The sequence below is a fragment of the Podarcis melisellensis genome, assembly GCF_964234715.1.
Source record: "Podarcis melisellensis genome assembly, chromosome: 6".
In the NCBI taxonomy this organism is placed as follows: Eukaryota; Metazoa; Chordata; class Lepidosauria; order Squamata; family Lacertidae; genus Podarcis; species Podarcis melisellensis.
In genome coordinates, this window is record NC_138538.1 from 97,431,007 (window position 1) to 97,575,185 (window position 144,179).

Sequence of the window (144,179 nt, forward strand, 5' to 3'; positions counted from 1 at the left end):
GGGAAAGGGTTTGCGTAAAAAAGTGAAGTGCGGATGCAACAAATGAGTGTTTGGAAGCACTTGGATCAAGCCAGTCTTCTAGTCAGAGAACCAAAACTGGCTGAGGTTCCCTGACAAATGTCCACTCAGATGCCGCAAACTTTGACTTTTTCCCTGAGCAGCATGTGGAATTTCCCTTATTCCTCAACCTAGCCGAAATTAAGTCTCCAAGGCTGCAATTGTCTACACGAGAGCAGGCCCCGTTCAACTCAGTGGGACTTGGGTTGACATGTATAGGATTGCATTCTAAGTACAGTACAGGGAGTGGTTGTATTTCTTCATTATCATTCCTTGTTTTCTTGGACCTTTCACTCTATTCCACCCCCTTTCCTTTCTTCTGTATCTCCCCTACAGCCGAAATTCAGATAGTACCCTACTGGTGGCAGGCATCCATTTTGTTTTCCAATAGATGATGGTGTTCTGTAAGTGAAACTAGTATGCTGCAATTAATATAAATAATAGTGCTGTATGAAATAGAGCTGTATGGCTATAAAGGGAATATAGTGATTCTGGCCATATGCTTCTGATTGTTACTATGAATTATAAAATAATATGTAACACATAATAATGTACAGTTAAAGTAATGTTTTTATTTTCAGATGCCTCATTACTTCATATCTTAGAAGTCTACTCCTAAAGTAATGAGAAGTTAATTGCAGGAAGTAGCTCAGATGGATTTGAAAGCAGCTTAATCCTTCTGGATTGTTGGAGGTTTTGACTTTTATTGAGTATAAAAGTTATTTAAAATCACATTAAAGCCCCTTCATAGAAGCTTCTTGAAACCGTACACACATAGTTAGTCTCTTTCTTAAACAGTGAGTAGTATTCTATTGAAAGTGGCTGAGGTAAAAAGCAAACAATACAGGGAGCCAACAAAGAAACATATTTATTCTGGTCTCTGGTCCAGAACTAGGCCTAATGTAAGAGGGAGCAGATGGATGGAAACAGTGCCATTTGACTATCTTCAATGCAGGCTGAATTCAGTCCCAGAATCGTCAAACCTCTCAAGAATCTCTAGCAAATCAAAGAATGTATTATATGTAGTACACATGGATGAGAAATACAAAGCACTCACGGCACATGAAAGAAAAATGCATCTCCCAGAATAAAAATACAACAAAAAGTCCTAATTGGTAGTTATTAGCATATAATAATCAGAATGTAAATAGGAGGGGGTAGAAACCTGTTTACATGAAACCTGTAAACCTGTTTACAGTCAAGTGGGTATCATTTCCTAAGTGATTCAATTTAACGATTTATCTCAGGTGGATTTATCAATGGGCTGACATGTTTAAAACATGATTGGAGACCCTTGGCTGTATCTTTCTGGCCCCAATCTTTTGTCTGTCTCACGCAAGTCAGTGGGAGTCACTTCTCCCCTCCATCTGCTTCCATTACAAGAATTTACTTTGGTGGCGCACCAAACCTAGCATGTGCTAGTGCTCAGCCACTGGATCTGTTTCACTATTGGGTGAAGAGCACTCGAGAAGAGGAACGGTGAGCAATACCTTTCGCTCCCCTCTGAATAAAAACCGAGGAAGGCCTGTGTTGCACATCTAGAGGCACATCTGGAGGCCTGTCTAGCCCAGCCTTGTTTCCCCAGCAGCCAAGCAGATGCCCACGGGGAGCCCTCAAGCAGGGCATGATCCCACAGCACTCTCCCCACTTGTAATCCCCAGCAACTGGTATCCAAGCATACAGTGCCTCTGATACTGGAAGTAATATGTAACCCTTATGCCTGGTGCTTTATTCATAGCCTAATCCACACTGGTGGCTACAACTGCATCTTATGGCAGCAAATCCGTAGTTTAACTCTGCCCTGTGTGAAGAACTTCATTTTGTCCTGAGCCTCCCACCTTCCGGTTTCATGGGGTGACCTCAGGTTCCAGTAGAATCATAGAGGGGGAAGGGATCCCAAGGGGTCATCTAGTCCAACCCCCTGCAATGCAGGAATCTCAACCTCTGTTCAAAGCCTCCAAGGAAGGAGCGTCCACCACCCGCCTCTCGTGGGAGCCTGTTCCCCTGTCAAATGGCTCTTACCATCAGAAAATTATTCCCAATTTTTAGTTGGAATCTCCTTTCTTCAAGCCATTGGTTTGGGTCCTACCCTCCAGAGCAGGAGAAAACAAGCTTGCTCCATCTTCCATGTGTCAGCCCTTAAGGTTTTTGATGAGGGCTATCCATCTCCTCTTTTCCAGGCTAAACATACCCAGCGCCTTCAGCCATTGCGCATAAGCCTTGCTCTCCAGCCCTGTCTCCCTGTCTACTTTCTCAACACCAGACGTAACTTTATGCACCTACATAAATTCGTGTTCATAAATTACATGGTCAGGAGAAAAAGGCACTCTACGTATGCCCAGAGGAAGAGCAGAGCTTTCACGCAGCAACAATCAAGCAGCCCCTTTTCTTCTGAGAAACTAACCTAACCCCGATTCGACTCTCCGCTGGGCGGTGCAGAGCCCTGGGCAGCCCGGAGCCCTTGCTCAGGTTTGTGGCGAGAAGGAAAGATGAATTTAATGGCTTTCAATGACTCGCGGTGCCCCTTCTAACCCGAAAGGCAGACTGCCCGCCTGCGCCTCGTTATTTCGCCGGGGAGCCCAGAGAGCGGACTCGGCTTGCCAGTCGGGCTGCCAAGCCCGGGAGAAAGGCCCTGCAAGGCGGCGGCCACTTCATTTCCCAGCAAAAATCGGGGCGCGGAGGAGGGAAAGAAGCGGGTGAAAACTCCGCTCTGGAAAAGTTTTGGGTGAAGTGCGAGAAGTTTGCGGGGTGTTTTTTGTGCGCTTTCCAATCCTGCAGGAAGTTGAGGCTTTGCAGCCTCCTGCTCCTCCTCCTCCTCCTGCTCCCCAGGCCAAGCATTCCAAGCCCGGCCGGAGGAGGCAGAAGCGGGACCCGCGCAGCCCCCTCCCCGTCCCGGCGTGCAGCGCGAGCCGGCGAGGGCGGAGGGCGGGCGGGCGTGGGGCGCGCGTCGCGGGCCAAGTCTCTGCCTGCGCCTCCCGGGCTCCTCCTCCTCCTCCTGCTGCTGCTCCTCTTCTCGCACCCGGCCGGGCCGTCCGCTTTGGGTGCGCGGCTGCGAGGCGACGAGGGCGCGAGCGAGCGAGGGCCGAGGGCTTTCCGAGCGAGCGGGATGGAGCGCGGGTCGGGTCGGGCGCTGCTGGGGCTGCTGCTGGGTCTGGCGGGGCTGTGCGGCGGCGCCATGGACGAGTGCGCGGACGAGGCGAGCGCGCGGGCGCAGCGCTGCATGCCCGAGTTCGTCAACGCCGCCTTCAACGCCACGGTGGCGGCCACCGACACGTGCGGCAGCCCGGCCGAGGAGTACTGCGTGCAGACGGGCGTCACCGGGGTCACCAAGTCGTGCCACCTGTGCGACGCGCAGCAGCCTCACCTGAGCCACGGCGCCGCCTTCCTCACCGACTACAACAACCAGGCCGACACCACCTGGTGGCAGAGCCGCACCATGCTGGCCGGCGTCCAGTACCCCAACACCGTCAACCTCACGCTGCACCTCGGTGAGTGAGCCAGCGGCTGGGGGGCCTCGGGGCAGAGACCTGGAAGCTTCCAGCGCCCGCCTGCGCGTCGGGCTCCGTCCATTGTGGCAGCGCCAGTGATGAAGGTGGCTGCCGGAGTGGGCGGGCGATGGCTGCAGCCTGCGGTTTATGCCTTAGAGCGGTGCTTTCCAAACTTGAGTCTTCAGCTGTTTGGGGACTACAACTCCCATCATCCCTAGCTAGCAAGACTAGCTTTTGTAGTCCAAAAGCAGCTGCAGACCCAAGTTTGGGAAACTGGTTTAGAAGTACTGTCTCCAAAATAGGAGATTCTGTTTCCTTATTAAGGCTGATTGCGGTTGATAGTTCTGCCTCCTGCAGATTTGTTTAAACACACACACACACGTGTTGTCATTGATAAGGACTACCATTGCATCTTTGGCAGGGCAAAGTATGTCCTTGCCTGGGAGTGTTGCTCGCCAAGTCCAGATTCCCAGAGCGATTATTCAGCACAGAGGGAGAAGTTGCTTTGTGGATGCTCTCAGCACATTGTATAGCATGAAAATAAGTTTCCGGGCGAGGCCTCGACAAAGACTTGGGTGTCCCCTGTAGTTTGCAGAGAGAGGGGGGGAAATACCTCCTTTTGCTCTGCCTCTCCCATTGGGGAGATGAGAGGATTCCTGAGGTCGGAGGCAGGGCTCAGGAGGGCATGTTTTCCGTGCTGGGGTTCAAGTGAAGGAACATGCACACTCATAGTCAAGAACATGTGCAGAGTGCCTTTACCACATTTGGCCCTTGTGAGAATCCTCCCTCCTAACCAGAGGGCAAGTCTGTTAGGTGTTACTTGCTTCTGAACTTTCATTGCTGACGTTATTTCGTGTAGCCAGACACATCGCCTCCCTCCCCGCAAGTCAAACTGTTGGATTTCTAACAAATAAGGGATGTGCTGCAGTTGTACAGTCTAAAGTCCTGTGCAGACATTGTTTTATTTGGTGTACTCTTTAAACTGAATCTGTTGGAGCTAAGGGGGTGTCCATGCTGCAGCAACTTGCTATGATTTTAATTTGTTGTAGTGACATTCTCTCTCCCATTCCCCAAGCTCCCCAAGTTTTATTTTTTTTATTTATTGAACTTGAGTTAATTGTATAGACTGCTGGTTGGGCATTGTTCTCCATTGTGTTTTTAAAAACCTCCCGCTGCAGGTGTACAGCAGCCGATACAGCCCAAAGTGTCACCATACTGTAGAAATGTTCGATATTCTACTAAGTTTTAGTTACAGATAGGTAGCCGTGTTGGTCTGCCATAGTCAAAACAAAAAAAAATCCTTCCAGTAGCACCTTAAAGACCAACTAAGTTAGTTCTTGGTATGAGCTTTCGTGTGCATGCACACTTCTTCAGATACCAACTAAGTATTGTATATGCTGTAAGCTGCCCAGAGTGGCTGGGGAGACCCAGCCAGATGGGTGGGGAATAAATAATAAAAAATACTATTTTTAAGGAAGCACTGAAACAGCAGCCTCTCTCCCCTGGTTAAGAGAGGCATCTGGGCATGTCTTAACTCGTTTTGTCCATTGGAAGAGATTACTGGTGTAAATGGTAGCATTAGTCATTGCCAGGCCTGGGCAGTAATGGAAAGATTGCCCAATATCAGCAGCTGGCCTCTCTCCTTTATCGGATAAGGCACATGCGTCATGTACCTAAGGCTCAAGGCAGATATCAACACTGTACTTTCTTTACATTCATCTTCCCACCAATAAGAGGTGAGTTGCATTCTCCTCAGTTTTTACAAATGAGGAGCAGAGTTGAGTGTGAGAGATGGCAATGAAGTTTGCTGGTGGGTCCATGACTGAACTGCGTCTTGCCTTCCAAATCCTAGGCAACTGGTCTACCCACTACTAGTCTTCAATTATTACTCCTAGCATTGGATTAACATTGTTTCTTGGGTGGGACTACAACTCCCATCATCCATGGTCACTGGTATTGCTAGCTAGGGATGATGGTAGTTGTAGTCCAACAACAGCTGCAGACCCAAGTTTGAGAAACACCGGATTCGATAAAGGGCATGTGGGAATCTTGTCTTTGCAGCTGTGGTGACGCAGCTGCTGCCTAGCCTGTCACTCCCTTCCTTTTGTCACATACTCATTCCAAAGGGACATTCTTCTTGTATCCTACAGTGGCTTGGTGTCCCCCCCCCCCACATTGGCATATGTAAGAACATAGGAGCTTGCATGAGTTGCATCCTCATGCACATTTAATGTGTTTCAAAGCTTTTCAGGAGCACCAGTACACTGAAGAATAGGCGGGGGGGGGGCACGTTCCATGAACTGCTATGAGCTTAATATTCTGTATGGTGAGAGCAGAGAGGCGGTGTCAAATAAGAGTGCAACTTTTGCAACATTTTCAGCCCACTTCCATGCTTGTTTTCTCAGAAGTTATGTTCACTGCGCTGGGTGGAAGTGTGGTCCAGCACAACAGCGTTCCTGACTTATTTGAAATTTGAGGGGTGCAACCTAAGCAAACTTAATACCAGTCTGTTCCCTGAATCTTGCAGAACCTTCTCTGCTTACAGACAGGGTGATGGCGGGGAGAGGAGTCTTTAAAGTTCGCATCACCTGCCTTTTATCCTTTTCTGCTTAAGGGAACACCTGCAGGCAAGGTTCTTTTGCCACCTGCTTGCATTTACGGCTAATTGGAACTTTGTGCCTGAACTGGCATAGTAGATTTCCTTGACTAGACAAGAAACTTCATTACCTGCTTCCTTTTATGATCATCCATTAGCAATTTCTTGCATGTCTGGCCTCAGTGCTTTATTCTTAGAGCAGATTTCACCATTTTTCAGGTTGTTTTCTATAATGTAATAATTTCCTCCTCCTCCTGCTTCCTGTACTAGTGGAACTGAGCATTTTCCTTTTTCCATACAAGGACTACCCTTTCCTCTCCTTATCCTTCCTGTCCCAGCCCTTTATAAATGTGGAATGAATTTTTTCCAGGCTCCTGGGAGGCCAGAGGTACATTGCTAGAACAACTCTTGGGCTGAGGCAACTGGCTAAAATGTTTCAAAATGTTTTAAACGGTTTTAATTTTGGTTCCTCTGTTTTGTTTTTGTTGGGTTGGTGGTTATTTTAATTTGGCTATAACTGTAAACTGTTTTTAATTATTATTATTATTATTATTGATTTATAGTCTGTATAAGATATTTTGTTTTTTACTGTTTGAAGTTTTATTATGTTTTTATATATACTAAGCCACCCAGAGTGGCTGGGGAAACCCAGCCAGATGGGCGGAATATAAATAATAATAAAAATTATTATTATTATTATTTCCTTATCCCTCTGCTTAATCCCACCCAATCTTTACTTGTGTTGGTGCTAGCAAGGATCATCTTCACCTTCATACTTCCTCTTCCAGGGGAGAAGCAGTTTGGTTGTTAGGCTTAGGTTTTTCCAGGTTAAATATTGACTGACTTGGTCCACTTGACAGGCTAGTGCATAATGAAGGTAGGAAAATTAAAACACCGGCTTCCCAAAGTGGAAAAGGGAGAGTAAGGAATGTGCACAGTATAGAGTTCCATGTTTCCTTCCATATATCTGGGGACTTTGAATAAACACTTCAAAGGAGTGTTCTGTCTCAGGGTTAAATTGTTGCTTTGTGGTGGTCAAACATAATTTAAATAGGTCACAAAGCAGTTTCACAGTTAAATCTCATCACACGCAATGCAAAAAGGAAATGGGCTGTCTCCAAGTGGTAATAAATTGTAGGAGGCTGATTTCGGCAACATTTTAGCAGGTTATTCCTCACTGGATTTGGCTTTTCTTTGGTTTGCTTTGAACAATGTGTGTGGTGGAGCTGGGATTTTGAAGCCTGAATGCAAACTTAAAAGAAAAAATGAGCTGGTATCTGTAATGACAAAGTAATTTGTGGGGAAAGCTTTTGACACTTTCTGGCTGCAAACAATTGAATGTTTGCACACCTGTGATGCAGTAAGTGTAAATTTGGAGGGGCTTTTTTTGTATAACACAGTAAATGACGATTAGTGCAGGAATGAATGAATAATGTGCTTATTCAGCACTTCCTTTGTAGATATATACTTTTTTTGTCTAGGCATTTGGAGCAAATGCTTCAGGTTTGGGAAAAGAATGTGTGAGTGTCTGCTGTGATTGGAAAACAGAAAAATGCTGAAGCTGGGTGATGTGTCACAGCGGAGGAGCTTGTCTTGTTTGAAAGGGAAAATGGGATACATAAAACACACTGGTGCCTCTCATTTCACTAACTCTTTGCTGGTTGATGTTTATGTGTAGAATTTGGACCATAAGAGGATGCTAGGGAAAACGCTGTGGTTACACCAAAAGCTCTGTCAGTACATGGGTTATTTGCTTTGAACAAGAATTATCACTATCCACTGCTGGAAGGAACATACAGAAATAACTTTCCACTTGTCAGTCATTCAGCTGTTTGAACTGAATTTATAATTGTGGTAGCTTGCCAGTGTTGCCACTTTGCCATTGTCTAAAAGACAACAACCCATCAACTACGACAAAAACCCACCAGCTGCTTTTGATAGCGGTGTTGTGTTTAAAGTTCTGTGAATGGTCAGTCATTTACTTGAGTTGCATAAGAAGGCAAGGGCTTTCTGTGTGTAAATGGGCGGAGGTGTTTCTCAGGTGTGGAGCTGTTTGGTGTTTGTGGGAGAGAGGCACTAACCTTTGTTAAAATGTGGATTTAATATGCTGATTCTTTCTATGCACCCTATTTGGTTATTTGTTAAAAGTACTTTATGATTCTCACAAACTTACATTTTGAAGGTTCATGGATCTGGATATACATCTATTGCTACACACCCACACTATTTTGAAAGTAAAGTTTTATGTGATCGTTTGACTAGACTGGCCTGTGTCTGACCCAAACCTGAAATTTCTACTTCTGCTTGCTATAAAAGGCTTACAGGATACGAGAAGGTGCATCAAATAGACAAGAGCCTCTCTATCTGCTGAAGAGAGATAATTCTTGTTCTTGCAAAAGCTACACTCCTATCTAGAGGTGGAGAAATGGGAGATTTCCTGGAAAACAATGTAGAACTGGCTACTGAGAGAATTAAGTAAAACTTAGAAAAGACTGTGGAATTCTGGTTTAGTTTGGATGTGGTTTTGTTACCGTACAGAATGTTTGCATAAATCACAATGCCTTCCCTTAGAAGCTTCAGTATAACCCATAAGCTGTGTGTCTTCCAGAGCTTCAGCTTCTGTCAACATACTTTATTTTAAAAAGGTGTAAGGCATCCTTCATCCAGATGTTGGTATCACTCTTATATAGACAGTTACAATTACAAAAACATTAGAAGACAAACCAGCAGTAAAGTAAAAGTAGGAGGAATAAAAATGTTTAGACAGCTAAACCAAAATGCCTTGGGAAACAAAAACCTGATACCAGAATGAAGACTGCGTTTGTGCCAGGTATGCCTCCTTCCGGAGGGCATTTCACAGTCATGGTGCCATTGCAGAAAAGGCCCTCTCTTTTGTACATGCATGATATACTTCTGAAAATGGAGAGTGGCCTTAAGATGCAGGCAGGAGTCCTTTACTTCACGTGAGCTACTATAAGAAATCACTTGGGGGATTTGGGCTCCAGTGTCACCAGTCTGTAGTTGACAAGCCGTTCTACTTCTCTCTAAGACTCCAAGAAGGCAGTAGAACTCTTGAGCAGGTGTCTGGCGGTCGTGTTCTGGTAGATGAGAGAGAGGCTGAAACTCAATCCAGAAAGATGGAGGGGTTTTTTTTAGTTAAGAAGTTGACTGATTTGGATAGTGGTCTTGGAAGGGATTGTCCTTCCCTTGAAGAACCTGTTGTATAACCTGGTGGTGCTTTGGGAGAGGGGCAGGTTGCAGCAGGAGTCAGGAGTGGTTTTTTGTCCACTTTTGCTCAGATGTGGGTAGCTTTTGGTAGGATATGTTGCAGAACCTCTGTGCCCACCATTCCTGACCATTGGCCATGCTTCCTGCGGCTGATGGGAATTGTAGTTCAGCAACATGTGGAGGGCCAAAAGGTATTAAAATTGTACTTCCACTCTACAAACTGCTTGAGGGGTCTTTCAGGAGAGCTTGCCCTTAAGATTGGTTAAGTTGATGTACAGTGGTACATACGCTTCAGGTTACAGACTCCGCTAACCCAGAAATATTACCTCGGGTTAAGAACTTTGCTTCAGGGTGAGAACAGAAATCGTGCTCTGGTGGCACAATGGCAGCAGGAGGCCCCATTAGCTAAAGTGGTGCTTCAGGTTAAGAACAGTTTCAGGTTAAGAACAGACTTCCAGAACGAATTAAGTTCTTAACCCGAGGTACCACTGTACGTGCAAGATTTGGTAGTTGTGTAACTTCCATCCAAGTGATTTAAACCTTATTTGTTCAGTATCCCACCATTCAGTAGGCCTTGAAAACTCTTCACTGTTGGCATTAACTGTGCATACCTGTGAATTTCAGAGAGCCATGCTCTATATAGTCATTTATATACTTTTCTAATATGGTTGCATTCCATCTTTTCTTCTCTCGGTTATGCATTTTGCTTTCTGAGGATGTAACCCCAAAAAACAGCTTTACATAGATAAAGTGTGTTACTTATAGGGAATAGTTGCTCTTTGAACCTGCTTTACTTGAAATGAGAGCTTTTCCTGGCACAATTGTAGTGTTGCATTTTAGCTTTGTGTCCCAAAGCAGGTGACTGATTCTTGCATTTTAAATTTCTGAGTAGCCAAGGTCTTGAATACTTTCTTGGGGTGCCTTCTCCCATATGTGTCTCCTCACTCTTTAAAACAAGCAGGAGAGATATTTGTCTGTATTCTGTCATTTACTGCAATTAGAGTGGAAGGATGCAGAGCAGGCCTCTTCTGTGACTGTGTTCACCTTTGCAATCCCTTCTCATCAGGCCATGTTTCGCTTCTGCTGGTATTAAAACACCTTTGTTCTCAAATTCATCTGTTGGATTTGGAGTGTGTCAGGCTGTGTTTATTGTTGTACGGTTATGCATATACATTTTATGTAATGATTTTTAGAAGGCTTATCCTCTTGGCCTTGAGTTCCATTGTTGGGAAAACAAATTACCGTAGGTTTTAATAAGTAATTAAAACTCACTTTTGCTTTTTAGAATACTGTTTATCTCTGAAACATTCAGATATGTGGAATCTATGTTGTTGCCTTGTATGCTAAACAAGCTATATTTATGAAACATAGTGTTTTTTGTGCTAATTCTTATGGAATGTTAACAAATCTGTATCAAGGTGTTCAAACTGTAACTTAAGACAATGTTATGTTGGACTTCATTAGTTTTTTCAAGGCCTTGTGGGTTTATTTCTTTAATAGAAAGGGAGGATAAAAAATACCCTAAATATTTTGTGAAGCGATCTTAAGGGAATTGATAATAACTACTTGATAGGTTGACAAATCAATCTTTTGCATGGTAACAAATGAGCAGTGGAGGGAGATCTGTCCTGAATGGACTTAGTGTTGCCTGGAAACCGCTTTCTGCTAGTGTGATTATTGTGCCAGGTTAGAACTGAAGAAATTTCAGATAGCTCAGACTGCATATTTCACCCCAGTGCTCACAAGGCTAAATCTTTCACATGACTGCTGTTGACCCGCTTTGTTTCAGTTTGGTTGACTCCTCTTTGTTTTGAGGACTCAGGAGGAAGCAGTTGACTGTGGGGTTCTTGTGTTCGAAGCAGACAAGAACCCAGTTGAACACACAGCCTTCCTTGGGTCTCTGGGTTCACACTCACCATGACAGAAAAGGCGCTTTGGAAACTGACACAAAACTGGAGACCTGTAGGTGTTGGTGGTCTTACAGCATTTTCACAGTACAACACATAGTGTGTCTCTTGTGTGAATTTACTACAAAATAGAATGAGTGGCCTGTTCTCTGGTTAACAAGAGAAAGAAAAAATAAGTCTTTTTTCACTGGAGGGGTGTTTTCATGTGTGAAGCTTAGTTCAGATTCTCTTTAAAAGTACATGGGTTGCCAAACTTAGCTTCCACATTAACAATATTCACTGATAGCACAACTTTTGGAAGTGAGACTTAATGTTATGTTTCCTCTTTGTGTGTGAAAACTCTCTGGGGCAAGTTCCTGCTCATTGACAACAGTGTTGCTATGAGCCACCTAAATAATAAAAAAGTGTAAAATATGTGATGTTTAAGTTGTTTCTCAAACCTCTTGAACTCATACTCCATTGCTGGACTTTCCTGGACCCCGAATAAAGGGTGTCACACCTCTGTAGCTGATGTCTCTGAATGGACTTGTTATTTTGCTTAATTGTGCTGAAGAATCAAGGCGGAGAGAAGGGGGGGGGCAGGCCTGGGTGGACGCCTGTATTTCGCAGTGGCAGCCTGCTCCAGAAAGACTGGTGTGCCTCTGGCTAGCTGCTCAGCAGGCAAAACTGCAACTGCTTTTACTCCAGCAAGTGGGTGAAAGTCTATAACCAAAATCTAAGTCACATAAGATTGCCAGACAGTGGCAGGATATGTTAAAGACTAGCCAGGGCCAGACGCAAGTAATGGGTCTGAGTCCAAAGCATCATCCCATGTGCACCACCTGAAAGCAACCTTCCAGGCATCGGCTGCAGAGAAGACCCAATCTAGGCAAGGTGGGGGGGGGGAGAGTCTGGTTTCAGAGTTGAGGAGCTGGAGAAGGCTGTGCTGTAATTTCCTTCATGGTCTGAACCGGAATCAAAGATGAGAGCTGACCCAGGTGTGAGCCATGCAGCTGAATGAAGGGAGAGCATGGTTTCCTTTAGGGTGCTAGATGGGGGAATAGACTGATTCTGCCAGGAGTAATCACATTAATACAGTACAGCAGCAGGAGCACAGCTGTTTCATAAGGAAAGCAGTGTCACAAGTAGCCAGATGCCAGATGCATTTTGCACTGGCTGTCTCCACCATCTGGAGGTGCATGTTTGGGGATCATCGGATCTGGACTGTTTTCACACACTAATGCCCCATCCGGTAGAACTCTGTCAGTTAGCCGGAGAAGTGAACAATGCTAGAGTTAATTGTCGCTCTGCCCTGCTCACAGGTGTGATGAATATTCTTACATGGTCCATGGTCACCATTAAGAAAAACAGGTAGGAATAGGCCAATATATATGTGGACTGTCCCAGGATAAAGTGGCTTTTCTTCTTTAAGTTCTCAAAGTTCTTAACCTAGCTCAAGGTAGACATCTGAACTAGCCAGAAGTTTAACTGACAATCAATCACAGTCAGTCCATCATTTGACTATGGAGCTGTCTTACCCCAAAATGGCAACTAGACATTCCATTTTTGTGACTGTAATCTTGGTTTAGGGAGCCATTTGGCGCCTAGTTTATATATCTGAGTTGCTAACACTGGCGTGGAAGAATTAAAACAACCCAGTGAATAAGTCACCTGATGCTAGCTTGCTTTTTTGCTAACTCACCAGCAGAAGTTATAAAAGGACAACTTCAGTAAAACTTCCCTGTTTGGACATCTTTCTTACCATAGGCAGTCAGGTTGCTATGAGTGGCTACTTAGAAGAAAGAACTGGATCCTGCCCAAGCAGTGACTTGGGTCTCCTGGAAGAATTATAGATAGATATAAATCTGATTGATCTGTAGTTGTATTGTCATCTGAGGAGTGCTCTCCCCAGGGAAGTTCGCCTGGCGCCTTCACTACACACCTTTAGGCACAAACTTTCCTTTTCAACCAGGCCTTTGCCTGACCTGATCTACATCCTATACCCTTTTTTTAAATGCTGGCTCTTTTTAGGGGGGTTCTGTTGGGTTGTCGTTTGTATTTTGATTTTACGAATGTGATCCTTGTGAACTGCCCTGAGACCTTCAGGTATAGGCGGTATAGAAATGAAATGATCTGCCCTCTTTTGAGTAGTGTAAGAAATCTGAGTGCATAAGGTCTACTGTAGTGTACTGGTGAAGAGATTGAGCTATGAACCATGAAGCCTCCAGTCCAGATTTAGTCTTGATCAGGAATTGGATAGGTATCTTCATGCTAGTCCATCTCCCCATTCCTCATACGCAGCTGGTGGATAATGACTAACCTTGATGTGTTGTTGTAAAGATTATGTTAAGTTTTTTTTTTAAAAAAAACCTTTTAAAGCTGATTTGTATATACTGAATGTCATTATTATGTATTATTGGATCCCTTTTCTAATTTTTTCTAAAATAAAATATGTAGCCTATTCAAATATTTTCCCACCCCCATTTGAATTGTTTGGGAGGGGGTTACAAATAGCATCGTAGCTGCTGTTCGGTAATCATTACCAAATAAAAAGCTAAGCATCCTGTGTGAAGTTTATGTTACACGAGAAACTTCAGTACTTAAAATTGGCAATTTTAATTCTTGAATTCTTTGCTTGTGTTTTTCAGCTTGAGGAGCTGTCAGTTTTAAGTTAACCTTTCATGGCCGTCCTGTTTTTTAAGTGTTTTTCCAAAAACGTTGGGGTAGGAATCTTGAAATGTAAGGGCTTAAATAAAATGTCAATTTTTCTTTTTCTACAAATAAATGAATTTATTGTAAGATATGGAAACGGGCTAAAAATTATTGTTAACTCTGGATTCTGAGTTACTATCTGGTCTGTAGTGTGACTCTTTAAAAAAAAAATCCATGGGAACTCTTTTTTATTTTATTTTTCTGGCACTGAAAATAAACCACAGGCATACAGCCAATATTTCCGTTAGTTCTTTCAAATCAGTTTGTGAACTTCAGCTCTGCTCACCTCTGCAGTCCCCCTCCCTCCACTCCTTCTTTCATGCTCTCTCTCTGTTTTGCACCCCTCTCCCCTTCCTCAATTTCTCTGGACCACTCTCTATTCCAACCCTTGTTTCTTGGCTCTTGCCTTGGCTTGTTCCTTTCTCAGGTTCTTTCCTCTTCTCCTTTCCTTTAGGCCAACATCTTCAACCTTTTCAGACGCAGGACCCAAACATTTGGGAATGCATTTGGGAACCTCTTTCTGAAGCTTTTACCATATGTAGGAGTGTTCCTGTTGTGATCCACCTGGGATCACGTGGCGGCTCACAAGGGTCTCTCCACCAGTGCCTTGTTGTTTTTTGCTGGCATCCATCTTTCTCAGGAGACAGTGGTAGAGTGCACCTTTCAAGGTAAAGTCAAACTGATGGAGAGGCCCATATTTTCCTAGGCTCATCTGCCTAGCTTTATGATGGTCTGAAACAGGTCAGCAATTGGCTGCATTCTCTCATATAAAGCTTCCCTTCCCAAAATGCAATTTGCCAAATGTCAAAGTGTAGAGTAGGAAAGAGGGAAAATGGGCTTCTTGGGCTTGTGTTGCAAAATAAAATAATAAAGAAAAAAATAGGCTTGCTGGGCAGAGAGAGACAATATTGCTAGTGTTCCTGAGTGGAACTTAAGTGGAACTAGCCACTTAAGTCACTTATTTATTTTTATTTAATTTATTAAATAGGTATACTGCCTTTCCTCTGTCGATCTCAGGGCGGTTCACAACATAAAAATACAAAAGGAAAACATAAAATACATAATAAAAACAAGAATAAAACAAACCAGTAACCCCACCCCTCCCAGAAACACATTTAAAAGGATATAGGATGTTAGTCAGCCAAAATATTTTATTTGTCATTGAAACCTGGCATGCCATACAGTCGATTCATGCATGTCCATAAATATGGTGTTTAGGAATTTGCCATTCCATATAAAGCTGTGGTTTCTCAATGCATTTAAAACTATGTATTGCATTTGTTGGAAATGCAGAGAAGGAACACCTCTGTAGCATATACAGTACAGAAAAGTGGGATAGCCAGTGTGGTGCCTCTACATCACTGGACTTCGGCTGGAGATTGAGACCCACTATTGGAGCACTGCTGCCATGCATGTCTATGGTAAAGGATTAAGAAAGGGCTCCCCAAATGCATGTTTGGGATAGAAGTGGGTCCTGAAAAGGCTGAAGATGCCTACTCTAGATGTTGTGGACTACAACTCCTTTTGGTCATAGCCAGCTTGACTAATGTTCAGGGGTGATGCGGAATGGGGTAACTTCCATATTAGATTAGGTTGGGTAGCCCAGTGTCACACACCTGGCTGCAATCCCGTACAGTTATAACCTGGACATTATACTAATTGGGACCTGCTTCTGAGTAGACATGCATAGGATTGCAGTGTTAGATGTAATACTGGCTTTTGTGTTTTAGCAGGCAAGATTTTGTCATCTCTCTTTGAGCGGTTTCTTTTTTTACATATCCAAGAAATTAAGATTAAATAACCTGGAAGAAAGCTCTTTGCGAAAACTGTCTCTAACTCTGCAATTTGTCAGGAAATCCTTTGGAGACTGTTAAATCAAGGTCTGGGAATAGCTTGTTGAGCACTTCAGTGACTTCACTGTGGTATTTGTGGAGCCCTGAGGGAACTCTATTTTAGTTAGTCTCACAAAGGCTTGATTTACATTTTGCAGGTTTCAACTTGAGTAGCGAAGAGATCTCTTTTTTAATGGCTAGCAGTTGTTCAGTACAGTTATATAAAGTCGCTGCAAAGCTCTACATCTCTCCACCCCGCACCCTTTAAACTCTCTGGTTTTTCTTTAATTCCTTTCTCCCTGCAGTACTGGTGCCACAGTAGGAGTCGCTTGGGAATACTATACATGGCCAAGCATTTATTTTAAGGGATAGAAGGAGTTGGGGACCGTGTGGCATTTTGCTGTACAAAATAGCTGCTATTTGTGGTCTTGGACAGACTTGCCATGGAGGGGTCTGTCTCTGGAGCAGAGGCTTTCTAGCAGTCATCCGCAATTTTTAGTATTATTAACTTACTGTCTCCTTTTAATGCTTCTGTAATCATACGGAAGGTTTTTGAAGAATGAAGCTTGTTACAGGTGTAAATATAATAAATGTGACACTGGACTGATGCAAACAAAAAGGACTCAGTTTGGACACCACACAAAACCGTGGCTTGTGCTAACCCTAGTTCAGAATCTCTGCAGTGGTTTGACCTTCTAAACATGTAGAGAAACTATGGTTTATAGCAGCTTGATTCCTTTTATTTCTCTGGCTGCTCAGCACTTGTGTTTCTATGGAGCAGTGTGCAAACTGACTTCAAATAATGTGTGTTGATTCTGGTTGGTAAACCATGGCTTGTCAGTTTAGACATCGTGCCAAACCAGTTGAGATATCTAAATTGAACTGCAGAGGTGAATCCTTAAAAGTGGCTGAGGGCTGGGTTGTGTTTTCTTTCCCTGTAGTTAAGATGTTGGCAGGAGCCCTCACAATGCTTATGGCAGGGATCAGCAAACTTTTTCAGCAGGGGGCTCGTCCACTGTCCCTCAGATTTTGTAGGGGGCTGGATTAGGTTTTGAAGGGAAAAAAATGAATGAATTCCTATGCCCCACAAATCACCCAGAGGTGCATTTTAAATAAAAGCACACATTCTATTCATGTAAAAACACACTGATTCTCGGACTGTCCGGGGGCTGGATTTAGAAGACGATTGGGCCGGATCCAGCCCCCGGGCCTTAGTTTGCCTACCCATGGCTTATGGCAACCACAGCCCTTGAGGAACATTTCCAAATCAGTCTTACATATAAGTCCCAACCAGGCCTCAGTCATCTTTATTAACTGGCTTTCTCACATATTCCTATGTCAGTCATTTGCGTTATATCAATGCCATAAATGAGGAGGTACAGAGGAGCACACCTAAGACAGGGATGGGAATCTGTGGCTTTCAAGATGTTGCTGGACTCTATTTCCCATCAGCCTCAGCCAGCATGGCCAACAGCAGCCGAAGGACCACATATTCCCCATCCCTGTTGTCGGTGGCTGAGGCTTCCCTCTCTGGTTGCTTGGAGAGGGTTGCTAGTCACCGCAGCTCAACATGGGAAGAGCATAGAAGAGCCTTGCTCCTCTGATTTGGAGCATTGTTCTCCCATTGAAGACAACAGAACTCCCAGTCGTACAAATCTGCTGGGGTCTGTCTACTGCCAGCGTGCCACCAAGGAGTTGACTGACTTTTACATTCTAAGTAAGTTACGACAAGCATCTCCCGTAATCATGTGGTTTGCTGAAAGTAATAAAATTGTGGGATTGCTGTAGTGTGGTTTTTGTTCAGCCGAGTTTCAAAGACCTTGGTCTATTTGCTGCTATAACCCAGGTTCCATTTTCTGCATAATTCTACACTACAGATGGAAGAGAATAAATAGCAGCAGTAGTGGTAGTTTGGTCAATGCACTTCCCATATATTAACTCTCATATTATTGATGGCACTTTGACTTCACCCCATGAGGCGCACTCCATTGTCTCTAGAGTGTGGTAGCTGTAACTCTTGTTCAGCTGCTGCTTTGATTTGAGAGATTCACAAGGCCTTTCTGTCCCAGCTCTCTAAAGTCTGTCTCTGGAGTCATGAGGACTAGAAACTGCACCCAGTACCTCTTTTCCTGCTTGTTCTCATCTGCTCATAGTCCTACCTATGGCTAAGTACTGTTCAAAGTTGCAGGGAGGTCTGTTTGCTAAATCTGTTGCTGGGGGAGGATCAGCAAGTGAAATAGTAAGTAGGTGGCTGCTTTTCTCATACAGATGTTGGTGAATAGGCTGCTAGACTGCAGCATAAATCTTTGTTGTGGACCTTTTCTAATTAAGCTACTTTAACTTCAAAGCAGAGCCCCTGGTGAGTCTTAATTAAAAGGGAGGTTTGTAATATGAGTGTGCTCCCATCATGTTCTCTTTGCCAGTTTTTTAAAACATCTCCTGCTGTTTAGGACATTCTTTACATGGTAGGGAAGCAGTGGTCTTGTTTCAGGCTGCAGGGAGACCCTATAGTACAGCTACTACGTAGGGGTAGAGCAGAGCCCAGAGATTTGTCCACCAGGGCCAGTCTTTCCCCCTTTGGCCGTGGCTTTCCTGGGACTTGGGCAGAGGCCTTTCCTAGCGCCTGATCTTTTTTACATGCTCTAACACTGAGCTGTGGTCCTTCACCTCTGGCCAAATTTCAGACGCTGTGAGCCAGCTCTTTTGGCTGCAGAAGATGTCAAATACAAGACAGGGTGAGGGCAGAGGTGGACAGGAGTGAAAGAAAGCTATAGGTCAGGAGTGAGGAAACCCCTGATTCATAGGCGAATCTTGGCTTGCCACACTTCCCATTTGGCCTGCAAGGCCCTTTGGGGAAAGCCATGTCTATGCCTCACTTGGCATTACACAGTTAAGGGCAGAAACAGCTTCCAAATCACCTGGCAACCACCAGCAGGTACCCAGCACTAAGCAGGATCTTCCCCCTCCCCCAGTTGGCTGATGCAAAGGGAGGGCTATCCTGTCCTGGTCCTTCAGCAACTGTCAGGCGATTGGCAGCACTGTCAAGGCAGATCCTGATAAGGATCTGGCCCATGGAGCCAAAAATCTCCCCCTTTCTGTGGGTGCGCTTGCTCTCCTCCCCATATTTTTCCCGATGTGCATGGAAGCTCATTCCACAGTATTAAACATGATATTAATCTCTGGAAAGTCAGTTCAGTTTTCTTTATCTCTTTGGTATGTCGTGTAAATGGGTCTCTGTGCCTCTGCTTACTTTAGCTTGTCAGTGTTTGGAATGCATCGTTTAAATTGGAGAGCAATTTATGACGTTGCTCTATTGCTGCAGCAACACACTCTCTCTCTCTCTCTCTCTCTCTCTCTCTCTCTCTCTCTCTCTCTCTCTCTCTCCCTTTCTTCCCCTGCCCCAGCATTTGACTGGAGTAGCATTTTGACTTTGTAGTAACTTCAGTATAGTAGCAGAACTTCGGGTCCGTTCATACACTTAAATTCCCACCCTTGTACCAGACATCTGCCCGAAGGTAACATGTGAGCTGAGGCTAATCCTGAATCAGGGGTTTTCCAGCTTACACTCTAAGAGCCACCATGAGTCAGTTCCACTGCTATGCCTGGTGACAGACTTTGGAGATTTGCTCCTGCAAATCAGTGGTTCCCACAATTCAATGTTAATGTGAGTAAATGCCTGGTGTGAGCCTTATTTGTTTCTGTAAGGCCTGCCCACCCTGGCGTGTTCTTAGGCCTGATCCTGCCACATGCTAGCTCTGTGTACAGCCCCTGGTAGCAGCATCTCCAGGCAGGGCTGGCAGAGAGCCCAGTTCCCGCCCGTCAAGGTAGACCGTTCTGAGCTCGATGAACTGACTCCAGATAAGGCATACGTAGAAAGGGATCCCCCAGGATCATTAGTCCCGCCCCGTGCAATGCAAGAATCTGGGCTGAAGCGTCCGTGACAGATGGCCATCCAACCTCTGCCTCACAAGCTCCCGAGGGAGACAGTTCCACTGTCAAACCGCTCTTCCTGTCAGAAAATTCTTCCTGATGCTTAGTCAGAAACCCCTTTCTTGCAACCTGAAGCCATTAGTTCAGATACTCTCCTCCAGAGCAGGAGAAAACGTACTGTATTTTTCCGTCTATAAGATGCCCCTATGTATAAGACGCCCCCTATTTTGGGGGACTCATGCTTAAGAAAATGGGGGGAGATGGCCTCCTATAGGATGCTTCCTAATTTTTGACATTATTTTTTAGAGAAAAAACCTAGTCTTATACACGGAAAAATATGGTACATACAAAATTTTATTTGTATGCTGCCTTTTCACAGTTCAGACCATGCTCAAAGTGGCTTACAACATGAAAAAACATAACTACAACATACAGAAGTTGTTGTAAACCATAAATAAAACAGTAAAAAATAAGCAACCAAGCTCAACAACTTCCACATAAATCAAACGAAGATCTAAAGTGAAAATAGAAAAACCCAGCAATCCCCACCTTACTGTTATTCCTGCAAAGTTGTATACTGTATACCAAACTTGGGTCTGCAGCTGCTGTTGGACTACAGTTCCCATCATCCTTATCCACTGGTCCTGCTAGCTAGGGAGGATGGGAGTTGTAGTCTAAAATCACTGCTGTAAAGGGAGAATGTTTATAGCTGGGCAGAGGTCTCTGTGGCCTGCAGCAGTCTTTGCACACATTTATACAACTCTTTCCGTGGTGGGAAGTTGATTCTCTTTGGGTAAAAAGGGTCATTTGCCAATAGCTGATAACAGTATATATACCACAGTATCAGCCGTTATTGACTTCTGATCTCTGGTTTGATGTCTTCAGATTCCTAGCATACACCAAAGCAAATATAAATTGCTTTCTAATTAAGATACTAATGTAAGAAGAAAGAACTAATTAGAGCATCACTAGCAGTTCTGAGATTTTAAATGTGAGCATCTAATTGATGTTGCTATTTTAATCTGACAATTATAGCTGTGGCTCCTGGGCAACTAATTTCACTCTGCAGAAAAATGTAGGCGTGACAACTGTGGTCTGCAGCTAACATTTGTAGTTACATTAAGGTCTTTTCCAATTAAAGAAATCACAATCACTTAAAACTTTTTGCTTTTAAAAATATTAATAATTAAGAGTATATATGTACTTGGGTTTACATAGGATTAAATCCTTTGGAAGGAACAGAGTGTGCTCTTTGTTTTTTAGTTAATGCCTGATATGGCATGTGCAGGAATTGGAACAAATGCTTCTTGTAAGGACAGATGCTGCTTCCCACACTTTTTGTGAAGCCTTAATGTATGGGAAAACAATTTTATTAAAAGATCTGCTGCCCACTCATTTGGTGGCGCTTTATAATATTTGGTTGCAACTTTATAATATTTGTTAGGAGAAGGAAGGTTTTTGTTCTTAAAACACACACACACACAGGGACAAAGTCATGCCTGCTCAGGGCTGTTTTCTGCACCCATGGGGCCCAGAGCTCTGGAATAGTTTCTCTTTTTCCTGCCGCTGCCTCCTCCGCCCACGGAGACTCTGCAGGCATGAGTTAACTGATTAAATTACATTACACGAATCACTGCTTCTCTGCTTTTTAAGCAGGCTGGTTATACATACATCTGGAGATAGGCCTATTTTCTCACACCCTAAGTGGCCTTTCTCTCTCACATGCTCACTCTCTCCGTTTCCTTGCTTGCATCCTCTTCCAGGAAGGAGGTCCTGGGATATTCTTTAGCTAAGACTCTGCACACATTACTGGATTAAAATGCAACTAGCTCCTTATTTTTCTCACTTCACATAGAAGGTGGTTTGCGGGAAAAGACATCAAAGCACAGTATTTCATAGGAAACAACAGGATGGAGGATAGACATGGATTGTACGCAGCCTCCCAAACTGGTGGTGGGAATCCTAGAATTGTAGAGTTGGAAGGGACCCTGAGGATCATCTAGTCTAGCCCCCTGTGGGAATATGCAGCTGTCCCGTATGGGGACTGAACCTGCAACCTTGGTATTATCAGCTTCATGCTCTAACCAACTGAGCTGGATGGGAGAGCACTGGATGCAGAGTGAGCAGGAGGTGTGCATGGCCTTAGTAGATGTGCTGATGTTCCAAACAAAGACAAATCTGATTATTATTTTTAAAAAACAGCCCCCCAAATCCAAAAGCATATTTATGAAATTGTGGCATATATGCAGCAGTGACAACCAAATGCTAATTCTGGTCTATGAATGTTTACCAGAGCCAAAGCAAAATGTCTGATTTGTATAGAATAAAATTGGGTAAGGGGGGAAATGTCCCTTTAGGCAGACAGACATTGGAGCTTGTTTCCAGTATAGCTCCAGCACATTCTTCATATGTTTGTTTATTTGAACTAGTGTAAATCAGACAGTACCCAGTTCTGTCTCACCTTTGCCATGAAGTCAGCAGTCTGCAATATGCAATATGAATGTCATTATGCTACTCTGCAGGGCTGTTGTAGATTTTACAGCAAAGGAATTCATATGGAGTGTTTTGGACACTTAAACATGTTGTGTAATTGGGAGTTGAGAGAGAAGCCTGTTCAAAAGTGCCAGAATAAGGTGGTGAGTTGTTAAACAGGTGTGTTGAATCCCTGATCTTGCCACGCTGGAGTGGAAGTATAGTGACTGCTCTAAGACCCCTGGTCTTCTGGCAGGTGCCAGAAGAATAATACAGTACTCTGTTTAGAATAATTTCATGCAGTTAACAGTTGAAGCACTCTTCTTGCTGGGAAGGGGCGCTTGGTGTTTGTGGTGATCAAATGGGGATAGCAAGTGCTGACTGCATGTGCTACTCTGAGCTCCTTGGAGTAAGGGCAAGATCAAAATGTGACAAAGAGCAATAAAACAAGCAAACTCGTCATGACTGGTCAAAGTCACCTGGGTGCGCTTCCTAGATGAACATGGAATTGATCCTGCATGTGCATTCAAGCAGCCTTCTAGAGCAGTGGCTGAGGGTGTCTTGGAGAGCTTGCATGGTGAAAAAATGGAGGGCGTAATTCTACATTAAGAGACAAAGTTTGCCCACCCAGGAGACAAATGAGTGGTTGTGGTGTTTTGCAAATAAACTGTTCGCAAGGGAGCAGGCAACTATTTCCTCATTGATCTCGTTCTCATTGGAATGGTGGACCTGTGTCCGCTGTAATGCTTCTGTCTGGGATTGCATACAAAAATAATTCCTTCAATTTAGAAAATAGATGGTGAGGAGTAAATCTAGGCTGGATCACTTGGTGCCTCCATTGCTACTTTTATCTAATTTTGTGTGTGCACATAATTTTATGTATGTGTGCTTGTGTGTGCGCGCGCATGAGCATTCCATCCTGCAAGTTCAGACACAGGTTTACCACATCAGTGAAGTCTGGGAGAAAAGCAGACTTCTACAACCAACTGTCTTGGCAAATAGTATAGAGCTGTAACACTCAAGTGCGTATGATGCTAACTGGTACTGTGTTTAAAATAGTGCGTGTAAACATTTTTTGTGTTTGTAGCCACAGTCGGGTGTTCAAAAGTTGTATGGCTAACAAACCGAGAATAAATTATGCAAATATGTGTGTGTGTGTGTGTGTGTGTGTGGATAGATATGTATATCTATCTATATGTGATTTATACAGGTTGCAGAATTCTACATTATAGAATCATAGAAACTTAAGAGTTGGAAGGGAGCCCTGGTCATCTAGTCCAACCCCCTGCAATGCCTGGATTGCCCGGGTGCAGAATACACAAATAGGCCCTTGAACATGCCCCCTGTCCCTGGCTGATGAGAATATTCCGTTGGTGAAATATGCAAGACCACGAAAAGATTATTTCATATTAGTGGTGTGTTGAGAGTTGGATTGCAAGTTGCACAAATAATTATTTTCGAAGCCCATATCTGTCTGCTTTTTCAGCGGCTGACATCTGTGTTATTTCAAGAGATTACAAAATTCCAGGAAGTAGCAGAGTTTTTCCCGTTTTGCAAAATACAGACAGCATTTTGCAAAATACAGATAGCATTGTAATTTAAGAGTCCTCTCTCCCTGCCCCCCAAACATAGTCATTTGCCCCCGTTGCACAGTGATAGTTCCTTTCAGTTCCCTGAACTGCTGTGCCCCTTTCTCATCTCACTTTGCGAAAAGGAACACTGCTTCCGGCACATGTTGTGGTTCATTGATGGGTCAATTAAAAACAGATGAGCAGCCGGGAGGTTAGGGCTACCTGCATTGTGGTATTTAACATTCAGTTTTGTGAAGGTCTGTATTCCTGTTTTAATCATAGCACCTGAGAGTGAAATCTAAAAGCTGTCTGGTGGACCAGCTGTGCTGCAGCTGCAGGAATATTAGCTCATTCTATTCCAATTGTTTTTGGAAGCCTAATGTTTGTTTACAAGCCTTGCAGAACTATTTTGCAAGTTGTTGCTGGTCCTCTGGTGTAGATTTGAAATAGTTTGCAAGAGGACATTGACATGATGTACTTGTACAATCCACTTGGATTGAACTATTCCCTCTTTGCTATATTCATCCATGAAAAGTCTTCCATTTTGAAAAATGCATTCTCTTAATGAAAGGACACAGTACCAGTCAAACTGGGAAATTGGAATGGTTTTGGTAACTGTCAAATCTAAAAATCAAAGTTGTACAGTGGTACCTCGGATTACATACGCTTCAGGTTACATACACTTCAGGTTACAGACTCCGCTAACCCAGAAATATTACCTTGGGTTAAGAACTTTGCTTCAGGATGAGAACAGAAATCGTGCTCCGGCGGCAGCGGGAGGCCCCATTAGCTAAAGTTCAGGTTAAGAACAGTTTCAGGTTAAGAACAGACCTCCAGAACGAATTAAGTTCTTAACCCGAGGTACCACTGTACTTAAGTTTTTCTGGGTGACTGTACCTAGGAAGCACATGTATATTTAGAAGAACAGGTATTCAGAAATACAAAAATTAGTGCATTAATAGTCTTAGTGCATTCATGTAATAAGATCATTAAGTTCGCAGATGATACAACGGTGGTTGGTTTAATCACAGCTGGAGAGGGGGAGGTGGCCTATAGGAAGGAAGTTGAGCAGTTGGGGGAGTGGTGCAGGAAAAACAACTTACTCCTTAACTTAAAGAAAACAAAAGAGATCATTGTGGACTTTAGGAAATGTAAATTGAATATTCAGCCACTTATTATTGAGGGGAAGTGCGTGGAACAGGTCTCGGTGTTTCGATTTCTGGGAATGGAGTTGAGAGATGACCTAACCTGGGGAGAAAACAGCAAAGACCTGATGAAGAGAGCACAGCAGAGGTTATATTTTCTGAGAATCCTCCGGAAAAACAGTCTCTCAAAGGACCTGCTGATGGCATTTTACCATTGCACTGTGGAGAGCGTATTAACTTATGGTCTCTGTGTGTGGTTTGGGAGCTGCACGGCCAGGGAAAAAACAATGCTATCCAGGGTTGTAAAGACTGCAGAGAGAATAATTGGGTGCACTCTTCCCACCTTAGATCAAATCTATGCTGCCAGGTGCCATAAGAAAGCGGCAGAGATAGCACAGGATAGTAAGCACCCCGGAAATGATCTCTTTCAGCTTCTGTCTTCTGGAAGAAGGTATAGGGTTATAAAGGCCAGGACTAGCCGCCTGAAAAACAGTTTCTATGAAGATGCAGTTCTGGTTCTAAACGCAGCATAAGTGGTCTCTATAGTACAGTATAGTGTATTTTATGATATAGTGTATTTTATAGTATAGTATAGTGTATTTTAAAATGGGGTTTCAGAGTTTTTAGGGGGTTTTGAATGTTTTATGTAGTTTTTCAGTTTCATTGTTCTGTATGGGACAATGACAATAAAGATATCGTATCGTATGTTTTACTTAAAATCTAAGCAATGTAACGCGGGTGGCGCTGTGGGTAAAACCTCAGTGCCTAGGACTTGCTGATTGTAAGGTCGGCGGTTCGAATCCCCGCGGCGGGGTGAGCTCCCATCGTTCGGTCCCAGCTCCTGCCCACTTAGCAGTTTGAAAGCACCCCTAAGTGCAAGTAGATACATAGGTACCGCTTTATAGTGGGAAGGTAAACGGCGTTTCCGTGTGCTGCGCTGGCTCACCAGTTACAGCTTTGTCATGCTGGCCACGTGACCCGGAAGTGTCTTCGGACGGCGCCGGCTCCCGGCCTCTTGAGTGAGATGAGCGCGCAACCCTAGAGTCGGTCACGACTGGCCCGTACGGGCAGGGGTACTTTTACCTTTACCTTTAAGCAATGTAAGGGGAATGTATACTGTTGAATTTGTTTAAATAAAACATGTGGTTAAAATAAAGCATGTTGGACTAACCTCTGTTTGAAGACAGAGGAAATGTTTCTGATTTAAAGTTTTCTGGAAAACCCATATCACTGGCTCCTGCTCAGAAACTCTTTGAAAGAGGCTGTTTGCTGCTGCCCACTGAGAGTTGCTTCTCAGATTTTCTCTTTCCCAGTAAGCAATATTCAGGGGCTGCATGCAATCTGACTGCAGGCACAGAGCCAGCAAGATGCTGCAGTTTTGCCTTGCCTTGCCCTCTCCAGGCTTCTGAGCAAGCTGATACCTGACCGTTTTCATCATGTAAATCTGTTTAATTGTTCCGTATGGAAAAGAAAACATGATGTAAGTAGGTTCGCCTTACTAGCTGTCAGCCCTGCCCCAGTTCTCAGGGCTGGGGTCCCCTTTTCTATATCCTCCTTACTCTACTGCCGAGCATAGACCCATCCACACCTGCCTTTCTGTGACAGGCTGTCTCTGCCATCTGAGTGTTATGGTTGTGCTCACACTCCACAGGGGTCATTCCATATCAAGTGAGCCAACTTTTTTACCTCATGCCGTCCAATTTTCTTAATATTTCTTAATACTTGTTAAATGACCAAAACTAAGTTTAAATCTAAAATTTTAATTTTTTATCTCATTCCATTTGTGAGTTATGACGTGAGTTTGAAATGTCAAAAAATTGACAATTTTGGTCTTGCCGAACTACACAAAAACCTTAAAAGCTCAGTCCAGAATTGAGATACGTCCAAGCTAAAAACACCAATCTCTTCATAACTGCATGGACTTTAATATGATTTGTCACATGATGGACTGACTTTAAATCTAAAATGTAAGTTACAAAACTGAAAATTTTAAAAAGTGACAAAAATGATTTAAAAATTCCAAAATGTTACTGATTATTGAATATTTCTAAGAGCTACCTGCAAAATTTCATCTTGGGATCTCAATGGGATCACATTAAAAGAAAAGTATTTTGTACATATATGTCTGCCTTACTGGGTTCTGTTGAGGATGAATGGGTTTTCTTAGAGTAAAATATAACAGAATAAACAAGACTTCAAACTATAATGTCAGTTACTTCATGCATTTCTTTAGAAAGTTATTCAATTAAGAGGTATCTGAAAAGCTAGTCAGGCTTTTCTTTTAAAAATGTGTTCCAAAGCCGAACGATGGCTTGAAAGAGTTATTGCTTGTTCTCTGTGTGTGTGACCAGGGTGGAACATGCACTCAGGCAAAGTTCCAATCCCATCTTAACTTCTAAAATTCAAATTAAAGGGAGGTTCTTCCAAGGGTCATGCTTAGTGTATGTGGGTGATCTGCTTTCATCACCAAGCTTTGAAAAACTAGGCTCCAACTTTTCTTAATGGATTTGGATGTTTTCTCCTGCTGTAGTGATGAGTGAGATCTGTACCAGCAGAAAACTGGCTTGTGTAGCATCTTTTGCATAAGAGTTAAACAGGTTGTGGGGGATGTGATTGGAAACAGAAGGATTCTGAAGCCTTGATAGTTAACACAGTGGATTAGCACAGAGATCTTATTGTAATGGTGCCTGCTTAGCTATTTTCTTATAGCTTTGTGCTAAAAGCAGGCAAAGAAGAAGTCTTGAGGGATTTGCTACCCATGCAGGCTGCATAGTTAAAATCTATCTGACCTCCTTCCTAGGGCAGAAAGCCCAAACTGTCATGAGATATCTGTTCACATACCACGAGGTGAGCCCAAGGTATCCTCTCTTAGAGGACACTCACAATCTCTGCATGAATCACGGCTCTGTCTTTGACTTTTTTCCATTCAGGCTGTCGGACAGGGATAGTGAACCTGGGGCACTCCGGCCGTTGTTGGACTACAAATCCTATAATCCCTCTCTATTGGGAAGACCTCCTGTTCCTTCTGTAGGAAGTAATTTTGACCCCCCTCCCTCCACTGAGTGTGAGTTTGATCTCGAGACACAAGAGAGTTATTCCCACGTGGAGGAGATTGTCATTTCCTATCCTGAGTCGCAGGTGTATCTCCATATTGTTATGAAAAAATTGCAAGCAGTGTAGCCAGAGGAATATGGCCAGCAACGCTATATACCTTTCTCTCTGCATAAAACTTCATGAAGTGGGTTCCAACCCACAAAGGCTTATGCGCTAACACATTTGTTATTCTTTAAGGTGCCACTAGACTCTTTGTTCTTTTCGCAGCAGACTAAACATGCTAACCCTCTGGAAATTTTGCTCACACGTGCTCCATGTGCGACTTGAAATGAAACCATGGACTGACTTAGAGGGCCACTTCAATAAGAGGCAGCTACAAGCAGAAACAAAAGCCAAAGTTTCAATTAGTCTCTTACACTGAGCCAGTTGTGCCACACACCTAATTTGGTATCTGAACTGCCAAAAGTCAAATTAGCATGTGGTAGAGTTGCCACAAAGCTAGCTTGGCGTGAGCTAAAGTGACTGGGAATTGATACAGACCTTAGAGTCGGAGGGCCCTGAGCCAATTCTGTCAGCTTGTAGGTAGAAGAGGAAAGGAGGAAGTGGTGTCTTTGAAAACAGAGCTTCCTGGAAGACCACTTTGGGGAGTTGGGATTTATGCACTGGCTCACTCCGGGGCAAAATCAGGCTTTATTTAACCCAGGTCAAAGACCCAGTTTGGCATCCCTCATGCGCATTTGCATGCACACAGATTGGGAACCTAATTGGTGCCCCTCCGGAGGCTTCACCTGGAACAAAGGTCTGGGTACCCCCCCCGCCCCCCCCCCAGCTCTGGCTCTGGCTTACCATCCTCACTTGCCTACTCATCTATTCAAACTACATCAGCCTATAAGGACTGCAAACTTCATTCATGGAGAAAACACACAAACAAATTCTTCCCTTTGAGTGGGATTTTTTTGTTTTTAATTACCAACTTAAAACTTTTGATGGGAACATTATCAACTTTGGGTATGAGATCATGTTTGCTCTTAGTTTCTGAAGCGCACTCTTCGGCTATATGATTTCTCTCCTCTGTTAACTTTTATGAGCAGTCCCCTGGAAGTTGTGAATAATCTATGGGCTGCCCTTGAGGCATAGAATAGCAGATAGAGAACACCTGAGGCAGCCTCTGCCAGATCTAACCTTCCCAATGCACCCCACTGTGCTCTGCATAATAATGGGAAATTAAGAAGAAACGCCCTGAGCTAGGCAGTTTTTCTGCAGAGCAGGAATTCCAGCCCAAGTTCTGTTCATGAAAGGAATCCAGTGCTTCAGTGAACATTTCTGCCTGTCTGCTGGTATTCATTACGTGACTCAACGCTGCTACCCGTGTGCAGGTGGCAGGTACAATATGTACCTTTATGTTACTTTGCTTTGGGAGGGGTTTCTTGAGGACGGGAGGGGAATGCATAACATAAATTGAGATGAATGGTGAAGTCCCCCCCCCGTCATATGGTCATGTGTCTTGTTTCCTTGCACAAAGGACAGGCAGTAAAGTTGGAGGAATACTGTTTGTTGGGCAAGGGGCCATAATCCTGGCTGTTCCTTCATTTAATGGCTGCAGTTTGGATGCAAACAAGCTCTTTATCAAATTTATTTAGCTAGGATTCTAATTCTCCTGTCCTCCCCCCTCCCCCTAAAACCTGGATGACGTTTAAGTAAAGTTTTCTTTCATATGAAACATTGGAGTTACTAGGGCAACCAAACTGCTCAGTTACGTGCATGCTGTGTCTTCCTGCTTGGATTTTTAATGTTTCCTGAGCGGTGTGTGTGTGTGTGTGTGTGTACGTAGACACACACACACACACAAAAAAAAAAACAAAAACAAAAACACGAGATTGGGAGAAACTATAAAAACAAAACAGCAACCCAGTAATAGTAGTAGTAATAGTAATAGTAATAGTAATAGAGAGAGTTCTGACAAGTCCAGAGTTCGTTCTTTGGCAACACTCCAAACTAGAATTTGTTACAACTAAACAGAAGGCGTTAAGATATGATTGCCTAGGGTTTGCCGATCAGAAGGTCAGCGGTTTGAATCCCCGCGACGGGGTGAGCTCCAGTTGCTCGGTCCCAGCTCCTGCCAACCTAGCAGTTCGAAAGCACGTCAAAGTGCATGTAGATAAATAGGTAAAGGTACCTTCTGGCGGGAAGGTAAACGGCGTTTCTGTGCGCTGTTCTGGTTCACCAGAAGCGGCTTAGTCCTGCTGGCCACATGACCCGGAATCTGTACGCCGGCTCCCTCAGCCAATAAAGCAAGTTGAGTGCCGCAACCCCAGAGTCGTCCACGACTGGACCTAACGGTCAGGGGTCCCTTTACCTTTTACTTGACTTGCTAGTAAAGGGTGTGACTAATTTTCCATAGACACTCATTTTCATGTCTTCTACAGTTAGTCTTTGCTGTAGTTTAGGTCTTTGTCAATCTAGTTTAAGAACTGATTCTGTATTTGATACTTGATGGAGAACTGGATCTCTCAGAAAACGAGTGTTTAAAAAAGTGTTATAACCCCTTTGGTTGGTTGTGGGGGGAACACAAGCCACATTTACAGAAAACCTTGGCAGTTTAAAGAGGAGAAAAATGGGATACTCTAATTTGAAAGTGTGTGTGTGTGCGTGAAATTGGACCAGAGCAACTGATCTGAGGCAGGGGGAGCTTAGTAATGCCCCCTTCCTGCCCTAAAATCCTCTCCCCACAAATGTGTATTTGTAAATTTGGAAGAGGGGAGTTTAGATTAGAAACAAGAAAGGAAAAGGTACTCCTGCTGATGACTTGCTCTGATTTGGGTCTCCCACAGATGCTTATAAAGAAGAATAAGTTTGTTAGGGGAAATTTGAACATGGACCTCCTCCTCTTGCCAGCCCATGATTTTCTTCGGTGCGGGGAGGGGGGATTTCCAAAATCTGCCAAATGACAGAAATGGGGCATAGTGGTTAAAATGTTGGGGTTGGATGTGGGGCTCCAGAGAATGCCCTGGTGGGTTGGCAAGTGTGGTGAGTGACTTTGTGGACTGTACCCCCCTGGGGTAACGCGCTAACCAAGGCAAACTTGCCTGCTATTGCTGATTTCACTGAGGAACCTTTTAGGAGCCTTGGAGTTTCCGGGAACACACGTTTAAAACCACCACTCTAAATAATGACCATTTGGATGTGGGGCAGTGTAACAAAATGGAGGGGGGGGGTCAGGGGAACTTTGTTGGCATCGGCATTAATAAAAGAAGTCCAATACATTTTTCTCCCCATATGGGATCCCAGTTGTCTTGCTTGCCAAGACCTGCCTTCCAAATCAAGCTCTCACTCTAGGACTGAATGAAATAATTCACCTCAGGAACCAACACCCTATAGCAGACTTGAAAAAAGACACATCTATTTTTTTAAAAAATAATTTATATTCAATATTTTCTTGGTTTACAAAAGTACATGCTTTGCCTCTATTTTTTTTTCTTTCCAGTTTGTAGAGTCCTTTTTACATTGGAAGTGAGACGATAATGTTGTATACAGAATAAAGTTGGAGCAGAAGGAGAGAGGAGGGAGGGGTGGGGAAAATAATTGGTGTGTATGTGGCATTTTTACATCAGCTTTACTTGGTAGGTTCTCTTTCTGTTCATTTATTGTATTTCCTTGGTAGTGAGAGAGGTTGGAGGAGGCCCAGGACATGGTTCATTGTCTTTAGTTGGTTACAGTGAGATTGCTGGGGGGGGGGGGATTGTTGGGTCAGGTTAGCCATATTGATTTGTATGCTGTTGGTGGGTTCTTGTTGTCTTGCTGGGCTGTGTATGTGATAAAGGGGAGCCATACTGGGATAAAAGCGTCCACTTCTGTTTGTTAGACACATCCATTTGAAGAGCATTAGAGAAGTTGATTCTCAACTCACAAATACACAGTTTCATTATTCTACCTGTGCTGCTGTCCATTTTGGGCCAGCAGCTGAACTGAAAAATTGTGAAACGGTTTTTTGGGTTACAAGCATCTGGAAACAGTTACTTATAGTCGCTTGTTGGGCCTGCAGAATTTATGGGTTGCCAGGATTTGAATGGAAGTCTTGAGGGAAGGGGAAGGGGAAGTAAGTTGTCAGGAACGCCAGAGAACTGGGTGCAAGGAGCCTGGGAGCCGAGATCCAGAAATGATGTTTCTGTGGGCCGTAAAGCCCTCCTCAGACGCACAAGAGTGTGGAGTGAATCAGTCTTAAGCTGGAAATACATCAGGTGTCCTCAGACTATTCTGTGGATAGAAAAGTTTAGCTATGATTCATTTTACTCTATTTTAAGCAACATGAGTATGAATTGTTTTTTAAATCTATCATCCTGCTCCCCATCTAGTTGAAGTGAAGATGCACTTTTAACTTGTTCCTTGACAGCATCCATATACAAACGACAGGGCCAGCGAGGGAGAAGAACAGATCCATAAACAGGACCCCCCCCCCCCAGAAGGCTTGAGCTTAAAGAGCAGCAGGCAGGTGTCCAGGCTTCTAAAATATATATTTGGCCGATCCAATCCAAAGGTTTCACGTTTCCTGCCTACAACAACAAACGATTCACACACAGATGCTCATCAGTTTATGAGAATATTGAGGTGGCCTTCAAAAATGGAACTCCTGATTTCTCCTTAGAAAGCTGTTGCTTTCCAGGGGTTCACACGTGGTTGGAAGTTGAGAGGTGATGAGAAATCAAGGGGTGGACATGCACACATGTATAAATAAGCACTCCTAAAGTGAAATGGACCTGGACCTGCTCACTACTTGGATGGTAGACAGCCTGGGGATGTCATGTTTTCCTGGAAAAAAGCCAAAATCCAAATGAAACGAAGCACACTAAAATTATACCTCTTTGGATTTGAAGGTTTAGACATCATCATCATCATCATGTGTCAATAGCTTGTATTTCAAGTTGATGGCTTTGGTTGTGGCAGAAAATAGCCTCTTGCATCTGCTGATAGATCTGAAAAATAATTATGGGCTTTACCACTACAGATTGGAGGCAAACAATACAAAATTTGAACCCTAACCCTAAAACAAACTCCTTTATGCAGTAAATTAGCACACCAGAGAGAGTTGCATAGTATAAATCATGCATTTAAATTGGTGAAATTCCCCTAGATACCCTTCCAGGCTTGCTTGGTGCTGGCCAGCCACACAAATTAGAAGCAGCCCCTGCATGTAATCATTCCTCCCCAATGTGTCAAGGAAACCTGAAACTTGAACATATCATTATCTTCAATGAAGTACATGGTTCTATAATAAGGCATTGAACTGTCTGTGCTCCGTTAAAGTGATGCTGTAGAGCAGAGGAGCTGAGGATGCCTAACTCACGTCTGAGTAGGATTAGTAGATGGGTCCATTGATGCAGCACAAATTGAAAGCAATTCACCCTCACCTTTGTATAGCTGTTTATGGCTGATTATACTTGCAGAACTGTTTCCTCTGTAGCACTAGCAAGCAGGGTTGTGTCAGTTCTTTTGAACTTGAGTATCCTGTAAACAGAGGGGTAGATGGGGTTACCTCTAGAAGGGCATTTCCTTTGGGAGTGCACTTCCTTTGTAACCTAATGACTGTTCAAATACAGCATTCAGCATGCATTTCCTTGCTCTCTGCTACTGGGCTTCCAGTTATGGGTTGCATGCTTGGCAGTGTGAGGCTGCCACTGAATCTACATCTGAAGCAGCAGCTTGGAATACCTTGGTGTGGCATTACAGGAGCTACGTCATTAACTTTGTAAATACAGTATTAGAAACATACCATAGTCCGTCTAAAAACTGCTTGCTAATTTTGTCCTGCTTTGCCACACCACAATGTCTGTTTTCAGCAAGCTGTTCAGTGGCAACGGCTCTCACACACATTTATAATGAGAGATTAATTATCTGTATCGTGTAGATGATGTAAAAATAGATGCATTAAGTTTTAGTCTCTTGGTTGTGGGGTTGTTGTGTAGGATCTGTGAAACAAATGATAGTGTTTTATTTGCCCTGATCTCCATTTCTTTTCATCTTTTCTTGTCCCTTTGACTTGATCTTACTTGGCAATTAAGTGAAATATTATTACAGGTCTTAAAACTCACTTTCCAGTTGAAAAGAGCAGTGCACACAAAGTGATTCAATGCTCTCTCATCAGTACTTATTGCACATGTTGCCAGTTAGATACATTTCTTGAATTTGAACTAATTGCACAGAATGTTCTAGCTACAGAATAATTGTGATTATGGAATTTGAGTGTGTATTTAAGCAAAGAATTAAAGACCCTTGGCAGTGTTGGGGTTTGACTGGATTCCCCTGCCCTGCCCCACCCTGCCCCACCCCACACACCTTACTCAGATATTGGTGCAATAAGTAAAATATTTAAAGTACTGATCTGAATAGCAGCTGAGAGAATCAACTTCAAAGTTATCTACAGTTCAGTCCCTCTCGAAAACCTTTGCAAAGTATAGTGCCAGATCACACAAAGGCTCCTTCTCCTTACAGAAAATTAACGCCTTGGCTGGCAGCCTAACTCGTGGGCAATGTTGACCTGTGCTATTATGAGCACAGTCAGAAAAAGATGCTGGTTCCATGCAGCATGAAAATGAATACAAACTGAAACTTCTGCTGGTCAGGATTCTCTTTTGATGCAGAAGAGCTTATTTCTCTCACTGACATCCCTGTGGTGAAAAGCCAATATGCTTGCACTGGAAGGTATAGTGGAAAACCACAAAAGCTCTTATAGCTTCAAAAGGTATTTGATAAGCTTTACTTACAGACAGATAGGTGGCCAGTTTGTTGATATTCCAATATTTTTAGCTGTGCTAGTGTGTGAAAGTACAAGACTATGAAATACCACTGCTTAGCTTCTTCTGTCATTTTTTTGGAATCTTGAAATTATTATTACCCTCCCCTGTTAACCATCTCTTATTATGGTTTTCCCTAAGTAGTGACTGTACTTTCTCCATGTATCAGCATCCCATCCAAAGTACCGTAAGTGTAGCATTTGGTAATAAATACCAAGAAGGTTATTCAGGTGTGGGAAATAGGTCTTTAATAAGATGTTACTCATCCAACTTTAAAAGAGCAGGCTGGGAATATTTCTGCTGATGCTTCTAAGGCAGGTTCTCTAAACTTGGGTTTCCAGCTGTTGTTGAACTACAACTCCCATCATCTGGAGCTAGCAGGACCAGTGGTCAGGGAAGCTGGGAACTGTAGTCCAAAAGCAGACTCAAGTTTCAGAAACCCTGTTCTGAGGAATGCAGAATGGTGTTCATTCAAATTGTTCACTTAACAGGTAGTACCTGACAAAGTGGATCATTCCGTTTTAGAGCTTCAGGAGAGCTCAGAACATAATTGCTTGTTCCCACACAGCAATTATAACTATATACAATTAAACAAAAAACAGGAGGCTTAATTGCATTTGTGAGGCCTACTTTACAGGTACACCATCTGCATCCACAGGCAGATGTCTGCTAAAACCCATGTTTTTTGTTAAAAAATGTAGGTTTGCTTGTGTTAGACTGGTAGCCTTCATTATGTGGTGCGTAAGCTGTGTTATACTGTCCGCTGAACACTGCCTTGTGGTTTTGTGGGCTGCATAATAAGTGTTGGTGGTTTTGGAAGAAAGCAGATGGAGCAAGGGAGAGGCCACAACTTAACTGAAAAGTATATGAACCTAGAAAGTTGCTTTATAGGGAGTCAGACCACTGGCTCATCTATCTCAGTATTGCCAACACTGATCCTCAGCAGTATGTCAGGATTTCAGGCAGGGAACATTTCCCGCTCTACTTGGAAATGCTAAGGTTTGAATTCAGGACCTTCCTCACACAAAGCAGATGCCCATCACTGAGCTGCTATCTTTCCACAAACGTAAAAAGTTCAAGGTACATCTCCAGGTAAAAGTATTGATAACAGGAGTTGGGAAAGTCTTTTGCCTGAGATTCTGGAAACCCAATGTTACTCATATTTCTAGGGAATCCTTACAGTATTCTCCTTGGGAAATGGGGGTTGCTGTAGCACAGCTGCCTGACACACTCCTGAGGCAGTGCTGGAGGACTGAGATAATGTGAGAAGCATGATGGGAACTGCCACTGTCCTTCTTGGGATCAGGGACAGCACTGGGGGGACATTCCCGCTGTGCTGCAAGGAGGGTGCAGAACTGCATCAGTTCCACACTCCCAGGGGACCCTTAGAAAGCTCAGTGACTGAATACTCTGTTCTCTGGTTATGGATAGCTGCAAGGAGAGGCAGCTCTCATTTGTCGTTTTAAAAAGTAAACATCATGTCGGGCTGCCAAGGTACAAGGAGAAGTTGAGTCAGCTGTAGTGACATTGCTCATTCCTGAGGGCAGAATCAATCTTAACATTTGGACTGGTTCTCAGAAGATTGCTGGCATGTAAGCTAAACATCTACTCATGCCTTTTTTTAAAGACTGGGCTTGGAGCACAACCCACGTCTGCTTTTATCTGTGGTCACCCACAGCTTTTCCACTTGCTAAATGCATGAAAAATGGACACCCAGCTAGAGATGTGCTTTCACATCTTTTATATTTTGCATTACTATTTTATTAAATTGCTGGTTTCATTTCTCCAGTCTTTCTTGTTATATTTTGTGCTCAAGGAAAATAGCAAGGCCCATAGCTGCTGCTTTCAGTAATGCAACTTGTGCATCAGTTGGATTGTATTCACCCAATGAAACTCCTTGGCTTGTTTCAGACATGCATGCACAAAAGTACCTTTAGAGCAGAACAGAAGAGCCTGCGGAATCAGGCCAGTGGCCTCACAGTGGCCAGCCATGTGCCTGTGGGGAGCCTGCACACTCTGCCCACCTGCAGTTCTCAGCAGTTGGTATTCAGTGGTACTCTGCCTCTGACCGTGGAAGTGGTGCTTGAACTGTAATAGGCGAGGATTGGAAAGGGGTCGTCCCAGGGTTCAGTCTGGGTTGAAATCTAGTTGTAGTAATCCGAAGGAGAATTTTCTTGAAACACAGTTTCACCTTGCAGTCATACCTCGGGTTAAATATGCTTCAGGTTGAGTGCTTTTGGGTTGCGCTCCGCGGTGACCCAGAAGTAATGGAACGCGTTACTTCTCGGTTTTGCCACTCACTCATGCGCAGACGGTCAAAATGACACCACATGCATGCACGGAAGCGGCAAATCGCAATCCACAGGCGCGGGTTACGTTCGCTTCAGGATGCGAATGGGGATCCAGAACGGATCCGGTTCATATCCGGAGGTACCACTGTATAGCCCACCACCATACAGGCAGAGGCATGCAATCATGTTGTTGTTAGAAATGCTGATCTAGTTGTGCTGGTTTTCATCATTTTTTCCTGCTGTGTTGTGTAATATAGTATAAACAGTGTTTCTCAAACTTGGGTCTCCAGCTGTAGGTGGTTACAACTTCTATCTTCCCTAGCTAGCAGGACCAGTGGTCAGGAATGATGGGTGTTGTAGTCCAAAAACTGCTGGAGACCCAGGTTTTAGAAACACTGGTAGGGATTACAACTATCTACCTGATTTGGCTGATTACTTGGGGAATTTGTGGTTTAAGCACCTGAAATGCACTGGATTCTGGATCTGGTGCCTTAATGGAGGCAGCTCCCAGGACAGCGGGAGATCGTTGGCGAAGAAAAAACAAGGATGATTGAGGTTAATTATCCTTTCAAATTCCCCCCAGGGACAGGGGAGAACGGGCTTCACTGGCAGTTTGTTTGGTACCTGGCATGGATTGTAGGAGGCAGGAGGTGCTGAGTGCAAAAGCACTTTGCCTGCTGATAACCCCCCTACGCTGCCATTAAGAAGCAGAGATTCTCATGTACAGGCGTGTGCTAGAAAAGATGAGATCATAAACTGTGGAATTGAAGCAACTACAAGGTCGTTAAGGTTTGAACGTGAAAGAAGACTTCATTTGGTGTAAAAGACAGTTGTGGGGGGAGCCCACGGCTTCTTTATATAAAGTTTTGTTTTTTACATTTATGATTCAGCAACCCTCCCTAGAATGTTAAATCAATTCCTGTAAAGAGCAAGTGAAGAAAGAGGAAACTGGATTGCAGATATGGAATACAACATTAAACTGAACTATGTGGGAAAAAAACAACAACAACTGAATAACATTAAAAGGACTTAAAATTGAACTTAATTGGACTGTGTTAATTATCAGTTTGTGGGTAGGGAATCTGGAAGGTATGCTGTTGTATCTTTGGCTGAACGGAGAAATGAAAGGTGCCTGGAAACTTGCCAAGGGCACTGGCAGTATAACAGATCACTTCTTCTGAAGCTGGGAAATAAAAATGGAGAAAACAGGTTACTGACTAGGATAGAGTGACTTTTGCAGCTACTGTTAAAGTTGCAAAAACAAAGAGCATGGGACTGAGTGGGGGAGAAATTTTTGGAACAACATTGGGATATCAGCTCTGTTCAAGGCATGACGGATTGCAGCAACAACCGGGGAAAGATTGACATACAAGGACAGGAAGAAACATCATGGCCAGAATAAATGTCACTCAGGAAGAACAATGATGCAGATTGAGATTTTCACTTGTAGTCTTATAAATTATTTAATGTGTCAACATGAATAGAAGTTAAAAATATTGCAGCTGTTGTATCAAGGATTACTGTTATGACGGGAATGTGATTGAAATCAATAAGATTTTGGAACACAGAAACAAAGTAAATCACCAAACCATCAATCTAGCATGTGGGGGGGGGCACCTAAATTACATAATTTGGTATTTGAATGATTTGTATTAGGAATTGCATTATAATTTGGCATTGTTACAATGAGGCTATTATTGGATTATTGTAATTGAAAAATTAATAAAAAAAATTATCAAGTAAAATGCACTGTGCAGATGCTAAGTATTTCTTAGGTTTGCTAGGTATAAATATGATGAAAACATGTTTTCTTTCCCTACAACTGACTTGCTGCATTTGAAATCACAATTAAAATTTCCATGCCAAGAAGCAGTGTCCTTTTCCCTTTCCTCACCCCCACCCCTGGAAGTAGGGGCTTAGCTTTAGAGTTTTTGAGTTCATGGGCAAGGATAAGGAGTGTTTTGTAAGATGCACACGTGACTGTTTGAGGCGGGGAGGACAATGATATGTTCTTTCCATGCTGTTCTGTAGCCCACTGCCCACTGGGATTTCTACAGTGAGAGAGCATTTCCTAGCTGCAGCTGTGGTATTCTAAAAACGGGTAAATAAACCACACCAAAATGAGAGAGAGTGAGAGAGAGAGTAAGAGTAGTAAAATAACAGGACAGCCTGTGCTTTATCAAATATTCAGACGGTAGGCCAACAAGCAGATGTAGTGGATCTGCCGCTAAGAGTGTAAACTTGGCCGTCCTTCAGTGGAACAGTCCCACCCATGGTTAGTGCACCTGCAGAGATTGAGGCTAGAACTCTTCTAGTGACCTTAGATTGAGGATTTATATAGATACTTCTGCTTTTTCTTTTTCTTTTCTCCTGACCATATGGAAGGTTTTACTCTTTAACGGAAACTAAAACTAAGTTTGGACTGGACTTTGCAGGCTTTTACTAGCAGAATTGGGGTAAAGCCAGGATAGTCAAAGTGTTCTCAGACCCCAACTCATATTGGCCTCAGCAGCAAGGCCAATATGATCAAGGAAAATGGGGGTGTAGCTCAACAGGAATTTGGGGGAAGGTTGGGTACCACATTAGCCATCCCTGGTGTAAAGGGTCTCACTGGTGAATCAGCTGCTGGGGAGGAGAAGTGAAGAAGTTCGTGTCTGCTTGAATTCTGCTGTAGTTGAGCCAATTTGCTGCTGCTGGTGGTGTGTATGTTGTACTTGTGTTATTGTGCATGAATTAAAGTGGGTTAAAATACTTTAAATCAGTGTTTTTCAACCTTTTTTGGGCAAAGGCACACTTGTTTCATGAAAAAAATCACGAGGCACACCACCATAAGAAAATGTTAAGAAATTTAACTCTGTGCCTATATTGACTATATATAAAGTAATTCTCTTGAATAGGAATCAAATAAACACAAAGAAAGTATTTTATAATTACTTTATTATGAAATAGTAAGTAATCAGAAATATGAAAAATTATAAAATACTTTATTTTTAAATCTTTCGAATTTTTCAATTTTTCCCACGGCACACCAGGCAACATCTCGCGGCACACTAGTGTGCCACGGAACAGTGGTTGAAAAACACTGCTTTAAATAACCAATAGAAGTGAACAAAGGTAGCTGTGCATATGGAGACTTTGTTTCAGTTGGGAGTCACAGAAAAGCCAGATCTTGAGGGTTCTGAATGAATAAAGAGTACCACATCCTTTTTTGTTTTAAGAAATATTTCGATCTGGCTTTCTGGACTTGACCCAGCTTGCTTACTATACCTGCATTTAAAGGTAAACTAAAACAAAAACCATGTCATAATAACATTAAAATCAGAAGCCTATACTATCCAGTGAATGAGTCTACTCACATTATTATCTTATTACCCAAGTTCTGGGCTGAAGAGCCCGAATACTAACAGGGAGGACAACTAAATTTTCCTGGGAGAAGTTAGGATGGCAAGCCAGTGTGGTGCAGTGGTTAGCGTATCTGATTAGGATCTTGGAGACCAGGTTGGGCCACTTGCTATCTCTCAGCCTAACTTACCTCACAGGGTGATTGTCACGATAAAGTATGAGGGAAAGGGGAGAGCACTATGCAATGTCACCTTGAGCTCTTTGGAGGAAAGGTTAGATATCAGTGTGATTGCTCATCCCACAAAGCCTTGGGCAGCCAGTGAGAGAGCCCTCCCGCTTCCAGTGTTCAACCTTCTGAGATGGAAAGGAGCTCACAGATCTATGTTCTGGGAAGGTGTTCTAGGCACAAAAGGTAGTAAGGGGAAATGGGCAGAACTGTTACAACAGACAACTTGGTAGGAGTGGCAGCAGAATGGTGGAGAGGAGGTCATGGGCAGAGATACAAAGGCGACAGAGGGTGGATAGGTAGCCTTGAAATTTTAAATTGTGAATGAGTTTCTCAGCATTAACAATCAGGTAAACGTCAGGTTTTTTTTTAAAAAAACACCACTTTTAAAAGTAGCAGCTGCAACATCTTCTGACCATGAATCCTGTAGGTTAATTGCACACTGTATGTGGAAGTGTATACCTAATGAGTTTCTAGAGTGTTTGTTCAGCTCTTTAAACCTTTTAAGTTACTTGTTGGGAAATGGATGCGGATTTAGTAGTAAATTCCAAGTCAGAGCCACTCCCCCTTCCTCTTCCAGAATTCCTTGTTTTCATGGAAAGGTGTCTGGGAAGAGGATTGGGTTGCATTCCCACATGTTTGTTTAAAGAAGATGAGCTGCGTGAGAACTTTTGGAGGAAGTGCGCTTTTTAAACATGAAATAGTTAGAGAGGCTTTGGTCAGGGAATTATTTGTGGTTTTAAGATTGACACGTCTTGTTATCTGGTCTGGTGGATAGCATATGAACCAGAGAATGAATATAATGTTTTCCTTAAAGTTGGCATAAAGCTTTACAAAAGAACATCATCAGATTGTTTAACTGAAGTTTGAGTTAAATGGAAGCTTAGCTTAAGAATACTTCTTGAACATAGGATTCACTTATTTCAATATGTATTCAAAGCAGGGAGTCAAATTTAATTGGGGAGAGTTTCAGTTCTGTTTCAGCTGTTAACTGAAGCCTGCCGGGGGCTGCAAACCCAGTAAAGGATAAATAATCGAAAATGAGATGAAACAGTAAAGTAGTAGAATTTACTGAATATCATGAATATCACAGTGCTGGTTTACAAAATGGGGCATTTCAAAATGGTGGATGTTCTGTGACAAAACCTCCCAAACTGGTAGCAGCCATCACAGATGTGCTGTGTGTAGCTTTGCTCTCTGAAACTGCACACAAATGGGTATGATTTTTCACTTGGTGATTACATGTGCTCTGTTGCTGTGTGGTTTTGTTGAACATGTTCATGAACTGAAATGGTTTTGCCAAGAAACTAGAAGGGGCTGAGATGCATACTGTCCTGCTCTTGTACAGTTGAAATGGATATGCCCAGTTCGTCTTGTTGCAGCAGTGATTACAAAATGAAAATAGAACACTCCAGCCTCATGTTGGCACCAAACCAATGTGTAGTAGTGACGATGGCATCCAGTCAACGTTCTCCTTGCAAATTTGCTGCTGTCCCACCTAATTTTGTCACTTGGGATTGCTAGCAAGGCACCCCTTGAGGTTCTTCTGCAAGGAATGCCCATTTATTTCTATGATTGATGCAGAAGATCCCAATGCTTTTCAACAAAGTTGTGTTTCCTTTGGCAGGAAATACTACTTTTGTGTTTTGATGTTTAGAAAATGAGGCCACACATTGGGGCTGGGGAAGCAGAAGTTCCGTCAATGGGAGATGACATGCTATTTCTTAAAATTCTTAACTTGGCACACCCACTGCAATATAGAGAAGGCAGAATGAAATGCATGGGAAACATGAAGAATGAGATTTTTTTCAGTATTGGGAAAGAAATAATGGAATTGGATTGAACCATGAGATTGAAACCATTAGATGGTGTGTGTAGCTGATGAACTGTGATTTACATTATGAAGCACACAATTTTTTCTGATACTAAGCAATAACTAATGTAAAATATTTTACTAACCTAGTAATTTTTTTAAAAAGTGAGTACTTTCCTGTAATCTCATTTAACACCAGTAAACCAATTGCTTTCTCTACAGATGTGCCCATATCTCTTTGACACGTATTTTTGAAAAGAAGAAAAAATGTATTAATACTTCTCTGAGCTCCTTCACCCAACCCTTCAGTATGATCTCCCCTGAACATAAAAGGGGGGATCCTGATCAGTTTTACCTCTCTCTGTCAGAAGGCAAGTAAGACTGACAAGACCCCTATGTAAGTAAGAAAATGGTCCTTAGGGTTGACTCACTTAATACTATATTGATGAGGCCATACCTCAGTTGTAGAATCAAGCTCCCTCTTAACATGCAAATAAATATTTTGCTCAAATCATGTTGCCTGGCCTTGTTCTTGCTTTTATATACCTCCAACTTTCTCTATTCTCCATTGTTCAGAATGCAAGCTATTTTTAAGAATCCTAAACCCAACACCCTTCCCTGCAGCTTCACAATTTTGAGAAAGTGATCTCCAGTCTTAGACTTGTCTTTTTGTCTCATACCTAGATTGCTATCACTCCTGATGTTATCTTTGATGAATGAAGTAATTTTATCCATGATGAATAGAATTATATTTTCTTGTGTTAAATTCTATGCACCACACCTTTTTAAAGAAACCAGCTTTCTGCAATAGCTTTGGAACTTCTTTTGCAGCAGAATATGATGTTTGGTTGGCAGATTTCAGACTGGTGTACTGGTAAGGCTGCTCTGTTGAATAAGTAGTAGTGGTGGTGGTGATAGCACTACTAGTAGTAATAATGAGAGTAAGAATAACAATAACTGGTTAAAACTTAGGCACTGTCAGTACCATGCCTTTTTGTTCACTGCATTCAGTATTGCAACCTCTTCCCATTATAGTAAGAACTATCCTATGAAAGGTTTGCAAAATAAAGGCTGCACCACTAGGGCTGTTCCTTTTTAAAGTGAAGAATATCTGGCATTCATTCAGAGCATTTTCCTGTTAATGCTGACCAGGGAATGAGTCATTGACCACTTAATAATCTAACTGATGGAGCCATTGAACCAGCTCCAACTGACTCCTCTGTTCCTCAGTTTTCACCTGGCAGCAACTGCAAGAGCCAAAGAGATCATTGGAGGCAGCACCACGCCATTGACTCTGCAGAGAGACCAGCTCCACTTGGCTCCTCTTCTCCAACTGTTTCTATCACAGCTGGTCTTTACAAGAACTTTCTTCCTATAACAACTGGTACAGCAACATTTAGAGTTCAAAAGAACTATCATTAATCCGATTAGGTTTCAATAACAATGACCAAGTTGGTGTCTATCATTTTGGCTTTTGGAGTGGGTTAGGGATGCGAGGCCTGATAGGGGGATGTTGCTAACTGACTGCTTCTTGGGGTTGTTAGCTGTTCAGAATGGAGATATGGGATATATAACTTGGTAAATGAAATCTGATTCTTGAATTCAGAACCACTGTTAATAGGTATTTGGTCAGTTTTAGTTGAATTCTGGCCAACATGGGAAATGGAAGATCAGGTAGTCAAGAATGATTTGAGACACAAGCAACACAGCGTTAATGGAAGTAAAATGCTCAATGGAAGTAAAATGTTGGGTTAAGCAGAAGATTATGGGTGAATGGCAAAAATATTGGGAAACAAGTCTCATGAGTAGGAGGAAGGTATTTTTATTTTTATTTTTTTGACCAGCTTTGAGAGACTTTTAGATCTTTAATCACCAGATGAAACAAGTTGCTTTACTTAGTATTTTGGCAGGGCACTGTGCTCTTTAGAGTAATTTATTTAATGTCGGACAGATTGATGCTGGGTTTTGTGTAGTTTGTGAACTGGAAGAAACAGCTGATCACAGGGGCGCCGACTTATAAAAAATATTGGGGGGGCCCATACCGGGGTCCTGCCCCGGGAAGTTTTCTAAATTTTAGATGAAAAATAGTGAGTTTTAAAGTTTTTTAAAAGTATTTTAGAGTCATATGATCAACATTAGGAGCAAGCTGAGACCCCACGTGGAAGTCGATCTGCAGCTGCTGCAAAAGGAACTGGCGTCTGCTCCCTTTGCTGCTAGGTGCGCGCGCCCACCCTTTCCCGCGGCGATCGGGGATTCTTGCTCGGGCCCAGGGCAGAAAGAGGCACGTCGCCCCCTGTGGGGCGGGAGGTGCTGCCGTCGTCTGCGTGCTTCTCCTGGGAGAGACTCGGCGAGGCTGGCTTCCCAGCCTTGCGCAGAGAGCCATGGAGGCGCGGCGCGGGGTAGGGACAGCTCGGATTCGGGCTGACCACGCGGCAGATGCGCGCGGGCGGGCGGGGGGGGTCTGCTTCCGAGTCAGGCGTCCCCTCCTCCCACTGAGACTCTTAGCAGAGCCCCCCCAAACGAATTTTTGAGGGGGCTCAGGCCCCCTCAGGCCCCATGGAGTCGGCGCCTATGGCTGATCATGTAGTATAGGACTGTTTGAGAGGGAGCCTCCTCCGCAAGCTGAACAACTTGAGCATTGTAACTTAACCTTGGGGGGCTGTTAAAGGACAAAAATATTTGGGATCAAATGCTGATGACTTTGTGGGCGTTCTTATGAGATACTACACTTTATGAACGATCGGAATATAGGAATATACATGGTGATAATATGGCCTCCCTGTTGCCTTCACACCCTTAAAACCCAAGAAGAGGAGGGAGTACTGTCTAAGTTTGCTCTTTTTTCTCCTCCTGCCGCCTCCGCTTTTGTCTTATAGATTGTAAGCATGAAGGCAGGGGTTGTCTTGGTTTACATTGATCTTTAAGGGCACTGGGGGAGCCTTTCCCACTTAAAAGCAGGGTAAAATGATTCAAACCTGTAACTAATCCACAGCTAATCTTGTGACCAAGAAAAGTGTGAAAGAAACCCACTGTAACCTTGCAAGCTGTTACTGGAAGCATGAATGCGCTCAGGCTGTATTTCCTAGTAATACTTACCAGGTGCCTCCACCTTAAAAAGCTAAAGGGACCCCTGACCATTAGGTCCAGTCGTGGCCGAGTCTGGGGTTGCGGCGCTCATCTCGCTTTACTGGCCGAGGGAGCTGGCATACAGCTTCCGGGTCATGTGGCCAGCATGACTAAGCCACTTCTGGTGAACCAGAGCAGTGCACGGAAACGGCGTTTACCTTCCCGCCGGAGCGGTACCTATTTATCTACTTGCATTTTGGCGTGCTTTCGAAATGCTAGGTTGGCAGGAGCAGGGACCGAGCAACAGGAGCTCACCCCATTGCGGTACCTATTTCGAACCGCTGACATTCTGATCAGCAAGTCCTAGGCTCTGTGGTTTAACCCACAGCACCACCTGCGTCCCGCCTCCACCTTAAGGTAAAGGTAAAGGTACCCCTGCCCGTACGGGCCAGTCTTGCCAGACTCTGGGGTTGTGCGCCCATCTCACTCAAGAGGCCAGGGGCCAGTGCTGTCCGAAGACACTTCCGGGTCACGTGGCCAGCGTGACATTGCTGCTCTGGCAAGCCAGAGCCGCACACGGAAACGCCGTTTACCTTCCCGCTGGTAAGCGGTCCCTATTTATCTACTTGCACCCGAGGGTGCTTTCGAACTGCTAGGTTGGCAGGCGCTGGGACCGAGCAACGGGAGCGCACCCCGCCGCGGGGATTCGAACCGCCGACCTTTCGATCGGCAAGCCCTAGGCGCTGAGGCTTTTACCCACAGCGCCAACCGCGTCCCGCGCCTCCACCTTAGTGCAACACAAATTATCACATTGCAGCAACATACAGTATAAGGCACAGAGTGTAAAGCAGGAATAGCAAACTAGTGGCCTGTAGACTGGATCTGGACTCTAAAGGAGTCTCACCCACCCTGTTGGGTCAACCAAATATGAATCAGATTGTCATTAGGTTCACTTTCAAAGAAAACAAATGTTTATACATTGTAAGATTTTGAGAGATTTCATGCTTTTAGATCACAGTCTCTTGGATCAATTTTTTATATAGTGTTCCTTATGCCTGAGTGCATGTGCTCTATAACAGCAAAGCCCTTACTGCTCAGTGGAGACTGGTAACTTATGAGGGACTTGTTTTGTGGTTAATCACTTTGACAGACCCATTGACCATTGCCTGTACTACGTCTAGAATGGCCTCTGTGGTTACAGAAGGTGATCTGGTGTAAGACATATCGTACTATTCAGTGCATTTGCTTCCTTCGCCTCTTTTTAGGAAGCACTTGCAAAGAAAGACTAGTGGGGGAAGCTGAAGCATTGGAAACCTCTTGAACTTAATCCGGATGTCAGGGTTTCTTTAGCTTGCTGCTAAAGTCCCTGTTAGCATTTGTGGGGTTGAAGGGAGAAGGAAGCAAGGCTACAGGGGGTCCTGTACTTCAGCCAAGTCAGTGGAAATACTTTATAATAAAAGTCTAACTAAAGCTAATGAATTGGGTTTTATATCATGCGTGGCTTTCCATTAAGTGCTTCTGCAGCTGCTTTTATAGCCTGAACTTAAATATCTGTCAGTTCGATATTCTTAAGCTGTAGAAAATACTTACTATGGCATGGAGGAATAAACATTGAGCTGCAGAGAGTGGTTAGTTTCAATGGATTGTTCTATTTTAAATTGTTTTGTTAGTGCTCATAGTGCTTTACATACATTATATCAGTTGGCCATTACTATCCCCATATGATGGATTAGAGAGATGAAAGAAAGAGCAGCTTTTCTTAGTTCATTTGTGGCTGAGGTAACCAGGTGTCTAAGGGCATCTCATACTCCACTCCTTGCTGCTGTTTTGCTTTAGATCTGCTTCTACACCAGGGTAGTTCTACCTTCTGAGTTGAGGTAGAGGCCAAAGGAATACACTCATAATTCTGTAAACTGGATCACTTAAGTGGGAAAAAAAATTAGGATCTTTGCTCATGGTGTTTTTGAGCAATGTATATGGGATGCTCCTGGGTAGCGTAAGGCTTTGCTGTTTTGAAAGGGTTTGAAGAGTGGAGTGCTCCTGGTTTGAATATCAGTTTTAAGTTAGCTTTCGTACTAGACACTTGGGAAGGGATTCCTGAAGAAATCATTGCACATCACTTTACAGTAGGGGATTTTGTTTTGCTTGTGCTTTTAAAACAAGGGTTCTGCTGATTCTTGTTCTTTTGAAACCATAAATTAAAACACAAGCTCTGATTTCTCCTTCTTAACAGCATACATTTCTGAGGCACTATCTACACAAAAGAAGGAGGTGATTGGATGAACAACTTCAGGGTTTAAGTAGGGGTATCATTTAATGTTCCTCTACTTGTTTTTTAATTAAAGAAAATATAGTATCATTGAGAGTAAAAACAACAACAGACAAGGCTAGTTTTTTTCCTGCCTGATGTGCTAGCTTTTTTCAACTTGTGAGGAATCTGTATTTATAAGAAATTAGTGAATTTCTTCCGTGCATCTTAACTCATCCGTGCATCTAATAATAATAATAATAATAATAATAATAAATTTATTATTTATACCCCGCCCATCTGGTTGGGTCCCCCCAGCTACTCTGGGCGGCTTCCAACAAAACACTAAAATACAATAACCTATTACACATTAAAAGCTTCCCTTAAAAAGTCTTTAGATGTCTTCTAAAAGTTTGGTAGTTATTTTTCTCTTTGACATCTGGTGGGAGGGCGTTCCACAGGGCAGGTGCCACTACCGAGAAGGCCCTCTGCCTGGTTCCCTGTAACTTGGCTTCTCGCAGTGAGGGAACCGCCAGAAGACCCTCAGTGCTGGACCTCAGTGTCCAGGCAGAACGATGGAGGTGGAGACGCTCCTTCAGGTATACTGGACCGAGGCCATTTAGGGCTTTAAAGGTCAACACCAACACTTTGAATTGTGCTCGGAAACGTACTTGGAGCCAGTGTAGGTCTTTCAGGACTGGTGTTATGTGGTCTTGGCGGCCGCTCCCAGGCACCAGTCTAGCTGCCGCATTCTGGATTAATTGTAGTTTCCAGGTCACCTTCAAAGGTAGCCCCACGTAGAGCGCATTGCAGTAGTCCAAGAGGGAGATAACTAGAGCATGCACCACTCTGGTGAGTCAGTCCGCGGGCAGGTAGGGTCTCAGCCTGTGTACCAGATGGAGCTGATAAACAGCTGCCCTGGACACAGAACTGACCTGCGCCTCCATGGACAGCTGTGAGTCCAGAATGACGCCTAGGCTGCGCACCTGGTCCTTCAGGGACACAGTTACCCCATTCAGGACCAGGGAGTCTTCCACACCCGCCTGCCTCCTGTCCCCCCAAAACAGTACTTCTGTCTTGTCAGGATTCAACCTCAATCTGTTAGCCGCCATCCATCCATCTCTTCCGCGAAGAAAGTGCTGAACAGGGTGTTGCCTTGCATGCTGGGAATAATCTTTTTGTGTCCTCCACCTCGGGTTTAGAGGATAAAGACTCATTTCTTACATTGCCAAGCTTGCTCTTCCCTCCCCACCTCCGAAGTTTCAATCTCATCACCTTGGTACCAAATAGAGTTCTGACCCACATGGGACTGAGCTGAGTTTCGAGGCCAGCAGATGGCTGGGAGGATGGCAGTGCTGGTATGGAAAGGAGTAACATGATTTAACCTGACCCCACATGATTCAAGAGTTTCATGTGTTACCAAACAAACCAGGTAGTTGTAGTGCCTCGGATGTCAGCCATTGTCGGATGTCATTGTCATTGTCGGATGTCAGTCATTGTCTTGGACGAGAGTTTCCATCTCTTCCTGTAAATCCATATCTAAACCACTCTTTCCCCTTGAAGTCCATTCTTAGACCTCATCTTCAACCTGATGCCCTTAAATGTGCTTATCCTTAAGTCTTCCTCTCTTTGCCTGTTGTCGGAATTTGGGTTATAAAGATAATAAGGGGTCATCTCTCTCTGCTTATGTTACTTTGTAAGGAGTCATGCTGAGTTGTGGTACTCTACAAAGAATACACCAGAATATAATTGCAACATTAGTCTTTCCCTAGACTTTTGACTATGCCTTGTAAAATCAGTTTTGGCGTGCTTGTGGCAGCAGTAGCTGTGGTTATCTCTAGAGATATGTCATGGTTTCTCAACACTGGCACTCCTTTGTTAATAAATCATGATAACTTTGGTTTCCAAATGTCATATGACTTCATTGCACAAATGAGCACACTCTGAGAATGTAATCCTTGCTAAGGCCTTCTTTTCTGTGGGGATATACATAATTGAAAGTAGGTGAAATTTGAGGACTTCCGTAGACAGAGGGCCATGCTGCAAAATGCTCTGAACATCACATTGTCACTCCTCTCCCCCTACCCATGCCAGCGCTAGCCAAAGCATAAGGTACGTTCTGTCTTTGCCATGGTGAACTGAGTGGCAGTCTACACATTTCACCCAAGAGATGCTGGAAGTAGCTACTCTAATGTGCGTCCTTTAAAAAGAAAGTATTTTAGAATGAACGTTCTTGGAGTGATGTGTGGGCCTCTGTTTGTCCCTTGGCCCATATTGCAAGAGAGGAGTGGCAGGAGCAGGGTTTGTAAATGCTTCACTGAGAGACGTTGCAGTCACAGCTGACTTGAAGCAAGCTTTTGTTAGGCTGTGCCTGAAGAAGCAGTCGATATACCCAGATGACTATCAACTATTAACCCGTCACAAACATGAGCAAAGGTGCTCAGGCAGGTGGTGATGCCTTGACTTCAAACACTTATGGAGGTTGTGGATTATCAGAGACTATTTCAATTTGGTTTATGGTCCATGATTTTATGTAGTTCCAGATAATAGTTGAGATGGGAGATGGTGTGATACTGTTGGTTCTACTGGCCTGCTCAGTAGCTTTCAATACCATCAACCATGGAAGGAAAATGAATATTTAATTGCTGACTGCATATTGGGGGGTTGGGTGGCTGTTTTTATATTCCCGATGGTTTTATGATTTCCTGTAAACTGCTGCATTGAGCACTAAAATTAGATTTTGATAAAAGCATGTGAATGCTGTAAATTCCAGGTGAAGTTATTGAATGTCCAAAAATAGGTGCACATTTGCCTACTTTCCAGATGTGTACCAATGGATGTTGACTAATCTGTTTAGATGACTGGCAACAGTTAACTGTGTTTCTGGGTCCCTCATACTGTTCATCTGACGTTATCAACATTCATGTGTGAATGTTACTTTTTGTCAAAGTGTGGATATTCACTGAAACGCAGCGCTGCTTTCTCTTTATCCAAATGTACAAGAGGCCACGACTTTGTAACACTTCTGCCATACATTGTGGTGCCGATCACTGTGCAATTTCAGCATCATCCACTTTGCAGTACATCAAGCATAGGCAAACTCGGCCCTCCAGATGTTTTGGGACTACAACTCTCATGATCCCTAGCTAAGAGGACCAGTGGTCAGGGATTATGGGAATTGTAGTCCCAAAACATCTGGAGGGCCGAGTTTGCCTATGCCTGCAGTACATGCAGCAAAACAGATTGCTAACTCCCAAGTCCCATTCTGTGGTCATGAATCCACTTGAGAGGAATTGTAGTGCCATTGGTTTTTCCAGTGTGCCAATTCAGGGGAATGGCTGACATGCTCTTCCAACTTCCATTGGCTGGTGCGCAGTCCAGAAGGGATGATAAGTGTGTACAGACCAACACTCCTCTCCTGCCCACTACCAAGGGTATGGCAGCCCCTAGCAATCCATGCAGCCCTCCTCCTTTGCCCAGGTGCCTAATTCTCACCATCCACTTCCCCTTCTTCCATACAATTAGAGTGCAAGTTTCATTGGTCTGCAAAAATGAGATGGAAATGAAGGCATTGGCATTGTGTTAATGTAACTCATTATTAGCTTTGAAAATGGAATTCCCCATGTATGACACCTGCCAGGTCTTGTGCTTCATCCTGTTTAGTGATAGCAGCTTGTTTGCTTTAGATACTTTGTGGTGAGATCAGCGACCCAAGAGAAGTCTTTCATGTATTTTGAATTTTACAAAACCCTGGAAACGGATATTTTATTTTAAAGGAAAAGTGTTTTATTTTTACCAAACTATTGGGGTTTGCAAGATGATTGTGAAACTAATTGTTAGTGAGTAGCCCATAGTGTAGCCCATAGGTTTTCTAGGGAGCCACCCAAACCGGTTTAGTTGGTTTCCTCGTCAAAGACAGAAATATACTCTGCAATGCCTATGGACTTTCCCCAGGTATCAGAACAGGGTTATTTCAGTGCACTGCTTCTTGGCTGCCATCCCAACTATCGTGTCAGCTCCTGGGGTGTGTAAAATGCAGGGTGGAGATGCTGTTTTCAGGCAGGCAGGCCTTCTGGAAGACCAGGCTGAAGGTTTCTCTCTGACGGTGCAACCTCATGCATATCTACTGTACTAAGAAACTGCATTGAATCCCAGGTGAGGGAGTGTTTGTTTGCAGCCTGAGAGTGAAGGCGACTGTGGGAAGGCTACCTATCTCTCCAGCTCACATTCAGTTTTTGGGCCCTGGGGTGTGTTTTAGCCTCTGGCATTGGTGACCTCATCCTTTGCAACCACACGCTGTTTAACTTTGGGTGTGAGCAGTCATGCTACATATGTGGCTGCTAGCCTCAAACACCAGAGTGCCTCTTGCAACGGAATCTCTCTGCATGCACAGTGAACTTGCACAATCACTTGCTTCATCTTTCTGGGAAAAGGTTAATGTATTTAAAAATATCAGCAGTATGGTTGCAGTAAAATGGGACCTCGTATCCTTGAATACTACAAATGCCATCAAAATGGGAAAGCCTGCCAAAGGAAGAGAATTGCAACATTTTGTTTCTAGGCAGCCAGTGGGATTTATTTCTGAGCACATTCTGCTGTTCAAGCTGTATACAGTGGTATCTGGGGTTAAGTACTTAATTCGTTCTGGAGGTCCGATCTTAACCTGAAACTGTTCTTAACCTGAAGCACCACTTTAGCTAATGGTCCTCCCGCTGTTGCCACACCACCGGAGCACGATTTCTGTTCTCATCCTGAAGCAACGTTCTTAACCCGAGGTACTATTTCTGGGTTAGTGGAGTCTGTAAACTGAAGCGTATGTAACCCGAGGTACCACTGTATATGGCAGAATACCCATGCTACCTACACTCTGCCTTGCAAGATCTAGGAAATCTGTATGTAATGTGAAATTAATTTTTTACTATTTATTATTTTATTTATTGAATTTATATCCTGCCCTATACCCAGAGGTCTCTGGGCAGTTCACAGAGTTGGTGGCAACTTTCTGGCTTTTAAGCATTGCTGTTGCTTCACTCTCTGTATTTAAGTGTGTGTGTGTGTTTGGCTGTGCAGGAGGAGGCTGGTGGAAAAAGAAGGGAAAATGACACCAGTTTTTTTGTGAATGGAGTGAGGCAGAAGGCCGCTGTATTGCAGCGAGAGGCTCTTGTAAGAAAAAGTGGCTTGAATCAGGAGCTCAGCCCTGCACCACATTGTCACGGAATAATGTGTTAGACAGCCTTTTACTGTCTCTGCCGCCTACATGCCCAAGTCAATGGGGCCTTTGTTCCTGGCGCACTGGAAGAATGTGTGAGCTAATGGGGGTAGTGGGAGTTTAAGCTTAGTTACAGAGGCCTTGCTAAATTTCCCAGAGGGACCTAGTATTTCCTGAAGCCTTGCCTGCTGAAGGGTCGAGCTTTGTAGATAGTACAAATCCTGCTCTGAATGATAAGACTCCCTTGTCTAGATGCATGTGGCTTCCTCCCTCCCTCTCTCTCCCACCCCCTCCACTCCCCCAATAAAACTCGGCCTGTTCATTGTGCAGCCGCTAGCCCTGCCCTCCGTGTTCTGTAATGGGGTGGTCACACACACAGCTTCATGCAGAAAACGGGTGAAACTACATCAGGGGCACCATTGAATCAATATATTAATTAATTTATACCCCTTTATACCCCAGTTTTCATCTGAATGGGTTCTTAAACAATTAACTTATGGGAGACAGAAAAATATATTAATAATAAGCAGCCCTTACTTAAGGTTTCTTTCAGTCTGAATTTCAAAGAGTGGAATAGAATCACAGAATCATAGAGTTGGAAGAAACCACAAGGGCCATCGAGTCCAACCCCCTGCCAAGCAGGAAACACCATCAGAGCACTCCTGACATATGGTTGTCAAGCCTCTGCTTCAAGACCTCCAAAGAAGGAGACTCCACCACACTCCTTGGCAGCAAATTCCACGGTCGAACAGCTCTTACTGTCAGGAAGTTCTTCCTAATGTTTAGGTGGAATCTTCTTTCTTGTAGTTTGGATCCATTGCTCCGTGTCCGCTTCTCTGGAGCAGCAGAAAACAACCTTTCTCCCTCCCTCCTCTATGTGACATCCTTTTATATATTTGAACATGGCTATCATATCACCCCTTAACCTCCTCTTCTCCAGGCTAAACATGCCCAGCTCCCTTAGACGTTCCTCATAAGGCATCGTTTCCAGGCATTTGACCATTTTGGTTGCCCTCTGGACACGTTCCAGTTTGTCAGTGTCCTTCTTGAACTGTGGTGCCCAGAACTGGACACAGTACTCCAGGTGAGGTCTGACCAGAGCAGAATACAGTGGCACTATTACTTCCCTTGATCTAGATGCTATACTCCTATTGATGCAGCCCAGAATTGCATTGGCTTTTTTAGCTGCCGCGTCACACTGTTGGCTCATGTCAAGTTTGTGGTCAACCAAGACTCCTAGATCCTTTTCACATGTACTGCTCTCAAGCCAGGTGTCACCCAGCTTGTATTTGTGCCTCTCATTTTTTTTGCCCAAGTGCAATACTTTACATTTCTCCCTGTTAAAATTCACCTTGCTTGTTTTGGCCCAGTTCTCTAATCTGTCAAGGTCGTTTTGAAGTGTGATCCTGTCCTCTGGGGTGTTAGCCACCCCTCCCAGTTTGGTGTCATCTGCAAATTTGATCAGGATGCCCTTGAGTCCAACATCCAAGTCGTTGATAAAGATGTTGAATAAGACAGAACCCTGTGGCACCCCACTAGTCACTCTTCTCCAGGATGAAGAAGAACTGCCTTCCCTCCTGTTTACTTCTTAGCCAGGTTCTGCACCAAGAAGCGAGGGCAGAGGAGAGGAGTAATGGATGGAGGAGAAGTTCAGCTTCTTCTGTTGCTTCTCTGCTTTAAGACTCTTCTCATTAATTGGCATGGCCAGCATTATAACATGAGAGATGTTGTGCTACCATCCCATCTACTTGGAACTTTTACATTTAGCCTGAGGCCTAGTTTTAACAACAACAATATGTGTAGAAAAAATACAGAAAACTTGCTTAATTCATGTTTTAATTGGATTGGCAGCACTTTAACATGTCAGCACAGCATACTGATCTCAGATGTGCTGACCTTACACTAGTAGGTACCAAGATCCCAGCATAAATGTGATGCCAAGCAAGTAGAAGTTTGCACCACTAAAGTACCTTTCTTTTTAAAAAATTAAAACTTCTGTCATCATGGCCAATCTGGACCTCTTGAGTCCTGAATGGAAAAAGAGAGAGTCCCATGTATGTTTAAATACAGCTGCTTTTTGACTCAACTTCTAACTTTGACGTGCTGGTAACTATTTAAGGCAAATGAGTTCTTAGGTGGCTTGTTGGGGGCCTTGGGGCATTTTTATTTCACCTGGCCATGGGGATTTAGCATCTATTTTTTTGTAACTCTCTGACTGTTTTACTGTAAATTTCTACTTTTTGATTTCTGTTCCTTTTAAGGGTGCATTGTTTTCTGCACATTGCATGGGAGAGTGTTCTGTAAATGTTAAAAGTGCATATCCATGGAGGGTGTGTGAGAGGGAACTCCCTTGAAGGAATATTTTCCTTGCTGTTTATGTCTTAGACTTAACAGAGGGTGTTTACTTTGAGGCATTATTTTTTGTGCCTCAGGGAGACACTGCATGTTCTAGGAGTCAGATGTGTTTGCAGCATTCCCCCACTAATACTGTGCCTGAAGGAAGTGGCTGCAGGAATCTTGCCCAGAGTGGAACCTGTATAGCAGTCTTTGTGGTGGAAGGGAGAGAAGCGTCTTGTCTTTGCTGGAGACTCTTGCCTTGCTTCTGGTTGCAGCGAACACACTCCTGCGAGAAAAGAGGACGTTTCTGTGTGGCTCTTGACTTGATCAGGTAGCGTTCTCTGTCCCCACTGCCACCTTTGCCCATAGGTCCCTGGATGAACATTGTTGACTCCAAAAGAATTGCTTGTTTTCTTAAGTTAAATGTACTGGCTATTGAGAAGGGCTCTCAAAAGGCCCAGCTCCCGAGCAGGGATCAAGAGTGGGAGGATTTCAGCCTATGCTTATCTCATGAAGGCAATCTTCTCACAATCTGGCACTTTTATGAGGAGCGTCAGCTGGCAGGGATATTTTATGATATAAATTATCCATCCGTTCTGAAGAGCACAAAGACAATGGGGCTTTTGTGCTCTGAGAATAAGAGAGGGGCCTTCATGGACATGGCCATACTTTTCCTTCTCTCTCTATTTATAGAGTCAAGGCTGTAGCACTTCCTTAGCATTGTTGGTATTCATGCAAAGAGATCAAGGAGGCGAGAACCTCCTCCGGCCCCACAAAGTCATTTCAGTCCAGCTTCCTTTGCTGCTGCTGCTGACAGGAACTTTAAAAAAACCACTTCTCAGCAAAGCAGATGAAATCTTCAGGATAGAGTCATGAGGTAGTGCTGGTTTGCAGCTTTTGAGTCGGACCACCCATTCCTCAGTGCCCTATTTTTGTGTCTTACTCCTTTGCTGCAGTGTGACAGCAGAACATTTATTGCCTCAGCCAACACCTAGTTTAACTAGAGGAACGCTTTTTTTGGGGGGGGGGTGGCATAGGCCCAAACACCCCGCCCCCAAGTCAAAATGATTATAGCCACAGCACCTTCCCTGGTCTCCTAGTTTGAGATTTGATGGCCTGGTTCCTCTCCTTAGTGGGCTGCTGGTGGCTGGTCTTCCATTTATCAATGCCCTGGAGGCTGGGGTGACTGGGGAGGGGAGTGCCCCTGTGCACAACTTTGCTTATAAAGGTATACAGGTAATATGGCTTGAACTGTGTTAAAACAATCATTAATCTAGCAAAGTATCCATTCGTCTCTTGATTTTGGGCTGTGACTTTAGCATCCTTGGTACTTAAGGTCTTTCTTTTAAAATGGCAAGGCTAGAAGCTCCATACATACAGAACATGTGAACTCTCCCTGTGGCCCTAGGGATGCTTGCAAGCTTGGGAGCACTGCAGGTGAAAGGTGAAGCATGAGCAACTTGCACATCTCCCCTCACTCTCCCAGACACCCTTTTAATTGAGCATTCCTTATTATTTGTGCTCATGATTGTTATCAGGGCAGTTATATGCAGTACTGTACAGTACACTTTCAGTGGCATTGTACGTCCAGTAGGTTTGCGGGAAATCATTCTTTTTCATTTGCAGTAGGTGCATGCCCTGTGGTTTCCTGCTAAATCCTATAATTTTTCCTGACACAGATGTTCTGGGGATTTTGTCCTGCTTTTGTACTGCTCTTGCAGTATAGTGCAAGAGTGCTCCTCCAGACAACAAACATGTGATAGCACTGGAGAAGCATAATAGAACAACTAATGATGTGTGGACAGTCCAGTAGAGAGTCAGTGGCGTGGCAAAGAACGTAGCTGGAACAGGTATGGGAGCTTTTCGAAAGGGTTCTCTTTCTTCATCAAGATCATTGAAGTTGCTCTCTCCTTTCTGCAAGAGGAAAATATATTGCTGCTGTACTTTCTAGCACACTTCCTTGCTGAAGAAAACATTTTAAATGCATTTTCTGTCCACTCTGTTTAAACCTGCATGCATCTTTTGTGCAGAGTAACTCAGCACAAGGTAAATATAAAACTTAAAATCCACTTTTGTAGCACAAAGCCCATCCCTTTTGGTAGTATAAAGCAAAAATAATGAAGCTATTTTTGTAGCATGAAGCCCATCCTTTAAGCCAACCCTAATATTTTTGGCATCTGAAGAAAGGCAAAAGGTATTGACCTTCTGCTCTTCTTTGGAATAAATAAACCATTTCTTTAAAGGCTTTCTGACACTGGCATGCTGAAATGACTGGGCTTGGGTTTTGTTTTTCTATTTAAAATATGCTGGTTTGGTTCTGGGCAACTAGAAGCCTGGCTGCAAAGAAAAATAGTGTCAGGAGAGTTAAGCATGCACACCAATAGACACTTGTTTGCTGGTGTAAATGTGCAATTTAACCCATAGGGCCTAAGTACATGTTACATATAAACACCACCTTACATATAAGCACCACCTTAGCTAATGGGGCCTCCTGCTGCTGCCGCACCGCCGGAGCACGATTTCTGTTCTCATCCTGAAGCAAAGTTCTTAACCTGAAGCACCATTTCTGAGTTAGCCGAGTCTGTAACCTGAAGCATATGTAACCCGAGGTACCACTGTACTGAGGTTTTTCCCCGTTATTAAAATCAAAAGCATGCTTATCTCATCACTCTTTAGTTTCTCCATCCGTCTTCCCCCCCAAAAATGGTTTAGAATTAACTTCTAAAATAAAAGCAAGTGATAAAAAAATAAAATCCCTCAACACCAGAAAGTTTGGTGGTAATCTTTGTTGTAAACCTTTTCATCTCAGAAACAGTTATTTCTAAACCAGGCAAACATTCCCAATTTTCTGGCCTTTCCTCCGAGCCAGATTTTTGGGAGAAAAAAGTTTGCTTATTTATTCTTTCCAGTAATTGCTGAACAGCAAACTACAAAGCATTCTAGCAACTTTAATTTCTTATGCTTTCCCCCCTCCCCCCCATGTCCTGTGGTGCATATAGGAGAGGAAAAACCATTGTTTTGAATGACTTTCTCAGCAGCCTCTAAGCAGTAGAGCAAGTTCTGGACCTTTTGGGATTACCCAACTTTCGTGGTTCAAGCGTGAAACAATAATACCCCAGTGTGATTTCTATGTTAGTCTGGAGATTTTTCTGTTCTTTCTTGTTATTCATTGGAATCCTCTGTGCTGTAATGGGACCATGTTTTGAATTCCATGTTAGGAATAATAATCTCGCAAGGTGACGTTTTTGAGGGGTGCCTTGGTTATCTATTAAAATTATGCACAGGCAACTCCCCATTTGCACAGGGGTTGTCTTCCAAGGCACGTCAGTGGGATGCGTGTAAGCTCGTTCTGCCCCTGCTCCCAAAAAGGCATGCGTGTCAGCAGTCATGCATGTGCCAAACATGCACAAATGGGAAGTATTGCCTGCATTGTAATGCTATACAAGATGCTTACAAAATTCAGGAAGGGCAGCCCCTGCTTTGAGGGGCTGATAACATCAAAATTGAGACAGCAGAGAAAAAAGAGGGAAATGGGAGCAGGAGGAAACCAGAAATGATATTTTATTATTTTCAGTTACACATACTTCAGCTTAGTTACAGCAGCGGGTTTTATGGACTAGTTGACTGTTCTACACGCTTCATGGAAAAGGTGGGTTTTGAGAAAGAAGCAAGAGAGATGGCTTCAGAGGGGCTCTTCTGGAAGGCCACCCAACATTTGGGGCCAGGGTGGTTGCTGAAAAAGGGAGACTGAAAAGCCACATGCACACCCCGGCCTTTTGAAACCCAAGCTTTAGTATTTTATTGGCCCATTGTGGGTTTTGTTCTGTTGCATTAGCACAGTGGTCTGTTTTTGAACTGTTTTATAATATGACACCTGCAAGCAAAACATCTGGTTGCCTTTGCTTAAGGCTTGTTGCCTCTGTAGATCATGCATGCTAGACTTTCCCATGGACAGCATTGATGGAAGGAGCCCACATTTAGGACCTCTCCAGAAATCCAAATTATTGGTGTTTTAGTTTGGAAACAAAGAAATAAAGCCTAGGAAATATGAGGTTGTGTGCCAGGAGGTTTTTAAAAATATATATTGACTTTGGCACTTGCTATTAAAATCTGTGCCCCTTGTGGTCCTGCTGTTCTTAGTGCAAGCTTTGCTGCTTCGTGAGACAGTACAAAGACTGCAGTTTCCAGTCTAAGCTTAAGCACTCCAGAGGAGAAAGGAACTGCTTATCTCTTCCACCGTGGGTCAATTTATACATTGTTATCAAATTCCCAAATACGGGCTCATATTTACATGCATTTGCATAGAAGAAGTATCATGTGAGCTGAAATTCTTTGCATACCTGCTTATATGTAATTATCACTGCAGGGACAGCATCTTCTACTGCTATCTTAAAGGTTAAGGTACCCCTGACCATTGGGTCTTGTTGTGACCGACTCTGGGGTTGCGGCGCTCATCTTGCTTTATTGGACGAGGGAGCTGGTGTACAGCTTCCGGGTCATGTGGCCAGCATGACTAAGCCGCTTCTGGCAAACCAGAGCAGCACACGGAAACGCCGTTTACCTTCCCACCAGAGTGGTACCTATTTATCTACTTGCACTTTGTGCTTTCGAACTGCTAGGTTGGCAGAAGCAGGGACCGAGCAACGGGAGCTCACCCCGTCGCAGGGATTCAAACCACCAACCTTCTGATCAGCAAGCCCTAGGCTCTGTGGTTTAACCCACAGCGCCACCCGCTGCAGAGATGTACTGATGAGTACACACATAAATTATAGCACTGAGGGAGCAAGACCATTAAATGGGTCCACCTGTCAAGGCAGTTTCTGCCTGTGCTGTAGAAGGAAGTCGGGAGTAAATGGGGTTCCTCAACCTGGGAAGGAAAACTCTGTTCTGGAACCTGCACTGCCTTGCAGGATATATTTGGAAGAAGAAAAGACTAAAGAGTAAAAAAATCCAGAGTTGAGTCCCTAAAACAGTTGGATGGCACCTTGTATGCCTCCTCCTGGGAATGCTTGCAGCCACATATATTGCTGTGCTTTCCTTTGGACCACATCAGCGAGACCGAGAGAGAGGTCTTGTCATCTGGGCAGCCCAGGACCTCCATACAGGCTTCACCCTGAGGAGGGCACTTCAGTGCTGCTAACACAGCGATTTGACTTCACCCCTGGAGGCACATGCCATTGTCTCTCAAGACAGACAGGTGCCAACAACAGGGACAATCTGAGGGACACAATGAAACTGTGAATATGCTAGTGCATCTTATTGCAGTTACAGTGGTGCCTCGCAAATCGAAATTAAGTTTTTCATCTTGCGAGTTTTTCGTCTTGCGAAGCACGGTTTCCCATAGGAATGCATTGAAAATCAATCAATGCGTTCCTATGGAAACCGCCTTCAGACCAGGTCCGGGGACAGTCTGTCCCCCGACCTCTTCTGAAGGCTGGGGGGGGGGGGACAAGGGCTTTTCTTCCCACCCCCAGCATTTTAAAAAACCCCGGGACAGCAGAGGACTTCTCCGCTGTCCCGGGGTTTTTTAAAATGCTGGCGGGCGGCAGCGCTGCCGTACGCCAGCATTTTAAAATCACCCCGGGACAGAGGAGGACTTCTCCGCTGTCCCGGGGCGATTTTGAAGCCCCCGGGAAGGCAGGCGGGGGGAGCAAAGACTTTTGCCCCCCGCCGGCCTTCAGAAGAGGTCCTGGACCTCTTCTGAAGGCCGGCAGGGGGCAAAAGTTTTTGCTCCCCCCCCCCCGTCTGCCTTCAAAAGCCGTCCGGGATAGCGGGAAGCGCTTCCCTGCTATCCCGGACTGCTTTTAAAATGCTGGCGGTGGGGAACAAAGCCTTTCGGCCCCCGCCGGCCTTCCTGGACCTCTTCTGAAGGCCGGAGGGGGGGAAAGGCTTTGCTCCCCACCGCCAGCATTTAAAAGAGGTCCCCGGAGATTTCCCTATGGGCTTTCTTCTTGCGAAGCAAGCCCATAGGGAAATTCGTCTTGCGAAGCAACTCGCAAACGGAAAACCCTTTCGTCTTGCGGGTTTTCCGTCTTGCAAGGCATTCGTCTTGCGGGGCACCACTGTATTGCGTTGTTACACACCAGTCTCCTCGCATGACTAAGAAGTGCACAGGTAAAGTGACTGCACACACCCTGCAGACCCACATGTGTGTAACATTGACAACATCTCACAAACCACTTTGAGCATGCGAAATAGGGTCTTATATGTGAAAGCACTTGTGCCACAGTAAATTTGTTAGACTTTAAGGTGCCACAGCAAACATGACAATTTTTCATGGGGAAAAGAATCTTGGTGACTTGTTATGGCGACAGGTGTGATCAGTGGGATAACTGAAGTTGTTCAAAGTTTAAGAAATCTATTCTCCTTGAGATGTTAGCCAGTCATAAATGGCTGTGTGTTCTTTTGTGCTTGAATAGTGCATGTTTGTGCGTTTGTACACACACACACACACACACACACTTGCGCTTGTACACATGCACTCACAAGCTATCCTCATCTCTGTTGCAGTGTTGGGCAAAGGGCATTCTGTGGTATCTGCTTTTGTTGCTTGGTTGCAGAATGCATTTATTATGGTGCGATCGTGTGTGCCTCCAATCCTGCCCACTGAGGTGAAACAATAACAGCTGGTGTGCAGCTGTACACCTCACTCTGGGAACTTTCCTCACAGCCAAGAAGCCCTGAGAGGAAGGTGGGGGTGGGAGCTATATTTATTTATTTATAGGCTCTTCCCACAGTTGTAACTCTTGTTAACTGCTTCAGGCACCCCAGGGGCAGCTCTCTAGTTCTTCTTCTTCCGCAGGTTTATTCTTTCTGATGCCACCAGGACATGACAGCAAGGGGAGCCCACAGTGCATTTGTCTGCCTCGTGGACAAAGTTAGTTAGTTATTCACCCAGACTGAGGAATAGCAGCCAGTGTGCTCCACTGTAAAATCTGAAAACAATAAGCAGCATCCCCTGTTGCTACAACTGTGGTGGAAGGCTGTCTAGCAAGCTCTTGCTAAAAAAAATTCCTTTAACAGAAGTGCCAGTGTTCGTGAACAGTGAGGCTTAAGAATGCTCATTTCATTCCCAATTCAAAAAGGAGGGTGGGTTTTTATTTACACCCCCACATGTAACTCTTGAAGCTCTTATAATCTCCATGTCCATTATAAATACAGAAATGAAAGCTGGTTTCCTTCTGTCACTTTCTCAGCACCACCCCTTCAAAAATGTGCCATCTGCAATGCCCAGCTGATACGGTAGAGAACCGGCCTCCTCATAATTTTAAGCATTTTGCTCCATTGCCTTTTTGCTGGGGAGAACCTTTTCCCCACTTAAGGAACTTTGCCCCAAAGGAAAAGTTTGGGAGGGGAGGCTGCAGCCAGCGAGGGTAGAGAGCATGTTGTTGCAGGATTACATGTGTGTTCCCCCTATTTCTTTCTTTATCACATTCATGCTGCATTAGCAGCACCAAAGTGAACTCCCCCCAGGGGAAAAGCCTGGGCAGAATGTTTGGAGGTCCTGGGCTGCCTAGATGAGGAGACCCCCTCTCAGCCTCACGGATGTGAGGAAAGCAGAGCAAGATGTTTGGCACCAGTGTGGTTGCAGGGGTGCCAACTTGAGTAAGGTGAGCTCTGCCCCACATAATTGATCACATGATGTGATGCATGCACACCAGTTGAATGGCAATGCCCATCAACTTTGGAGGGCTCCAGCCCCCTCAGATATTTTAGGGGGGGCAAGGTCCCCATGGCCCCGGCTCCTATTCTTTTCAGGAGTTGCCAGAAGGAGACCTACAAGACACCATCCAACTGCCTTAGGGACTCCACTCCGGATTTGCGTAGGGTTTACTCCTGAGCCCTTTCTTCTCCCAAAGATGTCCCACAAGTCAGTGGGTACAGATTGTTCCTCAGGTTTTACTCACAAAGCCACTCTCACAAATGAGTGTAGCTGCAAGGCAGCAAAGGTTTAGGATCAGTGTTTTCCTTCTCATCTTTGGGCTACCTTCCTAGGTTGACGGGCCTCACCTGCCCCTCACTTCCCTCTACAGCATGTTCAGAAACCGCCTTCTTGACCGTTAGACCCACTACTGGTCTCGTCCACTCAATTGGCTGGAGTCTATCTTCACATGCAGTCCCTAAATCACCAAGGATTTGCTATCCTTACCTGGTTAGCCTACTCCCAGCCGTTCCTGGCATGTGGCTGCTATTGAGTCACAGTTGAGAGCTGAGTGCAGAGTGGAGACCTGTGGTGGATGGACTACCCAGAAGGAGCATGTCCCTCACCAGTGGCACTACCCCTCCTCTAACACCCCATGCATTTCTATGCACATTCACACAAATACGAAGCAGAAGGGATTTCTAGGAAGGACTGTAGGCATGTGGCTTTCAGAGAGCCAGAGGATGCTGAGGTTTTCATGAAATTAGGCCAAGAGCAGCATGTTTCCCACTGGACCACAAATCCCCCAACTAACAGTTAGGCTATTATAATGCTGATGCAGTGCTGTAATAGATCAGTTCCTTTCAAACTGTCCTCTCCTACCGATGGTCTTGCTGAGGAATAAACACCAAAAATGCTGAAGACATCTTGCCCTCCACCCTTTATCACTGGCCCTGCAATGCACAACCATGTGAGAGTACAGAGTTGCTCCAGAGTACATTTGCAGTTCACTTGGGAAACCTTTGGCCCTCCAGATGTTGCAGAATTACAACTCCCATCACCTCCCGCTACTAGCCGTGCTTTCTGGGGCTGATGGGAGCTGTAGTTCAGCAACATCTGGAGAGCCAAAGGTTCCTATCCCTGGCCTTGGTGATAGGGAGCCCCATCACAAACCCGTGTGAATGGCATGTGTTCCAGCCGTTGAAAAGAGCTGTTCATTTGGCTGGCTGTGGCAAGCTATGACTTGGCATCCAGCTGACCAAACAGGGAAGCTTTCGTAACTAGAAGAGAGGTGACAAATGGAGGCAAAGTTCAAGCTGACTTGCCAGTGGATTTTCCCATTGAAAACAATGGGAAAGTGCTCCACTTTCCCTGGGCTGTGCCCCAACGTCTGTTCTGCTTCCAGACCATCAATGTATAAACGGTAAAAGTTTCTGGGCGTGGCAGCATTTGCACCTGTATTTGCAAGGCTGCCCCCCAGTGTGCCCCAAAACCACCTTGCTGTGGGTTGGGGTTCCTTTCCAGATAACTTGATGAAGGAAGAGTTCCCTGTAGGGAGATACTTCATAAAACCGCTGAGCTAGAGGGAGTGAAATGCTGGAGTGCCGCACGTTCCTAGGATGCAAAGATGACCGTGGCTGGTTTATTTGACGTTTATTGAGCCTGTTTGGGGATATGCCAGCAAATGGAAAGAATCTATAATGGAGAGGCCTCTTTTCACAAACTGGGTGGGAAATGTATGTAGGTGGGCAGGGGGTGGGGGATGGGGTGGAAGAGAGTGGGGTTTTTGTTTGCTTTTTGCTAAAGCTGATAAATCCTGAAGCTATTCTTCATTTGATTGCCTACAAAGAATTAGTATCAAAGGGGGATTCCCCTTTTCTTCCTTCCTGGGATGGTTAAGTTGAGTCGAAAACAGTTCCTTGATCCTAACCATAATGGCACGAAATGAGGAGCTAACAAAGGCTCTGATTGTCACAACAAGAGGCCCGACTATCCCAGTTCTCTGGCTTGGCTCCAGCATTTCCTCTTTGCTGTGTCAACTGCAGGGAAAGTGAAAGTATGAGCCCATCATCTTTGTGGGAAACGTATATTGCACTTCTGAACCAGTTGCTGTGGTTTCATTCAGTGTCCTACACAGAAACATGTCTCCTGTCTTGGAGTTCTTAAGATTATGTGAGGCTCAAGTTTATGCGAGTACCTTTTTAAAACAAAGCAATGGGGTGTTGTTGTTTCTAGCATTTATTTATTTAGCGCTTATATAGACTTTCAAGTGTTCCAGATATTTTGCTTAGGAAGCTGCCTTACGGTCTTTCTAGCGCTGCCTTGCTGGCAAGGGCTCTCCAGAGAGGGACAACCCTGCGCTGTAGTTCCGCTTCTACGTGGTTTGCACAGCTGTGTTGCTGTGTTGTCCAGATGTATCAGCTCCTTATAGCAGGTTGGGGTTTGGTCTGAAACAGAGAGAGAAGCTTCCAGTAACCCTGAGCTTATAGGCCACAATTGCTCTAGGAGAAAAGTTGGGACGTTTGGGACTTTTTAGGGAAAAAAGGGTGAGTAAGAGGGGGAACATGTACAAAATTGTGCATGGTGTGGAAAATGTAGATGCTCAGGGTCATCCAGTGAACCTCTTCACACAGCACAAAATTAAACTGGACTTTGTCCCCATAATATGTAGTGATGGCCACCAGCATGGATGGCTTTAAAAGGGGATTAGACAGAAGTGTCCATTCTCATCTAGTGTGCTAAAACTCCCTCTAACCTATTGCCTAATGTCTTTTCTTGCCACAAGTAACCAGGAGAGTGACCATTTACAAGTTTACAGTATGACAAACATAGCCTTTTCGTTTTGTTTTGATATTATAAACATAGCTTCTCATTCTGATTTTTCACACAAACCTTTATAGCAAGTTGACCCTGCAGACTTTGAAAAGAACGAAGAGACATTTCTCTCTCTTCCTGCTCTTGTGTTTTAGTCTCAAAACTCTCAACACTTTTTCTTCTCTTACAGGAAAGGCCTTTGATATTACATACGTACGCCTGAAATTTCACACCAGCCGGCCGGAGAGCTTTGCCATCTACAAACGCACTCGGGAAGATGGTCCTTGGGTGCCTTACCAGTACTACAGTGGCTCATGCGAGAACACCTACCGCAAATCCAGCCGTGCCTTCATCAGGACCGGGGAGGATGAACAGCAGGCCCTTTGCACAGACGAGTTCAGTGACATTTCTCCACTCACGGGGGGCAACGTAGCCTTTTCAACACTGGAGGGCAGGCCCAGCGCTTACAACTTTGACAACAGCCCTGTCTTACAGGTAAGGAGAATGGGGATTGGATCTGGATCAGAGGCTGTGATTGAGGCACATCTCAGTTCTTCATATCTAAGTCTCTCCTGGGTACAACCAGAAGAAGACACTGGGCAGCTCCTCTCTACTTTTTATGGATAACCCCAATGTAGGCCCACAGCATCTTCCAGTTAGCGAAGTTATCTATGGTCCTGCTTCTTCAGGTGTGTTCTGTATCTTGCTGTTTAGCAGCTGGTCAGGGAGACCCTGGCATGAGACGTGAAGCAGCACAATCTCTATTGAAATGAATGGGAACCACAGAACAACCTGTCTGCTCCTTTGAAGGAGACCGATATACATGTGTGATGAAGAATAATTAGTAAAACGGTAATGGGAGAGCTTGGGAATTTGGCTGTTTTTGGGGTCCACCATGTAGGTCCAGTGGTTCGTTGCAGGGGAAAACTGGTGCAGATTTTTATAAGAACATAAGCAGGACCTGAGAGCAACAGCACTCTCCTCTCCTGCAGTTTCCAGCAGCATTATTCAGAAGTACAGTGCCATTGGATAGCCTTAATATCTATGAATTTGTCTAATCTTCTTCAAAAGTGATCTAAGTTGGGGGCCATCACTGCCTCTTGTTTAACTGATCCATTTAAATTTACATCCTGTCACACCTCCTAACAAGGAAACCAGGCATCTTCCTTTTAAGGGAAACAGAACTGTTGTGTTGCATCGCTGTTGTATTTGTTTTTCCGTGGGATCCGCCTGCTTCCTTTTCAAATTGGCATCAGCACATCTTAAAGCTATGAAATGAACAGGAAAAATAGTGGTTGCTGTGAACATGAAAGCCTCTCTGATGATTATTCAGTATGTGCTGGAATGCAGGCTCCTAAGAAAAGACAGACTTGAGCCCAAGAGCCTCGGGGCAGGTATCTCTTCTGCAGCAATTATGCTGGTTTCCCTTGGGTTGTGGGGAGTCGATGGGAAAGCGGAAGCTGAGAATTTAAAACAAAGCATTTGTGTAAGTATGATTCATTGTGTGTAGTATACATGTGTACTTGGTTCTGAGACTGGAAAACGTCTAGCAAACCAAATACATGTACATATCTTTGGTTAATTTTTTAAATTTCTCCTCTACTTCCTGGACCAAGCTAAGCATTCCAAACCATTTAGAAAGAAGGATATGGGATAGAAATAAATCCCAAGATACGCTAGCATCCCTGAGGACTCAACTGCTTAGCTGAGTTGAGCTTGAGGGTCGACTCTATCCCTAGAGCATCTGTCCAGTTGGGGGGGGGGGTCTAGAGTGTGTGTTCCTGGCATTAGCCAATCGGGTCAGATTAGGGATTCTGCTGGTTTACCACCCGCCTCGCTGCCCAGCAGTCTCCCTTCCTGAGCTGACAGAGCTGGTCTTGGAAGTGGTGTTGAGGACTCCCAGACTGCTGCTTCTGGGAGACTTCAACATCCATGCCAAGGCAGCTGGCTCTGGGGCGGCTGTGGGCTTCATGGCTGCCATGACAACCATGAGGCTGTCCCAACATGTCACCGGCCCAACGTACATGGAAGGCCACACTCTGGACCTTGTCTTTTCAACTAGGCAGGAAGACGGTGATTTGAATGTGTGGAACATTGACATCAGTCCCTGGTTGTGGTCACTTCCTGTTTAGATTTAGAATTTCAGCACCTTTCCCCCCTCTGCAGAGGTGGGGGACCTATTAGGAAGGTCCACCCTTGGAGGCTGATGGATCCAGTGGTATTCCAAATGGCTCTGGGGGGTTTTCTGGCTGTTATGACTGGTGCACCTGTTGAACCCCTGGTTGACCTCTGGAACACCCGAATGGCTCGGGCGATTGCCACTGAGTGCCCTCTCCCACTTCGTGGAGCCCGATTGGCCCCCTGGTATACTCTAGAGATAAAGGCAAGGAAACAAGCTGGGAGAACAGGGGAGGAAAGATTCAAATGGATGCAACCAAACATGGTAAGGGCTCATTATTGAGCCTCCCTAGTGGCAGTGAAGACAGCAAAGAAGGCCTACTTTGCTGCCTCCATGGCATCCTCATTATGTCTTTTGGCAGAGCCTTTCCAGATTGTATGGGGCCTTTTCCAGGCTGGCCCAAAGGAGATGGTAGAACCAACGGTAGGTCTCTGTGACTTGTCTGCAAAGCATTTTGAGGATAAAATTGCTTGCATCCACCAAGACCTTGACTCTGCTGTTATAGGAGATGAATCCCATGGGGTGTCCAGAGCAGTCTAGTCCTGTTGTGCTGGATGAGTTTCAGCTGGTAAGGCTTGAGGATGTGGACAAGGCGCTGGGATCAGTCAGAGTGAACACTTGCGCTCTAGACCCTTGCCCCTCTTGGCTGATAAATGCCAGCAGGGAAGGAACAGCTGGCTGGGCCAGGGAGGTGATCAATGCCTCTTGACGAGAGGGGTGGTCCCTGCCTGTTTGAAGGAGGCAGTGGTAAAACCACTCCGTAAGAAACCTTCCCTGGACTCAGAAAATCCAACTAACTACTGGCCAGTTGCTAATCTCCCTTTCCTGGGCAAGGTTCTGGAGTGAGTAGTCACAGACCAGATCCAGGCACTTTTGGAAGAAACTGATTTTCTAGATCTATTCCAATTGGGGTTTAGGCCCGGTTTTGGCACAGAAACTGCTTTGGTAACCTTGTATGATGACCTCTGTTGAAACAGAGACAGGGGAATTGTGTCCCTGTTAATTCTCCTCAACCTCTCAGTGGCTTTCGATATCACTGACCATGGTATCCTTCTGGAGCAGCTGTCTGAGTTAGAGACGGGTGGGACCGCTTTGCAGTGGTTCTGGGTCTACTTGGGTAGTCGATCCCTGAGGGTCAGTCCTGTGGAACCTTCAACGTGGAGTTCCTCAGGGCTCAATCCTATCCCCTATGCTGTTCAACATCTACAGGAAACCACTGGGTGGGGTTATTCGGAGATTTGGAGTGCGTTGTCAGCAGAATGCTGATGACACTCAGCTCTACTTCTCCTTTACATCTGCAGGTGAGGTAGTGGAAATGCTGGACTTGATAATGGACTGGATGAGAGCCAACAAACTTAAACTCAATCCAGACTGAGTCACTGTTAGTGGGGGTTCCCTAGACTGGATGGGCTGGAAGGCTGCCTGCTCTTGACGGGGTTACAGTGGTGCCTCACAAGACGAAATTAATCCGTTCCGTGAGGCTCTTCATATAGCGGTTTTTTCGTCTTGCAAAGCAAGCCCATTGACAGCTTAGCGGATTAGCGCTATTAGCGGTTTAGCGGCTTTTAGCGATCAGCTGTTAAGCGGCTTATCAGCGGATCAGCTGATAAGCGGCTTAGGAAAAGGGGGGGGGAACCCGCAGGAACTCGCAAGACATTTTCGTCTTGCGAAGCAAGCCCATAGGGAAATTCGCTTTGCGAAGCGCCTCCAAAACGGAAAACCCTTTTGTCTAGCTGGTTTTCCGTCTTGCGAGGCGTTCGTCTTGCGGGGCACCACTGTACACTTCCTCTGAAGGAGCAGGTTCGTAGCTTGGGGGTACTCATAGCTTAGATCCTTTTCTGTCGCTCGAGGCTCAGGTGGCCTCAGTGGCCCAGAGTGCCTTCCACCAGCTTGGGCTAGTGGCCCAGCTACATCCTTATCTGGACAGGGATAGCCTAACTACTGTTCTCTATGCTCTGGTAACCTCAAGGTTAGATTACTGCAATGTGTTCTACGTAGGGCTGCCTCTGAATATTGTTCAAAAACTTCTGCTAGTGCAGAATTCAGAGGCCAGGTTGCTCATTGAAGCAAGATGGTTTGAGCATATTTCATTGTTCCTGGTCAGACTGCACTGATTACCAATTAGTTTCCAGGCCCAATTCAAAGTGCTGGCTTTGACCTATAAAGCCTTAAACAGCTCAGGACCACAATACCTCAAGGACTGCTTCTTTCCACATGAACCTACCCGGACCCTGAGATCATCTTCTGAGGCCCTTCTGAGGGTGGCAACACGAGAGCAGGGCCTTCTCTGTAGCGGCTCCCCATCTGTGGAATGCTCTCCCCAGGGAAGTTCGCCTGACGCCTAAATTATACACCTTTAGGCACCAGGCAAAAACGTTCCTTTTTGACCAGGCCTTTGGTTGATCTGATTTACATCCTATGCCCTTTTAAAATGTGCTTTTTTGTGTGTGGGGGTATTTGGTTGTTCTTTTTCTTTTTATTATATATTTTGTGGTTTTACATCTTGATTTTATTCTGTGAAGTGCCCTGAGACCCCTAGGTATAGGGCGGTATATAAATAATAATAATAATAATAATAATAATAATTAATAATAATTAATGTGTCCAGAGGCTGCAGGTTTTGCACAACCTGGAAATCCAAATGCTCTGTTTGTGACTTTATGGTTGTCACAGCACAGAGCAGTAATCAGATGGGTGATTGGAGAATGAATGCACAGTTGGTACAGAATTTTTAAAATGCTGTTCATAGAGGCTTCTTAAGCTCTCATGTGAGGTTATAAAGGGATTTTTTAAAAAAAATATAATGAGTTTTGTTACTGGATGAGTTGGGTTCTCAAGGAAATAATGAATAATGTGGAATTACAAGGCCCAACAGGCCTTCTGGCAATGGCCTCATTTGCATGTCACTTTAAACTATAGTTAAACGTGACTATGGTTCAAAGCAGAACGTGCAGCAGGATGAAGTGTTGGGTGCTCTGCTCCCCGTCCGCCTCCTGCTGCTGTGTGTGGCTTAGCATTACACCTGAACCTTGCCTCTGGGTTTGTTTTCCCCAAGCAAACCACAAGCAATAAGCCCAAAACAAACCTTGGGTAGAGTCACATAGAATGTATGCTATACATTGAGTGATTCTGTGGCTTGTTCATACGTGTATTGTGGCTTCATTTCAATTTCCCCTTTTAGGAATGGGTAACTGCTACCGATATCAGAGTCAGCCTTAATCGCCTGAACACCTTTGGAGATGAAGTTTTTAATGATCCCAAAGTTCTCAAGTCTTACTACTATGCCATTTCTGACTTTGCTGTGGGTGGCAGGTAAGTAGTAAACCACATCCGATTATATATTTAATATCTTAAACAAGTGTTTGCTTGGAGCTTCTGACTGCATCCCCCCCCCCCATTTTTATTTGTATGTACACACAGTTAAAGTGATTTTTCATTTAAAAATGATGACTTAATAAAACATCTGTTACTGAACTTGTGTACTGGTATTTAACAGGCTCAAGGACTATTCCAATATCCATGGTGCATTCTTCAAGTTCATTTGCACTAGATTCATGTAACCAGGTCAAGCTTATAAAGTTCAGTAGTACTTTTCATAGTTACTTGGCGTTGTTTACATTTTATGAAAAGTCTCTGTCCATGATAAAAGAGGTTGTCATAAAGTAAAACCCAGACATGAGAATGTAACCCATGGGCAGGCAACCTAAGGCCCGGGGGCTGGATCCAGCCCAATAGCCCTCTCAATCTGGCTTGCGGATGGTGTGTTTTTACATCAGCGTGTTTTTACATCAGCGTGTTTTTACATGAGTAGAATGTGTGCTTTTATTTAAAATGCACCTCTGGGTTATTTGTGGGGCATAGGAATTTGTTCATTTTTATTTCCCCCCCAAAATACAGTCCAACCCCACACAAGGTCTGAGGGACAGTGGACCAGCCCCCTGCTGAAAACCCTTTTCACTGGTTAATAATTGTTCGATAGTTCAGATGAGAAGCAGGGGAAAGTATTGCTAACGGTTGTGTGTTAATTGCAGCTCTGCCTTATCCCTGACTTTGTTTAAGCTAACAGTTGTCTATAAAAGCTTTCCATACAAATACTTAACTTTTCCAACTTGCTCAGAGCACTTTGTATATATTACACCAGTAACTTTCACAACAGCCTTCTCAGTTAGGCCAGTATATTTATCCGCATGCAAAGATGTGGAAGAAGGAGACAACTGATGCTGAAGAGCTGCTTTGCATAAGGCAAATAAGGTAGAAGTTGGGCTTCTTGGCTCACAATGCACTCTTTGAACTTCTAGCCACTAAACTCTGGCTGCTAGAGTAGGTACGCAGAGTACGTATCATTTGTAAACTTTGAAATTGCTTTGCACAACTTCATCATGTCTGCTCTCCCAGTAAGTTATGTGCTCTGGCACAGTGGGAGCTAGTAGCATTTTTGTTTCATTTTTCAATAATAGCAGCATCCCTTATCTGCCTTTGATTGACTTAGATGTGTCAGTATTCTTCAGTCTGTAAAACAATAACACTTCTGTCAGAGTCATGAGGGCAAACCCAGTTGAGGTTTGATAACACTTGGGTTGTGTCTAAATCAGTGCTTCTCAAAAAAATTTCTCTGGGCCACACTGTCAGAATTAAAATTTGCTTGCACCACACCAAATGTTTTTATTGATGAGAAATGTGTTGGAAAACAAAAAGACACAACTCCTAACAGTGCTTGATTTATAACATAGAACACAACTACTTTATCATATGATCGTGGGACACCTAGAAGGTATAAAACAATGCAACTACGTAAGAGCATGAATCATTCCTAAAATATAATACTGGTTGTCCCTGAATTTTCCTGCCACACTTGCCATTCTCTCCTGCCACACTAGTGTGGTGTGTCACACCATTTGAGAGCCACTGGTTTGGGCTTACTTTGGAGAAATCAACTGCATAATAGCATAGTGGAGCGGATGTGAGAGGGGCACCTGAAAGCTATATTGGAATAATTGTTGCTACTTCTATCCTGCTCTTTCTCCCAAAGAAGCCCAGGGCAGTAAAGGTAGAAATGTTACAACAGGTCCCTGTTTGCCTGTCTATACTGCACACTTTTCATTGGCAATATAAAAGGTGATTCCTCAAGGAATATGGAAGCACATTGGGCTCGGTTTCTTTCTTTTAAAGAAAAAAATAGTTTAGAAATTGCTTTCTCACCTACTACTTTGCTTTAGCCGTCACTTGAGAGAGGTCGGGTGACTGTATTGGTTCATTGTATGTTAAGAAATTTCCACTGCCCTGAGAATCACTTTCCTTGGGGTGGAGGCGGGAAGGAACAGACAGACCCCAGGAGTTCCTTTGTTGTGAGTCAGTCTGGTTGTGTAGGAGGTTTGGACTCTTGTGGGGCACAAGATGTACATTTCTTCCTGAAGTCTTGCTCCTACCGTGCAGGTGTAAATGCAACGGCCACGCAAGCGAGTGTGTGAAGAATGAATATGGAAAGCTGTCCTGCAATTGCAAGCACAATACCTTTGGGGTGGACTGTGAAAAGTGCCTCCCTTTTTACAACGACCGGCCTTGGAGAAGAGCAACGGCAGAGAGTGCCAACGAATGTTTGCGTAAGTGTGCTGGGGTTGTTCTTAAATAATCTGGCTTTGTCTAAGAAGCAAAATCTTCCTGCCAATTATTTCATCACCTCCTACTGTCATGTGGGAGGTAGCCAATTTTAAAGCTCTTTGGAGTGTTCTCTTCCTTTTTCCTCCTGGCAAGATCCAGTCCCTTCCTGTCTCTTGTCATCCTGTATTAATTCAGGAGCTTGGCTTATTTTAAACCCTACCTCAAACGTCTTTGTTTCCTCTTATCAGTTGGCGTGTGTTGTGTGGTAGAAATCCCTTGGAACCTGCAGAGTGTTGGGTAATTCTTTGTCTTGTATCTCAAGATTCAGACCACACTAGGTGCTGTACAGCTTGTTATCTGTGGTTATTGTTGGCACACCAATCTATTTACCCAACTGCAAGATAAAAAATGTATTTCTCATTTATGCATTGTTGATTCAGCATAGTCCTCTGGAGTTAACTAATTATCACCAGGAATTGTGTTCTATGGATGAAAATAAATAGATAATCTGTGCCAGGATGACCCAGATTCCGCAGTCACAAGAAAGGAATTCTATAATATGCATGAAATATACAAGATGATATGCAGGACTCTCCCTTTGCATACATTTCTCCGCTTCTCCTAGTCCTGGGAAGAGGCCAAGGATCATAGAATTGTAGAGGTGGAAGCAAACCCCAAGGGTCACCCAGTCCAGCCCCACAGAAGCCTTGCCCTCTAACTAGTAGAAATCCTGTTCAGCAATCCCTTTGGCTTTTGAGACTTCCCCCAGGTGTTGCCCACATACTTTAAAGCACATCATTGTAGCCATTAGTACTAGAAAGTGTTTGGTGGTTGGGTTGTTTAAACAAATAATAATAATAATAATAATCTGGGAACTCTATTCTGGATGCTACCCAAGACCTAGTGTTTTTCTGACTTACTGTGGAGTTTGTGGTATGCAGGCAGTCCTTTCTTTTTTGAAAGGGAAAAACCCCAAACCTTAGGGGGGAGAAAAGGGAGAAAAATTGGATTTCTTGTCTTTCATTCTGGGTGCAAAGTTCTGATGGGGAGAAAGGTCATGGGACTTGAGCTTAAACCAGTACAAGGGACTGCTGCTTTCCTAGAAACTGCTGTAACCCTCAGGCTTAAAAAATACCCTAGTCGTGTGGTGGGTTAGGTGCATCAAGAAACCGTCTGTGTGAGCTTTATTCTGGGCAAAGCACCTTACAGTTGTTTGCATAGTGACTGCTTTTCTTGTGGGAAAAGTGCTTACATATGGTACCCGGGTGGTGTTGGGAGGACGGCAGTGTGTGGCAGGCAGATTCATCTTCTGTCTGGAATGTACAGTAGACTAGGATGACAGTGAAGCAGGGGGAAACTATTGTAAGGCAACTGTCTGAAAACTTCTGTGTGCAATTGTTAGTTGTTCTGTGACATCCTTGGGAATCAATTTAAATGATCATAGAAAGAGGTATTTTTTTAAAAAAAGAGGAGAAAAGTATTGATAAAAGCAGTTTCTTTTAATTGCTTGATCTGATACCTACTATATCTTCTTGCTTCTGGAGTTGCAAAGTATTTCTGGCCTTCAGAGATTTTTCAATGGACACAGGTTTGCAATACAATAGAGTTCTGATTATAGATGCAAATGATCTCTCCTGAAGAAACTGAGAAATGTTTGTTTTTGTGAAAATTATTTCCCTGGAACCCTCATTCCTTCAAAGTATGATCCAGCACCATGAATTTAGCTGAAACTCAAGGGAAGACTCTCAAATGACCCCCTGAGTCCTATCTTTGGATATAAGTGCATGTTATAAGAAGAGCAGCCTCATATCAAGTTCCCCATCCCCTTCCATAATGGGCAGCACATCACTGAGCTGTGCGTTTCTCACTGTGTCATTGGATGGAATGTTCTCCTCACTGTTGAAATAACAAAATAGTCACCAGTCTTTACAACATAAGCCAGTGATGCTCACACGCATCTGTGCTGGAAATCCTGACATCTAAAACATATAAAGAATTGTTTACAGACCGGCTCTTAGAATCAAATGCATTTGCAACAAAGATAAAACACCAAAGGATCACTGAAAATAAACAATGTCTCCTGCAAAAAAGAATATCCTCCACATGTAATTGATTTCAACATCCATTGGGCTCCCATCCTGCCTAGAGAAAAGCACCTCCATCAGAGTGAGGGGCCACCTGGCAAAGAGCAACATATCCCCCGTGTGGGAGACCTCCACCCACCATCTCCCAGCTATCACTTGGCAATCAGAGAAAGCTACTTTCAGAGTTTGCTATCAGCAAGCCTCCTGTTACTGCAGTTTGCCAGCCTTCCATTCCACACAAACTGTTAGTGAGGGCTTTGCGTAAGCAATCCTGGGTCTTATCCTTGTAATTTTAAGTGCTGTATCACCTGTATGTATTCCATAGATATAGCTGCCTTCAAAGCACCAGGACAGGTAGAACGTATCACTTCAAACAGACCATCACCTGCAGGTCATGCAAAATATTTTATATCATTGAATGCAAAGAAAAGAAAAGAGAAAGAAAGAATGTTTTTGAGTTACGGTGATGCTTCTGGAATTCCCCCCCCCCCCCACTTGTTAGCTGTAGCACAGGCTGTATGGTGCTTCTTTGTTCCTTCCCATACACTTGATGGGTGGGGTATAGCATCCGTGCTGCATGGGGACTCTGCACTCTGGTGAGCACCCAACACAATGGCTTAATTTTTGAAGGCACAGTTTCGCCTGCTTCATTGCACGCTAGTGTGCTCTGGCCTCCAGCATTAGAATTGCTAGCTTCCTGCATGGAGAGGGAAGACAACATTTCTTCCTAACTTGCTTCATATGTTTGCTGAAAGTTCCCAGCTGTATATGTGAGTCTGTGACTTGAGTTGAAAGCCTGACGAAACTGGTGTCTGATGGGCTCTTGTTCTGCTCCATGTCCTAGACATGAGCAATTAGGCCTGTCTGTGCTAAGGAAAGCAGAAAGTTTGTTCTCTCTCATTCACATGCACAGACACACAGGATGCAGCTGGGGCAGGCTGGTCTCTCTGCTATCTTTCCCTGCAGTTTGCATGCCAGAGAGCAGTGTAAACTGTGTGGGAGGGCTGTGGGAAGGCTAGAAACTGTAGCACAGCTGGAGAGACAGCCGGGTGGAAAATCTAGTACACTCAGCAACATATCGCGACTCCAGCCCTTCGGGGTGAGGGGTGGGGAAGGCATGCTCATGGACAAAGGCTAATTGCCTCCACCTCCTGGAGCCTCGGGCAAGAGCAGGGGAACCATAAGGATAGTGCTATTCTGGTTTGCACCAAGGTACCTATGCAGCTCCCTGCGGTTCCCCTGCCTTGGGGTGGTTTTACCCTAAAGCTGCTGGACTGAGGATCAGGCAGCAGCTCAACACTGCAGATGCAGGAAGGGTGGGTCAGCTTGACTCTGCTCTGGATTGGGAGCTCAACCCAGGCTTTCCATTTGGGCCCCCTCCCCCCCGCCCCCAAGTCTAAGGAATTGCACCCGCACCCTTAGTCACTCTAGCTATTTCCCTCATGTAAGCCAAGGCCCAGGCAAAAGGGGGTCTGTAACACAGTGCACGAACCTTAGCAGATTTCTCTCCTGACGTTCCCACCTGCCTTGACTTGTGCACCAGAAATGGGTCTGCGTAGCACAAAGTTCATAAGCAGAGCACTCAGTGTGTGTGTGGAAAGAGCATGTTGCCTGTGTTCTAGCTTACATGGGAATTGAAGGATGGAGCCGATGTTGCTGGCCGTTATTTCTTTCTTAGTTCAAAATACAGTGGTACCTCGGGTTAAGTACTTAATTCATTCCGGAGGTCCGTTCTTAACCTGAAGCACCACTTTAGCTAATGGGGCCTCCTGCTGCTGCCGTGCAATTTCTGTTCTCATCCTGAAGCAAAGTTCTTAACCTGAGGTACTATCTCTGGATTAGCGGAGTCTGTAACCTGAGGTGTATGTAACCTGAGGTACCACTGTATGGCTTGGTGTTCTTTTTTTTAAAAAAACCAGAACAGCAGGAAACTAAGCTCTACTACATTCCAACCTATGGGATTTTTGGCTCCAGTTCAGAAGCTTCACCAACCATCTCAGCCTCTGCTACCTTTGGTGTCCCCCTAAATTAATATGAAGGAACCCACAGTGAACTAGCTTTCTGAAAATCACTGAACTTGTTGAGCTTTTATATACTGTATGGTAAACCTGGAATGTTACCTGAGGTCCCAAACTCCTCCTCCATCATCTCCGAACAGGTAGAAACAATTGCTTAATTTTCTCATCTCTTTACTTCTCCCCAACCTCTTTTCATTCTGAGCCATTTGGTGTTTCTATTAATCTGCATTTTTCTTTTGGACGGAGCATCTTCTTTTACAACTTTATAGACTTGGAAGCGTTTACTTCTGGATTTGTTGCCTGGAGGGTTGGGCAGATGGAAAAGGGTTTAGCAGGGAGATGCGCTTAGTGGCTACTAAACAAGCCCATATTTGTTCCTTACCTCCAGCTTGCAACTGCAATGGCCGGTCACAGGAGTGCTACTTTGATCCTGAACTCTACCGTTCCACGGGCCACGGTGGCCACTGCACAAGCTGCTTTGGTAATACTGACGGACCAAACTGCGAGAGATGTCGGGAGAATTTCTACCGCCTTGGGAGTGAGGAAGCGTGCCTGCCGTGTAACTGCAACCCTGTTGGTGAGTGGCAGAGATGGTGAATCTCTTTGGGTTTTTCAGTTGTTAAACTTCCAAAGGGAGAGAGTTCTAGGCATGCTGACAATTTTAAAAGGTTACCCTTTGTGGGTTTAAATTGTAACAACTAGAATAACATTTGTGTGAAGTCAGTTCTTAAATCAGCTTTATTCTTTAAAGGGGAGGGGGCCTACCAAAATGGTTGTAGTCCTAATGGGTGGGATGTATGTGAGATGGAGAAGAGACTGTCTCTTGCAAGGATCACGTGGAAGGGGCCAATGGGGCACGGCTACACAATATCAGCGATGGAGGAGGCAGTGATGTCCCCGAGTGCTTCCTCCAACAGGAGTGGAGAGTTAAGCCTCCTTGCTGCACCTAGTGATTCAAGTTATCTAGCGTGACTGATGAGGTTAACCCTCTTCTGGTGTGCCTAGTATTCTTGTTCTTGGTCACAGCTCAGCTGGTAGAGCATGAGACTCTTAATCTCAGGGTCACAAGTTTGAGCCCTGTGTTGGACTACAAATCCCTGCATTGCAGGGGGTTGGACTAGATGACCCTCATGGTCCCTTCCAACTCTACAGTTCTATGGTTCTAGAACGGATGATGTGTGAAGAGAGATCTGTACTTGGGCATTAGTAGAATAGTGTTTAAAATGTTAAACAGTGGTTATCCAGATTCACGTATTCAATAAAATCTGTACAGAATGTAATACAGCTGAGGTGTCCAACTCAGGCACTGATCTGAGCTGTGTTTATGTGTTTCTCTGTCAGGCTAACGCTGTGATCAGACTCTTATTTTGCTATTGTGCCAAGTGTAAATGCCAAGTGGGGTTGCAACAATGAGGACTGGTTTTTCAGTCAACGGCAAATTTAGAAGGCCTGATAAGGAGCATTAAAACCTTGTAGTATATTCCATGACACAACAGGCAGCCAGTGTATATTTAAAGTGTGTGTGTGTGTTGATTTAAGATGGCATTTTTGCCTGAGTAATTGTTCCTAAATAATTGCTGGCTTGAAGGAAGACTGTTGACTGTATATGGTAAAGGTCTTTGTGAGCTTCTTGTTGCTAAATCAATCTGTTTTGTTTTAATCCTCTTAATGGTTTTTTTGTGTCAATCTTTTTCTAGCCTAAAGATGAAGTAACCTCTTGCAATGCTAATGAGAAATTAGCTTTTTAATGTCATCCTCGTCTCTTTAAAGTACTGATACTTGACCCACTGAAAAGCAACACAAATGATCTCAGTGCATCCTAGTTTGGAGTTAAAAGCTTTGAGATGCCAGTTAACTTCTAGGCCCAGTTCAGCAAGCCTTGCCATTCAAAGCCTTTAATGCTGGGGTCAGCAAGGCTTACCGGGCGTGAGCCGGATCACTCCCACGGAGATCCTCCATGGGCCAAGCCAGCGCAGTGCGACACCGAAAATCATGTCTGTGCATGTCCGCGGTGCCGGAATTCGCTTTTGCGCATGCCCAGACGCTAAAAAGTGCACCTGCAAAGAAGCAATTTCCGGAGCCACGGGAGAGAGTCCCCACACCGCACTGCGCCGGTTTAGGGACTCGCTGAGCAGACAGCTCAGTTCAGGGGCGGCTCATGGGCCAGTTAAGTGACCCTCATAGGCCGCTTTTGGCCCATGTGCCTTAGGTTGTCAACCTCTGCTTTAATGTAAGAGGCAGCAGCTAGCCTGCTTCCTGTGCTGCCAGAGGGAAAAGATATGTGGAGACACAGCATATGCTTCAAGAGAACTTGCCAGCAGGATTATTTAGAGTGCGTTATTGAAGTGGGCTTCTTGGGAAGCTGATTGTTGATCCTTGCTTTAATGGATTGTGACCTATATTATTTCAGATAAAGCCTCTTGCTTATGAAACCCCAAAGCCTATATAGTTGGGTTCTGTATTCTTTCAGTATAAGAACTTAAAATGGTTGGGGTGAAGTCAGCGTGCCCTGCAGTTATGGAATGACCTTCCAGGTGAGGTCTGAGAGTGGACATCTCTCCTCGCCTTTGGGGCAGAGGGGGGACTGCCAAGTCTTCTGTGAAAGCTTTTTAGATTGTTGAGTCTGGTGGCATTTGGCCTGGCTGCCGCTGGCCCAGGATATCTGAGTCTGCGTTGCGTCAGAGCCCAGGCGGAAGCTCTTTGACAGAACGCACCTCTGTACAGAAACAGTCCCTGCCAATAGACAAGGGCCACCTTAAAGGAAAAGGGCTGTGCTAGAATTCTTCTTCCTGCCATCTGCTGTCCTTTATTCATCACTCGAACCCCCACCTGCCACTGGAAGTGCTGCAGTCTAGACTCAAGTTGCCACCTCAGTGAAAGCTAGACTTTTGATTTATGTATTTAATAGGACACCAGGGTCTTGTGGCTTTGCTGGTCTGATTTATGTAGAAGCTGAACGTTCTACAACCCGCAGCCCATAGAGAGATATGATAACACTGCTTTTAAATAAATGAAATTATGTACACAAAGCCCAGGTTATAACTCAGATCAGCAAAAGAGAGCAGGGGGGGGGGGAGTGGAGTCTGCTGCTTCCTACAATTGACAAGCAAATCATAAGCTGTCTGTCCAATTGCAGTGGACAGACAGCTGGATATTGAACTTCTCAAAAACACCATATAACTAAATAACTAGCAGCGCAGTTCATGCTCTTTTGCCTCACAGAATGTTCAGGATTTTTGTGTGCATGGGCTTAGCCTATTCTGAGCTGTGTCAACAAGAATCAAAATAGTTTGTTTTACATTGTATTGGGGCAAAAGGTTGTTCTTGTCTAAGTATATGCACCACTGGGGGGGGGGGGACACACACCATATAACTGCCAAGTATTAAATTCTGGATGATTGCAGCTTCAATATAGGATAAGTCCTGATTTGAGTGTGTGGGTTGGAAACCTTTAGATGGTTAACACATGTTGCATATTTTACTTCAGATTACTTCATCTAGATAACATTGTTTTAGTCTGGGGTGGAGGGGCTATAGAAATGATATACTATTGTGATTCCCTTTGCCTATTCTAGGATCCCGGTCCCTCCCTATTTAAGGGCCTAGTTTGAAGAACAAATAGTGCCGTTTTCGTGTTGATTTGCTTTTTAATAGTACCTTGATCTCATTTTGTACACACAGGTTCCCTCAGCACTCAGTGTGACAACTATGGGCGGTGCAGTTGTAAGCCTGGTGTGATGGGCGACAAATGTGATAGATGTCAGCCTGGCTTCCACTCTCTCACAGAGGCCGGTTGCAGGTAAAAGTTGACTGACCCTAGATCAATATATAGATGAAAGTAGTGGCTGTGACAGAGAATGTGCAACAGGGATGAGGAACCTCCTGGTGTTGCTGACCACTGGCCATGATGGCTGGGGGCTGGTGAGAGTTGTGGCCCATCCTATCTGCAGGGCCCCAGGTCCCCTTCCTGATATATTACCTGGAAACTTGGTTTCCTTCTTCTCCTCAGTGCTCTGACTGGACTTCTTTGCTTCTCTTCCAGGCGGTGCTCTTGCAATCCTGCTGGCAGTATGGACGAGTGCAACATGGACACGGGGCGTTGTACCTGCAGAGACAACGCTGAGGGCTTCAACTGTGAAAGGTAGTGGGGTTTGCATTACGTCACAGGATTTTGAATGTGGGATTTGACCCATTTGTTGCGCTTTGCCTTTCTGCCCTTTGTAGGGCTCAGAGCAGTGTACAAGAGGGATGATCCCCTTTTTTACCCTTACAAAAAATCCATGATGCAGATCAAGCTTAAGAGATGGCTGCTTTTTGAAAGGCTTCCTAATGAATCTGATGGTTGAGAGCAGCTCTTGACGTTTCAGTCCGTTTCTCACAAACAGCAGGTGGGGTAGTAAATTGGCACCTGTCCTGGGATTGAGTGAAAAGATTTCACTTCAGAATGTTGGGCTCAGTTTTTGTTGGGGAGATGGAAGAGAAATTTGGGCCACTGAAATGAGGCCATTTTGCCAATTGAGAATTAAATATGTAGAGATCAACTTGGCAGTAGTGGCTCCCCCCCCCCTTCTCAACTTTCAGCAGTTCTTCTGCCGTTAGTGAGAACAAGCCCTTTAGGGCTCAGTAACATTTGTTGTGGAACGCGCTGTTGTTATCCTAGCAAAAGCACAGGGTGAATTTGATTATCTATGACAGCTGCATGTCTTTAGACACCCCCCTTGTATAGAGTCCAGCTGGGATTAGAGTCCAGCTTTTCCAGGTCACCACAGAAGAAAGACAATCTCTAGTAATACATCTTCAGGATGCTGGCTGTTATTTCACCAGAATGGAAGACTTCCTCAGATTTAGTGTGAAGTTCTGCCACAAAGTGGTCTAGCTTGACTGTAAGAAATATTGTGGATGCAGCTCTGCAGCCCAGTTAAATGAAACTCTTAAAGATGTGAAGGCAGAAGATCAATGTGGGAGATGGATTAGAAGTGCTTAGTGGTTTTTTTACTTTATTTTAGGTGTAAACCTGGCTTTTTTAACCTGGATCCTGCCAATCCAAGGGGATGCACTCCCTGCTTCTGTTTTGGGCACTCATCTGTCTGTACCAATGCCGTTGGATACAGCACCTACCGAATTACCTCCAGCTTTCAGTTTGGTAAGTGCAAGTTTCAGTCTAACTTGAACAACTCCTGCCCTATACCTTAAAAGCTTTAACATTTCTTTTCACAAGATAGAGAAAGCTGCCTGATTCCAGCTGCCCTGCAGCAGAACATGGTTTGTGTTGCAGAAAATATAAATTAAATTATAAAACGATAATGTTACATCAAGAAAAGCACAGGCTATGCAGCAAATTAGTTTGGCGGCACTTAAGTTCCAGTTTCTTTTTGTGGCTTTCAGGAGAGGAGGACTGGCACGCAGAACAGCGAGATGGCTCTGAAATCTCAGTTCAGTGGATTAGTGAGACTCAAGAAATATCTGTGATCTCAGAAACTCCCTTTCCCATCTACTTCATTGCTCCAGGTATATAACAAGAGTGGCATGGTTATTTGCATGGGCCGGTAGCGTGCTCATATTGACAACTGAACTCTCTGCCTTTACCATTCCTTGGATGTGGACTTTGTTGCTTCCCTTTCAGGCAAGTTCCTTGGGAATCAAATCTTGAGTTACGGCCAAAACGTGACATTCTCTTTTCGGGTCGATAGGCGGGACACACGCCTTTCTGCGGAGGACATAGTGCTTGAAGGGGCTGGCCTGAGAGTATCCGTACCTCTGATTGCTCAAGGCAATTCCTATCCCAGTGAGAGCACCCTGAAGTATGCCTTCAGGTGAGGACATGTGCATTGTGTTTTTCTAATCTGGGGAAGTTCAAGGTTGATTGAAGGAGCAGCAAATGACTTTAACCAGAATCCTTAACGCAGCACAAAATGTTTCTTTAAAGAGAGTGCAGTTTTGGATTGGAATTCTAGCTGTGGCCAGCTATGAATTACTTAGCTTGAATCACTGATAAAAGCTGCCCGCAAAAACTCTGGCAACAATGAGATTGTGTTTTTTTCAACCATTTGAAGTTGGCCCATAATTATTGTGCATGCATGTCTCCGTTTTAGATGTAGGCATGTTATTCCTAATGCCACTTGGCAGGCAGTATCCTGCATATTAAGAGGGTTTTTTTCCTTGTATCTGAGTGGATGAAGAATACCTCTTTTAATACAGCTCTATGCAGCGTTTTTAAAAAAGTAATTTGTATTAAAAAGAATGCTATTTTTAAAATGTCTGCTGCCCATTTAATTATGCAGTAGATTTTTAACTGATTACTCTAACCAATTGTCTGATGTTTGTAGCCCAAACAATATGGCAGCATCACTTAAGAGAGCTACGGTTTCGAGGCTAAAAAGTGTGAAGCTCTGATTTTTGAGGGGAAAGGAGGGGTTATGATCCAGCCAGAGTTGAGCACTTTTGAAGTCCTGTTAATATTAATTGGGGAGAGTTAAGAGTGCACCCAACTTTTCCCGTTCAACCAGTGTGTCTGCAGGTTCTTGCTTCACTTTTTGTGGGATCATGTCTAAATTTTGTTTGAGGACACACATTCATATTTTAAGCTTAAAATGGACTGAGTGTTTTATCCCACATGGTTATTAATAAAAGGCTAATTCAGACTGTAACATTCTTAAAAACATTATAGTTCCATCCTGTATTGATTTGTTGTTTTTCTGTCCTTCCTCTGAATAGCTCAGGGCAGCTTATGGATATGTTTTAGACCCAGCTTTGATTCAACAGAACCAGCTCCCTGTGTCTTCGGACCACCTTCTCTGACTATCTCAATGTGGATAGTTTCTTGTCCCATTTATGGATGCATTTTGTTCCCAGCTCTTCAGGGCTGCCACCTTTCTTTCTCTTCACTGCCAATGTAAAAAATGCAACTGGAACAAAGCATGCAAAATAGACCTGTCTTGTGTGCATCGTTCCCCCTCAGGTTGAACCATTTGTTGTGCTAGGGCTTGCTGATCAGAAAGTTGGTGGTTCGAATCCCCGCAACAGATTGAGCTCCCGTTGCTCAGTCCGAGCTCCTGCCCACCTAGCAGTTCAAAAGCAGAAAGTGCAAGTAGATAAATAGGTCTTGTTCCGGCGGGAAGGTGAACGGCGTTTCCATTAACTCCTCTGGTTCGCCAGAAGTGGCTTAGTCATGCTGGCCACATGACCCGGAAGCTGTACACGAGCTCCCTCGGCCGATAAAGCGAGATGAGCACCGCAACCCCAGAGTCGTCCGCAACTAGACCTAATGGTCAGGTGTCCCTTTACCCTTTACCTTTACACACTCTAATAGCTTTTTAAACATAGCTGTTACAACTTGACAGTGGTGCCTATTGGGATGATGGAGGGATAGTGGGCTGCATGGCAGCTGCTGTGTGGGACTTTTGGGTGTTAGTGGCTCTGGAAATCTTGGCTAACCAGCTGATGGCTGGGCAGGCTAGAGTGAGTGTGACCTCCTTCAAGCACTGCTGGCACGCCACTGCCAGGTGGGGGGCAAAGAATGGGAAGTTGCTCCAGAAGCTCTTAGCCTGGTGGGATGGAAAGGAAGAAACAAATAAAAGTGTCTAACCCTTTGCACTCATCCCTGGGTAGAGGCAAGTGCCCCCTGCCCCCCCCAAATAATAATACAGTAACATTGCACAGTTTCTTGAGTTGTCCTGTAGAAGGGGAATGACTAATCTCACAAGTGAATGCTTTAGAGGTTTAAAAGTGATGCATGTTGCTTCCCTGTTAGACTCCATGAAGCTGCAGATTATCCATGGAGACCTTCTCTTACCCCGTTTGAGTTCCAGAAGCTGCTGCACAACTTAACAGCAATCAAGATCCGTGGAACCTACAGTGAGAGGAGTAAGTTGCCACAGTAGTGAGATGATCAGGCTGCATGGGTGTCAAGCACGTTAGCCTCTTTGCATCAAGAAGGAGAAGAGATAGGCCAGAGACCGGGAATTGCAAGCCTTCCAGATCTTGTTGGACTGCAGCTTCTGCCGTCCCTGAGAACTGGGCCGGCTGACTGGGGCGGACGGGAGTTTGCGTCCAACTGCATCTGATGGGACACACGTTCCTCATCCCTGGAATATTGTCATTCAACTATTGTTGGATGATGGTAAATGTTGTAGATTTGCTAAATTGCGGATATTTTCCAGTAATGTTAAAGTTTAGAAGAGGTCAGAGGAAAATTCTTAACATTTTCCAGTAAATCTCAGAACTGAATGAGCACTTATAATGAATGTCCAAATTGTCATTGACCAGCAAATGACATTTTCCTGAGAATTTAACAGATCATCTAATACCTCCCTGCTTTCCCATGTAAATTGCAGAACTTTCTGAATTATGTATTCATTGACCACCTGACAGAAGTTGCCCATAATGTAAAGCTCTGCTGATACAATGCAGAAAGCATCTGTTAAATATGTATAGAATGTATGGAATTTGCAGAAGCATTGGTAAGCTATGTATGCTTTGGTGAATAGCTTTGCTGAAAGGGGGGAGGGAGAAGTGCAGGGGAATTGTGGTGTAATTAACATTCCTTTCATTGCAAACATGCAGGGACACCCAGGGCTGTGGCTGAAGTCAGAGTTTGCTACCCAAAATGTAAACATCCTTCCATCAAAATATAGTCCCATAAAATTGTTTTATACATGCAGCAGAGCCCTTCCCAAGGGCGATTTCTAGGGCATGACTTTCAGCAACGAGCCAGTTAGAGGAGCTCTAGAGTTGTGCTGGGAGCTCTCACAACAAATGTTTATAAAGGATGAATTAAAAAGTTAGGCTGGGCCAAGAGATCAGCCAGTCCATCTGCGAAGGGGCGGTAGCTGTGGGGGCTCTTTCCTGACCATATAAGCCGAAGGAATGGTGTGTGCAAATACATTTTATGGTAGTGAAAGCTGCATTCTTTACGCACTCCCATGCTTTTACAAGGAGGGTTTTTTGGCAAGTTGCCATCTCTGCTTGCCTGTTAGCTCTGCTGTGCAAAGGCATCTCCCTGGTTCGGTCTCTCAGCATCACATGGAGGCCCAGGGCAGATGTAGGGCTGCTTCCCTCAGCACCTGCACTTGCAGATCAGGAGCCGGCCGCAGAGATGCACCTTCCCTCCTGCCATCTCTGGAGCAGTTCCACTTGCCAGCACTAACTGTGGTTTCATGTTGCATGTGCCTGCATGCAAATCAGGAACTAGAGAATAAAAGCTATGGTTTTGAGCAGATTTGTGAAGCATAGATATGAGGGACCTTTGCTTCACATCTCATGCAAAATGATAATTCACACAAAGCAGGATAGGAGGCAGAACTGGTCTAGGGAGTGCAGGAGGAAGTGGGATGGAGTGTTTGTTCCTGGCCCCTGGTGCAGTTGGTAGCAAACAAGTTCTTTTTCCTGCACATTACATAATGGGTCCCTTGTGCTCATAGGATTTACCAACCTTGTGGACTGTATCAGGAACAAATTCGTATCATAGAGCCTGAATGGTATTGAAGAGGGATCTAGTCCAGTTCCCTTTCCTCATTTGAGTGGCACAAACAGAGTGCAAGTGGCTGTGCACTGCAGACACATATAATTCAGCTGGTTGAAGTAAATAAAGATTTGTTGTAGGCTGCCCAGAATGGCTGTGGAAACCCAGCCAGATGGGTGGGGTGTTGTTGTTGCTGCTGTGTTGTTGTTGTTGTTGTTGTTGTTGTCATTGCCGTCATCACCATCACCATCATGCTGTGTAGGCCACATTCTTATGGCTGCTAGTCAGATTCACCTGGGAGAAAAATAGTTCCCGGCCTTAAATATTTTCGTCATTTAGACTCTCCAAGAATGAGCTAAAACTCCACCCACAGAGAACGCTCAGAATCAGATTTTTTTTAAAAAAATGTTACACACACACACACACAAATATATATATATATATATATATAGCACATACAGCATCAGTAAAAAATAGAAGGTTTATAGTTCACCTTGGGACTTGGCTACTTTAGTAAAGAAAAAGCGTTTTATATGCGCTATAACACTGTGACACCAGATGACACTGTAGAGTCCTGTCTTTCACCAACGTGATTTCCCATAATAAAGTTTACAATGTGTTTTCCTGAAACACTTTTTTGATGTGTCTAGAACAGGCATAGGCAAACTCGGCTCTCTATATGTTTTGGGACTACAACTCCCATCATCCCTAGCTAACAGGACCAGTGGTCAGGGATGATGGGAGTTGTAGTCCCCAATCATCTGGAGGGCCGAGTTTGCCTATGCCTGGTCTAGAACCAGCCCTGCAGTACACAAAATGTATAATTTGACATGGATGAATGAGAAAGTTTTTTTAAAACCAAAACCTAATAATTTGATTTATTTATATGCTATCTTCTAAGCAGAAACACATGGAAGATAATTTTCTTGGCATTTAAACCATATGTTCACCTAGTGCAACAGTGCTGCCAATAGTTATGGTCATTTCTAATCCCTCATAGGAAGGTTTGTAAAACAACCAAGGAATTAAGAATTGACTACGGGAGTCAAAAGTGTGGTGAAAGTAGCCACAGAATTTGCTGGTGGGGAAGTTGGCTCCTTCCCTCCTCACTCTCATCCCACACGAGTCCTGGCCAGGGCCTTAGGGAGAAGGTCACCTAGAGGGTCACATCTGTGAGGCTCACAGCGGGAAATCTTGAACATGTGTTTCGTCTTGGACAGGATTCAGGTTCTTTGCTTCCAAAGCTGTTCTAAGCTTCTACACTTCTAATAGTTAATGATAGTCACATTTGCCTGTGTGAACCACATCTTTTCTTCCAGGTGCTGGATATTTGGATGATGTCACTATTGTGAGCGCTCGGCCTGGGTCTGGAACACCAGCAACTTGGGTGGAGAGCTGTACGTGTCCCACAGGATACTTGGGCCAGTTCTGTGAACGATGTGCCCAGGGCTACAGGAGGGAGACCCCCAATCTTGGGCCCTATAGTCCGTGTGTGCCTTGCTTCTGCAATGGGCACAGTGAAACGTGCAACCCTGAATCGGGTAAGAGAGAGTGCTCAGATGCAGATGGTGTTGGGGTTTTAATTTTTTTATTTTTGAGCTTTGCCATTAGACCTAGAATATGATGCTATCCCAGGAAGTCTCATTGAATTGGTAGCATTGGCAGTTGACCTGAGATTGAAAATACTACTTATTCACACAGAATGTAGTTGTCCTATGGCAGTTTCTCCCACAAGAGGGAGCGATGCCCACCAGCCTGGAATGTTGGTTCCTAGGAACTGCACGTGGGGACCCAGGAGCTGTTTGTGGGCTTCACGCAAGCTTCTGGTTGGCCACTGGGAGAACAGGAAGCTGGGCTAGATGGGTCCCTTTTGGCCTGACCCACAGCCAGGCTCTTACGTTCTTATGAGTTTGAACATTCATGCCACCCAACAACTGCTTTCCCAGGTGCATTGGTAGTACCTGATCACAGCAAAGAACAAGCCAGTAGCTCCCTCTTCTGGCAAGGTGCCTGTATCTGTTTCTCAGTCTCTAATTTGAGGCCTGTGGCACTTTACATAGATTTAAGCCAAGCAGCCAGAGTTGAAAGTTCTTCTGGACCCTGACAGTGTTCACAAGGGAAATTCCCCTCTTCCTCATTTAGTTTTACTTTTCAGTTCTCTCTCCCTCTCACCCCACACCCCCTTTGGTAATACTGTTCTTGGAATGGCAAGCAGTCAATGGAAAGACAAAGCCATAAGCGAAAAAATAAATCCAGCCCTGTGCCTTGTCCACACCCTAAAGTTTAAGCACATAATGTTTCCGGAAAAGGCCATGTGCTGAGAAATTAGTCTGGGCCAGGAGAGATTCCGGTAAAGCAGTTGCCCACTGGCTGCATAGACTTCATAGAATCATAGAGTTGGAATAGACCACAAGGGCCATTGAGTCCAACCCCCTGCCAAGCAGGAAATAAACTGCCCTCTTTCTCCCACCTAAAACAGGAGCCTGTGACTGCAGGGACAACACAGCAGGTCCTCACTGTGAGAAGTGCAGCGATGGCTATTATGGAGATGCAACCACAGGCAGCTCTTCCGACTGCCAGCCGTGTCCGTGTCCAGGGGGATCAAGCTGTGCCATAGTGCCCAAAACCAAGGAGGTGGTGTGCACCAGTTGCCCAGCTGGTACTACAGGTATGCTGCCATGCATGAAGCTTCAGTTATGCGTATTCACATGCTACTTGCCAGAGGTCTCTTAAGGTGGGGAAATGGTTGAATGATGTTCCATACACTTTATTGCTTTTTTAAATACAGGGGTGGGGAACTTTTTACAGCTCAAGTTCCACATACCTTCATTGACAACTACCTGGGGGGTTGGCAGGGTCCAGAAAGTGAATGGAGCAATAGATGACGATGATTTATTTGATTTATATACTGCTCTTTATCAAAAGATCCCAGGCCAGTTGTTGTTGTTGTTTAGTCATTTAGTTGTGTCCATCTCTTCGTGACCCCGTGGACCAGAGCACGCCAGGCACTCCTGTCTTCCACTGCCTCCCGCAGTTTGGTCAAACTCATGCTGGTAGCTTCGAGAGCACTGTCCCACCATCTCGTCCTCTGCCGTCCCCTTCTCCTTGTGCCCTCCATCTTTCCCAGCATCAGGGTCTTTCCCAGGGAGTCTTCTCTTCTCATGACGTGGCCAAAGTATTGGAGCCTCAGCTTCACGGTCTGTCCTTCCAGTGAGCACTCAGGGCTGATCTATTTCAGAATGGATAGGTTTGATCTTCTTGCAGTCCATGGGACTCTCAAGAGTCTCCTCCAGCACCATAATTCAAAAGCATCAATTCTTCAGCAATCAGCTTTCTTTATGGTCCAGCTCTCACTTCCATACATCACTACTGGGAAAACCATAGCTTTGACTATACGGACCTTTGTTGGCAAGGTGATGTCTCTGCTCTTTAAGATGCTGTCTAGGTTTGTCATCGCTTTTCTCCCCAAGAAGCAGGCCTCTTTATATAACATTAAAAACACATTTTACAGGACATTAAAATAAAAACATAGACAAAGCTATGTTTATGATAATGAAATAATCATAATAAAAGGTGCCCCCACCCCTTTAACAGACCATAGACTATATAATGGCCAAAGACCTGGGTGAAAGGATTGTTTTCATCTGGCACCTAAGACATGTAATGATGACGTCAGGCAAGTCACCACCAAAAAGGCCCGTTTTCATTTTGCCACCCTCTGAACCCCTCAGGGAGGGGGATATTGACAAGGACCTCCAATGACAAGCACATGCTCTTACTTCTGTACATAAAACCATAGGATCTTAGAATTGGAAGGCTCAGCTAGTCCAACCCACTGCAATGCAGGAATCTCAGCATCTGGGACAGATGGCCATCCAACCTCTGCTTAAACCTCCAAGGAAGGAGAGTCCACCACCTCTCGTGGGAGTCTGTTCCACTGCTGAACTCCTCTTACTTGAAGCCATTGCCTCGAGTCCTGCCCTCAAAAGCAGGAGAAAACAAGCATGCTCCCTCTTCTGTTTGACAGTCTTTCAGATATTTGAAGATGGCTACTATATCTCCCTCAGTCTCCTCTTTTCCAGGCTAGATATCCCCAACTCCTTCAACCATTCCTCATTAGGCTTGGTTTCCAGACCCTCGATCATCTTGGTCACCCTCCTCTGCACATGTTCCAGCTTGTCAGCATCCTTCTTAAACTGTGGTGCCCAGAACTGGACACAGTATTCCAAGTGTGGTCTGACCAAGGCAGAAAAGAGTGGTACTATTATTACCCTTGATCTGGACACTAGATTTCTGATGATGCAGTCTAGAATAGTATTCACTGCTGCATCACACTGTTGACTCATGTAAACTTGTGGTTCATGTGTACTGCTGGTAAGCCAAGTGTCCCCCATCATATATTTGTGCATCTGGTTCTTCCTGCCTGGGTATTGTTTGACTGGGGAAATGGACTTTGCAGCCCATCTGAGGGTGATACCTTTGCTTAAGAACTGTGGATAATAGGTATCCAGGAAAGCTGAAGACAAACAAACACAAAAGAGGAACTGTCCCATTTGTTCACTGGCCTCATTGACCATTACAGCAAGTAGAAGACTACACACACACACACACACACACACACACACTCCTTCCTGTCCTAGTGAATTGCAAGGCAGTTTAGAATTGGCCCCCAGCTGAACTATTGGCTGATTCATCTGAGGAGAAGGCAACCCCCCAAAAAATTGTGCAACTTGTCTGCATTCCATGAATGAGCTTGTAAAAGTTGTGCAAGCCAACACAATTTTTTTTTACATCTTAGTGTTGGCGGCTCCTTTGTATTTCTTATCAGCCCTAACAGCCATGATGCACCTGGACTCCTGTTTCTTTGAAGTTCAAGTTTCCCCCCGTTAATCTTTACTTCTACCATATCAATTAATGAATAGATGAAAATAACGATAGCTTTCTGTACGGTGTCTGTGGCAGTTGTGAGAAGCCATCTGTCTGAATGTGCTTGAGAGGAGAGAAGATGTTTTTAGCTTACATTTAGTTTACGCACACATTGGATTCCCCCTAAATCTTCCTCCTTTCCCTTTTGGTTTTTCTCTTTTATTCCTCCTGTCTTCCCCATATCACCTTCACTCTTTTATAAGCCTTCAAGAAGGACCTTGTACTTAAATCTCGGAACAATGCCTTCTCTGTTTTCAGTTCTTTACAAGTTGGCTTGTCTTAATAGTATACTATTTAATAGTAGTATATTATTCAGAGAGTTGGTGGCTGAATTTGGAAGCATGGTTTATTGAGATGGGAATGAGCCTTTGAAAGTCTCAAGTTCCCACTTGCTTCCCAGCACTAGTGAAGAAGAAGCCACGGGGAAGCTGTCATTTCCATTTTTGGTTAACCAGATTCAACCAAACCATAAAAAGTGCTACTGAACCCTAAGCTGTGTTCAGTCTTAACCAGGGCTTTTTTTCATCCGGAAGTCACCGGAACTGAGTTCCGCAACCTCTTTGGTGCATTGCAGCACCTCATTGTAGCGCACTGGCAGCTGTCTAGCAGCACGTTGCCCAGAGCTGCGTGTCGGAGGCTTTGGGCTGCATGCCCCTCATGGCTGTGGGGCAGAGTGTCGGAGGCGACGTTCTAATGCGGCCACAGTGATGCTAGCAGTGGGACAATTGGGCAGAGAAGCGTACCCCCCCCAAAAAAGGCTCTCTTAGGGTTGTCCATCAAAAAAGCTCAACAACGTTTTGGGAGTCCCTTAACCTCTTTTTCTAGGAAAAAACACTGGTCTTAACCATGGTTTGCAACTAGCTTTTTTTTAACAAAGTAAGTTTTTAAAATAATAATAATAATAATAATAATAATAATAATAATCAGATGTCAAAGCAAGCCATGATTTATAAAAAGTGGAAGTGAAAGCCTTCAAACCTTGTGGTTACACTAGAGTGGGGGCATGAACCCAAGGCTACCACAGGCTCATTTCCATCCCAGTGCACTACAGCTTATCATGTCAGTTGAATAACTCCAGTGTGACACAATGGTTTGATTGTTGGATTTGGACATGAAAACAAATTTTCATATCCACAGTGCTTTACTTTCTCCCAGCATTGTTGTGAGGCTAAAGTACTACTCTGAGCTCTTTGGAGGAAAAAACAACATGCAGGTATAATAAACAAATGGGACCAGCAACAGAATTTTGCAGTGTGGCCTAAAGGAAGTATTTCTGTTCCAGGTTCCAGCCAAGCATTCTGTCCAGGCATGGCATTTCACACTCCTCCGTTTTTCCTTTCCATGTCTCACTGCACATGCTGTTGCTACTGAACACGCTAAGAGCCAATAGGACTGTTGGGAGGGGGTTTGACCCCTGGAGTCTTTCTTTTGGAAATGCATTTCTTAAAATCTTGGGATTCTCCCAGCATCCCTCTTGTTTCAGTGGCTTCATTTTGGCTACAGTTCTGTTAGTATTCATCACCCGGGTTTTCTGGCCAAACTTGGCCCTCCAGCTGTTTTGGGACTACAATTCCTATCACCCCTGACCACTGGTCCTGTTAGCTAGGGATGATGGGAGTTGTAGTCCCAAAACAGCTGGAGGGCCAAGTTTGGCCATGCCTGGATTAAGTGATAAATGCAAGATCAATTTTCATTACTTGACTAAATTGCGTGTTGGTATTTGTGTGCATTAGAGTTCTGAAATTATAAACGTTTGGTTTCACTCATCCTGATATTTTTTAGGCTATAAAAGAACAGCATTCAAGAAAATTCATTTTGCTTTCTAATGTGCTTTGCCCTTGTAGGCAAACGGTGTGAATTGTGCGATGATGGCTATTTTGGAGATCCTCTTGGTGAGAATGGCCCCGCCAGGCTTTGCCGCCTCTGCCAGTGCAGTGACAACATTGACCCCAATGCTGTTGGGAATTGCAACCGCTTGACGGGCGAATGTCTGAAGTGTATCTATAATACGGCTGGTTTCTACTGTGACCGGTGCAAAGATGGGTTCTATGGGAATCCCTTGGCTCAGAATACAGAGGACAAGTGCAAAGGTATGTGTCTGTAATACGTTCTTTCTTACAATCCAGTGGTCTAGGTTAGAACACAAGACACTCCCCATCTCCTAGGCACTGGTAATCATTGTGGTGAAACTGAACATAATCTTTCGTCTTGAACTTGTAAAGAATAGTTGCTTGCCCTTTGCAGGGAGGCATCCCCAGATTTATGTATTGCAACATTTTGAATAATAAAACACCTGAAATACAAAATAGTACTTTTGCACTTCCCCCATTGAGAGTGCACCCTTCACACATCCCACTAAGGGGAGATGGTGAGACTTCTGTTTCCAACATGGTACAGAAGCACTGAAAACACAAAGTGCCTTGGGCTTCCTGCAACTTCAACTAGTCCACAGCTGCTCTTATTAGAAAATATGTGTTGATGGGTCCACTTTTGCTCCTGCAGCTTGCAGCTGTAATCCTTACGGCACGGTGAACTTACAGACCAACTGCAATCAAGTAACGGGGCAGTGTGAGTGCCTTCCGCACGTCACAGAAAGGGACTGCAGCTCTTGTCAGCCTGGCTTCTACAACCTGCAGAGCAGACGGGGCTGCGAGAGGTGAGCTGGGTCCCACTGCTCTCAGCTTGTCACAAGAACTCTTTGGGGGAAGCTTAGGAGAGCAGTGGTGGCAAAAATGGTGCCTATAACTCCTTCCAAGAAGATCAGTATGGTGGCACCCCTCCCTTCATATACCTACTTAAAATCCCACCTTTTCTTTGAAGACATTACTTAACCTTTTAGTCCCTCTTCCTTCAGAAACTGCCTTAATAGCTATAGCTACACTTTGGCCAGTTCCCCCCTTCCCTTGCTTTTTCCTAGGCTGATAATAATAACCGGCTGAAATTTTGGGACATTGCTAATTACTATTGCAGGTGGCAGTAACTACATTGTAGGTCTGTTTCTGTGACAATCCAGTTCTTAGGAGGCAAGAAGTTGCTCCTCAAATAGTAGACTAGCATTTAGAAGGCTGCCTTATTGAGCTAGCAGTCTTCCACTTTGTGAGGTTTTTTTGGATGTGTTTAAGGCTTATATTTTTATGGAAAGCGGGCAAATGCACTTTATCTTGTATTTCATATTGGCACTTTTTGATGCTGCATTATTTCAGACCTCTCATGGCGAATGCATTGCACTGTACCCAAATCAAACATGATGGTCATGTGCAGTCTTACTGCTTTAACTATGTGCCTTAATGCTAAAAAATGTGTCCTTCTTTTTCTTCCTCCTCCTCCTCCTCTGGTAGGTGTAACTGCCATCCATTGGGTTCCACTAATGGCCACTGTGAAATACAGACAGGGCAGTGTGAATGCCAGCCAGGCATTACTGGGCAGCGTTGCGAGAGATGTGAGGCAAACCATTTTGGATTTGGGCCTGAAGGCTGCAAACGTAAGCAAGGGGGCAGGGAACATGGTTTTTCTTTCCCATCATTTTCTCTTACATTTGTTTATCACCATTTTTTCTTCTCTGTTGAAAATGTGTTTTGTTGCTCAACACTATTCGTATGTTTATGGACTTGGACATCACAAGAGACTCTTTGCGTCACCTTCCCCATTTTTTTCTTTTGTCTGTCTGCTTCCTGCATGTTGTGTGAGTTTCAAGACTGTTGAGGATGTTTTTGCAGTTGTGTGAGTCTTAACTTTCTCCCTCTAGGGCATTATGATTGCATATACTTGTAGACCATCTGCTGCTCGTTGTCTTAAACACTTGCTCTGAGTTTTGTCCCAGAACTGACCTGTTTTCTGGCTGTTACACTCCTACGCCTCTACTCTGGAATGTGGCCTTTAGCTGCTAACTTGGGCTTGAGAACATGCAAAGTGTGTCAGATTGGGACATACATTCCTACTTATCTAAACCCTCCCATCTCTGGTTCCCTAATATCTCAAGAGTAAAGTGAATCTAAGCGTTGGTTTGATACAGTGCCATAGTGAACATGCATCTGTGGTTCCCTGCAAACCAAGGCTTGCAGATTGGAAGCTGGCCTCAGGAATATTGCTGTATTCCCACCTTCCCTCTACAGAGCTGTCTTCCCTTTGCAGCATTATCCATAGTTTTATGTTGAATAAGTAAACATCTGATTGAGAGATGAAAAGTATTTGTGTTGGTGAGCATATAATGTTAACCCATGATTCCGCCTGGCAAGGACAGGTTGGAGAATAGGGAAGGAAGGAGGACAAAGAAGCATTCATTTCAGTTTGCAAGCCATGATTTCTGGAGAGCCAGCATTTGACCTAGTACATGTGCACAGCTGTGCTGGCAAGTGTCACTTGAAGTGTGACTACATCTACAAGAGTAGAAAATTTATGCCAAGCTTTTTATATAGTTAAGCATGAATGTGGCCTTGCATGAATGGATTTCATATTATTAAGGTGTGACATGAGAAGCAGATCTCAAAGCTGCTTTGTAGGGTCTTGTTCTTGCAAACAGCAGATGTGGTGGTAAGTCTATGTTCGTAAGAATGTGATGCTTACTAAATGAGTAGCTGTTTTAGTATTGCTAGTAGCTCAATGTCTAAGTGCATTGAAAGATGCAAAATTATGTGGTTTTGCCTACCATTTTCATCTTGCAGGTGTATGTTGTATAATATGTACATTTGTAGATCACCCAGAAATACTCTCTCACAGCCCAGATGGAGCAAGTAAGGCTCACAGAGGTCCATGGGGAGAGTTTATATGTAAGTTTGCACACTTGCATCTTGATATTAAAAGACATATCAGATATGGGATATTCACCCAATACCTTTCCAAAAAGTCTTTGCTTCGCAGACCAGACAAATCCCATCATCACTGGTATTTTCACAGAGTGGACACCCCTTTCAAACCTCCCCCTTCTGGGCCCACTTTTGCCCTTAGGCGGGATGAAAGTGTGTGCTTATTGGGATCAGCCTAGAGTACTGACATGCACACTGGGTTTCTCTTGGTCTTAATGAAAACCGGACTTGGAGGCGTCTACATCACGAGAAGCAGGCTGAAAGGAAAAGTTTGTTGCTTTCTTTGCTTTGTGTCGAGGACAAAGTTGACTTGGAGGGTTGTGCTTACACTTGAAGGAATAGCCACAATGCCATACAACATAATTCATGTGAAAATAAGGACACCAATAATTGGCTAGATGGGTCTTTCACAAAAGGTGCGAACTAGCAGTTTTACTCACAAATGATCCCTTAGGCTTCAGCGAGTCTTAACTTGCTCAAGCTGAGCTATCATGAAAGTGATTGCAAACTTTCATATGCATACGACTTACAGATCCAGTCAGCTGTAGTCATAAATGTACAGTTTCCACATCACACAAGACAACAAAGATTCCTTTATGCCTTAAAGACCAACAAATGTTGGTTTTGTTAATCCTGTGGCACTTTAAAGATGTTCGTTGGTCTTCAAGGCATAACAAAACTGTTTAAGTACGTCCTGAAATATATTCATCCAAATCCCCTTTTCTCATTTTCCTCTTCCTCATTATTATTTTTAAATCTTGTCTTTCTGCAGCTTGTGACTGTAACCCTGAAGGTTCTCGATCTCTTCAGTGCAAGGAGGATGGCCGCTGTGAGTGCAAAGAAGGTTTTGTTGGGAACCGCTGTGACCAGTGTGAAGAGAACTATTTCTACAATCGATCTTGGCCAGGCTGTCAAGAATGCCCTGCGTGCTACAGATTGGTGAAAGATAAGGTCAGGCTTGTAAAACTGTTCAGCTAGGTTTGCAAATCATGGTTGTAAATGACCTTTGGTTGTATTAATCATATTTTGTTTGGGTGGTCATGTAATTTATTAACCTGGAGAAATGATGGGAGAGGGGGAGATTGCTCCAGAGAGGGGAGGGGAGTGGGAGGAAAGCCCATTCTCAAGGCTGGCTCCAGATGTACAGCCTCTTGATCTGCACTGGCTGAGTTTGTACATTATGCTGAGCCATGTTTTTTTCTCACCATGGAGTCATTGCACAGATGAGCAAACAAGCCATGGCTTGCTTCTCCAAAACTTGGCTTGTTTTCCAGCTGCTTTGCCTTGTGCCTCTATCTTGGCAAGCATGTGGGGTGGGGTAGCTGAACAAACAATGCTTAAGAAGGGCTGTTGGATTTGGAAGTAATGCCAAACCATTGTTGTAAGCCATGGCTTCACATAGTGGTTTGTTGGTAGAAAGCAAACCATGGTTAAGTCAGCTGGATTGAGTTGGGTTTGAAAGTCTCTTAAAATACACACTTCCAAATGTATAGGATCCAGAGGATGATAATGTACCAATTTGTACATAGTCTGGGATGTGTGGATAAGGTCTATTTATGTTAGAATTTTCAAAAAGCAAGTTCTCCAAATAGCCCTAATTGCAAGGCAAGGGGAGAAATGGCGCTGGAGGGTGGTGCAGACCTCTCAACACCTTGCCTTTCTTGACTGCTTTGACCTGGCCAGAGGGGATTGACTAGCTGGGTCCAGTGTGTGCCGGATGCATCTCACCGTTGTGCAGGGGGTGGGGTTTTCTCCCCTTAAAAAGGCAGTGACAATCCCCCCACCCCGCTTCCTCAAAAAAAGTCCACAGGGGACCCATAACTTTTAATGCAAAGTGTTCCTTGGTTTACAATGCAGCTTCAGAAGTTGTTGGAAGAAACCAGTTATATCACCCAGGCATTTGGAGAAGTCTGCCAAATTGTTATCCATCCAGTTGAGTTTAACTGCTTGTTCTTTTAATATGTTCTTTAATATGTTAGGAACACTGTCAAAACCTTTGCAGATTATTTCCCACACAAGCATGAGTACTAAAAACTGGCAAATACGATAACCTTAGGCTTCTCCAGCTTAATTGGAAACATGTGCTAACACAGAGAGATTGTCGCCATGTGAAGTCCTATGCTTAATTGTAGAGAGAGATCTGTAGATGAGGACTGAGTGATTCCTACTGGAGTCTTAAGCACTTGGCAAGTGGGAACATCTTTCCTCATCCCTCCTTTCTGTCATTTCTGTTCAGGTGGCAGAGCAGCGGGAGAGATTGCAGGAGCTTGAAAATCTTATAGCCAACATAGGAACAGGTGAAGAAACTATAACTGATCAGGCTTTTGAAGACAGGCTGAAAGAAGCCGAGCGAGATGTCATGGACTTGCTTCAGGATGCCCAAAACAGCAAAGGTGGGGGGGACAGATTTCTTTCTGAATACCCTTGTTTCCCCAGGATTGTCGCATGTTATTGATTGGGCTTTTGTATTTGGGGTGGGGGGGGTTAGTAATTCTGTCACTGCAGCAACTGAGAAGCTGAGATTGTCACTCCCCAAAGATGTGCTGCATTTGTTTCTGCTTCTATAAATTATGTTCCATTGGAATAGCTCAGCTGATAGAGCATGAGACTGTTAATCTCAGGTCCATGGGTTCGAGCCCCGCATTGGGCAATAGTTTCCTGCATTGCAGGGGGTGGGACTAGATGACCCTCACGGTCCCTTCCAACGCTGCAATTCTCTAGTTCTGTGGTTTTGCCACGCTGGGATCATATGATGAGGTGGGCTAGAAATTATCTTACAAATAAATTATAAATAAATATTTCAAAAGAGATGTGATCTTCTGAAACATTGACGTAGTTAGGTTTTAGTGTTTGATGGTGATAGCAGTGGTGTATTCTTTTGTGATTATAAATGGAAACCAAATTTAAAAGTCTCTTTCCTAAAAGTTTAATCCAAAGTATACAGGTTCTTTTTCTGGATTTCCCAAATCAGAAAATAGCTTAATTTGTTCAACAAGCAATTGTGAAAGAATTTTGTAACTCAAAGCAGGGGTTTCCAGGAGTCTTGGTGGGGTTTTTTTGGGTTTTTTTAACCCCACCCTGTGTGCAGTAGAAAGAAGCTGTACCATGGTTCCTGTCATAATTGGTTATCTGCAAGTGTTTTGTCCCTGCCCAAAGGAATGTTTAATCTGAAAGTGAAAGAGTGAAAGATAGTGAAAGAGACAGCTGGGGAGAAAGGAAACGGTAACAAGGGATCAATATAAGCAACTACAGTTAAAACTTTGTGTCAGTCAGGGATTAGGAAAAACCAAGGGCTTCATGAGAAGAGATGAGTTCAGAGGAAGAACTTGAAGAAATTCTGGCTGACGCTCTGCTTTTGCTGTGTGTGGTCCTACTAGAGAAGTGCTGCCCTCTTAAGAACACCTTTTATTGATTTTAAAGTTCACCTCCATGAAGTTCCTCTCTAAAATCCTCTGCTATTTCCATATCCTTGGGAAATGCCTAAATGCTGCCAAAGTCTTGGGAGTTTTTGCATCTACCTTTCTTTACATTCCTGTTCACACTCCCCCCCCCTTTTTTTTTAGTAAAAACAATTATCAGTAAAAGCATGTGGACACAATGCCTTATTCTTGTTCATGCCTCATCTTTTTGTGCAATTAGTTCAGTCTGTCCGTGTTGCTTGGCTTGGTCTGTTCCAGATGTAGACCAGGGCTTGATGGATCGCTTGCAGGAGATCAACAGAACTCTGTCCGGCCAACTTGGTCGCTTGAGGAACATCCAGAACACAGTGGAAGAGACAGAGAGTCTGGCTGAGCGGGCCCAGGCCCGAGTGGACAGCACACAGGAACTGATTGAAACAGCTTCAGATATGCTGCAGAGAGCAAAGGTGGCAGTTGCTAATGTGGTGAGTGGTTCTTGTGTTCCTTTTTGAAAGAGCTAAAATTACTGAATTTGAGTGCCTTGAATATTTGAGATATTGGCAACCTTGTGCTGAGTTCCTCTTTCTCTCTCTCAAATGTTGAGTCACGAATAAGTGTTTTCTTGAGCCTCACTGCGTATTTCCATACCTACACAGACCAGGGGAAGAGGGAGAACCACACAAGACTTTCCTGTATCAGCAAGGGCCCCATATTTCTCACCGTGTCTAGCTCCAGGCAGTACTTTAGACCCAGTCGTAATCTGAGAAGGCAAGTAGCTGCTGCTCATTTGTTTAAAAATATAAAAGACCTTAAAAGTCTGTTTGGTTCTTCTCCAGTCTATTACTCCACCAGAATCAACCAGCGACCCCAACAACATGACTCGCCTGGCAGAAGAAGCCCGCCAGCTGGCTGCTCGGTAAGGCCCATGGCATCTTTAGCATACCTTCTGCACTTTTAACCCTCTTGGTGTTGGTGAATACCATGCGCTTCCTTCGTGAAGGATCCCACGTGATTGAACCGCCTCCTCATGGAGGTTCACTCATCCCACTCTATGATTTATTTTTGCCAGCAAGTGAAGACTACTTTCTTTACACAGGTATTTGAGGAAGGAGCTTGAGTAGAAATTGAGAATTTTTAGGACAGCTGCTGGTTGTACTTTTGGCCTGATGGATTAGCTGCTTTGTGGTGGTGCTGCATTTTAGCCTGTTTTCCTTGTTTTCTCCGTTTGTTCTGAGCATGGAAAGGGCAGTTTTATAAATGTAATAAATAATATAGCAACACATTGTCAAGAAACACAAGGCTGCCCTTCCTCAAGTCACTTTCATCTTTCCCTCTTGCAGCATACCTTAAGATCACACCTACCACCCTCCCTTTTACTGTTCTTCACACTTGAACCACCAGCCCAGCCCCTCTCTCCTTTGGGGGAACTGTTTCCTCCCTGCTCCCATTCGATCCCCCATTTGTTCTTAGCTTTCCATTTTGCCCTAAGGTGAATAGAACCAGGGAGGCTCATAATGGAGCAGTCTCAGCATAGCCATAAACTGCTTGAATGGTGCTGCTTCTAATTATTTAACAGAGGCTTGCATCTTAACAAGGCATATTTATCTTTTCTACAGTACTGAATGCACAGTGCATACTTAAGCACTGTTTATGTTACAAAGGGGTGCTTGCATGTATAAATAGCAGATTCTACTTTTGAAATGCATGGTGTGCAGTTTCTCATTGTGCTTCTTTTAAGGAGAAGAAAAACCTACAAAAAGCATACATGAAAGCATAACTAATGTGTTACGTATATACCGGTATTTTGTGTACGTATATCTGTACGTAAATTCAAAATGCTTTGTAAGAACTGGCCCTGAAAGGTGCAGTCTCGGCCAGATAAGCGAGTATATTACCTGTCTGCTCAAAGCGAGTATGTCATCAGTTTGTCTTCTTCCCCCACCTTCTGTTCTGATAACACTGGCAAGTATCTGCTAGCTCAGTCTGTCGTATGTCTCTTTCCTTCCCCTCCCCACCCCGTTCCCGCTTTTATATTAGTCACTTCCTGTTTGAACAGTCTTGTTGAGTAATGGGAAAACAGGCAATTATTTGGGAGAGACCAGGATCTGAATCCCCTTACATGAACAGAGACTGTTGGTCAACCAACTCACAAAACAGTAGAAGTCCTTCATCCACCACAGGCCCATGGAAAGCTGGAGTGCTTCAACCACTTCTTTAAGTTCCTCCCCTTTTAATTTTAACCTGGGTTCTCTGAATCTTTCCCTCCCACGCACCCCTTAAAGAAAAGAAAAAAAAAAACTAGCTGGAAAACAGTGGGTTTCTACAAGCTTTTGAAAGAGAGCTATTGTGTCAGTCCTTGGCAAGAAGTGGAGAGGCAGCCACCTCTAGCTATGGTGAATGACCAGCCAGTGGCATTGACAGCATGGATCTTTGACGCTTCTGAAGAGGAACAGGAGGATCCAGGAGTCAAGCCTCTACTCCTGCCTGCCTCTCCGATGTTGTGCTGCTACTTGGCTAGAGAATACACCAGAAGAAAACATGGAGTATTGTCTTTATGTAGCAGCACACTTGAGGTGCCCTTGACCAAGAGGCTGGCTGTTGCTGTTTTAGGAATAGGCTGTGTTGGCTACATTCTCAGGGACAATTCAGGCCGTGTTCCTGAAACTGAAGATTTATGGCATGTTTTAATTCTCCCTGAAAATGATGCCTAGGGTCTAACTCCGACTATAATGTTTGGAGAGAAAACAATGGTGGTTCTCTAACCATTTCGTTTTGCTCTCCAGGCACAAGCAAGAAGCAGATGACATTGTTCGTGTAGCTAAAGAAGCAAATGATACGTCGACAGAAGCATATAAGCTGCTCTTGGAGACACTGGCAGGGGAGAATCAGACCATGAATGACATCGGTGACCTTAATAGGAAGTAAGTATGAAGTGAAGACACAAATTGAGATGCTTTATTTTTAAAATGTTTCCACTGTCCAACATGCTGCAGTGATCATAAGAAGCAGAATAGCTAAAATAGTTACTGTTTATGCAAAAACAGATGACAGGAATTTATATCCAGGAGCCTAAGGCATAAAACCTTTATCAGTATTAGGCTTAGGGAAGTTTTTATGTGCACATACGAAGCGTATATCTACAATTGTAAAGTGTGAATGAGACCAAAGTCTCTTTAAGGAAATATGGTTCATTCACATACATTCCCAGGATTTACTGCAGCTCCCCATTCAGTGTGCAGTTTGTGGCATTCCTGGATTTGCTGCTGCTATTTGGGTGGAATGGCCTCACTAGGTGCAGAACTAGCAACAAAGGTGCAGGTTAAAAGCTAAAGGATGTGGAGCTGGCAGAGCTGACGGGGAAGATTCGGAATCGCCGTGATGAACTGTTCCAAAAGGACTGGGGCAAATTTATACTTTATATGAAAGAAAATTGCAAACAGTTGAAAACGTTTGTAGGTTTAAGTTGAAATGTTTGGTAATGGGAAATTAAGAAGCTGATTTACTTATAAGAAGGTGATTGCTTTAAGAATGATATAAGGTAAAAAAGTGAAACATAGGAATGTGAAGAAATTGATAAAGTGATATGGAAGTCTGTTAAAGGGAGGGAAGAAGGTTGATGCTTTATTTAAGTAATGCTTTAAGTTATAAATTCTTTGATTTTTGATTCTGAAATGTAATAAAATATGGAAAACTTAATAAAAATTATATTAAAAAATAAATAAAAGCTAAAGGATTAAAACAAGGCGGCATTCAAGTCAAGTCAAGTACTTTATTACGGTCATAGACCAGCATAGACAAAACATATACATAAATAGCATAACAGTATGAATCCAGACGAATAATTATTAAATAAATAGTAGCTAGAACCAAACGTAGATTTAAACATATACATAGGATACTTAATTAAGGATAGATAATGGGTGGATAAAAATTTATAAGAAAGATTAAAAGATCAATTAACACAGCTATATGGGGTGGGCTTCAGAAGTGCGGATCTAATAATATGGGCCTTCAGTTTAGGATTGAATTGTAGCATAGATCATTCTTCGTCAAATATCTATCAATGTTTATATTCGCCCACTCATGAAACAAACTGATCTTAAAAACATCTGGAACGAACTGGAAGACTGCATTCTCCTTGTCTCAAATAAGTTTCCCTCTGCCTCCTTAATTATTGGTGGGGACTTTAATGCAAGGTTAGGCCATTCAGACGAACAGCTAATCAACGAAAGTGGAATGGGTCCCCTAAATGCTAATGATGAACATTGGCCCCTATTCAGGCGTCATTCTCTTGACCCAGTTACCAATTTCGCTGGTACATGTCTTTTTCTAATGGCACTTAGATTAAACCTTGTTATTTTAAACGGCCTCTCCTCGGGAGACTGTCCTGGCCAATTTACTTATTGGTCAGGCTTAAGGCATTCTGTTATTGACTATATCCTTGTCTCCCAAGAACTTTTTGATGAACATATTGAATTTACTGTAGATATAAGAACCGAAAGTGACCATCTCCCCCTAAATCTTAAAAGGACCGAATTTTGGGAACCCTCTAGATGTGGGCTCGCCCCACAGACACCTGATCCTAATGTTCTACAACAAATAGGCAGATCCAGAATTAAATGGTCCCCTTATGTTAATAACAATTTTAGCATTTGGACACAATCAATGGAAGGTCAACTCCTCTGGGCTGATCTGACCTCCAACGATACTGAAGAGACCTCCCCAATTGACCATTATAACACATTAATCCGAAAACTCCAACCGTTATTGTCAAGACTCAGGAGATCTAGCCACAATGAGTCCCCTACCAACAAAAAATGGTTTGACCGCGAATGCATCCAGGCAAAACTTACTTACAAGGCGGCATTAAAGAACTTAAAAGTTTGGCTGAATACAGCAGTTTTAACTTGGTGCTGGAAATGGCAAAGTTCAGTTATCAGATATGCTTCTTTTGAGGAAACTGACCTGTACTCCTAGGGAAGAGAAACTCAGATTTTAGTTCTCATAACTGGAGTCCTGGTTCAGATAACCTCTCCACACTCCGCCACCACCCCAAAGATCAATTTTAAAGCATGGGCCAGGGCCAGGCCACTTGGGGATACTTAAAATGACCTGTGCCTTTTAAATGGAAGCTGACTGGTTGTTTGTTCAGCTGTCCATCCATAGGTGCAGTGTATTCCCGGCCAGTTTCAATATTAATTCAGTGATTTGTGTGTATTTGCATTGAACTGTTTAATTGTTTATCTGAAAGCATCTCTGAAATTGTTTATCTGAAACCATTGGTATCTGAAGAAGCGTGCACGCACACGAAAGCTTATACCAATAACTAACGTAGTTGGTCTCTAAGGTGCTATTGGAAGGAATTTTTTTATTTTGTTTTGACTATGGCAGACCAACACGGCTACCTACCTGTTACTGAAAGCATCTCTGATTAACTTTATTAGAAAGGCTGCCCTATGCTGCCAAAGCATTGATCCATCAAGTTCAGTGTGATTTGTTCTGACTGGCACCAGCTCTTTTTAGTCTTTTTAGACTGCTCCAGGCACCAGTCTTTCCCAGCTCTGTTCCCTAAGATCTAAGTTAAAAGATGTCAGAGATTAAATGAGGGACTCATTGCGTGCAAAAGTTTGTTCAGCTACTGAGCTGCAGGCCCTTTTCATCTGCTGCAGCCATACCCACCTACCCACTCCTTGAGCACAGGACCTGTTGCATCCAAAGCAGAAACAGGCCAAAGAGGAACAATAGTAAGGTTATCTTTGCTTCCTAGGTATAACCAGGCAAAAGACATTTCCCGAGATCTAGAAAAGCAGGCCAACAAAGTCCATGCAGATGCTGAGGAGGCTGGGAATAAGGCCCTGCAGATCTATGCCAACCTCACCAGTCTGCCATCTATAGACTCTGAGGAGCTAGAGGTATGTTTTTTATTGTCATCTTACTATTTTTGAAATATATACAACAACCAAACATAGTCAACACTGCCAATATCATGGCTGATTCCCTAAGGGGGATAGATTTCAATGGTGCAATAGGACATGTATATTCATTTTTAAAGTTCTTCAGTCCAGAAAGTGTTTCCACAAGTTATAATGCATTCAAGGTGGGTGACATGCTTGATTATCCCATTGCATATAAGAAATGAACAGGTGCCAGGTGGCATAGGACATCGGATCCAGTTTGCCTCTGGCCACCCCTATTTGGCAAGTCAACTTTTCTACAAGTGCAACTATTCTTGTGTCTTCTTGGAGTCTTGATAAGCTAGTTGTGCTGTGGCAGCATGTGGCTATCTCCAAACATGCTGCCATAATCAGTAAAATTAGCATCACTTTATAGCTTGTGTTGATTAAGAGTAATCTAAAACACCTAATAAAAGGAGACAGGTTGCATCTCTTTCCGAGCTAGAGATATGCTGATTTGGGCTTTGTGTAGAGTTTGTTGGAAGAGCTTTAAAGCACCAATAAAACTGAAACTTGTTTAGCTTTTGTAGGTGACACCAGAGATAAATGGTTCAAGCTGTTGATGTCAGCTAAGAGATTATTTGTTTAATGCTTTTTGAAATACTTATATTTGTGTTGAGGCACTTCTGGGTACTTCAGGATGTGCTGCAGATAGCACTGCGGTATCTGATCCTGGTTTGAGGTCTTTTAAAGGGTGGTTTTGATCCAGCTCATCAGATACCATGTTTGTAAATTCAGACCCTTGGAAATGTGCCATAAAATGTATAATACACAGTCGCTGCATTCACAAAAGCCATTTCTCTTCCTGTTTTCTCCATGTGCAGAATGAGGCGAATAAGATCAAGAAGGAAGCCAGAGAACTTGATCAACTCATTAACAGGAAGCTGAAGGATTATGAGGACCTAAGAGAAGACATGAAAGGGAAAGAGCTGGAAGTACAGAACCTTTTGGAGAAGGGCAAGACTGAACAGCAGGTCAGTTCTACTTGTATGTAAGCTCTTGCCCTGACAAAAGCCACAAATGCAGGTTAAAACAGGGGTGGCTTAACTGCTCTCAACCTTTGAAAACTTGTGTTAACCAATTCATGGAGAGGTATGGTGGACACATGCTTAGGGCTTTTTTTGATCATGTGTTCTGTAGAGTGGCTGCACCATGCGCAGGACAGAGCTAGGTGCAAAGTGTTCATGGAGAGACAGCATGGGCCCCAGAGCCTGGGGGAAATGGCCTGGAGGCGAGGAAAGGACGGGGGGAGAGAGAGTAGGCAGTAAGGGAGAAACGATTTGTTGTAAAAGGCAAGTGAAGGTTTTAGTGTCCAAGCAAAAGAGACCATAGTGGTGTGAATACACACCTGTCAGTAAAGCAGAATCAGCAGTCAAAAACAGAGTTGGGGAGGATGAAGGACCTTTCCCATTCTTTAGCATCTTTGTCCTTAAAATATATGAACTGTTTTAAAAGGTTTAGATTTTGTTCTTGTGCAAATGTACTTTCCAACCTATACTGTTTAACTTCCTTGTAAGCTGCTTTAGTCACATGATAATCAGAGACTCTTAGGGTCAGTGTGGTTTAGAGGCCACTTCCTCTGTTGTGCCTGATTACTCCTCCTTGAAATCCACTGAAGAAAGAAGCATTGTCAGTGGCTCTCTCCTCTCTGCTATGGAACTCACTCCCACTGAAGACTCACGAAATCCAGGCCTGAGTGTATTTCAGAAGCATTGCAAAGCCATAAGCACTGAGCTGCCTTGTGGGGCTAGAATTAAGGTGGGGAAAGCTTAGGAAAATTTCACTACTTTGCTAGGGACTTGACTCCTGCCCCTTTGGGGAAACATTGAAGCCGATCAGAGTGGGAGGGGTACAAATAGAAGAACAACAACAACTCTCAGACTGTGGCAGGAATCCACCCAGCACTCATGGGAAAATGTGGTGTGATCTCTTAGAGTAATCAAGTGAATCTTTTAACACATGGCAAGATAAAAGTCTGTAATTTTATTAAGACAAGTTACTTGTTGTTTAATGTTGTGACAATTGTTTTCTCAGAATTTGTCTTCTTTACCATGAAGATAAATAAAAGCAGTATTTTTTTAAAAAAAATAATAATAATAAATTGAAATTCAGTAGAAACAGTCTGTGCATGATAGACGCTATATGAAGGCATTGTAGAGAGAGGCAGAGAGCGTGTGGGTGACCTGCTGTCTTGTGTGTTCTTGCACAGACTGCTGATCAGCTCCTGGCTAGAGCAGATGCTGCCAAGGCTCTGGCTGAGGAAGCCGCCAAGAAGGGGAGCAACACCCTCCAGGAGGCCAATGACATTCTCAGCAACTTGAAAGGTAGGCGGCAGCATGACTTCCTGATGAGTCATTTTGCAGAATGGCAGGCTGACCTCCCTGAGGGACTCAGCCCTCTCTTGGGGGGGGGAGTGGGCCAGAATCAGAATATTGTTCCACAGGACGCGTTTCCCTATTACTACTGACTGTACTGCTGTAATCATGTCAGTATTATCCCAGTGAAAAGTGTATGTTCAGGACTGAGCGTACGCCCTGATTTTGTGGAAGTGCAGAAGTTAGCTTCCTGGGAGAGCCATATGTCAATGGTGTGAGCATATGCGTGGAAACCTGGAGGGCAGGCTTCGTAACTGGGCACAGATTTGAACTTTGGTCTCAGTCAAAAACTCCAGCCACTAGCAGGATTCCCAAGGTGCAATACATTTCAGCCCTTGCACATGTTTCCTTCTGACAAATTTACTGTAGCCGTTTACATGACAAGACAGAAAAGGATAAGATAATCACTTGTGAGGATCTTTTGTAAGCCCCTCTGAAAGCTTCTCAGGGTCAACAGCTTATTATAAATGGGGGGGGGGGGGAGAGACCAGTTTCTTCTCACCCACTTGCATTCCAGTGGGTTTCGAAGACCTTTGATACAAAACAGTGTTTCAAGGCGGGTCTGTCTGTCAGTGGCTGTTAGCGACAGTTGCTATATGGACCTTCCCTCTTTGGAAGCAATATGCCTCTGAATATCAGGTCCTAGGGACAAGCGGGGGGGGGGGGGAGTGTTGCTTTCATGGCTTGCCTATGGACTTCCCAGAGGCATTTGATTGACCACGGTTAGAAATAGAAGGCTGAGTTAGATGGATTTTGTTTGATCCAGTGGGGCTTCCTTACATTCCCCCCCCCCCAGACTTCGACAAGAGAGTGAATGATAACAAGACTGCGGCTCAGGAGGCTCTAAGGAGAATTCCTGCCATTACCCAGACCATCTTGGAGGCCAACAATAAGACACGGCAAGCGGAATTGGCACTAGGCAACGCTGCTGCGGATGCCAGAGAAGCAAAGAACAAAGCTGCTGATTCTGAGAGAATTGCTAATTCTGTGCAGAAGGTGAGTCTTGCGCATCAGTGGTAGAGGACATCCTTTGTCTTGTGCATCAGTGGTAGAGGCTCCATGTTCGATCTCTAGTGAATACTGGGCTAGCTGGACCATTGATCTGAAGCAACATATTGAGGAGCTTCATTTGTTCAAAAGTATTTTTGGTGGTACAGTTTTTCCTGAATTATCTGTCTTCAGACCACAGATGTGAATAACATGTCTGAACAGTTCATGAAATGAACTCTCAGGACACAGAATACTAGCATGTCAGGACAAAAGTTCCCAACTTGCTGGTTTTCATGTGTGTGGAATTTACTTTCTCCATTTTCCAAACACATCGTGCCTCCTGTCCACAGCCTGAAGTGGCAACAGCACTTCATTCACAGTCATTCACATAATTATTCTGCATAAATAGATCAGCTCTTGGCAATATGTAATAGACAAGAAGCTGTCTTCAATGAGACCAACGGCTGTTTTAGCAGTAGTGGAAGTCAAAAGCTGACATTTCTCTACTGGCAAGCAGTTGGTAAAGAAGCCTGCTCAGTTGCCTTGCTCTTAATGCTGCCCAGAGCAGAGAGAGCTTTCCTATAACATTAAAGGGCCAAATACCATGGCAGGGTGTTCTTTCGTACCCTGTTGAGACACACAGCTCAGTGGCAGAGCACACGATTGGCATGTGGAAAACCCCTGGTATTAATCCGTTGTGGCTCCAGGTAAAGATGGTTATGAAGGCTGGGAATGATCCCTGCATGAGTCACTAGAAAGGTACACCCTGGCACATTGGGACAAGTACTAGGCTGTGTGGACCCACCGATCAGTCTAACTGTATGGGACAACCTCATATAGACACATATAATCAATATTAGTACTTCAAATGAAGTTTTAAGATGAGGCTTTAAGAGCAGTGGAGGAATTAACTGGAGGGGAAACACGTACGAGTCTGCATTGACTTCATTAGGCACAGCCCAGTGCTGGTGTTGATTGGGACTCCGGAGCAAACTGCATGTATGTTTGGACCAAATGTGCAGGCTCTTCATCCTTTCATATATACTTGCTTTGTTCAGGTATTTTTATTTATTTTTTATATGGTTTTGGTCTCTGCCCATTCTAGAATGCTGCTTCAACAAAAGCTGATGCTGACAAGACCTTCTCCACTGTTGCTGAGCTGGACAAAGAAGTGGGCGACATGTTGCAGCAGCTGGATGCAGCAGAGAAAGAGCTGAAGGCCAAACAGGAAAGCGCTGATCAAGATATGATGATGGCAGGAATGGTGAGTTACTTTGTCTGCTTCAAAAAAAAAACAACCTTTGATTTTCTCTGGGCCCCAGGGTCCAATTTAACATCGCTGGGGACATTGCAGAATCAGTTTCTCCGTCGCCTCCTGAAACTCCCCATGTGTGTGAGCAATGCAGCCATACATCTGGAGTTAAGGATTGCATCATTGGAGACGGTCATCTGGAAGCGAGTCTTTGGCTATTGGCTGTCCAGCTGGCATAGGCTTCCCGACCATTACCTCTTTCAGTGCCTCTGGCGGGATGACTTTGTTAACCCGTGGGTAGGAAAAATCCATGCCAAACTTTTGAGCATCGGAATTTCCCCAGCGGACTCCTTAAAGATGAACCTACGCTCAGCCAAAAGCCTTATCGAGCAAAGATTAGCAGACATTGAAAATCAACACAACCTCTCCAGGGGTGGGGGTGTCTGCTCTCCCAGGTATCATGGAATAACCCCACCACTTGGCCTTCCATCATACATGTCATCTCTTTCATCTGCACCACACCGACTTGCATTTATTCGTGCAAGGTTCAATGTTTTTCCATCGAACCTGCTGAGCCACAGATTTTCCAAGGGTTTGGTGTCTCCGCTATGCGAGTGTGACGAGAAAACAGTTGAATCTCTTCCTCATATAATGTTCAACTGTCCCTTACATAGCATAGCTAGGACTAAATTCCTGGGTCCTGCTTTACTGCGCTTGGTTGGCAGACCTGTTGAGTCACATGCCGCACTGCTCTTGCAGGATACAGATCCTTCTGTAACTCTGCAGGTGGCGAGATTCCTGAATGCGGTTATCTCACACACAAAAACCACCCAAAAATTACAACAACAACAACAAAAACTAATCGGACAGTCATGATGAGAGTGCATGACGGATCTCGTCTCCAGTTCTCCTTTTTCTGTGAAACGTCCCTTGGATCTTTCCGGGCCCCAAGCCGTTACTGTCACTGTTCAATGACCACCCTTGCATCGTGGTGTTCCCCTTCTGTTGTTAGATGTACCGGTTTTTATGCTTCTGTGTTTTTATGTTTGTACATATTTTATGGGCTAATAGCCGTAAATAAATAAATTGAACCTTTGATTTTGGGGGGTTAGATTGGCATATTGTTAATCTGCAATATCAGCACATACAGTGGAACCTCAGGTTAAGTACTTAATTGGTTCCGGTAGTCCGTTCTTAACCTGAACTGTTCTTAATCTGAAGCACACTTTCCCATTGAAAGTAATGGAAAAGTGGATTGATCCGTTCCAGACAATGAAAAATGCCCCCTTAAAACAGCAATTTAACACAAATTTTACTCTCTAATGAGACCATTGATCCCTAAAATGAAGGCAATAATCAATGTACTGTACTATAAAATAAATAAGACAGTATTGTAGATTGAAAAAAAATAACATTTTTTCCCTTACCTGCACTGATGATCGTCATTGTTTGAATGGGGAGCTTTTATCCATTTCTGCAGTCACACAATCAACCAGTAGCTGAACTGGGCTCCACATGACCCCCAAAACAATGGCAGAAGGCAGAGTCCCCCAGAAGTCCCCCAAATGAAGGAGCAAAGCAAAGACAAAGGCACAGGGCAGACTCACATAAACAACTCCAAAAATCCCTTGCAGAATCCCAAAATTTTCCACTCCCCCCAGAGGGTAGGTGGGCTTACCTGGCTAGGTGCCACCCATCTTGCTACAGCTGGGGGGTGGGGCAAGGGTTGGTCAAGGGCTTTTCGGCCCAGGCTCACCTTTGTTTTCTTAATAGCTTCACTGCTCTTGGTCTTCGTTAGGGAAGTGTTCCTTACCTAACTTTGGGGCTGGGATGCAACCTGCTGGGCATCCTGCGGATGTCGGGGCCTGGCTCCTGGCGTTCGCAGAGGTCTCAGAGAGCTCCTGCTGCTGGAGCCCAGTCGCGGAGCCTCCGTAGGTCCTGCGGATGTCCAGGCTTGGCTCTGGGCAGTGGTGAGGCCTCCGAGAGCTCGGAACACTCACTTCCGGGTTAAAAACGTTTGTAACCCAAAAAAACGTAACTCGGGGTGTTTGTTACCAGAGGCACCACTGTGTGTTGGTTTTTTAAAAGAGACTTTACAAAACCCATGCATGGGTGCCTGCCCTTCAAAGAAGTCTCATGCCATTTGGAAAATCATTTCCCTCTTTTCTCTTTCCCATCCTCTCACCTTTGTCTTCCTGGGCGACTCCCTTGTCTTCCAGCAAAAATGACATTGCATGATGCTGCAGTGTTCGAGACAGAGTTGACACATGCATGCTCATTAGTCAGTGACTTAGGTGTGTAGAGTTACTCACTGCAAATTAAACACCACAGGTAGTGTCTTATTAGCTGGTTCATTTGGTCAGCCACAAGTAGTTGATGTGGAATTACATATGTGAAGAATTCAGTTGTAATATCCATTTGAATTTATTTTTAATCCCCCCCCCCCAGGCTTCAGAGGCAGCTCAGGAAGCAGAAGCCAATGCAAGGAAAGCGAAGACCTCCGTGAGCAGCTTGCTGAGCATGATCAATGACCTCCTTGAGAAGCTGGGTGTGTATCTTCAGCTGGTAAACTGCTAGAGAGATTGACCTTCTCACCCTGAATAGGGTGGCATTTGGGGTATTGCCTTGGGACGCGAATGTGACCCCTTTCCTGTTTGTTTGTTCTTTCAAGCCATTGCTGCTATACCTGGCTAACATACGTTTGTGTAGCTGGGCACCTAGTCTAATAATTTTTGTGGACTTACTCAAAGGACTTCAATAAAATGCTTATCAACAATAGTGTACAGTGACTTGAGTTGACAAAGCTAAAATTATGATAAACAAGTGGGGCTTAATCTAAAACTGCACACACATTTATTTTACATATTAAGATATGTATCTGTCTGGCATCTGTCAGAAAGTCCATTCTCTGTATTCAATACAATCTGGCTTTCTAAAACAAAACCTAGATGGACAAATCTATGAATGTGCAATGATTGACTCCCACTCCCAGCACTGTCTATTGACTGCACCACATGGTTGTTTTACTCTTAGTGGCATGTTGTTGTGAGGGCAAAACCTGCCGGCTAACCCTGACAATGGGTGTCCAGGCCTCCACTGTCAGGGATTCCATACAGGGTAGTGATGTTTTTGTGTTCAAATCACAGAAAGTTGTACAGCACCCCCTTGGGAGCCCTTGCAGTATGCAAGACTTCACTTTGCAAATCGACATGCTTGCCAGGTAAACAGGTTCACTGATAGCTAGATTACCGTAGTGGGTGCATATAGCGCTAGGGTGGTTCTGTCCCCGTTTGCTCCACTTGCCAACCCGTCCACAAGACACTTTATTTGCTGAATTGGCTGCCCAGTCAAGGACTATCCTAGCTTCTCCCTTCTTTTTGCAGCCACATTTTGCATCTGTTTTCACAACAATAATTTCTTGTACAGTTTCCTGCTTCATAAGTCCATAGACTTGGCCTGTAAAAAAGAACGGGTGGGCTGAATGATTAATGCAGGGAATGAGCAATCAGTCGTTTATGCAGATGACACCCAGCTCTACCTCTCCTTTAAATCAGAACCAGTGAAGGCGGCGAAGGTCCTGTGTGAGTGCCTGGAGGCGGTTGGAGGTTGGATGGCGGCTAACAGATTGAGGTTGAATCCTGACAAGACAGAAGTACTGTTTTTGGGGGACAGGAGGCGGGCAGGTGTGGAGGATTCCCTGGTCCTGAATGGGGTAACTGTGCCCCTGAAGGACCAGGTGCGCAGCCTGGGAGTCATTTTGGACTCACAGCTGTCCATGGAGGCGCAGATTAACTCTGTGTCCAGGGCAGCTGTCTACCAGCTCCACCTGGTACGCAGGCTTAGACCCTACCTCCCCGCAGACTGTCTCGCCAGAGTGGTGCATGCTCTAGTTATCTCCCGCTTGGACTACTGCAATGCACTCTATGTGGGGCTACCTTTGAAGGTGATCCGGAAACTGCAATTAATCCAGAATGCGGCAGCTAGACTGGTAACTGGGAGTGGCCGCCGGGACCACATAACACCGGTTCTGAGAGATCTGCATTGGCTCCCAGTACGTTTCCGAGCACAATTCAAAGTGTTGGTGCTGACCTTTAAAGCCCTAAACGGCCTCGGTCCTGTATACCTGAAGGAGCGTCTCCACCCCCATCGTTCAGCCCGGACACTGAGATCCAGCGCCGAGGGCCTTCTGGCGGTTCCCTCATTGCGAGAAGTGAGGTTACAGGGAACCAGACAGAGGGCCTTCTCGGTAGTGGCGCCCGCCCTGTGGAACGCCCTCCCTTCAGATGTGAAGGAAATAAGCAGCTATCCTATCTTTAAAAGGCATCTCAAGGCAGCCCTGTTTGGGGAAGTTTTTAATATTTAATGCTGTATTGTTTTTAACACTCGATTGGGAGCCGCCCAGAGTGGCTGGGGAAACTCAGCCAGATGGGCGGGGTATAAATAATAAATTATTATTATTATTATTATTATTATTAATCTTGGCATTGTAAAAAGGAGGAAAAAAATAGTTAAGGATGGATGTGTACAGAGAACTTTTTCTCAAACAGCGGAAATAAAGTTCAAATAACATTTAAATTTCACAATGTAAAATATTTGTACATAATGTGAGTTTCTGGGTGTGCAGTTTAAGAGACATTGAACTCAGTGCTCCGGTGTTACACATTTCTGAATTTTGATACACAACTTATCTCTCAAATTTAAACAATTTGAATGCAATAGTTAGAGGAATTTTAGAGATGATTTGGCAAGCTAGAAAGATCAGGTTTTTGAATTATTTTGCTTTTTTAATCTCTTTCTCTTTTGCATTTGACCAGTGGAAATTATTTCTGTATCAGAATGAAGTGGGCCTTAATTTTCAAAAAATTCTAATTTTGTATGTTGCTCCCATTACAGGGCGTGTGGAACCTGTGGACTTGAGCAAACTGAATGAGATTGAGGATACTTTGAACACTGCCAAAAACCAGATGAGGGACAACGATTTGGACCGGAAAGTCTCCGATCTGGAGAAGGCTGCTGAAAAGCAAGCCAGTGCCATCAATGAATATGACAGGGACATTAACACCATTAGGAAAGACATTAGCAATTTAGAGGACATCAAGAAGACCTTACCAACTGGCTGTTTCAACACCCCGTCCATTGAAAAACCCTAAGGATGTGCTAAAGGCAGGGGGGCGTTCCCTCAATGACTGGTGGAGCAGTTCTTTTGGCTGTGGAGTGCCTTAATTCCTAGGTTACCTTCTTCAGGACCCCCACCTCATCTCCCACACAGCTATCAGTTCTTTCTTTCCCAATTCAAGGGAGAAAATTGCAAGTTTCTGAATGAACGCAAATTAAATATCCAGTCTTTGGGCATCAGAAGGGTTTAAAGATATGAAATGTATACACTTCCTTGCTCAAAACACTCCATTTTCTCCTCTTCTCCCAGAAAAGACTCCCCTTTGATTTGCATAATGATGTGAAATATTATGGACTGTTGTGCTGAATTACAGAAAGGGCTATGAGAACTGATACATAGTGGGGGCAGTCATAGGCTTCTCCTTTTTTCATCCCCCATCTCTCTCTCCCGTACCCCATCTCACAATTTCTCTGTTCTTTTTGTTTCTATGAAGGAAAAGGTTTGGCTACCAAAGTATTAAATTGTAATGGCCAGTATAGCTACAGTTTGTAAGAAACGCTGATGGCCTTCAGAATCAGAAAAGAAGAAGAAAAAGTCAACTTAATTCATATATTAGTGGCCAATTAAACTACCACTTTGGTAGCCAGCTGCCAATTTTAAAGAAACTTTCTAGAGTGCAATATGTATATGTATATCTTGATTCTGAGAAACAGTTTCTCAGAAATGCTTTGGGGGAGTCATGAGGAAGGAGGGGTGTGTTAGGTCTCCATGGTGCTATACCTTGGCCTGCCTTCGACTTCTGAGAACACAGGCAGAAATTTTACTTCTTCAAGATGGAAGAATCTACTTGTGATCAGAATTGTTCCTGTCACCAGCCAGTCACTAGTAATATTCAAGAGGTATCTTCTAGGGACAGATAATTTAATATCAACAGATTCTGTCTTTCTCTCTTGGGGGCGGAGGAAGCCCCTGAATCAGACTCTTTCTTTTCTTCCCTTTTTTGAAAGAAACATCCACTATCCAGAGAGTACTTTTTTTTTGCTAGACTCGCCTGTGAAATTTGAAGTCAACATAATCCTCTCTGGTAGAAAATAAACTCGAATGTTTGCAGAGTTCTCTTTCTGCAGGTTGAATCATATCATTTTGCCATGGTAGGTTTACCTCTTGTGTAAAAGAGAAGTAATCACAAAATATAGCTGACCCATCTTTCTAGGAAAAATAATTGGTCAGGCCTAATTCTAGGGGTAAATAACTCCCAAGAGTTCACAGTATTTACTAACTGAGCTGGTGGTTGCTTGGTATGAATTTCTGCCCTGCTCAGAATGCCCCCTCTCCCACTTTGATTATGCTTCCTTGTGGGGAGAAGATACCTCCTTCCACGTTGTCTCTCCCTTTTAATCCTGAACTGGAGGAAATTATCTGCCTCTGCAGTTTCCTCAAGAGAGAGGTCTGATGCTTCCACCCCCTGCCTTTGAGATCTGCATATACCCACCCTGAAACACTATGCAACTTTGTACGTTTGCGTAGAGGGGAAGAAATTTATTATCTGACACACACACTGGTGCTATTAATTATTTCAAATTTATATTTTTGTGTGAATGTGGGATTTTGTGTCTTTTTTTATCATGATTATAGTGTGAGGAAAAGTCTGTTTCTCTCTCTCCAGCCTTCCCCCCTGTAAATATGCGTGGCCTTGCTTCCCGAGTGGCCCTCTTCTCTCACTGCTTCCTCTTCACGCCCCTCTGCCCTCATCCTCTCCTCCAGGTTATGATTCCTCTGGCAGTCAGGGGCAGGTATTTTCTCTGCCCAGCCTCACCTCTGCACTCGTTCTGGTAGTTAATAGTGTTCCATATCTGCCTTGCCAGCTGAGAGGCAAGTTGCCCTCCTCCTCTTCTAAAGCCACGTGACACCTAAAGGAGTCAGAGGGGTGTAGCTCACGATGCCTTGGGCCATTTTGGGTGATGCTTTGCCCTGGGAGACTCTCTCTGGGCTGAAATGGGGAGCAGGCCTCCAACTTGTGCGCCTCCTCTGCCCCACACCTCCTTCCTCCACCGTGAGCAGAAATGGGAGAACCGGAAAATCACCCATTTGGGCAGATCCAGAGTTCTCTCAGCGGACAGGAAGGAGACCCACAGGCCTGAGGCCTCCTCCCCAGGTCTCCTGCTTGGGGGCGAAGGCATCACCCAAACTGGCCCTTTGTTTGTGGTCTTGATATTATGAATGGTTATAGGCTTCCTGCTGGCTTTGAAGAGGAAATGCGACTTGGGCCTACTTCTTACTCAGGTGGTTTAACCTAGGTCTGAGCTGGTACCATTTCTCCATGCAGTTTGGTTTTTGTTTTTCAAGAGAAAAACCTTTCTCTCAGACATGGCTAGTTGTCTACATGTAGGGAAATTAAGGAACATTCAGTCATGGGAGCCATTTACTGAAGGGGGGCCAGCCGGCCACATACTTTCCACCGCAGTAAGCGCTAGACCATTACTGTAGATTAAGTAGCAGGTCTCTGTGAATACAGGCAGGCAGGCAAAACCCCCTTGGCCTTGGTTTTTACAGGGCCAGAGAGAGAAGTTCCAGCCAGATCTTAACTTTATCCAAGCAACTTCTTCAACAGTTTACATAAAGCCGACTTGCATGCATACAGGCAAACAGAACCAAAAGCCATGAACTGGAAATGGCTTTTTGCTGTGTCATGTCGCACTTGACTAGAAGGGGATGATTACAGTTCGTAGTGTGTTTCTAGTTCTTGCCTTGCCTTTCTAGTATTTCCCCCCTTTTCTCTTAAACAGGTTTTAACAAATTTTTTTATTTTTAAATAAATAAATAAAAAGGCCTTTATAAGAATTTACGAATATTGCGTTAACAGCTATTATCACGTTTGTATAGGTCCAAGTTATTTCTTTGCATAACAAAACGATGCAACAGCTGTTCACGGGAGACGCCTGCTGAAGAGTTCCCTTCATTTTATTTTTTATTCTCAACTGTGAGCACCTCAAAAAGTGCCTTCACTCCAGTTTTAGACTTAAATCTGTGGTCTTGCTGTCTGGGGGCAGTGAACAAAAACAACAAAAATGCAACACTTGGCAGTTTTATGTATAAAACAGTATTTCTTATTTATAATAAAGACTGAATATTTGTAACCCCTCATATGCTGGGTTCTCGAGTATTTACTGTGTGTGTGTGTGTGTGTGTGAGAGAGAGAGAGAGAGAGAGAGCGCACATGCACCAGCTGTCCAAATATATTTGCTTTTCCTATCGGATTTGAATATGGGGGTGGAACGGTCTCATTTTACCTTACCACCTTTTGTGGAAGGAAACCTGAGCTAAAAAGGATTTTAGCATGGAACTTCATCCAATTTCTAAATGGCTTCAAGATTTAATTTAACATTTTGAAAATATCCCCCTCTGTAGTGGCTAAAATGCTCACTTTGAATTCTAGAGACTTCTCAAATAACTGGAGATTTCAGTGACTGATTCACCATGACCTCTAAAACTTTTTCCTGGGTATCAATTATATTTTATTAAGAAAATTTCATTTATAAGAAGATAAGATTGAGGAAAAAGAAAAAAGTGGGTGAGAATTTTAAAAAGAAACAATACTGGGTAACCATAACCAGCTCAGACCCCACCAGCATATATTTGATAGGAATCTTTTACCACAGTGTTCACATCATTGTGCAGTTCTTAACACTGAATCTCATCTCTCATTGGCTATTCACTTGGCTTAGATCATTTTGGATCTGTTCACAGTCTGCTTTAGAATGTGTCATCCTAAATAACTCCAAATTATCTAAGAACTCATTCCTTACCTCTAACAAAGGGTTTATGAATAAGTTGCAATACAGATCCTTGAGAAATCCCACTATTTCCTTCCCTTCACTTGTCAAAAGTTGGTCACTTAGTCCTACCCATTACTTTTGTGAAAGGCAATGTCCTCTCATTCTGTGGCTGCTAAATTTACTTAACGAGTCCAATAAGAGTCCTTCCCATAAAATTCCTACTTGGACAGGATTGGGCACAACAGCTAAACAATATGGATCCAAGCAGAGCTAGGCTTTTCAAAGTTGCAGCCGTGTTGAGAAATTACCAATTATTATTTTACACTTTTTTGAGCTCCTCCTGAACTGTTAGAATTTCAGTCCTCCCCTGGGGAATATTTAGAAAATTAGCCTCCCCAATTTTGCCATCTATGAATGCAATTGTGGGTCTAGTTTAATGCTGTTGGTTTTTCTTCCTTACAGTTCTCTTCTCTTAGCCCATTGCTCCCTTCATCCCCTAAAAGAGTGTTATTCAACATGACATGAGCCAGAATTTCTCTTAAAATATTTTTTTCTGAGGAAAAAGCTGTTGAAGAATTTCAGCTCCCCTTCCCAAGCTGTTGCCCAGTTAACAGCATCATTATAATCAAAATGTGAACTGAATCGAACTGACGAAGCTCTGTGGCCTTACTGAAAACATTTGTGTCTGCTGGAGAATTATTTTTAGCGATGATTATCTTGCTTGCTTTACATGAGCAGATGATGGGGTAGTATCACCCCAGAAAGAACTTCATTCTCACCCACAACCACAAAACTTTTGTCTAGACCTGCTGGAGTGTGTTATGAAAATAGTGTCTGTATAATGCACTCTTGGTTAAAAGCTCATTCTGCAGCTCAGGAGTTTACAAAATCCCTCTCCGTATTAATCAGGAAATGCTAGGAATATCATCAAGGAATTCCATTGATGCTCACTTCCTGACAGTTACAACAAAGAGGCTAAAAGGGCCAAGTAAAAGAAAAGAAAATTGAATGTGTGTGCAGAGGGGCAAATAAATTGATTCTTTAATCTTGAGAGGGAAGGAAGGAGGGGTCCGTTTTGCAGGAAGGGGCAGCAGACTGGACAGGCCAGATGTGACTGTACTTCCCTGCCTTGCTGACACCTCAGCCACAGTCTCGCCAGGTATGCATCACCTAGCTTGCTCAACGGAACTGAGCAGCAGGGTGTGGCCCTTCACTGATCTGCCGCAGCCCTGGAGGGTGTGGAATTTTATTTTAACCTAAGCTTCAGGGAAGGAGTGCTTGAGACAACTTTATCTGAGTGGAGAGGTAGTCACCGACTAGGTAGTGATAGCTTCCAGGCAAAAGTATTTTTAGCCACACTTTGTAATCTGCTTCTACTGCCTCTTTGGTCCCACAGCAACAGTATTTTAATACTGCCACGCACTTTCTTTATCTGTTAGGCATTTCCTGCATCAGCGGTAGCTAAGCTGTGACCCTCCAAATAGTGATGGACTGCCATTTGTTTCATCTTCAACTGTTGGCCATGCTGGCTGGTGGACTGTTGCAGAATTGTAGGACACCAACATCTGGCAAGGGACAAGTTATTACATGGAGAGTATTTCCACTTGAGAAGAACACATTAATCCTGCAAGAATCCTTTTTGATCATTCAAAGCGCTTATCAGCTTGTATGTATGTCATCCCAGTAGGCCTTACAATGGCCTTGTAAAGTAGATTCATATTATCATCCAATGTTGCAGATTTTGGGGATAGGAGATAGGAGAAGATTTGCAGTGATTTGCATGTCATGTTGGGAGAAGTCACACTTAGCTGCAGCTTTCCAGGGCAGGAAAGTAATGTACATTCTATGAAATTATAGTTTGTTGTTGGGGGTTCTTGCCAAAGTTGTCGAGCTTTTTTGTTGTGGAAAATTGGGGGGGGGGACAGTGCTTAGCTGAACTTGTCTTTCTGGTAGCCCCATGACTCTGGAACTCATTGTCAGCTGACCTCCAAAAAGTTACTTCACACCAGTTTCCCCCCAAAAGATCTTGAAGGCCCATCTATTTCAGCCGGCATGCACACGGGTTCTTTGGGGCATATGCTTTTGTGAAGCCTGTGTTTGAGCTGAAGGCTTAATGCAATTTATGATTACATTTATCAATGTTGTAGGGGTTATTTTTCTTTTAGAAGTTATATTTTTCCATCTGTGTCCATATTAAAGTCTCTACTATGATCACATATTAGACCAATATCCAATTTGTTCATATCCAGTCCATCTATTTGGTTCCATTTCTTGCTGTATTCCACTTCCTGTTGGAGTATTCCATTTTGATTTTCCATTACATATCCATAAGTTCATGTCCAGTTCTGCATATCCAGTTCCATATCCTGTTGCATCCCATTTCCTCTTGTTTTTACAATGGTATCCTGATCTCTTCCACTTTCATTTTTTCCCATCTATTTCTAGAGGAAATAAGGTAAAGGTAAAGGACCCCGGACAGTTAAGTCCAGTCGTGAACGACTCTGGGATTGCGGCGCTCATCTCGCTTTACTGGCGGAGAGAGCCGACGTACAGCTTCCAGGTCATGTGGCCAGCATGAATAAGCTGCTTCTGGCAAAACCAGAGCAGTGCACGGAAACATCATTTACCTTCCCGCCGGAGGTACTTTGATGTGCTTTCGAACTGCTAGGATGGCAGGAGCAGGGACCGAGCAACGGGAGCTCACTCCATTGCAGGGATTCGAACTGCCGACCTTCTGATCGGCAAGCTCTAGGCTCAGTGGTTTAGACCACATTGCCACCTGCGTCCCTACCAGAGGAAATACCATAGCTTTAGTAGCAACGTTCTTTGGGTACGTTCCAGATTGTAAGCAGAATCCTTTCTGTCTGCTAAAGCTAAAGAAAGACCAGGACTGAAATCCCAAAGCTTTTTTCCTTTCAGCTCTATCAACACCCTATCCAGATATATCTCCAAATCATCATTTGTAATCTTATCTTCTACTTCTCCTCCAAATCCTTGAATGGAGATCATTTCCAATTCCATTTCCACATAGCCATCTGATTCCTTCAGTTTGCTTATTTCTTGTTCCAGTCCTGCCACTTTTCATCAGTTTGTTCTGGAGTCTCTGTGCATGCTTCGTTTCGATTTTTAACTTCATAAGCCTGTTTCTCCTCTAGCTTATTATTCCCATTGTTATCTTCATCCTCATCAAACATTGTTGTGGACATTTTTAGCTCTTCAACAGACACCTGTCTATGGGACCATTGTTTTAATTTTGTGTTTGCCCAGAAACGTGAAACTGTTTGCTGCTGCCCATCTCTACTGCCTCAGTCTTCTACTGCCTGGTATTGCCATGACCTGGAGGCAAAGGACCTGACAAACCGTAGCAAAGCGTGGTTATGATCTCACCCCATGCTTTTTCTGAGCCTCCCAGCAGTGAGCAACCACAGAACATTACGCTGTCTGAACCAGCATCATCAGCTTAAGGCCGAGGAAACTGCCAGACAGCTCAAGAGATTATGAGAAACACCTGAGCTTTAACTACCTACAATTAGAGTTTGGAATCAGAGGCAGTAAGCTTAGAGATAAGAAAGGCCTTGTACATATGTCACTTTTAAGTAAGTTCTGAACTCCATATCCCTATATGCATATGTATAGGCTGTGGGGCCCCCCTCCAATAATGTTTTATCACCAAACAATCAGCTTAGCCAAACAGAAAGGCAACAAAGTGCCCTGCTTCCTCAACCTCTTAGCAAGCATTGTTATCAATGTATTTGGATAGAGGTGCTCTGATAGACATGATGTACTGAAACTGGCATAAAGCTTTGACAATGTCCATTGCCAAACTAACTTTGCAGCCATGGGAAAAGTAGACAGTTCCTCTTCTGAGTGGGTAACTAATTAAAGAACAGGAAGCAGTGGTTAAGAGGGACGGTGCACAGTTTTTACAACAGAGGAAACTAAATTCTGGATTTCCTAAGGACTTTTACTGGAAGCAGGGACCATAATTTTTTCACAAATACCTGGAGAGTGGCACCAAGTGTGAGCAATTAACTAGAAGCTATGGGAGATCTTGAACACATGTCACTGAATGTTTGCAGTGGACATCAAAATTACTCAGGATGGTGCATCTCAAAGCAAAATTTGAAGAGATCCTAATTGGTTTCTCTAAAACTGGTGAATGGATAAGAAAAATGGCAGGTGAGAGTCAATTGATCTGATTAACAGTAGATGTTTTCAGACTTATTCAGTGGGGCCACAGAGTTTCTCAGAAGCTTACCAGGATGGCTTCTATTAGAAAACCAAGAATAGTGGATAAGCTTCTGTACCACACTTGGTCTCCCCAACACTACACAGCCATGGGAGAATGTTTGGTGTGTTCAACATGGCATCCTCAGCTTATGCACAATTAATGGTGAGGCGCACTGTTCCTAGTCAGCTGTGCCCTGTGTGAAAAACTGCTTGTGGTCTATATCTATAGGAAAAGCTCCAGGATTCTCTGCAGCACACAAAGCTCAGTAGGATAAATCACTTTTTATATGAAAAGCAGGAAGTTTGAAGACCACTGAGCTAAAGCAAATAACACCTCCTGAACGGTATTGTTTTGTCTGCTTGAGTTTGGTGCAAAATATGAGCTGCTTTGTTTGTAGAAGGCTGGTGTTGGGTATAGAGTTGTGAGTATAGTAAATTCAGTTAACCTGAATTTAAACATGTACATTCCAGAATACTTTAATCAGGATGAAGTCTTAGCTCATCTTCACATCTGTTCCTCTTTTTCATCATAGATTCAAAACATGTCAGACATAAAGCAGTCCCTCTCAAGCTGTTTTGATTGGTGTGTTTTCTGGGTGTTGCTAAAGTAATAGTAATAATTATAATGCTAACAAATTCTTTGCAAGTATTCTAATTGGGCCAAGGTGAGTGGGAACATGCCCATTTCATTCCGGAACGTGGCACAGGTTTAACAAAAGTGGTGTTACCTGAGGGTAAAACCAGCTACTTAATGAAGTTGTGTTTTACATTAATGAGTTTACAGAACAAGCCCTGCGGTGAGTCTGGCCTTGGGCTTGCCCTGTAAGCAATTTTAATGCGGAAGATCAATAATTAAATTGTTCTTTCTGTCCTCCTGCCACCCATCCCACTCCCTCTTGGCCTGCTGCCAGGGGCTTTGGCTGCTGTGTTCTGCAGAGATCCGCCCCTACGAATGGCTAAGAAGAAAATGTTAAGTGTCTCCCTGAACTGTACATGGGCTGGGCCCTCTTTTTTTTATTATTTGCAAGGTGAGTCAGACTGAAGGCAAGTTCTCTTATTCCTGTCTAGAGTGATTCAGGCAGAGGAGGTGATAAAAAGCACCTGGAACAAGAAACGGAGGCCCGGGTGGAATTGTCCGCAGCTGCACGTCCACCACCACACAGCTTTGTCCCTCAATCTTGAGGTTTTTGCTTGGAAGAGTTGGATCTGAGCACTTTCTGGACAACACAGCCCTCCAAACCTCCCTGGAATGCCTCAGCCCTGGCTGGTGACTGCCAGCTGCCTTGCAATCACTCTCCTCCTCCCGTCAGCTGTTGGCATTCAAAGAAGAGAAGGTGAGGCAAACAAGCATGAAATCTTTCCACTTTAGTTTTTGGAAGTGGGCTTAATTTTGCAGTCTTCTGTCTCTCCCTGACACTTGTTTTTGTGTCAGGTGCACCGTGGGCCAGCTGCTGAGCAACCCCTTGTTGTGTGAGAGAAGTAGCTAAGCTGAAGACTCTTTCTCTTTATGAGCATGTGGAATGTCTTGGGAACTGGGCAGTAACGTTTTCAGCATGTGAGCGATAATGGAGGATGGGGCCAGATCTTCATCATCTAAGCTTCCTTCCTTAGGTCTGGCCCCTGTTTCTCCTCCAAAACCTTCTAGTTAGAGGTAGATGGTGAAGCGCACACTGGGGTCGCCTAGCAACTGCAAGCTTGCTCATGTATTATCTGTATCCTGATTGGGTGTCTGGGCTGAGATATGGTCACGCCCGGTAATCGGTCAGTGATGGGGACAAATGTCCTATCAGTCTAGGGGATAAGTCCACTATAGGTCTTTTAGTAAGAAGGTGACAAGTGGATGAATGTTGATCCCCAGTAAATTTAGATTCATTCAGGGACTTTTGAAAATGCTGTCCTTAGTGTTTTACTTCAATCTCCGGTTGGAATATACATTCAAATGAGACATGTTTATTCCAATACTTTTTATATGCTTCCTAGGGCAATGGGGAGGGGCTTTGGTTCAGTAGTAGAACATCTGCTTTGCATACAGAAGATATTGAGTTTCATTCCTTAGCATCTCCAGGCATGATTGGGAATGTCTCCAGTCTAAAATCCTGAAGAGTGAAAAGAGCTAGATAGAGCAACGGTCTTACTCTATATAAGGCAGTTGCTGCAATGGAAGAAACTGAGGGTGGGGATGGTCATTTTTAAAATAATTGTTTTAGATCTTGAGCTAGAAACAGAAATTCAGCTTTCAAAGTATATACAGTACATCATGCAAGTATATACGGTCCCTGTGTGCACTTGATCAACAGAGTTGGTGTTAATTCTTCACTTTTTGACGTTAGCAGGGTGGTTTCTATGATGTAATTCTCTCAGCATATCTACCAGCGTCTTCTAATTCTATGCATTTGACACTTTTCATAAACTCACTGTGGGCTAACATGTCAGAGTTCTTAACTTGGATTTAGTACCACTCATATGTTTGGCCACACATTTATATCAGTTTTACACCAGTGTTCCTATGGTGCCTTCCCTTAAGGAATCCTGTGAATTGTAGTTTGAAGAGATTGATGAGAATTTCTTATAAATCCCCAAACATTCATATATAGCCATGTAGAGAACAAGAATGAAGACAACTATAATTTGTTATATATAACAATTGTTTATAGACAAGGGGTGATTCCACACTAGATGTTTCAGTGTGGGACTGCCACGCTCTATTCATTCACTTTCTATTTCATTCATTCATTTTATTTGTATACCTCTTTTCAACACCCTGGGAATGGCTTCATTCTAAACCAGGTGAAAGTAGCCAAGGGGTCTCAAATCCCCAGTGAGCTAGGGACTTCCCCTCCATGCAAAGACAGGCTCTGGTGGATTGAGTGGACAAGACTAATAGCGCGTCCAACAGTCAAGAAGGTGGTTTCTGCATGTGTGTGTAGAGGGAAGTGAGCAAATGGGGCGCATCCACCTAGGAGAAAGAAAACTCTGACCTTCAACCTCTGCTGCTTTGCGGGATATTTTTGGGAGAAGAAAACGCTAAGGAGTAAACTATGGTTACCAGATGTCCCCATTTCCTGGGGACAGTCCCCGGATTTACAAATCTGTTCCTGGACAAAATACGTCCCTGGAATGTCCCCGGATTTCATATAATGTCCCCGGATTTATATTTTAAGTGTTGTAGATTTATTAGTAGGGAATGAATGTTGCATGATTGGTTCAACGGCACAAGACACAACATATAGGGACTTCCGGCAAGGCAAAATGGCGGGTGCCACGGCAGCGAGCAGCTTCTGAAGCCAGCCAGAGCCAACTGCACTATCAGGCTGGCTCCGGGCTGCTAAGACTGCCGCTGCCGCTACTGAGGGGGAACCGGGGATGCCCAGCATGTCAACTGGGGGAACCGCTGACACACACACCCCATGACCCAAATTGAGCTGGGAGCGAGAGTGTCCGGCCACCTGGCCGACTGCCCAGTGGCGCTCCAGAGCCGACACAGGGAGAAGGAGGAAAGGAGAAGAGAGAGAGAGAGGAAGGAGAAAAAAAGTGGGGAGCCCTGACCTTGCCATGCTGCCGCCGCCGCCACCACTGAAGAAGAGAGGTAGCAGAGCACCGGAAGGGCAAGCCCAGGCCTGACCGAGCCTACTCCATGGCAGGTAGCGCTCCAAGAGATCATGCCGGGGCCCAGAGGAGACCCAGAAGAGAAGATATTACTTCTTAATTTAAAAAAAAAAGATTATTTTTTGTTTTAAAAAAAATTAAAACTTTTGTCCCCAGATTATTTGAAAAAAATCTGGTAACCTTAGAGTAAACCCTCCACAAATCTGGAGTGGAGTCCCTAAGACTGGCACTTTGCACCCCTCCTTCCAGCAACTCCTGGAGTCCAACATCTTGCTCTGCTTTCCTCTGGACCACATCAGCGAGGCTGAGAGGGGGATTTTGTCATCTGGGCAGCCCAAGACCTCCTCACACACTGCCTAGGCTTGCATCCTGGGGAAGTCACTTCAGTGCTGGTAACTCAGGGGTTTGACGTCACCCCCAGAGGCACACTCCATTATCTCTTGAGATAGCCAGATGCTAACAACATACATGGCACATACATGTGCAAATCTACGCACACACATCCATACACAGCTGCCACAGGAAAAAATAGATCTCAGGGGAGAGGGAATTATAACCAACACTGAACTCGTAGAGCATGAGGAATCATAGATGCCAGTAGTGAACTTATTTTCCCAAATGTAGATGTTTATCTAGCCCACATGGCACCATCCATGGTAAAGAGGGAAGTATTAGCCTTGGGAAGACCTCAAGGTTTGCAGAAGTGCAAAAAATATTTAGGGGGAAAACTAATATATTTAGCAATGGTAATGTGAGGAGGGAGTACAATCCAACCCAGTGAAGAGTGAACTTTCTGTGCGGTTACAGAACACTGACTTCTTTTGTGTTCTAGAGTTGGAATGTTTGCAAATGGGAGGTCTAAGATGACCAATCTGGACAGGGAACACAGACCCTTTGTGTCCCTATTTTCCAGAGACAGTCCTGGATTTAGAGAAGCCATCCTGGTTTCTGATTTGGTCCTGGAATGTCCTGCTTTTTCTTAGGACATCACTATTTTCATTAGAGAAATGTTGGAGGGTATGGTAGAATGTCCCTGTTTTCATCAGAGGGTATGGAGTTATGTAACCCCTGAGCCAAGGAGATAACTATACAACCTTTAGAAGACATCTGAAGACAGCCCTCTATAGTTTTATTATGTTTTTATATACATGTTGGAAGCTGCCAAGAGTGGCTGTGGCACCCCCATCAGATGAGCGGGGTAAAAATGACAAGGTATGGTCATTTTGTATGGTTGCATGTCCCTATTTTCATCAGAGAAATTTTGGAGGGAATGGGAGCAAGCTCTTGAACCAAGAGGCAGGGAAAACAGGTGTGAACAGGAAGGAGTGGAAAAGGGGACAGAATAAGGGGCTTAACACTTAATATTATCTAAACCCGTTATGTATATTTATGCACTAGGAAAGAACCTTGAAATGACAGGAGTTACCTTTTCATTTTGCCCACCCAACACAAACAAAGGAGCTTGTGACCACCTTCAGTTGTTTTACTACATCAAAATTCAGTTGGTTTAAGTTCGGATGTTCCAGGTGCACTGAGGTGAAAGTAGCACTAAATAACAGCCTGCTTGTGTCTGACATCTTTGGCTTTGACAGCTTCAGGTCTATAAATGCATCAGTCCTTCTCACTGAATGAGCAGAAGGGAAAGCACTGACCCCAGAACACTGCCCTGCATTAAAAAATGGAAGGTAAAAAAGGCAGCATTCCCACTTGCCTGCCAAGATGTTTAGTGCCTTAGTAGCAATGTGGGAAGCTGATGGTGTAGTACCCAATTCATCTTTCCACATTATCCCCCAAAAGAGGGGGGGGGGGAATAAGGCAAGTTCCTTTACATCTTACTTCAGAAGGCTCTTTTCCCATAGCGGCAGAGCAGGCACAGCTGATCCCCTTCTTTTGGAGCTTGGCTGCAAGGCCCAAGAACAAAATGGTGCTCCCTCATTCCACATACAGAAGCCAAGCATACTGGCAGTTGCATCTTACTTCAGTCTTAGTTCAGCACTGGAGGCAGGACAGTGTCATCTGCTGCACCTGAGGGCAGAGGGCTGGCTGAGGAGGCGCAGGTCACATCCAGCTCTGTCCTCCAACACATTGCTGCTGACCTGTCCCCTCCCAGCACCTGTATCTTGCTTACCCTGCAATTTCTCTCAAATCCATCAGTTTATATTCACCTCATTCTGAGAGGCCAGCGGGGAGGGGAGTCTGTCGCAGCAGCAGCGGGAGACACGTGTCTCTTCACCAGCCTGACTCCTCTCGGCCTCTCGGCCTCACTCCTCTCCTGCTCCACCTTCTCAGTCTGAAATTCCCTCCGCCACAGACTCTTCTTGCTCACTAAGCCCTGTTACCCCCCCCCCCAGTCTTTCTTCTTTTTCTTCTCCATGTGACTGCTGATTGTTGTCCCACCACCACTCCCTGGGCTCTGAGCCTTACTTCCCTTGGGGTTCCCCAGCTGGTTCCTCTGTGTCCAACCAGTCCCAGACATATCTAAAGTTTTATTGTGAAAGCCCATCTCAGCACTGAGAATCTCATTCAGAAAAGCTATGTGAAGAAACTTCACAGGCATCAGCACTGGGAAGAAGTGTGACATCACCATGCAGTTACAGACACGCTTATCGTGATGTAATGGCCTCCAAAGAGGCTATTGACAGACACAAAGCATTGAGAAAACAACAGCAGCAGCAGAATCAAGGCAAGGCTGGATGACGTAATCTGTAAGCAAGTTGAGCTATTGGCTATGAAAATTGCTGTGCGGTGCTAATTATATGTGTTGGTCAATCTAATCAGCAGTCATTGCCATATTAGGCTTTTTTAAGTTAGGAAAAATAAATGTGCAAAGAGTGTCAAGTCTTTCTCTCACTGGGAGGGTAAACCTGTGTCTGAATTTCACCACTCCGGAAGAAAAGCGAAGACTCACAGGACTAAATGCTCTTTCATACAAAAGAATTCCTTCTACATAGGAAAATAACAGACGGTACTAGATAAGTGTAAAGAAGCCTTCAGTCATGGGATTCTCCACATCTGCAGGCTGAATTGGTGCAACTCTTTCCCCCCACAATATATTTACCACCCCCTCAGTGAGAACTAAGATGCTGTGGTTTAAAGTGGTCTTTATATAAAATAGCAACTGAGACACAACATGAGAGCCAGTTAATTTAGATACGACACAGAATTTAACAAAGCAAGCTTTGCTATGGTTTAGCCTGACAGCTACATTTACGAAATGTGGTTTGTGATTGGCTGGCAAATCAGAAAGCTGGTTTTGAGCTGGCATTGCAAACTATGATTTTTTTATTTATGGCTTGGTGTGATGTCTGAATGGACTAATGCTGAACAGATTAATCTGTGATTAGTGCACTGCAAACTATCGTTTAGAATGCTATCTGTGAACTTAGTCAATTTCTCCCTTAAACAGAAGGAAGACAAAGATCAGTGTTCTTTCTTGGTATTCGTTTAGTTTCAGTTATCATTACTTTTGCCTTAGGCATAAGCTTTGAAGCCAAAGTCCCCCTCTCCCCACACCAAGTAACCACCTAGAGAGCATTTGTGTTCCACCAGCAAGTGGGGGGAGAGCTGCAGAAGATATTGATGTGGGGAGGGGGAGTCTAGTTTCTCTGTCCTGCACTAGTCCACCACTCCAAGTCCCTCGCTCCAAACACTGCTTTTCCCTAACAGAAGTAGCCTTTGTGATTAAGTTGCAAACCTCTTCTTCACCCCCCCCCCCAAGCTCCTAAGAAGGGAGAGAATCTCTGGTCCAGTCAGGGTGGAAGAATGAGGAGAAGTTTTCCCACTCTCACTTGCTGCCTTCCCAGTAAGAACTGTCTCACAGTAATTATTTAAGAAAACAATATGCATAGCCTGTTGGCATCTGTCTGTCTCAAGAGACAATGGAGTATGCTTCTGGGGGTGAAATCATACCACTGTGTTACCAGCCCTGGTGACCTCCCCGGGGCATAAGCCTGGGCAGTGTGTCTAGAGGTCCTGGGCCACCCAGATGACAAGGAACACCCCCCCCCCTGATGTGGTCCAAAGGAAAGCAGAGCAATACATTCCACACCAGCTTGGCTGCAGGAGTTGCCAGAAGGGGTTGTAAACGGCACCATCCAACCACCTGAGGGACTCCACTCCAGATTTGTGCAGGGTTTACTCCTTAGCCTTTTCTTCTCCCAAAAATATCCCGCAAAGCAGCAGAGGTTTAAGGTCAGAGTTTTCTTTCTCCTGGATGGGCTCCCTTCCCAGGTGGATGAGCCTCCCCTGCTCCTCACTTCCCTCTACACAGCACATTTAGAAACTGCCTTCTTGACTGTTCGACCCATTGGTCTCACCCTCCCAATCCACTTTGCCTGCAGGGGAAGTCCCTAACTCACTGAGGGTTTGAGATCCATCTCACAAGGGGTATGACCTCTGGTGGGATACATGTCATGCTCTTTCTGGGGTAGTTTATCCACCTATAGTCTCCAGCCTGCACTCAGCTCTCACCTGTGGCTCCTTGCCGCTCTCAGCATGCAGCAGCGCTCACACTCCAGGAATACATAGCTATATGCTCCATAATTAAGGAAACATCTAGTTTGGCCCTCAGTAACCTGTGTAACGTAGACACTTGTCTCAATCACACACCACAGTTTTCAGTGTATGCCTAAAAAGGCAATGCCCTACTTGGGTTTAAGGTTTAAGAAGCCGCACCACGTCTTCCTGTCCTCTGAGTCATTTTGAGACACGCTGAGATGATTTGTTTTTTTTTAAATAAAATGTGGAGGAACACACACCCAGAATTCCTTGCAGCATGCTATTTGAGCCTGAGATACTGGGAAAGCAGGGAATGACCCACTTCTGCGGTGATGGGAGGCTCCCACACAAGCTAGATGGGGCATTGAAGGAGCCTGGGAAAGCAAAGGAGGCTGTTGGCGGGCACATGGGCTGAGGCTCTGCCTGGGGGGCGGGGGGGGGGCTGATTAAATTCCAGGTGCTTCTGAGTGAGCGTTGAAGGGTATGAGATCAGCTCTACTTGGCTTGGCAGCCTTGGCAGACCCAGGATCCGGCTGATGCGTTGGAACCTCTCAGGTGCTCGGAATGCAAGTGTCGTGCCTGAACCTGATCGTATGTGTTGGCAGCCAAGCTGAGGATTAGCAGGAGCAGCTGTGGAGAGCAGCTCTTGCTGTTTCAGAGACTAGCAAAAGCACTGTAACAACCACAATAATTCTGCAAACTTTGTAGGTGACGGAGATGTGATTCTTAAGTATATGGTTCTCCATAGTATTCATTACAAAGAGGTTGGCTATGAAAATTTCCCTCTGCTTTTTTCTGGGTTTGTTGGTCTCTGCACACAAACATGGGGGCATGGGGGAGGGGGGGGAGGCAATCTAAATCCCGTGCTTGGAAAACAGAAATTCAGTACTGAAAATAAACCACATTAATAAAATGTTGGTAGATTTGTTTATTTTGCAACTCCTCCTCAAAATTCACCTTAACGCCTTAGGGCACAGCTACACTGCCAACCTATACTGGTTTATACTTGTTCATGTTTCATGGCTTCTCCCAAATAACTCTGGGAAACGTAGTTTGGCCCGCCTGCAGCCTTCTAGCAGGCTTTGCAGCTCCGCCTTTCCTGGTACATTAACAGCCAGCCCAGAAGAGCCCAGAAGAGCTTGGGGAAGGAAATCCTTCAGGTACAGGTTTGCTGCTGTTTTGTTCCTGGGGTCCAGATGTTATTATAGAGGGTCCTGAGTGTAGGAAGAGAGAGACATTCAAGTCCATGAATTCTCCAAGGTCTAAGATGGAATATCCATAGTGCCTGAGAGTCTCTCCTAGGGGAGCCATATTTTCCTTGTTGAGTAGGTCAGTGTTTCCCAACCTTGTGCCTCCAGCTGTTATTGAACTACAACTCCCATCATCCCTGACTAGCAAGACCAGTGGCAAGGGATGATGGGAATTGTAGTCCAAAAACAGCTGGAGGAACAAGGTTGGGAAACACTGGAGTAGGTCATGAGGCTCACTCTCCTTTCTTAGAGAAGTCCTGTCAATGGAAGAAACTGGGAAACAAGTTGCTTGCCATAGAAACAGGGAGGCTTTTGATATGGGACTGAGGGAACACCTCCCCTGATGTTTCAGCATGAGAATCTTTTTAAATACAGTATAGATATAAAATTCATGTTCTGTTTTATTTTAACCCAGATTGATTAGTTCATATAGATTCCAGTATTTTAAAACGTGGTCCTGCTGCAACAGCTATGGAGAATGACCCCATCGGTCCACTGGCGCACTTTTCAAAGTACCAGGGTAGGCTGCAGACCCCTCTCCTCGTGGCACAGCTGCTTCTGGTTTTTCCTCATCAGCCACTTTCTCTTTCTGCTTCCAGGCCAAGACACTTTAAAGACTTAGCATATTGATTGGAACAGAGTCCCCTTTGTAGGATGCAATGCCAACACTGCTTTTGGATATCAGCACCAACTTGCTATTTTTATTTTTAAATTTTATGATAGGCTGTTATTGGAAAATATGGTATAGACATTTTTATAATAAACAAAATGTATAGGAAGAGATGGAAAGGGGGATTTGTTCTCTGGACAATGCTTCTTTGCTGATCTTGTTCATGACTCTAACCTTGAGTTATGAGTTGTTGGTTTTGCTTATGCACATGCTGTGAAGTGGGATTAATGATATTACTAATAAGAGTGACAAGAGTTTCCTGGTTCCATATTAATTCCTCATCTGTGTTTCTTTCCTTCCATCACTAATATTCTTGCTGTTTTAGCTCCCGTTTCATTTTGCCTGAAAGGGAGTTGAATCGCTGGTGTTAAATTGAAAGGGCAATGGAGTAGAGTGAGAGAAATGAAGACTAAGAGAAGGCATGGCAGTGCCTTAAGCCCAAACTACTCCATTTGAAATAACCACAGGGCACAGTTCTTATAGAATGGTGGAGCTGGAAAGGGATCCTGAGGGACATCTAGTCCAACCCCCTGCAAGACAGGAATCTCAGCCAAAGCATTCACATTAACTAAAGCATATTAGGTTGCAGTGGTTTGCTTTTAAAAACCCAAATATAGAAAACTAGCATGCTGAGGAAGCTGGCCTGTCAGCACTGGAACCAATGGACCAGCCAGTTTTCTGTGATGAGGGAATCAGGCTAATGTTAGAATCATAGAATCATAGAGTTGGAAGAGACCACAAGGGCCATCGGGTCCAACCCCCTGCCAAGCAGGAAACTAGTTGCATGACTAGTCACTGCAGTTTGCGTAGCTTGGATCTGAGCTTATCAACAGGGTGGCCTTTAAATGTATATCATCAAGTAAAAATGGCGAGCCAATTTCTGGAGCTGCCAAATGGGTCGTTGTTCTTGAATGGTGCGAACTCTTCTCTCTGCTTTCAGCCTGCCATTGCAATGGGAAATCCAGGCAGTGCACGTTCGACAGGGAGCTGCTCAGACAAACAGGAAATGGATACCGGTGCCTCAACTGTGCCGAAAACACAGAGGGAAATAATTGTGAGCGGTGTAAGGAGGGCTTCTACCGCCAGGAACCTCGAGGACGTTGTGTATCCTGCAGCTGCAACCCCAAAGGTATGCAGGGACTGAGGGGCAGGTGGGAAAGCCCCTCACCCCCAATCTTATGGGACTGCAGTGTCTGTTGAGGTTCTACTGCTGCATATCTCTGTCTACACTCAACCCAAATATGTTGGCAAAATAAGCCAGTTGTCACAAATGTTCTGGCACCCTTAAAGCCACTCACTGCGTGGAGAATTGGGGTTCCAGTGCATACCCTGAGTTGGGTTCCTCTGAATGAGATCAGGGAGAGGAGAAGCCAAAAGCAGCTGTTCTCCTAAACACAATCAAGGAGCACTTCCAGACTGTTACTATTTTCAGGTGGAAATCCAACTTGCACAATCATAGTTGGCTAAGAAGTCTTGTGCAACAAACTGCTTGCCTGAAAGATTGGACTTTCTGCAATAGGGAAAGTGAAGGTGGAATCCACTGGGAAATGTGGAGTGACACTTGCTTTGCCATAACATCATCTAACCACCCTGCGAATAAGTGAAGATGAATGCTCAATGCATTACCTGTTTGGAAGCCTGCCAGGTCTGTAGGACTCCAAAAACTTGTTTTTGTTATTGTGGAATGGGGACCTGAAGGTACGCCTCAAGGCCTCAGTGAGGTTTATAATGCTAACCACAATGAACTTCTATCCTATTGTTGTTTTTAATTAGATACCACATTCTGATGTGTTTTTCCCAAAACCAGCTTCAATCTGAATGTGAAGCAAAACAAAACAACCTAGCTGTGTTCTAAGCCGGTAATGCGTACAGAGCCTACGTAGCTTGGTTATTTGGGCCAGAAGGAAAAATAGGCAGCATCAGTCTCCCTTTTGGCAAAGTTTACTATGTAGTCACTTTCTGCATTGGTTGTTCCTGTGGAGCAGAAATAGCACTGGATACCTTTGGTCAGCTGTGAGGCAAAAATGGTGCCAGTGGTGTACATCTGCTAAAGTGTTACATCTAGAGATTTGCATAATATAATGTGCTGATCCCAGCACAGGTTTGTGCTTCCCCTTATTTGAGCTGTATGAACTTTAGGACAGCCTTTCTAGGTCCTTTTCCCTTCTGGAAGAAAGCAATGGAGACTTAGGGCCAAAGTAATTGTGATGCTGATCATGCCACTTGCAGGCATGTCAGTTGATTTTTATCAAGACCACAGCATGCAGGGACATTTAGTCCTTTCCTCTCCTCCTGTGGTCCTGACAAAAGTAGTCTGGTCCTGCTATTACCTCTGGGAAAGAAGCCTTCATTGGCACCAGTGGATACTTCCCTCCAGGGGCTCATGGTGTGTGTGTGTGTCCGTGCGTGCGTGCACGACAGAAAGAGAGAGAGAGTGAGTTGTGGGGAGTGATTTTCATCAGACCTGAAGCAAAGGAGGAAAGTGTTACCCATCTCCTCCCCACATACCAGTCCCAACAAAAATCCCCAACAAAAATTTATTAATTTTGTTCTAAAAACTGATGTGATTACAAGTTTAGCATCATTTCTAGTTTGGCCCTTGCTTTGCCTTTGTAATAATCAGTTCATTTACTAATTTATAGATTGGGTAGATATTTTGGGGGCAGAGGAACAAACTGCTTCTCTTGAAGAACCTCCAAGCAATAGAGTCTACCAATTCAAACCTGAACCATTGCCACTTTTCTGGCAATATTCCACAAAACCAGGTTTCAGCCTATTTCATACTGCAGAAGAGCATCGTATTTGTACATGCCAAAGCAACTTTTTAGACGAAGTGTGCCTGAGTAGTTCAGCAATGTGCCAGTCATGACAAACCAAGCAGGAGAGGAACTTTGCACAGTGGAACTGAATGACTACTGCAGCAACTCTCCTTGTGTTTCCTTGGAATTGCTATAAACCTGATGAGAATCATAAATATTGACCCGATTGCTGTCTCTACTACTCCTTCTTCACAGGTTCTTTCAGTGTACAGTGTGATAACCAGGGACGATGCCACTGCAAACCTGGTGTGACAGGTGATAAATGTGACCGATGCCAGGACAATTTCCATTCCTTCTCAGAATCTGGCTGCAGAGCTGCTGGGCAAATACAGTAAGTGCTGTCGGGTCGGTGGAGCTAGAATCATAGAATCATAGAATAGAATCATAGAGTTGGAAGAGACCACAAGGGCCATCGAGTCCAACCCCCTGCCAAGCAGGAAACACCATCAGAGCACTCCTGACATATGGTTGTCAAGCCTCTGCTTAAAGACCTCCAAAGAAGGAGACTCCACCACACTCCTTGGCAGCAAATTCCACTGCCAAACAGCTCTTACTGTCAGGAAGTTCTTCCTAATGTTTAGGTGGAATCTTCTTTCTGTTTGTTGCTGGCTAATGTGTTCCAATGGAGCTTCATTTGAAAATGGTCCTTTGGTTTTCTCAGGAATTGTGATTGTGATCCAGCTGGCAGCACGGGCCAGTGTGTTTCAGGACGTTGCATCTGCAAGGCAGCTGTTGAAGGAGAGCGATGTAGCAGGTGCGTGCACAAAGATTGCATGGCTAAATGTTTTCATGGTGCTCAGAGTTGTCACGATCAAGGAATCCACTTGGTAGCTCAAGTTGCTCTTTCACTTAGCATACAAACCCAACAGAAATGTAGCTTTCTCTCTGACTGGAGAGGCTATGGGGATTGAGTTCAGCGTGCAAGCATGGAATGTGGAATCTAGTGCCAGTGTTTTGGATAGTGAGAACTTCAGTTTCCACTGAGAAAGCAATGTGTCTTCTGTAATATTTGGAAATGTAGGTCTGTGGTGTCTGGTTGGCCAGAACAGAGCTTCAGAAGCCAGGAAGGGGGCTTTCAGTCAATGCACAGCTATACAACTTTCAGCCTTCATCCTTGCACTTCCCCATCCTCCTGCCTCTTCTGCCCACTTAACCCCAATCTCCATTCCATTCGCATTATTCCTTCCATTGAATTCTTGCCTTTTGCTGTGTGCTGGTTCAAACATTATTTATTTATTTATTTTGCCTTTGTATTCGTTGCTTTGGCGTGTAGGGGGGGTTAAGGGAGGGGTAGAACCTCTGGAGGATACGTCACACTCCCTCTGGGATACTTGGTCCACCTGTGATTCCCAGCTTGCACTCACCTCTCACCTGTGGCTTCTAGAAGGTATCAGCATGCGTCAGGAACAACTTTGACTGACCAGCTAAAGCAGGTGAGGGTAGGTTTGGTCCTGCTCATACCAAACCCACAGACACTAGACATGCTGACCAGAGGGGAAAGCTACCGGTAGTTGACAGCAAACCCAATCTAAGCCAGTTCAGTGCATGATGGGCTAGTAAAACAGGCTGACTTTGCAATGTGGGCACTGCTGTGCCATTAGTTGTGGTAATGATGATGACTGGAATTTTCTGTGCTAATCTGGATAGCAGCATAGCATGCCCTCCAACATTTCTTTGATGAAAATAGGGACGTCCCATTCCATAATGATAATTTTAATATTTATACCCCACACATCTTACGGGGTTGCCCCAGCCATTCTGGGCAGCTTTCAATATATATAAAACATTAAATATTAAAAAAACCCTTCCCTATACAGGATTGCCTTTATGAAGCTCGGGGGTCGGATAATTCCATACCCTCCAACATTTCCCCAATGAAAATAGGGACGTTCTAAGGGAAAGCAGGACATTCCGGGATCAAATCAGAAACTAAGACAGCTTCTCTAAATCAGGGACATCCTTGGGAAATTGGGACACTTGAAGGGTCTGGCATAGTGGTACCCCACAATGGGCCACTGACAAATAATTAATGGAAAGTAAAAAAGCATAACACTTTTATTTCTGATTTAATGGCAGCCCTGATTCACGTCACTGTTTGAGTCCATGCTGAGGCCAAAATGGCATGTGCACAAGTTGCACTGAGCTCAGCACATCACAGATCCACACCTTACATTAAGAAGCACATCCAGCCCACATTTAAATCTCATGACACCCCACAAAGAATCCTGTGAACTGCAGCTTGTTGCTGAGAATTATAGCTCTGTGTGGGAAACTACAGTTCCTCGGATGCGTTTGGGGAAGTAATGTACTTTAACAGTGTGGGTGGCGCTGTGGTCTAAACCACTGAGCCTCTTGGGCTTGCTGATCAGAAGGTCAGCGGTTCAAATCCCTGTGACGGGGTGAGCTCCTGTTGCTCGGTCCCAGCTCCTGCCAACCTAGCAGTTCGAAAGCACGTCAAAGTGCAAGTAGATAAATAGGTACCACTGCGATGGGAAGGTAAAGGCGCTTCCGTGTGCTCTGATTTCTGTCATGATGTTCCGTTGCACCAGAAGTGGTTTAGTCATGCTGGCCACATGACCCAGAAAACTGTCTGTGGACAAACGTCGGCTCCCTCAGCCTGAAAGCAAGATGAGCGCCACAACCCCATAGTTGCCTTTGACAGGATTTAACCAACCAGGGGTCCTTAACCTTTTTTACTTTAACTGTGTGTATGATGTGCTTTAAATGAATAGCGTGTATCTACTCTCAAATCCACAATTTCACCAGATTATAGCACAGGCTAGAATCCCGTTTCTGTACCTTCTGGAGCAGTTACCTCAGTGCCTTTGTGTGTGTGGTGAGTGCCAGTCATTCTGTCATGAAGTCATCACTTGAACAAGAATGGTAGCACAGGATTTGTAGTAATGACTGACATCAGAGCCATCAAGTTTTTATTGACTGGAGGGTGCAGCTATCCTGTCACAACAGATAAAGCAGAGGTATCCGGATTGGAAATTCAGTATGTCAGCTTTCTCTGTGTGAATATGAATGCACAAGAGAATAATTGTGTGGTGTGTTAATTTACCCCTTGCACAGTTGTAAGCAGGGCTATTACAACCTAGATGCCGGAAACCCAGAGGGCTGTTCTCGATGCTTCTGTCATGGGCACTCAACAGCATGTTCCAGCGCAGAAAATTATAGCATCCATAAAATCACCTCCACCTTCGAGCAAGGTAAAATACTTCACTGGGGTTTGCCTTTTCTCTTTTTCATGATCAATACACTTGGTGTTACACTGAACTTTCAATTTTACATTTTCTATTGGTGCAGGGAAACATTAGCTGCCTCCATTACCAGACTGAAGTTTGTTTGCTGGTGGTGAGGTTTGCCAAATGGAGAAGCAGAGCAATAGGACTAAACAATCGCTTTATTTCTTAAAATCAGCAGCATAATATTATGTCAGTTACATGATCTGGGAAGACTTGGGTGATCTTTATGCAAAATAGCTAAGAAAGTGGTTCCACTTATATTCTTTCTGAACCAGCAAAGCAGCTGGGAAATGGCAAAGGAGCTGAATCAGTGATGAAGTCATAATGTAAAGGAAGAAGACAAATAGATCTGAGTCTTTGTGTGGAATGCAAAAATACTTAGCCTTGGGTCAAAATTGCTAACTTTGTTCCAGTTTATACAATCAGAAAGTTTAGAATAGCTTTTCTAGGATCAGAAGAGTTTTAAGGAGATGCAACTAGAATGACAGAAACATTATTTAGCATGGTGGGTGCACAGCTTTCTCTTGTCCTCCCATGGCCATCTTTGGTCAAACAGGTTGTGGAGGTTTCTGATGCAGTATAGAAACATGTTGGCACAGATGATAATCAGTGTTTGCACATAATGGACAATGCTGGCTCTGGCACACGACCTTCATCTCTCTAGAAAACTCTGGAATGCACATTGCAGGTGTAGAGTGCATGTCAGAAATGCCCCACCCAAAAGTATTGCAGATAGAAAATGAGCATATTGGGGAGAAGGCTAGGTTGATTCTCCACCCCCACCCCAACATGCTAGTTTTCTAGGTGTGGGGGAGGTTTCTTTTCATGGGTCAATATTCAAGTGCTCAGCACTCTCCCCAGCAACTTGAAGTACTTGCTACAGTCCAGAAAGCTTTACTGCCTGATTCTTCTTACTGTAAAAATGGGTCCTCTTGTGATACAGTGCTTTCCTAAGCATATGACATCACTAATCTGCCATGAGCTTGGAGACATGGCATATCCTTCCTTCGGACTGTTTGTTGCTTCTTTCCTCCAGTCATATTTCCTGAATCGTTGGGTATGGTTGGATTTGCAGCTCATTTTAATTAGCTGTTGGTTTCCTTGTATTCCAGGTGATGAAGGATGGCAAGCGCAAGGAAATGGGTCTCCTTTGCAGCTCCAGTGGTCTTCACATTATAAAGAAGTTTATGTGGCAGCAAGAAGGCCAGATCCTATCTATTTCATGGCTCCAGGTGTGTGTTTCCATATCCCATGCTGAACAGGGGCAGCCACAAGGACTATTGAACTTCTCTATTTATTTGCCACTATTATCAAATGTCTCACATATTGACGCCTGTTGGTCCACTTGCATGCAGAAATCCTAGTACATATTCTTGCTGGCTTGCAGACAATTCGAACACTCAAGTTAGAACAGGAATTGCTCTTAATTCTGGATAATTTCCTTCTGCCCCATTTTAAATGTGTGTTGAAAGTGTGTTTACAAGACTAGGTTGAATTTCCAGAAAACATGGCATGGTTTTATGACAACAGATCAGAGGTAGGCAACCTAAGGCCTCTCTTCCCAAGGGGTTCTTTATTCTCCAAATATCAACTAAGTCCATATTGTCAGTCGTGTCAAAAAAAGTTTTTGGTAGTCTACCATCCTTAGTAGGCCCAATCGCCTTCTTAATCCGGTCCGCAGACGGTCCAGGAATCAGCATGTTTTTGCATGAGGAGAATGTGTCCTTTTATTTAAAATGCATCTCTGGGTTATTTGTGGGGCAGAGGAATTTGTTCATCCCCCCACCAAAAAAATATAGTCTGGCCTCACATGGTCTGAGAGACAGTGGACCAGCCCACAGCTGAAAAAGGCTGCTGACCCCTGCAATAGATCCATTCATTATATCCTATCCCCACCCATAAATTCTGAAATCCATGGCTGGAATGTCACTTTCCTCATGTCTAGAATCATGGAATTGTAGATGACCCAAGGGTCATCTAGTCCACCCCCCTGCAATGCAGGAATCTCAGCTAGAGCATCCCTGACAGTTGGCCATCCAACCTCTGCTCAAAAACCTCTGAGGATGGAGGGGATGGAGAGTCCACCACCTCTCGTGGGAGTCTGTTCCCCTGCCAAACAGCTCCTACTGTCAGTAAGTGTTTCTGAATATTCAGAATCTCCTTTCTTATACTTTGAAGCCGTTGCCTCGAGTCCTACCCTCCAGAGCAGAAGAAAACAAGCATGCTCCTTTCTCCATGTGACAGCCCTTAAGATATGGCTATCATATCTCAGTCTCCTCTTTTCCAAGCTAAACATATCCAGCTCCTTCAAGCTAAGTTTCCAGACCCTTGATCATCTTGGTCACCCTCCCCTGCACACGTTCCAGCTTGTCAGCATCCTTCTTAAATTGTGGTGCCCAGAACTGGACACAGTATTCCAAGTGTGGTCTGACCAAGGCAGAATCTCAGTCTTCATAGCAGTCAGTCACATGAAACCCACCTGAAACAGGTCTTCAAAGCTTTTGGAAAGAATTGGAGTGTGTTAGCCTTCTGGTAGTCAGATGAGAATGAGTTCCAGAGCTGTGGGGCCACCATAGAAAAGGCCCTTTCACTTGTGTCATCCACAATGACCTTAGTTGAGAGCAAATTTTGAAGCACTCCATTGTTAGTCTTCATGTTCAAGCAGGCTGATATCAATGGGATTTAGGTCATAGGTATTGATGGGGTCCTTTGAAATTCTCCTTCCTGTTATACCGAAGGCTAGTCCCGTCAAATCAAGGTCTACAGTGGTACAGGTCACATTTGCATTTTACTTGCAAATGCCACATTTTGACCTTTTGTTTCTTTTGTGTGTATTTTGTAGCCAGGTTCCTTGGGAACCATCAACTGAGTTACGGCCAGAAGCTGTCTTTTGATTATCGTGTGAACCGACCTGGACGTCACCCTTCACAGCATGATGTAATACTGGAAGGAGCTGGTTTAAGAATCACTGCCCCACTCATGCCTAATGGAAGGATGTTGCCTTGCAAAGCCAGCAGGACCTATACATTCAGGTAAAATGCTTAGGACTTAAGAGAACACTCATATGTCAAACACTCCAGTGCAACTCAAAGCAATGATAGACAAGTTTTCCTCAAAAGGAGCTTGCCCTCCGCTACTAATCTGCAATGTGCAACTTCCAGAGATTTGCACATGCATCCTTAGATCATGCTCTCAGTTCACACAAAGTAGAGTTGAGGCCCTCAATTCCTAACCAGTCCCTGACATGAACTGAATATCTTGTACATGTCCCAGAATCCTCTTCGATGGGCAGCAAGTTGTCAGCACAGAAAGTGTTCCAAGAAGATGGAAAGTTTGAAAACTGCTGGCTTTGGGTATTGCTTACCCAGGAGGATCTAGTTGCTGTCCTTCAAGTCATGAAAATAACATCAGCAAAGCCCAGTTAAGCTACCTGAATCAGAGAAGTTGCCTACATCAATTCCTGGTCCATAAAGCCACTTTATTTCTTTTTAACTTAAGTTGTCTTTTATTGTGATGGATTTACCCAATGAGCCCTCTCAGTGGAAGCCTTGCACAAGGACTCTTGCTTGCACAACAGTTCTTCTCCCCCTTGTGCCCCCTGCATCCCCTGAAATTAGCTCAAGGGGTGGTCAGGAGAACCCCCAGAGCAGCATTCTTCTGTCTGGCAAACTGGAATACTTGCGCAGACAGGACTGGAAGAGTGTGATGTTGAATTCCAGCCATTGTTGCTCATGTTGCAACATGTTCTAGTGGTAAAAAATATCATTAAGAAAACACAAGTTGCACCCTAGGATTACTGAAGAAAGCACTGTTTGTGAAGACCAAAATGCTGAATTTTGTATTTGTTTTTTATTTCACTGAATCTTGGAGTAAACTGAATTTTATGCTCCTTTCCACATTCTGTGCTTCCTTGGTCACAGAGTGTTACTGTTTTTCCATCTGATTTGCAGTTTTGGCCTTACCCTTTGATCAGCAGTTCAACAGCAGTGTGCTGTAATCTTCCATGGGTCTTAAAATTCACTCCTAGTTGCATTTTGTACACAAGTATGGTGATGCAGAGACTGCTCGTATAACTTCTTGTGTCTTTCATCACCTCTGCACTCAGGTTGGATGAGCACCCAAGCAGCAACTGGAGCCCTAGGCTGAGCAGCAAAGAGTATCGCCAGTTAATTGGGAACCTGACA

At 44.2% G+C, this 144,179-nt stretch overlaps 2 protein-coding genes and 1 long non-coding RNA gene across 3 annotated transcripts in view; 2 read left to right on the forward strand and 1 right to left on the reverse strand.

The window, feature by feature from the left end:
- Window positions 1-3,195: 3,195 nt before the first annotated feature.
- Window positions 3,196-119,043, forward strand: LAMC1 (laminin subunit gamma 1). Its single transcript, XM_081915013.1, has 28 exons — window positions 3,196-3,545; window positions 65,938-66,242; window positions 71,108-71,238; window positions 73,360-73,526; window positions 78,015-78,203; window positions 81,308-81,425; window positions 81,669-81,767; window positions 82,633-82,769; window positions 83,012-83,134; window positions 83,250-83,439; window positions 85,377-85,489; window positions 88,406-88,627; window positions 89,566-89,754; window positions 93,857-94,102; window positions 94,515-94,668; window positions 95,351-95,493; window positions 97,587-97,765; window positions 99,051-99,207; window positions 100,492-100,697; window positions 101,049-101,128; window positions 102,996-103,133; window positions 105,980-106,124; window positions 106,991-107,140; window positions 108,376-108,490; window positions 109,338-109,537; window positions 110,637-110,795; window positions 113,232-113,331; window positions 115,677-119,043. The coding sequence occupies exons 1-28, from the start codon at window positions 3,233-3,235 to the stop codon at window positions 115,931-115,933; spliced, it is 4,725 nt and encodes a 1,574-aa protein (XP_081771139.1). The 5' UTR covers window positions 3,196-3,232; the 3' UTR covers window positions 115,934-119,043.
- Window positions 31,261-34,017, reverse strand: LOC309371673. The gene is made up of 3 exons (XR_014169253.1): window positions 33,377-34,017; window positions 32,827-32,941; window positions 31,261-32,225 (listed from the first exon to the last, which is right to left on the reverse strand). It is a non-coding gene; the product is annotated as an uncharacterized lncRNA (long non-coding RNA).
- Window positions 119,044-124,924: 5,881 nt separating the features above from the next.
- LAMC2 (laminin subunit gamma 2) overlaps window positions 124,925-144,179 on the forward strand; it is a 43,712-nt gene continuing 24,457 nt past the window's right edge. Inside the window, exons 1-8 of the mRNA XM_081915045.1 lie at window positions 124,925-125,239; window positions 134,869-135,057; window positions 136,943-137,078; window positions 137,409-137,501; window positions 139,823-139,959; window positions 141,108-141,227; window positions 142,838-143,027; window positions 144,101-144,179. The exon at window positions 144,101-144,179 is cut by the window's right edge and continues 31 nt beyond it. Of these exons, the coding sequence (XP_081771171.1) occupies window positions 125,155-125,239; window positions 134,869-135,057; window positions 136,943-137,078; window positions 137,409-137,501; window positions 139,823-139,959; window positions 141,108-141,227; window positions 142,838-143,027; window positions 144,101-144,179 (1,029 nt within the window). The 5' untranslated portion in view covers window positions 124,925-125,154. The remainder of the gene's footprint in view (window positions 125,240-134,868; window positions 135,058-136,942; window positions 137,079-137,408; window positions 137,502-139,822; window positions 139,960-141,107; window positions 141,228-142,837; window positions 143,028-144,100) is intronic.

Excerpts from the sequence above, each read along its gene's own strand:
- LAMC1 (XM_081915013.1), top strand. The coding sequence starts at position 3,233 with ATGGACGAGTGCGCGGACGAGGCGAGCGCGCGGGCGCAGCGCTGCATG. Across the intron at positions 81,768-82,632 it reads GAGGGCTTCAACTGTGAAAG|GTGTAAACCTGGCTTTTTTA; the intron begins GTAGTGGGGTTT and ends ACTTTATTTTAG. Across the intron at positions 99,208-100,491 it reads GGATGCCCAAAACAGCAAAG|ATGTAGACCAGGGCTTGATG; the intron begins GTGGGGGGGACA and ends GGTCTGTTCCAG.